General features: G+C 41.0%; 1 protein-coding gene across 1 annotated transcript; it reads right to left on the minus strand.

The window, feature by feature from the left end:
• Positions 1-2004: 2004 nt before the first annotated feature.
• Positions 2005-95738, minus strand: LOC132816932 (DNA-binding protein RFX8-like). The gene is made up of 15 exons (XM_060826956.1): positions 95689-95738; positions 93261-93384; positions 83367-83428; positions 68577-68663; positions 64208-64268; positions 58972-59058; positions 58785-58862; positions 50921-51031; positions 47522-47672; positions 35887-35945; positions 27683-27839; positions 18525-18619; positions 15529-15646; positions 10259-10539; positions 2005-2163 (listed from the first exon to the last, which is right to left on the minus strand). The coding sequence occupies exons 1-15, from the start codon at positions 95736-95738 to the stop codon at positions 2005-2007; spliced, it is 1680 nt and encodes a 559-aa protein (XP_060682939.1).
• Between the last annotated feature and the right edge of the window lie 14064 nt (positions 95739-109802).

A 109802-nucleotide genomic window follows, 5' to 3' on the forward strand; every position in this document is an offset into this window, starting at 1 on the left:
AAGAAACGGGAATGTTGTCTATATAGGCTTTAGTAAGGCATTTGATAAGGCACCTCAGGGCAGGCTGGTACAAAAGGTAGAACCTCATAGCATCTGGGGTGTGCTGGCTAGATAGAAATAGAACTGGCTTGGTAATAGAAGACAATGAATAGTGGTGGAAGGGTGCTTTTTGGAATGGAGATCAGTGACTAGTGCTGTTCCACAAGGATCAGTGCTGGGACCTTTGTTGTTTGTAATATATATAAATAATCTGGAGAAAAATGTAGGTGGTCTGACTAGCAAGTTTGCAGATGACACCAAAAGCAGCGGATTGCAGGTAGTGAGGAGGATTGTCAAAAGGACACAGTGGGACACAGCGAGATTACAGAGTTGGGCAGAGAAATGGCAGATGGAGTTTAATCCAGATAAATGTGAGGTAATGCATTTTAGAATATCAAATTCAGATGTGAATTATACAATAAATGGCAGAATCCTTAGGAGCATTCACATACCGAGGGATCTGGATGTACAATGCACAGATCCTTGAAAATGACAACATGGATGGATATGGCGGTCAAGAAGGCATATAGTACCCTTGCCTTCATTGGTCAGGGCATCAAATATACAAGTTGACAAGTTGTATTATAGCTGTATAAAATTTGTTTTAGACCACATTTGTAATATTGTGAACAGTTCTAGTCGCCACACTATCAGAATGATGTGGATGCTTTGGAGAGGGTGCAGAGAAGATTTACAAGGATGTTACCTGGTCTGGAGAATTTTAATTATGAAGAGAGGTTGGATAGACTCGGATTGTTTTCACTGGAAAGACAAAGGCTGAGGAGTGACCTGATAGAGGTCTAAAAAACTATGAGAGACGTAGATAAGGTGGATAGTCAGAGAGACTTTTTCCCACATAGAAAAGTCAACTACAAGAAGACACAGGTTCAAGATGAGAGAGGGAAAATTTAAGGGAGAATTGTGGGGAAAGTTTTTCACAAAGAAGGTGGTGGGTGCCTGGAAAGCAAAGATGGTGTCAGTAAAGACGGGTAGAAGCAGGCACATTAGCAACAAGTAAGGCCTATCTTGATAGACACATGAACGGAGGGCAATAAGTAGTAGGTCCAAATAAGAATTAGGAGTTGGCCCAGGCTTGGTGGAGCAAAGGGACCGTTCCTGAGCTATATTTTTCTTTCTTTATTGAATGATGGACTAGGCTTTTGGGGCCAAATGGTTTCTTCTATTTCATTTGTTCGTATGCTTATTGTGAGTGTGAGCAAACCTTGAAGAACACTGGTCAAGTTTAGTCATGTCTTCACCTGATTTGTAGAAACACACATTTTCCTGGAGCTCAAATGATAGCTGGTTTTCATCCTAGCTTGGGCTACTGGGCCAATTATTGTTCCCACTGCTACCCTGGATATGATCAGCTAATTCAGCACAGGCTAGTAATCATACTCTAATCTGTTTGTCTCAGCAGATCACAAACTGGTTCAATTCTATAACATTGATAATTAGTTATTTTTAAAGATAATTAAAAATAAGAAAGAACATTTAATGACTGTTATGATTGTTTAATGTTTTCTTGAATTAACATGCTATATATGTGAATTTGTTTGCATTTGATGGTTACATCAGCTATTAAGAAAAGAAACAAAAGCAAAAACTCCAGTTCCAATAGTATTTTTTGGGATAAGTGGATGAAAGGATTGCTGCATCTCTGTCATGGACAATGGATTTTCCATTTACAGTTGTAGAAATCGGATATAATGAATCATGTTGCAACATATTCCACTCCCCATCACAAATTTTATTCACCAATCCTTAGCTCCATTTCTGTTCAATTTACCAAATATTTATAAATTATGCTAAATAAAGTCAACATTTTAAAAAAATCTTAAATCTCTAAAGATGGATAAATTTACACATTGGTGATAACAGAATCATTCCACTCCCAGGCATACTCATCTACTAACAGTACTATTTTGGTGCTTTGAAAATCTTCTTTTACACATCATGAATCACTTATGTTTGCACATCACCAGCTACATGTTGCTGCATCTTGGAAGTGTGGATTTCAAATGTTTGGCCATTCTTTAACGTGACAACTGCTTTCTTCCCTAATGACAGATTCAGTTTAAGAGTACTCTTACTTGGCTCCTCTTCAACCAACACCTGAATTAACTGAAATAAACAATTACAAGGTTTAAAGCAAATTAGCTTCTCAAACATTATGGAGATAATTATTAACAATGACATAAGCACCAAATTCGTCAAGGATATTGTGGAACTAGAGAAACAGAGACAGTTAAGACAATAGAAGACTTCAAAAGCCAGGAGAAGAATTTTAAATGTGAAGCACTAGTGGTCAGGGGCCACTGTGGTTCAGGAAGCACTAGTAGATAGAACACAGCAGACAATCAAGCAAAAGGCATGCTGGATGGTAGTGGTGGGGTTGGGAGAGGAGGGGGCTGGTATGGGACTTGGCTCGATCATGTCAAGTACCTTGTTAACCATTGGTCACGTGTGGCCACCTGCTCCACATGTTTCAGGAAGCTACAAGTGTTAGCAGCAAAACGTGTGGGAGCTTGAGCTGCCTGAGGCACGACAGTTCAGAGAGTTCATCTGCTACCTCTACAATCTGTGTTGTGACTCTCCCCTCCTTATATCTAAATCATGGTGTCCACCATTTCTGCTCTGTGCAGGGGGCAAGCATTTTCAAAGAAGGTATTTGCTGCTGCTGGTGTTGTTTCAGTTGTCTCCTGAATCCCCAAAGCCAAGAATGTGTTGAAATACTCCCTGCTTACTTGAATGAGTGCAACTTGGACAGCACTCAAGAAGTGTACACCATCCAGGATAAAGCACCTTTCTTCATTTGCACCACATCCAAAAACAGTCTCTCCTTCCACCACTGTTGCTCAGCAGCTGTAGTATATACCATCTACAGGATGCTCTGCAGAAATTCACCAGAGTTCACTCAACAGCACCTTCCAAACACCTGATCACTACCATCTAGAATGACATGGGCAGCAGATACATTGGAAAACCAACACCTTCAATTTCCACTCCAAGCCACTCACCATCCTGATTCAGAAATATATCACCATTCCTTCAGTGTAGCTGGGTCAAAATCTTGGAATTCCCTCCTTAATGGCATTGTGGGTTTATCTGTTATAGGCAGGATATTATCAAAATGGAGAGGGTTCTGGAAAGATTTACTAGGATGTTGCCAGGAACGAAGGGTTTAAGTTATAAAAAAAAGGCTGGGGCTTTTTAGACTGGAAGCAGAGGAGGTTGAGGGGTGGCCTTATTGAGATTTATAAAATCATGAGGGGCATAGATAAGGTGAATAGCAAAAGTCGTTTCTGTAAGGTGGGGGAGTTCAAAACTAAGGGGCATCTTTTTAAGGTGAAAAGAGAAGATTTAAAATTGACATGTGGGGCAACGTTTTTTACACGGGGAGTGGTTAGTGTGTGAAATGAACTGCTAGAGGAAGTGGTGAATGCAGGTACAGTTACAATGTTTAAAAGACATTTGGATAAGTACACAAATAGGAAATGTTTGGAGGGAATTGGACCAAATGCAGGTTGATTAATTTAATTGACTAGTTGGACCAAAGGATCTGTTTCCATGTGATATGACTCAATGACTGCAGTGGTTTAAGAAGGTAGCTCATCACCATCTTCTTAACAGCAACTAGGGATGGGCTATAAATGCAGGCCCAGCCAGCGACGCCCACACCCTATAAATAGATTTGAAAAAATACTACTGTTCTTGCCACTAATCATTTGCACCAGCTGGACCTACATATGCTTCCCCTGTGTATAGTAAACATTTGCATTCAGGAATTGGAACTGAAGGTGTGTGATGTGCTAGAGAGTACTTTTGAACAAGTTGGAAATCACACATTAAGCAGTGATACCACTTTCTGAGAGATAAGTGTTAAAAACAGCAGCCTGAATGATTATGGCTCTTCATTGTAACTAATCAAAGCCTTCCCAGCTTGTCAATTTGGCTGTAGAAACCTGCTGCTAGGCCAAATACAAGGGTGCAAAACATGTGAACTGGGTTTCAAGTTCAGTTTAGTTCCAAAGGACTAAATTTGTGTGAAATAATGTGGTATTGTCAAAATAGTGAATTGTACACATTTGTTTAGTTATAGCTAAAGTACAGTTTTTGATTCCATTCTAATGTAGCCCCTATAACAATCCTGAATACACAGAATTTGGGTTGAAATAGAGTCGTGGAGATGTACGGCACAAAAACGGACCCTTCAGTCCAACTTGTTCATGCCAACCAGATATCCTAAAGTAATCTAGTCTCATCTGCCAGCACTTGGTCCATATCCCTCTAAACCCTTCCTATTCATATACCCATCCAGATGCCTCTTGTATTTATACTAGCCTCCACCAGTTCCTCTGGCAGCTCATTCCATATACACACCACCCTCTGGAAAAAGTTGCCCCTTCGGTCCCTTTTAAATCTTTCCCCTCTCACCCTAAAACTGTGTCCTCTAGTTCTGGAGTCCCCCACCCCAGGGAAAAGACTTTTCCTATTCACCCTATCCATGCCCCTCATGATTTTATAAACCTCTATAAGATCACCCCTCGGCCTCCGACGCTCCAGGGAAAACAGCCCCAGCTTATTCAGTCTATAGCTCAATCCCTCCAACTCTGGCAACATCCTTGTAAATCTTTTCTCAAACATTTCAAGTTTCACAACATCCTTCTGAGAGCAGGGAGGCCAGAATTGCACACGATGTTGCAAAAGTGGTTTATCCAGTGTCCTGCACAGCCCAACATGATGACCTCCCAACTCTTATAGTCAATGCTCTGATCAATAAAGGAAAGCACACCAAACACCACCTTCACTATCCCATCTGAGTGAGTAATTGATAACTGGGCTGATTGATTTAATTATTTAAAATGTGGATAGTAAACAATTGGTGGACCGTACTTGGTGAGTGATGAGGATGAATAGTGCTAGTCATTTGATTGACTTGACCATGGGTAAACTTTTCCATAGCAAGCTATTTTCAATTAAACATCTGAACAGCGGGTAACACCCTGTTTAAACTATCTGATAAAACAAGCAATCAAAGTCTGAACCAGGAAGTGTAAATTAGAATAATTAATTCAACTTTAAATTAGGTGCACAAAGTGAAATAAGGAGAGGGAAATGTTGGATTAAAGACATGAAAGAGATACAAATAAGAAGTTGAAAATAAATTTTTGACCTTTTTTCATTTTAAAGACAGGTAGGTAAGTAAAGTGTCAAGTGAATTAACTGAATAGGTAATAATTTGAGGGATGGAGTAGAGTGTGGGAAAGTGTGAACTCATTCACTTTGGTAAAAAGAAAACAAAAGCAGCATATTATTTAAATCGCAATAGATTGCAAAACTCAATATGATATAGATGGATCTGATTGTTCTGGTAAATGAAATCACAAAGTGTTAGTCTGCAGGTACAGCAAGTGATTAGGAAGGCAAATGGAATGTTGCCATTCATTGAATTGGGTATAAAAGTTGGGAGGTGGTACTACAGCTTCACATGGCCTAAGGGAAATCACGGTTGAAGAGCTTCTGGGCAGAGGAGATGACCTGGGGTGTGCAGTGAGAGAGGGACTCACTGAAATCCTTGTAGAGGGAGGAAGAGAGCTTCTTCAAGGAAGACATCCTTGCAAGAGGATTCACAGTAGGTTAGAATCTTCTAGGAGAAAGTGAGGACTGCAGATGCTGGAGATCAGTGCTGAAAATGTGTTGCTGGAAAAGTGCAGCAGGTCAGGCAGCATCCAAGGAGCAGGAGAATTGACGTTTCGGGCATGAGCCCTTCTTCAGGAATGTGAAGAAGGGCTCATTCCTGAAACATCGATTCTCCTGCTCCTTGGATGCTGCCTGACCTGCTGCACTTTTCCAGCAACACATTTTCAGCTCTGATCTCCAGCAGCTGCAGTCCTCACTTTCTCCTAAGGGAAATCACAGCTGGAATACTGCGCGTTTGTATCTCTTTAATTAAGAAAGGAGATATTTATATTAGAAGAAGTTTAGAGAAGGTTCTGTGGAATGATTTATGGGATGAAAGAGGTCATTTTTTTAGGCAAAGTTAATTGAGTTGGACCTCCATTTTGGCCTTTATAAGAATGAGAAATTATTGAAACATGCAGGATTGAATCTTACAGGAACCTGGATGATGTAGATGATGGTGAGAAATTTGGAAGAATCATGCAAGAAGTCCAGTGAGGCCTGTCTTGAAATGGGGAAAAGCACGTTAAATCTTTTGCAATTTCCAGGCCTCAAGGTGAGGTACCTTTGTTAATGATCTAATTAACATATCTAGTTTCTAAGCATACTACCCATTGTGTGCAAACTATGTCAAGAATTCTCAGTATGCAAGTCACAGTGAGTACCACTACTGCAAAAAGTAGATTTGAGCACCTATTGAAAGGAATGTAGAACTGCAGATCGGAGGGGAGTGGGGATAACAATTGTAAAGGGTGGTATTTATTTGTCGGGGGTGGGGGGTGGATATGGTAAAGGATGAATGGGAATAGGGTAATGCAGGAGGGGTGTTTTTCCACAGTCAAGAGCACCCGAACTTCAATGGGGAGGGCATACAATGTATGACCACACCAGTTAGTCACCTGATAAGTAGAGTCTGGTGGTGGAGGGGGCTTTGGGGGTTGTGGCTGTGGCTGGTGAAAGTTGGCAGATGTAGGCTCATGTAGATAGGTTGGTTGGGTCCTGTGAAGCCAATGGGGTTATGGGAAAGGCTGTCAGGAAGGGAATCTGGATGTCCAGGGCTTCAATGACACAAAGATGTGGAGGCTGGATCGATTGGCTGATGAGCATTCACTGGCACCTTCCATTGTGCTGGAAATCAGAACTGTACAACAGGACAGAAAATGGCTACGCCACTCAGCAAGAGTGAGGTAAGTATCTGAAACCTGTGTGGATGTGAGGTTAGACTTCATGCTGGGAGAGTTACATTCAGGGCTAGACAGAGAATCACATACAGCAGACGTACCGCGAAACTATTTAGGAAAACATGAGACTTCATGGTCAGTGCAATGTCACCTGACCTACCAATGTGCCCTCAAAAATATTTTCCTCCCATTGTCTCAGTATGGTCCCATATTCCACAGCTGAGATGGAGGAAGCTTGCTCAGTAGTGGAGTCTGTTGGCATTGGAGGTTAGCCCAGATGACATGGGAGTTCCTCGGCTAGAACTTCCAAGGATCCGAGGGGGACAGGTGGTGTGGATGTGAAGGGCTCGACCACTTCTGGAGTATCATGGAAGGAGAATTCTGAGGGGCCTGAGTGGGCTTCCTCCTCCGATTGGTGCTTCTTGGCATCTCCCTGTCTCTTTATAAGGAAGGGTATCTGGAATGTTATCAAAGTTCTCTGCCTTCCTGTCACCATGCCATTGGTCATGAGGACCTGTGCTGGGCTGATGCAAGGCTGTGCTTATCCTGAGGGTGTTGGTCTTGCCTCTCCATGGCAATGTATTCACGGAGGCAAATGGCTACTTGAGGCACTTGTGTCAGCATAGTATAGCTGCACCCCTGCAATCTTTGGGCTATGAGGGCCATTGTATTCCTGCTGTACCTATTCCTCCCAAAGCATGCAGACAAAGTCCCTGATTATTGCCACTACACAGTCATCTCCAGCCTGGAGATGAATAGGTGCTTGGTCTCTGGTAGGTATCTGAGTACCAGCAGCCTGTGGGATTTCTTCTTTGGCCAGCCGTAGAGATGTTGCAGTGAAGTGTTCACTAAGTTGTACTTACAAGCATTCTAAACCTGACTTTCCTGCTGAACAGTCAGTATCTGAGCTGTAAAGGCAATGGGGAGGGAAGGGGTTTGAGCAAAGGATGTCTCCTCTGAGCCCTATGGATTCTCTTCCTCAGAAATCAAGGAGGTGCATTAAGGCAGAGCAGCCCTTTTCTTCAAAGGGGCCAGGCACAAATGGCACTGACGGTGGGGTTAGGGTGAGACAAAAAAAAACTTGCAGATGCTGAAATTCAAAGTCAACACGTAGGAGGCTGGAAGAACACAGCAAGCATCAGGAGGTGGAGAAGTCAACATTTTGTGGGGGTATAACTCAGTGGTAGAGCATTTGACTGCAGATCAAGAGGTTCCCCAGTTCAAATCCAGGTGCCCCCTGCTTTTGAAATACTACGTTTTGTGGCTAATATTGTCTCTAACTTTGTCTCCTAAGTGGGGTTAGGGTGGCAGCTGTAGTAGAACTTACTCGATTCGCGGAACAGGAATATCTTGGTATCCCAAGAGCAGTCCCAATCTTCTTCTCTGATGGACAGGATTCTCTCCCTATAGTGGGTAACAGCTTCCCTCCATGTGTCCTGACTTCTGAGTACATATCTGTGCCATTACCAAGACTGCCTATTTTCACACCCATACAATCATCGGCTCTGCTTCTGCCTCAGCGCCTCTGTTGCTGAAACCCTCAGGCATGCCCCTTGCTCATTCTTTTTTTTCAAATCCTCCAGTCCCGTAACCACCTGAGGTATGCACACTTCTCTAATTCAAGCCTTTTGAGCAGTTTCTAACTTGCTCTATTTTAGATCCCTAAACTTTGAGCTGCCTGGGTTACAAGCTCTGGAATTGCTTCCCTAAACCATTTCTCCTCTCTATTCCTCCTTTTTCTTTAAGACAGCCTTTAAAGTCTATCTCATTTACGTTGGCCATTTGACTTAACATCAAATTATATGACTGAGTAGCAAATTTTGCTTTTATAAGCAATAAAAGCAGAAATTGCTGGAAAAGCTCAGCAGGTCTGGCAGCACCTATGGAGAGAAATCCGAATTAATGTTTCAGGTCCAGTAATCCTCCTCAGAACTGATGGTAGTTATGAAGAATCGATTTTTATGCAGGAGATGGGGTGGGTGGAGGGATGCAGACTAAATGATACGTGGGGATACACCCAGAGAGAGAGAAGTACAGTTGGACAGACAAATGAGTGGAGAATGAATAAGTGTTAATCAGGATTTTTTGTGGCTAACGATGGATTGTATGAATTAACAGACTATGTAATAACAAGGCCTGGTGTATGGGGATTGGACTAAGTTCATGGAAGAAGGTTCTGCCAGCCCTAAAATTGTTGAGTCCAGAAGGCTGTAGAGTTCCCAAGCTGAAAATGAGGTGATATTTTTCCAACTTGCACTGAGCTTCGCTGGAGCGTTGCAGCAAGCCTAAGAATGAGATATTGGTCAGGGTGGTGTTTTAAAATGACAGGCGACTGGAAGCTCAGGGTCATTTGTGCAGACAGAATGTAGGTGTTCTGTGAAAGCGGTCACCCAGTCTCTGCTTTATTTTCCCAGTGTAGAGGAGACCACATTGTGAGCAGCGAATGTAGTGACTGGATTGAGTGAGTGCAAGTAAAGCTCTGCTTCACCTGTAAGGTGTTGTTTGGAGCCTGGGATACTGAAGAGGGAGGAAGTAAATGAGCAGGTGCTACATATTCTGTGGTTGCAGGGGAAGGTGCTGTGAGGCTGTGGGAGGGGAGTGTTGGGAGTAAAGGAGAGGTAGACCATAGTGTCCCAGAGCGAATGGTCCTTGCAAAAGGCTGACAAGGGAGGGGAGGGGAATATATGTCTGGTTGTGAAATCCTGCTGAAGGTGGCAGAAATAGCAGCTAAATGTGGATGCTAGTGGGATGGTATGGGAGGACAAGGGGACCCCTATCATAGTTGCGGAAGAGAAGAGAGGGAATGAGGGCTGAAGTGCAGGAGATGAGTCAGACGCTGTTGGGGAATCTGTTGAGGAAAAAAGTGGACATTTCGGTGACTTCCTTGTCGAAATTGGCTTGGTCAGAACAGGTGGAATAGAGGAACTGGGAGAATGGAATCTTTACAAGAAGCAGGATGTGTGGATTTATGGTGAAGGTAACTATGGGAGTCAGTGGGTTTACTACTTTAAAGCTCCCATGAAGTGCTTTGGACTAAAAGTGCGAGATAAATACATACTGTAGTTCTGGTTGTTGAAAGGATACTTCAATTTGGAGTTCTGTGGCAAATTTAGTCTGTCTTAATGACATAATTACAGGAATATCATGCTGTTCAATGGAGAGCTGGTAGTGAAAGTGTTTTTACAAGCAGATAAATGAGAGGCAGCTACTGTCAGATTTCCATGTTCAATTGTACGTTGTGCTTGTTGGAAGCTACTAGCTGATTAGCCTGTGAAAATATTACTGAGAGCTAGTAGTCTCAATTACTTTTACAGCAAAATTCAAATCTTATTAATTAGACAGCAGGGTCAGCTTACCTTGTTGCCAGTCAATGTATCTACTTTAAAGCCCAAAGGTTTGATGGTGATATTTTGCAGATTAAGGTCTTTGTCACCTGTTTTTTCAGACTTTACATTAAGAGACTCTGATGGTACTGAATACTTTTTGAGAACTGATTCTAAGTCTGGTTCCTGAATTGAATCATGTGAGAGTTGGCCCACGTTTTCTAATACTGATTTTTCCATTTCCTCTTCCATGTAGGACTGAAGTACATGAGTTAAATACTCAGAAATTAGAAGGTTCACCAAGTGCCAAGATCCTATTGTATAACAAACGAAAGGCGAATCATTGATAACACAGAACTTGAGTATTGTTGAAGAAAGAGACGGTTTTTCGACTTACACTCATCAGGTCAATTCACAAAAATACCAATATGGAAAACTAACATTGTCCAGCAAATGTTGCAAGAGGTAAGGTACTAACTGTACTCAACTACCCTGCACTTGCAAATCTCGCAATTTAACTGTCCAACATAAGATGTAGTTCTGCAATCGGATAACAGATGCTGGATAATTCTGAGTTTGAAAAGAATTATGCTGACAACCAATTTGAGGTTGTCACTTCCATTCACAGTGTAGTGTTTCTGCATGAACTAGAAGCTACACATAAGAAGTCACGGGGCCTTTTTTATTGCAGACAGAAAAGCAGGTAAGCACACTAAGCCGGTTTCATCTCAATAAAATAGGTGATGGCCATTCATCAACTCATTTCCAAGGCAATGTTCTGGCCAATCAAAGTTAACCTGCCTAGTTGAAAAATCTAAATAAATCCTGGCAATTACTATTCACTGTTACATTCTCCAAGGCAACACCTCTACTAATCAGAGTCCATTTGCTGACCATCAGCACTCCCATCTCATAAAATGTAAATGTTAATTTTCCATTTTATTGATATGCTTGTGAATGGTCATTTAAAAGTATGAGATGAAAATCTTTGACTAAATAAAATATTTTCAACGATATTAAATTAAAGGACTAATAAAGTATTACAATCTTTACAAATTACTCACATTCCATCATAAATGAATTATAAATCAATCCCTTATGTTTAAATAGAGTAGATTAAGCTCTTTCGAACAACAAATATTCAAATTTCAAAGCAAGTCGTAGAGTCATACAGTCATCGAGAGGTACTGCATGGAAACAGACCCTTTGGTCCAACCTGTCCACGCCAACCAGATATCCCAACCCAATCTAGTCCCACCTGCCAGCACCCGGCCCATATCCCTCCAAACCCTTCCTATTCATATACCCATCCAAATGCCTTTTAAATGTTGCAATTGTACCAGCCTCCACAACTTCCTCTGGCAGCTCATTCCAAAAACGTACCACCCTCTTCGTGACAACATTGCCCCTTAGGTCCCTTTTATATCTTTCCCCTCTCACCCTAAACCTATGCCCTCTAGTTCTGAACTCCCCCACACCAGGGAAAAGACTTTGTCTATTTATCCTATCCATGCCCCTCATAATTTTGTAAACCTCTATAAGGACGCCCCTCAGCCTATGACGCTCCAGGGAAAACAGCCCCACCCTGTTCAGCCTCTCCCCATAGCTCATCCTCCAACCCTGGCAACATTCTTGTAAATCTTTTCTGAATCCTTTCAAGTTTCACAACATCCTTTCAATAGGAAGGAGACCAGAATCACATGCAATATTCCAACAGTGGCCTAACCAATGTCCTGTACAGCCACAACATGACCTCCCAACTCCTGTACTCAATACTCTGACCAATAAAAGAAAGCATACCAAACACCTTCTTCACTATCCTATCTACCTGCAACCCCACTTTCAAGGAGCTATGAACCTACACTCGAAGGTCTCTTTGTTCAGCAATACTCACTAGGACCTTACCATTAAGTGTATAAGTCCTGCTAAGATTTGCTTTTCCAAAATGCAGCATCTCTCATTTATCTGAATTAAACTCCAACTGCCACTTCTCAGCCTATTGGCCCATCTGGTCCAGATCCTGTTGTAATATGAGGTAACCTTCTTCACGGTCCACTACATCTCCAATTTTAGTGTCATCTGCAAACTTACTAACCTTGCCTCTTATGCTCACATCCAAATTATTTATATAAATGACAAAAAGTAGATGACCTAGCACTGATCCTTGTGGCACTCCACTGGTCACAGGACTCCAGTCTGAAAAACAACCCTCCACAATTACCCTCTGACTTCTACCTTTGAGCTACTTCTGTATCCAAATGGCTAGTTCTCCCTTTATTCCTTGAGATTCCTTGTTAATCAGTCTCCCATGGGGAACCATTTCGAACGCTTTACTGAAGTCCATAAAGATCACATCTACTGCTCTGCCCTCATCAATCCTCTTTGTTACTACTTCAAAAACTCAATCAAGTTTATGAGACATGATTTCCCACGCACAAAGCCATGCTGACTATCCCTAATCAGCCCTTGCCTTTCCAAATACATGTACATCCTGTCCCTCAGGATTCCCTCCAACAACTTGCCCACCATCGACGTCAGGCTCACTGGTCTATAGTTCCCTGGCTTGTCCTTACCACCCTTCTTAAACAATGGCACCACGTTTGCCAACCTCCAGTCTTCTGGCCCCTCACCTGTGACTATAGATGATACAAATATCTCAGCAAGAGGCCCAGCAATCACTTCCCTACCTTCCCACAGAGTTCTAGGGTACATCTGATCTGGTTCTGGGGATTTATCCACCTCTATGCGTTTCAAGACATCCAGCATTTCCTCCTCTCTAATATGGATATTTTGAAAGGTTTCACCATCTATTTCACTACTTTCTCTGTCTTCCATATCCTTTTCCACAGTAAATACTGATGCAAAATACTCGTTTAGTATCTCCCCCATTTTCTGCGGCTCCACACAAAGGCCGCCTTGCTGAAGTCCTTGATTTGTTGCTAGGAGATTTTATAACTTTACATTTAATTTTAAAATTGCATTTATGTATTATTTGTCTTTGTTAATGTGCAGTCAATAGATAAGTTATCTATGATCATTTACTTTTTCCTTTTAAGAATACCATACCACTTTATAAATCTATACATCTGAATTGGTAGTGTTCTTTATTTATCTGAACTGGCACCACAGTTTAAGACTTAACAGTTAATGGGACACAAATTTCATTTCAAGGACCCTTTCCAACAACATAGGTTCGTTATATGTTTATACATACAAGCTGAGATGATGATATGTCTCATTTTTACACTGCATTTGTTAAAGAAAGTTTAGTTTTGACAAAAAACTGTTCCTTCCACAAAGTTGTTCATAGAAGTCAAACGATGCAATTCAAAAAGCATGACACTGAAATTCAAAACAAAAACAGGAAATTCTGGAAATATTCAACAGGTAATGGATGCATGTGTGGACTGAGGCAGTTCATACTTTAGGCCTGTGAACTTTCATTGGAACTCAAGAGTTGGGTGTAATAGGCTTTCAGCAAAAAGTGGTTGGAACATGGGTAAAAGGAAGGATGGTAATTGAGTGAAAGGCAGGAGAGTGAATGACAGAAGAGTTGGTCTTGGAGAAAGTGAGGACTGCAGATGCTGGAGATCAGAGTCGAGAGTGGGATGCTGGAAGAGCACAGCAGGTCAGGCAGCATCCAAGGATCAGGAGAATCGATGTTTCAGGCATAAGCCCATCATCAGGTCTCGCAGACCCAAAGGAAATAGTGTTGGAGTAAGAACATAAACAATAGATGTGTCTAGAAAGAGTGTGCTGCTGGCTGAAAGTGCAAAAAACAATTAAAATAAGTAGAGACAAGGAAACAAATGCTGAACCTGTTGAGTGTTTCCAGCATTTTCTGCTTTAATTAAATAGCGTTAATCTGTTTTCTTAGCAGCCCAGATTGGATGTGTATGACACTAACTTGAGATACAGTTGCAAATATTATACATGCGCTATGTCTTTCTCACTCTCAAACTGGCAAAATAATATGTAGCAAAATTACATTGAACTTTAAAACTATTTTTAACCATCATTAAACATACTAATCAGGGTGGCACAATGGCTTAGTGGTTAGTACTGCTGCCTCAGAGTGCCTGGGACCTGGGTTTGAATCCAGCCTTGTTTGACTGTCTGTGTGGAGTTTGCACATTCTCCCCGTGTATGCTGGGTTTCCTCTAGGTGCTCTGGTTTCCTCCCACCGTCAAAAGATGCACAGGTTAGATGAATTGGCCATGCTAAATTACCCACAGTGTTCAGGGATGTGTAGGTTAGGTGCATTAGTCAGGGGAAATGTAGAGCAATTGGATAGGAGTAATGGGTTTGGGTGGGATACTCTTCAGAGGGTCAGTGTGGACTTGTTAGGCCAAATGGCTGTTTTCACACTGTAGCGATTCTAAAATAATCTACCAGGATAATCAACCAAAAGATAAAGCAGACTTTAGCAGCGTTATCCACACTGTCTGCAATCTAACGTGGTATTGAGTAATACACAGTGTGATCACTGAAGTACCATTTCCCGATAGGTGCTTACCCCCAATTTATGTCATTTTGAGATGGACAATAACCATGAAGAGGACTGATTTTTAACACTTACCTGGGAAGCTTGTCAGCAGGGCCATAGCCTACTGTACTTCATCAACCATGGAATCCAGGATGACATTGCCAGTGACACATAGTTAAGAAACGTGAGACTAGGGGGAGTTGGGACCAGCAGGCAGACCATTGCCAACAAGTGGAATGGGGATGCAGTGTTGTTTTAGTAGCATCAGTACAGGGTAGGGGGTGGCAATCATTGCAGCTGACTGCCTCTCCAGGAGCCTGAAAGTACGCATCATGGAGTGAACCCACCCACAAATCACTAGGAGACTGCCAGGGTAACCAAGCTAATTCCCCATGATATGTCAGACCCTCCCAACATGGACAAAATGCCTGCAGGGATACTACTTAAGTCAATGGCTGCTCACTGAACGCCCAATATTTTCCCTAATCATGTTGCCAGGCTTGACACCTTTCAGCAATGGGATTTTTAAAAATCAGTCCCAAATAATCAAAGTTAAAAATCACACAACACCAGGTTATAGTCCACCAGGTTTATTTGGAAGCACTAGCTTTCAGAGCACTGCTCCTTCATTAGGTGGTCGTGGGGTACTCTGGTGTTGTATAATTTTTTAACTTTGTACACCCCAGTCCGACACTGGCACCTTCAAATCATTCCAAATAATCAAGAAATCTATGCTCTTTTAAATCAATTCACCAGTGTCAGTACTTGTGAAAAAAATGAATATGTTGCAATTATTTATTTAAGATTCACGTCTTACCAAATGATTCTGCATTTGACAGTGTTAAAGCACGACTTATTGCAGACAGGAAGTAGTTCCATCTCAACTGGAAATTTGCAGCTAGTTGTGTGAACTCTTCTCCCCTGAAGTTGCTGGGCTGAAAAAAATCAAATGTTTGTGTCTTTGTTGCACAGATTCTTGATGAAGAGATACTTTTCATTTTAAAATTAGATGATGATATTGATGATTTGCATGGAGAAAGCAATTTTACATGTATGGCATCCTCTGCGCGTTAGAAATAATATGGAAGGTCCATCAGTGTGTTCTGCTTGGTAAGATTTCCTTTTGTTGTTTGGTGAATGTTTTCCAAACATCTTAACAATAGATTTCAAGTTTAAACTTTATGCAGTCTTTAAGAGCTAAAGTAATTTTGTAACAAAGATTTTTGGCGGGAATATTACCTGTTTCAAAAAGTACATAGTGACAGAGGTGGCTGGAACAGGGCCAGGAAATCACAGGAGATGGCATGTGGACAGATCCCCTTCGTCGTCATCATTACTTGGAGAAATGCATTTGTGTGCCATATACTTGGACTTGCAATAGTCATGACATTTCTGATGTTGTTGCTGTTTTAATCTTATGCAGTAGCCATTAAACTTATCACATGAAACATGGCATTAGAGCTGTGCAGCTGAATTTTGGAACTTTAAGATATCCAGTTACTGCAAGAAAGAATTCAAATAGCAGTCTGTAACTTTGAACTACTTGGTGAGTCAGAATATCTGTGAGTTCTCCAGTCCCTTGTACAGAACACAATGTGGGACAGAATTGCAATTTCTTCTAGTTTCCATGGCAAGATTATGAGCTAACTACAGAATTAAACAAACCCTGAATGAATAATTGTAGCAATGCTATTATCAGTGCTGGGGAAAGGGTCCCACAAGCTGTATAGCATCCTAGGTCATACCAAGGAGCAGCAAAGACAAAATGGAGAAATTTTGAAGGTCTTGAAGACACATTTTTGTTTCTCTACTAATGTTTCATATGAATGGTATGTGTTGAACATCAGAGCTCTGGGGCAAGGGAGAATATTGATCAGTATGAGATAGCACTGAAATATGTAGCTGAATTCCAGCCTTGGGCAGCTGTCTCTGTGGAGTTTTCACATTCTCCCTGTGTCTGCGTGGGTTTCCTCCGGGTGCTCTGGTTTCCTCCCACAGTCCAACAATGTGTAGGTCAGGTGAATTGGCCATGCTAAATTGCCCACAGTGTTACGTATGTTAGTCAGAGGGAAATGGGACTGGGTGGGTTACTCTTCAGAGGGTCAGTGGGGACTTGTTAGGCCGAAGGGCCTTTTCCACACTGTAGGGAATCTAATCTAATCTAAATTAATCCTGTGAAATAGGACAATGGAAAGTTGATCTGATCAGAAATAGTATTCCTTCAGGAGTAAAAGATCCAATTGTGAGAGCATACCTCCTAAGACAGTAGTACTGAAGTTCTGAGGTTGTCTATCATCAGTATTAACGGAAGAATGCACGAAGCTTTGCATTATGCTGAGCTCCAGTCCAGGACTAACCAGAACAACAAGTTGGAAAAAAGAAAAATATATTTGCATGAAGGTCAGCAGAATGATAAAGATCAGCGTAAGTAGTAAACCGAATATAAATACAGTATTGTGAAGGACACCACATCAAATAAAAGGAAGTATATCCAGCTGCAAGAAAATGAATTACTTTGTACACAGATGTTTGTCTGGAAAGAAACAAAGAAAGGCCATAAAATGGCTGTGTGAGTGATGTCAGATAATTTTTCTAACGAATCACTGTACACCATATCAGATCTAAAGGTATTAAATGGTTTGTGGCTATTAGATGACAACAGAAGGAGAATACCAAGAGAATCTGAAGTGACAGATAGACATCAGTATTCCATGCAACATTATGATCTTTGCAGATCTGTACAGAGTGGCTCAAGACAGTGACCAGAAAATTAAACGCTTGTAGGTAAAATTAATACTTTATGATGATCAATATCTGTTCCAAGAGAGCAAATAAAGCTGAGAACCTAATCCAAGAATTAAGAACAACAGTTCCGAACAATAAACCAAAATCCACTCATCTCAACTGAATTAATTATTGGGTTTAGACTGCTTATCCTAACAAAGAGATTTGCAGTGTGTATGGAGGTGTGGTGGAAGCGGCCATCTCGAATGATGATCAGAAACTAATGTGACTATTAGAGAGTACTCATCAGATGATCCTGAAGCTGAACTAGAGAAAGGATTTCCTGAATTCAAGTACATAGGTCGTTTACTAACAGCAAGGGGACTCCACCCAGATCCTGACATGGTGGAGAGCAAAGGTGTAGCAAACAACAAATATGAAAGCAACTCAACAATTTGATAGATCTATAAACTAGCTAAGAATATTCTTGTCTAATTTGTCAAATGAGTGTAAACCTCTAGACAAGCTCATTGCTATGGAATACCAGAGAACCAGAAGCATTTTTCACCAGAATCAAACAACTGGTGACAACAATGCCAATGCTGCAGTACAATGATGTCAGTTATAAAGTCACCTTGCAGTGTGGTGCCACCTAGGCAGGATTTGGAGCAATTCTTATACAACAAAGAAAACCAGTTTGTTAATATAATCTGCAGCTCAACTGTCAGACTCAAAATGTGGAGTTTAAAATCTACTCCATAGTTTGAATGTATTATTAGAGTTAGACCTTGTTTATATTGTTTTTAAATAGAGATTAAAAGTATAGATTTGAGAGGAAAGTGTCATTAAAAAAAAGTCAAAGCAAAATACAAGTGTTTAGATATGCAGCACTGAATATTTGGATGAAATTGTATGGGCATACAATTTAAAAATATTTATTAATAGCACTAGCCATAATTCACAATATATTAAGCTTGACATGTGGATGACTAAGTGCTCAGATTTAAGGGACACAATAAATTTGAACCTTCAACATGCAGTGTAACATAAGCATTGTAATTACAATATTATTTTCAGTAAATATCTTACCTGAAATACAAAGAGATGCACAAGAGTTGACACACACTGAAAGTAAGCTCTAATATCTGCTGCAGTATCTAGCAAAGCTAGCAAACTATCAAAACCTGCAATAAAAATAAATCATACTAGGGCATTAATATCTACATTCTGTTTTCAGTGGTTCTGCAATTATTATCTCCATATCGCAAGTTGGTAACCATAATAAAGGCAATGTTTTAAACATTCTTCAATTACTGGCAGACAGAATAAAAATATCCATTTTACAAAATATATCAAGATGTTACATTTATTCAACATTTTTTATACTTTGTAGAGATTATGTTAAATCACATCCAACTATTGCTCCCATGTTTCTTTGAACAATTTGGAGAAAACTCTTACACTTATAGAGTTTTGGAGGCATAGAGATTGTCAACATAGAAACAGACCCTTTGGTCCAACTCGTCCATGCTGACCAGATTTCCTGAATAAATCTAGTTCCATTTGCCAAAATGTGACTCATATCTCTCTCAACCCTCCCTTTTCATATACCCATCCAGATGCCTTTTACATGTTATAAATATACCAGCCTCCACCACTTCTCTGGCAGCTCATTCGATATCTGGACCACCCTTTATGTGGAAAAAGTTCCGCCTTAGGTCCCTTTTAAATCATTCTCCTCTCACCTTAAACCTATGCCCTCTAATTTTGGACTCCTCAACCCAGGGAAAAGACTGTCCATTTACCCTATCCATGCCCCTCATGATTTTATAAACCTCTATAAGGTCACTGCTCAGCCTCCGATGCTCCAGGAAAAATAGCTCCAGTCTATTAAGCCTCTCCCTACAGGTTAACCCCTCCAATTCTGGTAACATCTATATAAATCTTTTCTGAACCCGTTCAAGTTTCATGACATTCTTCCTATAGCAGGGAGACCAGAACTACACATGTCTACCAAAAGTGGCCTAACCAGTAACCTGTATAGCCACAACATGACCTCCCAACCCCTACACTCAATGCATGACCAATAAAGGCAAGTATTCTCACTATTCCTCACTATTCTATCTATCTGCAACTCCACTTTCAAGGAACTATGAACCTGCACTCTAAGGTCTTTTTGTTCAGCAACACTCCCCAGGACCTTACCATTAAGTGTCTTAGTCCTGCCCTGATTTGTCTTTCTAAAATGCAGCACTTCACATTTACCTAAATAACACTTCATCTGTGACTCCTCTGCCCTCTTGCCCATCTGATCACAAATCTCTCTAATATTCTTAGTTACACTCATAAAAGTATTAATTCCATTGAACTAACCTCATTTAATGTTTAAGGAGAAAGTGAGGACTGCAAATGCTGGAGATCAGAGCTGAAAACGTGTTGCTGGAAAAGCGCAGCAGATCAGGCAGCATCCAAGGAACAGGAGAATCGATGTTTCGGGCATTAGTCTTCCTGAAGAAGGGCTTTTGCCCGAAATGTCGATTCTCCTGTTCCTTGGATGCTGCCTGACCTGCTGTGCTTTTCCAGCAACACATTTTCAGCTCATGTAATGTTTACCCAATCAATTTTAGGTATTTTCTAATCATGTCTTTGGAGCAGGCAGGACTTGAATCCAGGCCTTTTGGCTTGGAGAGACATTACCACTGTGTAACAAGAACTCTCCTAATCAATTTTATGCCGACTATAATTAACGAGATCTACATTGTAGCTGAAGGAATGTCGGAGTTAGTTTATGAATGATGTTTGAGAACTTACAAGAAACTCCAAAATCTAAAAATAACTTTTATGAGTCATTTAAATCGTTTGGTGAAAATATAATGCACATAACCAATATTTATAAAGTAATATTACATCCTTCCATCCATAAAATTTGATACAGCTGCCCTGGTAGGTAGTTGCACATCCTGTACAATGCTAAATGATTCTGATCAGAAAGATTCTAGTTTCAGTTCTCATTTGGTACTGAGTTAACAAATGCAACAACGGATAAAAAATACTAGTTTTATATCAGAATTTTAAAAATGTTAAAAAAAGCAAAAATAAAGAAGTGCTTTGAACTGTAATGTGACAAATGTAAAAAACTTAAAGGTCACATTAATGGAGATGATGATATTCTTAGTTACAGCTAAATAAGAAAGATGGTTTGTAGACATATAGAAACCTTTCTGCTCATTTTGTTTAAACTGGCTCATGTCACCTTTGGTTCTTTCACTAATCACTTTAAATCAGAGCCCTCCAAGAACAGTTTGTCCTTATTAATTAGAGATAATGCCTTATGACTGAAGGGATAAAAGGGTAGGGGGAGAAAATGAGAACAGGATTCAGAGTTAGATGATATCCCGTGATCATATTGAATGGCAGAATAATTTCAAAGGACTGAATGGCCTATTCCTGCTCCTATTTTCTGTTCCTTTATCATCTACTCTCTACCCCTCATCATTTTGCACCCAGGACTCTGAATACTCATGTTCTGTAGCATTGCTACAATGCAGATGACATTCACCCTTATCAGGAATGGCAATTCCCATTATACCCCTGGTTCATCTGGTTGCATTGAATAATTGTTTCCAAAATAGCATCAGTAAAACTTATTGCTAGTCACTGTTGCAACAACTGCCAGCCCAGACTGAAGTGCAGGGGCTGGTAGGACAGCTATGCTATAGAGAGGGTAGAGGTGGCCCTCTCTCCCATCCTCTCACTAGCCAAATGCAAACAGTGGGTTGTTCCTGGCCCACTGCAGACTAAAGTCCACCAAAGACCTTGTGACAGATGGAACCATCCATGATGTAAACAAAAAAACTCTCACACCCCAACAAAAAACATCTCTCTGCCACAAATTGGAGCCTGGGAATGTATAAAATACAATTAGCCTTGTAGTGTTTGGGTCTGTACCAAGGGGTAGTGTGCTAAGGAGAATAGTCCTAGCTTCATCAATCTACCCTTGTAATTCAAGTTTACCGTCTCCAGAACCATCCTTATAGTTTTTTTCCCCTACATTCTCTCCAGTGCTGAATGCTTCAAGAATATTAAGGAATACCTTGTAAATGCATAAAGTGCATGGGTTTAGAAGTACTTAGGGTCTCAGGCCTCATGGCATTGGGAATTAAAATTAGTGGAAGAGAATTGACAGGAGCAATATAAAGCAAGGCCCAGAATAGTAAGGTTTCCTTCTAGAGAAGAAGCAACAAGTCTTTCATCCAGAGCCTGGGGCAGATTAAAATTGACAGCCACACACATGACATTTGATATGACAAGTACACTGGGCTAACGTTTGTGACTTCCACTCAGTAACTTGGACACTAGGTTCATACTGATGTTGTACAATAGGGGCCCACCTGCGTAACCAAGCGCGGATTCTGATATGAATACCTTTGAAAAATACCAGGCTGATTTGCAGCAATAAAGCTGGCTGAGTAATTTAATACCATTTCAGCTCCTGAGCAACTTGGCAGCATTGCTTTTATTTCTCAAACTCTAAGATACGACCCTAACTGAATTGATGCCAATTGAAAATATCTAAATTAAGTGATCCTGCCTTGACCCTGTATACTTTAGCATTGTCAGAGATGAGAAGAGAGTGGGATCTACCTGATCTGGCAGACATACAAGACTTCATGGCATTATTTATAAAAAGATCAGGGGAGTTATCCCTAATTTCCTGGTCAATACATATCCCTCAATTAACATCACATAAACTGATTATGTTGTCATTATCAATTGCTGTTTGCAAGTTTGCAGATTGTAAGTTGACTACGCTTACTGCATTACAACTGCAGCTGCACTTCAGAAGTGTTTAATTGGCTAGAAAGCAATTTGAGATGTCCGGTGTTAAGACAACTACTTTATAAGTGTAAGCCTTTCCACTTTTTCAGGCTCTCCTGCAGTTGACAAAATTCTCTAGGAATGGGGAGGTTTCGAATTGCTGAGCTGCTTTATTACATATCAAGTTGGGCATTCAGAGTCATGCTTCTGAATTGTGATAGGTTGGGAAAGGGAAGATGCAACGAGACGTTAGTGTCCTTGAATACCAGTCGCTGAAAGTAAGCATTCAGGTGCAGCAGGTAGTGAAGAAGGCAAATGGGGAGAGGATTCAGGTACAGGAGCAGGAAGGTCTTACTACAATTGTGCAGGACCTTAGTGAGAGTACAGCTGGAGTATTGTGTGCAGTTTTGGTCTCCTTATCTGAGGAAGGAAGTTCTGGCTATGGAGGTAGTGTGTGGAAGGTATACCAGATTGATTATGAGATGGCAGAATGAGCATAGAGAGAGACAACCCCACCCAAGGCCAATCACTTCAACTCCCCCTCCCACTCCCTAAGATCACGCAGGTCCTTGGCCTCCTCCATCGCCACTCCCTAATCACCTGATGCCTGGAGGAAGAATGCCTCATCTTCTGCCTCAGGACCCTCCAACCCCATGGCATCAACGTGGATTTCACCAGTTTCCTCAATTCCCCTCCCCCCATCTTATCCCAGATCTAACCTTCCAACACTGCATCACCCTCATGACCTGTCCTATCTGTCCATCTTCCTTCCCACCTATCCACTCCACCCTCCCCTCTGACCTATCACCATTACCCCCACCTCCATCTACATATCACACTCTCAGGTACCTTGCCCACAGCCCCATCCCCCTCTCATTTATCTCACCACCCCCTCAGCTCACAGCATCAATCCTGATGAAGAGCCTTTCCTCAAGAGGTAAACTCTCTTGCTCCTCGGATGCTGCCTGACCTGCTGTGCTTTTCCAGCACCACGCTCTCAACCCGAATCTCCAGCATCTTCCATCCTCACATTCGCCTAAGGATACAGGGTAGGCCATTTAGATAAGACCATAAGTCCATAACGTAATACAGAATAGGAGCAGGAGTAGGATGTTCGACCCCTCAAGCCTGTTCCACCATTCAATATTGGCTGATCTGGCATTCCTCAGGTCCATTTTCCTGCCTTTTCCCCATTACTGTTCATTCCCCTAATGATCAATAATCTACCTCAGTCTTAAGTATACACAAGGACTCTGAGCCCACAGCTCTCTGTGACAAGGAGTCACAATCCTCTGACAGAAGAAATTCCAATTTATCTCAATCTTAAATTGCTTCTCCTTTATTTTGAGACTATGTCTTCTGCTTTAAGACTCCCATGAGAAGGAACATCCTCTCAGGATTTACCCTGTCAAGACCCTTCAGAATCCTATAAATTTCATTGAAATCACCTAAACTCCAGTGAGTCGAATCCCAATCTGTTAAACCTTTGTTCATAAGACAATCCTTGCAACCAGGGATCATCCCAGTGAATAATCCCTGATCTGCCTACAATGAAATGATATCTTTCCTTAAATAAGGGGACCAAAATTGTTACAGTACCCCAGATATGATCTCACCAGGATTTTGTACAGTTAGTTAGACTGCACCTGTGTGCTAACTTTGTGTTTCATATACAAGTACCGCTAAGTGCCTTTGTGTTACAGCTTTCTGCAGTTTTTCTCCATTTAAAAACTACTCTGTTCTTATTCTCCCCCTTGCAAAATCAACAACTTTACATTTTCCCACATTATAGTCCACTTGCCAACTTGTTGCCCATTTAATTAACCTATCAATATCTCTCCATAAATTATTTGTATCCTCTTTGCAACTTGCCCTTCCACCTATTTTTGTATCCTCTGCATATGTGGCTACAGTACATTAGCTTTCTTCCTCCAAATCATTAATATGTATTGTAAACAATTACATCCCCAACACCGATCCCTGTGGAACTCCCCTGGTGGCAGATTGCCAATCTGAAAAAAATCCCTTTTGTCCCCACTTGCTGTTTCCGGCTCAGTACCCAGTTTTATATCCACACCAATATTCTACCTCCAACATCTTCGGGTCTTATCTTATGACTTAACCTTTTATGAGATACCTTGTTGAACACCTTCTAGAAGTCTAAATAAACACATTGACTGGTTCTGCTGTGGTTGAGACTTCCTCTAAAAAGTCTAGTAAATTTGTGGACATGATTTGCCTTTCATGGAACCATATTGATTCTGGTGGATTAGATTATAATGTTTTAAAATGTTCTGTTAATAGTTCCTCAATAATTGATTCCAACATTTTTCCAACAATAGACATTAAACTAATTAGCCTACTACTTTTGCCTCTCTTTTTGAATAAAGTGTCACATTGACAGTTTTCCAATCCTCCAGTACTTTTCCAGAATCCATGGACTTTTGGAAAATTACAACCTATGCATGCCCTATCTCTGTAGCTTCTCTTTTTGGAATATCCTACTCCTTGGATGTAAGCCACCAGGGTCAGGGGTCCTATCTGCCTGTAGCCCCATTAGTTTATTTAATACTACTTCTCTAATGATGGTGATGATTGAGATGAGGCAGGTTCAATCTTTGGTATTAGTGGAAAGTATCTGTTTAGTTTCTCTGCTATTTCTTTGTTCGTGATAACTATTTCCCCAGGCTAATTTTCTAAGGGGCCTATGTTTATTTTGACCCCTCATCCTTTTTACATATTTAAATAAGCTCTTGTTCTCAGTTTTTATATTGTTAAATTTGTTCACCCACAGAGTAGTGAGCTTGTGGTTTTCTATCACGAAAAGCAGTTGAAACCCAAACATTGAGTGTTTTCACAAATTAGTTAGGTATTGGACTAAAGGGATCAAAGGGTATGAGGGGAATACAGAAACAGGGTATTGATTTGGAAGACCAACCATGATCATATTGATGGTGGAATAGGCTTGAAAGGCTAAATGGCCTAATTCCAGCTCCTATTTTCTGTTTCTCTGATCAAATTCACTTATTTCATTTGGCAAAATGTATTTAATGGAACAGATCAAATACAGAGCATGACACAATACGATGCGCTAATGATTTTGTAAGAGGTATTCAAATTGTTCCAGCTGGATTTCTGACTTCTGAACCTGCCTCATCATCATCACCATTGGTGGTCCCTCGCAGACAGGATAACTCCAACTCTCAGGGTGAGTCCATAGGTATCTGTACAGACTGATGCAGCTTCCACAGGCTCCAGTACACTTGAGGCAGAAGGTGGTTGTGGGAAAACGTGGGTGGGACATTGGTGTGGCAGCAGGCTCCTTACGCTGTTTTCCCCTGGCTTCTGCTTTTTCCCAATGGCAACTCTTGAATTACTAGATGTCTTCCTGGATGCTCCTCCTCCACTTTGGCCAGTCTTGGGCGAGTGATTCCCAGGTATCTGTGAGAATGCCACACTCCGCCAGTGAGGCTTTGAGGGTATCACTGAAACCTGGGGCTCACCTGTTGTTTCAAAACTGGGAGTAGAGCACCTGCTTGGGGAGTCTTATGTTGGTCATGTCGATGACATACCCAGCCCATCGCAGCCGATCTAGGGTGGCCAGTGTTCGATCCTGAGGATGTTGGCCTGATAAAGGACACAGATGTTGGTAGATCTTTCTTCCCAACAGTTTCACAGGATCTTGCACAGGCACTGTTGTTGAAATTGCTTGAGTGCCTTGAAGTGTCTGCTGTCGACTGTCCATGCCTCAGAGCCATACTGGAGGGCGGGAATCACTACAACTCCGTAGATCATGAGTTTGGTGTCAGGTCTGATGTTGTGGCCAAAGACTGTACTAGCACACTTTCAAGATGGTAGTGAAAACCTGGCCTATAACCATCTGAGCACATAAATGCCTGCCGACCTCCCTCCCTTGCCTGCACCCTCTTAACTGACCTTTGCTCATATTCTGCTTGGCCTCTCCAACACACAGTTCCCAGGACCAAGGTCTGAGTATTGCTCCTCCCATCTGCTGGCTGCTGCCGAACAGGGTCTTTGGGCACTCAGAAGGGGCCCTAGTATTGGCTGCACAGATCGGCCATCGAAGCTCCTATTGCTTTTGCGGCTGCATGGACACTTCCCTATCCCAGTCCAGTGTTTATATCACCCCTAGTAATTTTATAACCACCCTTCCAGCCTTGTGTTTATATAATCCCCAGTAATTTTATAACAATCCCTCCAGCCTCGTGTTTATATAATCCCCAGTAATTTTATAACAGCCCCTCCAGCCCAGTGTTCATATAATCCCCAGTAATTTTATAATAACCCCTTAAAACTAGTGATTATATAATTCCCTGTAATTTTATAACAACCCCTCCAGCCTCATGTTTATATAATACCAGTAATTTTATAACAACTCCAGCCCAGTGTTTAAATACACGGGCTAATTTTATAACAACCTCTCCAGTCCAGTGATTGTATAATCTCCAGTAATCTTATAACAACAACTCCAGACCAGTGTTTATATACCCACAGTAATTTTACAACAACCCCTCCAGTACAGTGATTATGGAATCTTCCAGTTATTTTATAACAAACACCTCAGCTCAGTGTTTTTATAACTCCCAATAATTTTATAACACCATCCCATGCCATGTTTATATAAATCCCTAGTAATTTTATAATAAACCTCTCAACCCAGTGTTTTTATCTCCCCCCAAGCTCAGTAATTTTGAACCTGCCTCAGCAAAAGCACTCTCAACCTTTAACAAAAGCTAACTATGCACGTGGGTGTTGACCAGACCAACTGTTAACCAAACACCTACCTTGTACTTTATATTAGCTTTATATAGTTCAACAGGATTCCATCTATGGTAAGAAAGGTTTGTTTGAGAAGTTTGAGATGAGCTAATGCCTCCCTTATTATTTCTGGTCAATCTGGGTAATATTATCCATGTCTGGTTCTAACACCTTTTTGCAATTGCCTGCAATTTATGACCTTCTTTATTAAACTTGTGCAAATTCACTGTGCATTTTAGAACATGTCAACTAAATATATACTTTTATTTTCCCTGAAAAGCCAATAAAACAGTGAAATGTGATAAATGTGTTACAAAATTTGATGCAAGCCAATTTATTGGATGCAAGCCCATTTAAAATAACACCAGGGGGAATTTTAACTTATTAATTTTAAAATAAAGATGGAATTCATCAATTCTATTTATTTTCTTAAAAATCATCAACATAGACTTAATTCTTCTCTATTTATATAATTTATTATCATACAGTCATTTATATTCACAATAATGATCTTACGTATGTAACTACTATGATCTGTGTGAAATTTCACTTGTACATTTTATAACTGCCTTTCTATTATAAGCAAATTTATATAAATTATATATTGAAACCTCTTTGAGGAGTCAAGCAAAAACAATGTAAGTACTTACATTTCCATTCAAAACTGCAGCCTATTTCTTGCAGTGAACACTTGAATGATTTTGTGGATTTACTGGGGATATTCAACAGCCCCTGACTAATAATAGAACGGAGGTCAGTTCTTAAGGTGCTGACCATTCTATGATTATTCAAAACTATGTGCATGCTCTAAAATAGAAAACAAAACATGAATATGTTTCAAATGATGTGTGTAATTTCATTTGCTGTTGTAATTTTGATCAATAATATTGCTTTCTTCAAAGTTTTAGGTGAAGATTAAGTCAACAAGGTATGCATAATCAGCCAGCTTGGCATTTGGGAGGAAGTCTTCTTGAAGATCTTGTCCAAAATTGGGTGGGATGGAAATAGAGAATGTCTTGAAAGGTAAACATTAAGGCTGGCTGACTGAAATGTTCACTGGCTGACTGAAATTTCACTCTCCCTGTTAGGATTGCCAGTTCACATTCTGTCTACTGTTCCAACACGTGACCTGCTCATTGTCTATAATTTTTGGTAGATTTACATACTCCCACTTCCCAAAATCACAGTGCAGGTGGTAGTAGATCCTACAAAGCAGCAGGGAATACTCTGAGCAGAAGATTGTTGTAGTAATCTAGCCAAAATGTGTGGTGCTGGAAAAGCATAGCCAGTCAGGCAGCATCCGAGGAGCAGGAGAGTCGACGTTTTGAGCATAAGCTCTTCATGTGTTGTAGTAATCTCCCTGATGGTTCAGACTTATTTGATAAGGCCTTGGTGACAGGTCTTGTTTCGACTTCTAAGGTATTTCTTCTCTTTTGAGTCTCTCATTGGTGTATGTTGTAATACATTGGCATTGATCAAGGAATGGCTAGCTCCAAGGAAACAGTGAATTTGGATGAGTTGATCATTTTGGGTTGGCAAGCTGTAGCCAGTGAACTGCCACAAGCAACAATGCCGGGGCTTCAGTCCTATTTTTAATCTGTACAACATAATTTTTTTATTCATTTGTGGGATGTGGCCATCTTTGCCTGGCCAGCATTTATTGCCCATCCTATCTGCGCGTGAGAAAGTGGTGGTGAGCTGCCTTTTTGAACAGTTGCAATCTACGTGCTATAGGATGACGCACAATTCCATTAGGGAGGAAATTCCAGAATTTTAACCTGATAACAATGAAGGAGCAGTGCTATATTTCCAAGTCTGGATGGTGAATAGCTTGAAGGAGAACTTGCAGGTGGTGGTACCAAATATCATCTCTCTAATTGACTTGGATGAAAGTCATCTATGAACGAAGATGAATATATGGTTGCTAATTTTTTTAATATATCAATAATAGGTAGGAAAGTAAATTGTGAGGATGGCATATGTGTTTACAAAGGGTCTTAGGTTAAGTAAGTGGGCAATAAATTCGTACATGATGTATAATGTGGGAAAATATGAACTGGTCTATTTTGGGCAGGAAGAATAGAAAGCAGTAAATTATTCAAGTGAAAACATATTGCATAATTCTGTGGTATAGGAAATATGAGTATCCTGCTACATGAATCACAAAAAATGTAATAAGTAGGTATAGCAAGTAATTAGGAAGTCAAACAAATATTTTCATTTGTTGCAAAAGGAGTGGATTATAAAAGTAAGGAAATTTTCTACAATTGTATATGGTATTGGTGAGACCACATCTGCAATACCAATTACAGATATGGCTTCCTCACATGAGGAAAGATATAATAACATAACAAGCAGTTCAGAAAAGATTGTCTCAGTTGGGTCCTGAGATGGAGGAGTTATCTCATGAGGAAATAATGGACAAGTTGGGCCTGCACACCTTGGTTTTAAGTAAATTGAGTGGTGATCTTATTAAAAATGTGAGATCCTCAGGGGAATTGACAGAGTGGATATTGAATGAATGTTCCCTTCTGGGAAAGACTAGAATTAGGGTTTAAAAGTAAGAGGTCTCCTATTTACAATGAAGATGCGAAAATTTATTTTCTGTCTTGATCTGAGGAATTATCTTACTCATAGAGAGCAGTGAACCAAGACCATTGAAAGCTTTAAAGGCTGAGGTAGATAAATTGCTGATTGACAAGGGAGCCAAAGGATATAGGGAGTAGTTAGGAAAGTGGAGTCGAGGCCACAATCAGATCACCATGACTTTATTGAATAGTGGAGCAGCTTGAGGGACCAAATAGCTTACTCCTGTTCCTATTTTGTTTGTTTGTATGGATAGTACTGCCAAAATAGCTCCCAAAACAGAAAAATCCATGCCTCAGTGTCATCATGATTTCACATAAAATTAATCACAGAGGATTTTGATTAGTTGTGAACTTAAACTTCAGTAAGAATTTAGACTAAACTTACAGCAAAGTAAGATATATCATAGTTTGTGTTCTTCAAATCTGGAGCTTTACAATTGTCATATATTCAACCACCAGTAACTTCTGGAGACAAATACTGGTAGAAAGTAAAAGTAGATATTCCATACTGGGAGACTGGGGAGACTTGCAGGAGCAATAGGGTTGCCATTGAAGGGGATTTTAACTTTCCTCACATAGACTGGCACCGCCGGACATTCAGATAGAATCCCTACAATGTGGAAACAGGCTCTTTGGCCCAACAAGTTTACATCGACCCTCTGAAGAATCACCCACCCAGACCTATTCCCCTACATTTACCCCTGACTAATGCACCTAACCTACACAAACATGAACACCATGGGCAATTCATCTAACCTATACATGTATGGAGAATGAGAGGAAACCCACGCAGATACATGGAGAATGTGCAAACTCCACACAGACATTCACCCGAGGCTGGAATCAAACCTGGGTCCCTGGTGCTGTGAGGCAGCAGTGCTAATCACTGAGCCAACGTGCCGCCCAAAGGGCTTAGATGGGGTGGAATTTGTTAAATGCGTTCAGAAAAGTTTCTCAAGCAGTGTATAGAGGGTGCTACTCGGGAAGGGGCAAAACTCGACCTACTCTTGGGAAATAGGACAGGACGGGTGACGTAGGTGACAGTGGAGGGAGTACTTTGGGACCGGTGACCACAGATCTATTAATTTTGACATAGTTATGGAAAGGGACAAAACTGGTCCACAGGTTCAAGGTCTAAATTGGGTGAAGGTTAATTTTGACGGAATTAGACAGGTGTGTGCAGGGGTTGATTGGACGAGTTTGATGGCAAAGGGACCTCCGGCAAGTGGGAGGCCTTTAAAAGTGAGATAACTAGAATTCAAGGCCCATATGTTCCTGTGAGGGTGAAAGGCAAGGTTGACAGGAATAGGGAGCGCTGGATGACAAGAGATATTGAGGCTGTGACTAGAAAAAAGGAGGCATGGTATAGGCACAGGCAGCTGGGATCAAGGGAATTTCTGAAGGTACATAGGGTATACAGGACTTTACTGAAGAAGGAGATCAGGAGGGTGAAAAGGGGGGACAAGATATCCTTGGCTGAGGCGATTAGGGTGAATTCAAAGAGATTCTTTAAATATATTAAAGGAAAATAGAATAACTGTAGAGAGAATAGGACCCCTCAGGACTAAAGTGGACATGTATGTATAGAACTGCAGGAGATGGGTGAGGTCCTCAATGAAAATTTCTCCTGTGTTAGGGGTTGGCGCTGGGCCCATTACTGTTTTTTTTAATCTATTATCAATGATTTGTATGTGAATATACAAGGCATGATTAGTAAGTTTGCAGCTGACACTAAAATAGGAGATATTGTGGACAATGAGGAAGGTGACCAGAAATTGCAGCAGCAACTTGATCAGCTGGGGAATTGGGTCGAGAAATGGCAAATGGAATTTAACATAGATAAGTGTGAGGTCTTGCATTTTGGAAAGTCAAATCAAGGCAGGAGTTTCATGGTGAAAGTAGGGCCTTAAGTAGTATAGTCGAACAGAGGGATCTGGGAGTTCAGGTGCATGGTTCTCTGAAAATGGAATCACAGTTAGACAGGGCAGTGAAGAAGGCTTTTGGCACACTGGCCTTCATCATTCAGGGCATGAGTATAGAAATTGGGAAGTTGTGCTGCAGTTATACCAAATGTTGGTGAGGCTGCACTTGGAGTATTGTGTTCAGTTTTAGTCACCTTGCTATAGGAAGGATGTTATTAAACTGGAAAGAGTGCAGAAAGAATATTACAAGGATATTGCCAGGACTCAAGGGTCTGAGTTATTGAGAGAGGTTGGACAAACTAGGACTTTTTTCTTTAGAGCATAGGAGACTGAGGGGAGATCTTATAGAAGTGTATAAGATCATGAGAGGCATGGATAGCGTGAATGAAAATCAGTCTTTTTCCAAGGATTGGACAATCAATGACTAGAGGGCACCAGTTTAAGGTTAGAGGGCAAAGAATAAAAAGGAACCTGAGGGGCAACTTTTTTTTATACAGAGGGTGGTATGCATGTGGAATGAGTTGCCGGTGGAACTGGTTGAGTTGGGTACAATAACAACATTTAAAAGGCATTTGGACAAATACATAGATAGGAAAGATTTAGAAGGATATGGGCCAAGTGCAGGGAAATGGGTTTAGCATTGATGGACATTTTGGTCAGTTTGGACCAGTTTGGGCCAAAGGGGCTGCTCTGTGCTGTAGGGCTCTATGACTCTATTGATAAATACATTCAAATTAAACATAATGGAGCTTAGTTGATATTTTCTGACAATAGGCACAGGAATCATGATGCATGGTTGATTGTAATGCAGGCAATATGTCAATTCTGAATGACTTCTCTGTCCAGACAATGGTCTAACAATGCTGTTGGTTGGCTGGAAGTGTAAAGTGTGTGACAACCACCACTTCAGATTAACCTGCATTGCTTAAAGAGGAGTTGTATTGTGGCTGGAACAGAACAGATACTGGCACTTGTAGGCAACAAGAATCTAGTCTGAGAATGAGTAAGGACTAGCAAAACAGGTATAGTGGGCTTCAGTGTTTAAGAAACTTACACTGAAGTGAAGAAGACTCAAGATGGCTCCTATATGGAAAGGAAGTAACCCTCCACGCACACAGTCCAAAGGCAGTTGGTGCACTTAACCATGGAGTCAATGTCAGGAATCAAGCTGTGAAAACATTGAGATAGCACTGCAGGAGTTTTAAAACTTCTGATGGTCGTCACGTTGAGTCGTAGAATCATTGAGATGTGTGGCACGGATACAGATCCTTCATTCCAACTCGTCCATGCCAATCAGATATCCTAAATTAGTCTAGTCCCCTTTGCCAGCACTTGGCCCATATCCGTCTAAAACCTTTGCTATTCATATACCAATCCAGATGCCTTTTAAATGTTGTAATTGTACCAGCCTCCACCAATTCCTATGGCAGTTCATTCCCGACACACACTACACTTTGCACGAAAAGGTTGCCCCTTAGGTCCCTTTTAAATCTTTCCATTCTCACTCTAAACCTATGTCCTCTAGTTCTGGACTCCCCCACCTGGGGAAAAGACCTTGCCTATTTAACTTATCCATGCCCTTCAATGCCATTTCCTTCAAAATAGTTGCTCAAAACATTTGTCCTGACACTTCTGTGTTGGTTTTCCATTGGCAACAACTTACCTGTGCAACTTCACCTTCTCCCCATAGCCATGAATACAAACTAATTCCCTCTTGAAAGCCTTGATCAAACCTACCACAATCATTTTGTCAGTAGACAGGCAGGAGGCTGGAAGAACACAGCAAGTCAGGCAGCATCAGGATGTGCAGAAGTCAACATTTCGACTTCTCTAGGACTGGGTGTGGGGTATGGGGGGAGCTGCAGATAAAAGGGGAGGTGGGGCCAGGGTGGTGAAGAAGGGATAAATTAAGGCAGATAGAGGGTACAATCTGGTTGGTCAATGGGAGGAATAAATCCAGTTGATGGCAGAGAGCAGTGGCAGGGAGGGTGAGGGCCTGGGAAGGGAGTCGGGGTTGGGGAGAGAGATTATTTGAAATTGGAGAACTCAATATTGACCCCTCCGGGCTGTAGGCTGTCTAGGCGGAAGGTAAAGTGTTGTTCGTCCAATAGGCACTGTGGTTTGATTTGGCAATGGAGGAGGCCAAGGATGGTCATGTCAGAAAGGGAGTGGTTGGGGAATTGAAATGGGCAGTGAACCGTTCCCGAAGTTTTTGTTTGGTCTCCCCGATGTAGAGAAGACCATATCGGGAGCACCTGATACAGTAAACTAAGTTGGAAAAGAGGCAGATGACCTCTGTCTCACCTGGAAGGACCGTGTGGGGCCTGGATGGAGGTGAGTTTTGCATCTCTGTTTTTGCATCTTTTCTAGTTGCAGGGGAAGGTACCTAGGGGTTCGGTGGCGGGCTGGCATGAATCAAGGACTGTCAGAGGAAACGGTCCTTGCAGAAAGCAGATAAGGGTGGGGAGGGGAAGATGGTCTTGGTGGTGGGATCTATTTGGAGTTGGCAGATGTGTTGTGAGGATGATTTGTTAGGTGTGGAGACTGGTGGGGTGGTAGGTGATGACAAGGGGGGTCTCTGTTTTTATTGAATTGGCAGGAGGGGTTTTAGAGCGGTGGAACAGGGAATGGAGATGGTGCGGTGGAGGGCTGTCTGGATGACGGAGGGAAGAAAAGCATGTTGTTCAAAATAGATGGACATCTGGGATGCTTGGGAGTAGAATGTCTCCTTGTCGGACCAGATGCGATGGAGGTGGAGGAATTGGGAGAATGGGATGGAGTTCTTGCTAGATAGTGGGTGGGAGTAGGTGTAGTCCAGGTAGTAATGGGAGTCTGTATGTTTGTAGTAGATGTCCGTCTGGAGACTGTCGCTGAAGATGGAAATGGTGAAGTCAAGAAAGAAGAAGGAGGTGTCTGAGATGGACCAAGTGAATTTGAGGGTAGGGTGGAAATTGTGGGCAAAGTCGATGAACTGCTTCAGTTCAGCCTGGGTGCAGGATGCTGCACTCTATGCCTGTCCAGACTAAGTACTCTACAATCATTCTGTAAGCAGTGCATCTAGATCCTAATCACTGTCTGTGTGCAAAAAGAGATTTCTTTCATGTTGCCATTGAATCTTTTGCCAACCACCTTAAATTCATGTCGTTCTTGTTCTTGAGCCTTTCACAATTAGGAATAGATTCACAAAATTAATATTTTGCTCTGGAGGACACTTGTACCATCCCGAGGAGTAACAGGTACGCAGAGTATGTTAAAGAAAGGGAGGAACTCAGAACAACTATGATCACTGGAGAAAAAGTATTGAGCAAACTATTGAGATTGAAGGCAGACAAGACCTCTGGGCTTGATGGTCTACATTCTATGATTGGAAAGGAAGTGCCAGCAGAGATAATGGATCCATTGGTTATAATATTCTAAAATGCCTCGGATGTGGGAAAGGTTCCAGTGAATTGGAAAGATGCTAATATAGTGCCTTTATTTAAAAAGGGGGGATGTAAAAGGTAGGAAACTACAAAACAATGAGTTTAAAAAGTGTCATTGGGAAATTGTTGGAATCCATTCATAAGGAAGTCATAACAGGGTATTTGTAAAGTCAAAACACAATCCATCAGAATCATGATTTTATGGAGAGTAAATCATGTTTCACTAATTTCCAAAGTTCTTCAAAGATGTAACGAACAATATGGATAATGGGGATCCTGTCGATACAGGATGTCTAAACTTCCAGAAGACTTTTGATAATGTGTCTTACAAAAGATGGAATGTAAAGCATTAACAGTAAAGATGGAAACAACATCTTCAGTGATGTCAGATCATGCACCACTAGAAGCTTAGAAGAAGATTCTAGATGGTTCTTTGTGTAAGCTATTCCTTAGTTCACTTGTATTTACTTAGTATTTACTTGTATATAGTTAAGAAATGTTGCCAAATTCCAACAACCTGTTAAATACATCCCAGGAGTCCTTGTCAGCTTATTTCAACCTAGACAGGCCTCTCTTGTTTGGGCTGTACATGAAAAACCCTTCTCAATGCAATACTAGGAAACACAACCCAATTCCCTACTCACTAACAAGCAGTAAAAATCTATCGTGCATTTTGTTGGGATGCTTTAATAAGGCTACCACTGTTAGAAATTGGATGGTTATTTATCTATTTGCTAGGAGTTAGCAATACAATATGTAAATGAAAAGGAAGAAGAAAATGTGACAAAAAAGCAAGAGATTAAATAATATTAAATGATTACCATGACATGAAACTGATTTTATATCTAGTCTTAAATTACAGGAATTTTATATTTAATGCATCTATACTGACAAACTATTCCCTGGATTATGTCAAGCTTACCTTTGCTAGGTTGCAAATACAAGTTCTTCGTCTCAGTCGATTGACAAACATATTTGCTGCTGAGAAATTTAAGAGTCATGTCAGATAAATATTTGCATACAAAATAAAAAATAAATACATTATTCATCTAAAATTTGTAAATCCATGTACTTCATCAGATTTTAAAAACAAGATAATGCTTTGACGTGACATAATATAGCATTGTTTCACAATATCTACTAATTTCAAGTGTTGGACTTTGTAATCTCTTTCTAGGCCACTTTTTTGTAGCTATGAATATTTTAAGATTTTCTAATAGTTATAGTACGGTAGTAGATCAAATGAAGGTGACAACTTTAAAGAATTTGCCATGCACTTTTTCCATAATAGGCTGTCTAAGACTTTTTTTCCTAATGGCAAATGGCTGCTGAATCACACATTGGTAGTTCTCCAGTGTACTACATAAGTTGCAAAGGTGTGATTTAAGTTTAATGTTTTGTCAATAATAAAACGCAATTATAAAAATGAGTAACATTATAAGTTAGGTGCAGCATTTTATCAGTTTCTTTCATAATAATTTGACATTGCATATTAAAATAAAGTTTTATGATTAAAAGTGGAAAGGGATAATGGTATTTTGAAACAATAGTGATATTTCAAACAATAATTAAGAGCTAATATAAGCAACTGAGAACTAAAAAAAAAGTGGAACCTTTCTTTTGCTTAATAGAATGTGAACGACTGTATTTTGTGACAGATGGACACAGGACAACACAACAATGTGAAAGTTTTAAAGGTGAAGAAGGATATTAAGGTTGGAACATAGGTTGGAGAAAAAGATAGGTTAAAGACCATGTTTTGAGAAGGAAGGTGATAGAGAATTTGCAAGGAAGATGTCCAGTTTTTGAGGAAGCAATCAACTTTAGACAGCTGGCAATGTAGGAGAAATGATTGAATAGTCAGAAATTGAGAGATAAGGAAACCAGGGAAACAGAAGTGGGTATTATAAATTCCAGTCTTGCTATAGATATCCTGTAAGGAATAATGGAGTTAATAACTCCCGTAAATAGTAGGAGTGTCTAACATTTCTGGAAGTGACACTCATGTTCATAAACTTACCAGCGTATACAATGAATTAAGGATTTGATAAACCTGATCTAGTAACCAGATTCCTAAATTAAATGGAGTTATTCCCAGAAGCCTATCTCTTAGTATGATCTTTCATAGACTGTTACGGTTTGACTATCCAGGTGAATCTGTATTAGACTTTCCAGCTGGATAATGAATTTTCCCTAGATATCAAGCAAATCCTTCCTTAATTTCTTTTAAATTATAGTGTTCACTTTGGACATTAGCTAATAATTCACGAGAATGGTATGATTGACCTCATTTTTCCTCTATAAATTCTTCCACTGGTTACAACAAATTTTAAATTTAACCAGGTCAGTGAAATGGCCAAATATATCAATATTAGGCCATATCAGGTTCAGCATTTTGAACAAGGCAATCAGGTGTCTTTATTTAATGATACATAATTTATTGCCAAAACAAATGTATTCAAACAAATCTGTAGTGCAAAGATTATTGACAAAGAATAAAATAAAACCTAACTCTCTCTCACACAAGCACGTGTGCGCGCAAGGATAAATCATGAGTTGTCATAAATGATGATCTCAAAGTTATTCTGCACACACATGAGGTCATGAACAGCATAACTCACTGTCTTCTTGTATCAATGGTGGACATGTGCTTCAACGTGTACTTAACAGCCAGTAATAATCCCAGCATTTCCTTCTCCACAAGGAGGGTTCTCTTTGGTATTGATTTAACTTTTCGGAGAAATATCACACTGGTTCTGTATACCTTTCATGTGGTATCTTATCAAATTCCTTCTGAAAATCCAGGTACAGTACATCAATAGTGTCCTCTTTGTCCACAGCATATGTTACTCCTTCAAAAAACTCCAATAAATTCTTTAAGCATGAACTTCCTTTCACAAAGTCATGCTACTCTTCCTGATCACCGTGAATGTTTCTAAGTGCCCAGCCATAAACTCTTTAATGATCAATTCTAACACCTCCCAGCTAACTGGATAGCTGGTTCCTGTTTTCTGCCTCCCTTTCTTTTTGAATAAAGGAGTTATATTTGCTACTTTGCAGTCAGATGGAAACTTTCCAGAATTTAGGAAATTTGGGAACATTAACACCACTACCTCATTAGTTAACTCATTTAAAAGCCTCAAGTAAAGTCCATGTAGATCCAGAGACTTGTGAGCCTGCAATTCCATCAGCTTGCTCAGTACTTCTTCCATTATGATTGTAATTTCACCAAGTTCCTCTCTTTCATCCACCTTCTGATCTACAACTATAGCTGTAATGTTTTATAGTGAAGTTAGAATCAAAATATTTGTTCATTGAATCTACAATTTCTTATTATCCACTATTAACTTCCTATTCTCACTCTGTGGCAGATCAACACTCACTTTGCTTATATTTTTCCTTCTTAAGTATTTATAGAAACTTTTGGAATCTCTTTTTACATTTGCAGCTAGCTTCCTCTCATGCGCAAATTTATTTGTTCCAATTGACCTTTTAGTCATTCATACTTTATATTCTGATTTGTACTGCTGGGTATTAAGAAGGTGTATAAGACAAGGAAATTCCAGCATCTTCAACATTCTGTTTCATATTGGATGGCACAGGCCCTGTGATGGACAGCCTTGTGATGCTGGGCTCCATAAAATACAGGAATTGCAGGGTCTTTGTGCCCTGCCAGCTCTGATTTGCTCTTTTCTGTTGTGGGTCAATTTGTTCTCCATGATAGAGGGCAAAATGTCAGTAATCATGTTGCACTGAGTCTGGGTGATGTACCCATGGCATAGTTGAATGGCTGAAGATATGTAGTAGGAGTGAGAGGTCACTATGAGGCTGACAGCATTAGTGGTGTGTGAGGGTGATATGCAATTCCTGGTCTTTAGGTATAGGTTCTGACTGGAAGTATCATGCTACTGATTGAGTGAAAGAGGTATGGTACATCGAGTAACTTAAGAGGCTAGTGCTGTGGTAGGTAAGGAGATAGAACATAGAACAGTACAGCACAGTACAGGACCATCAGCCCACGATTTGGTGTTGAGTACTTATTTTAATCTAAGACAAATCTAACATATGCATCCCTCAATTTACTGCTATCATTGTACTTGTCCAGCAGTTGCTTAAATGTCCCTAATGTGGGAGGATCTAAGATGGCGGCGATCTGAGAAGATCACACTGCAGAGCTTCGCATCGCAGCAGGAGCAGTGGAAAGATTGTGGAGCCCCAAGAAACAATTAAAAATTGACTCACCTGTATTTTCAGCTGTCCAGAAATGCCTAAAAAGTGAGAAGGAGCATCTGAGGCCCGACCTGCAGCTCAGCCTGCAGCAGCCTCGGAGCCGATTACTCTCCAGGACCTGGTGAACCAGCTCTCGAAATCTCGCGAGATGTTGGGGAAACAGATTGAAGAGAAGCTGGCTCCAGTCTCTCTCATGCTGCAGAAGCATGAGCAGCAGCTGGGAGACCTGGAGAAGAGGACGGATGAGGTGGATCACAGGGTCACAGTGGTGGAAGCTGATGCCAATTCATTCAAGGAAGAGATCCAAGCCCTGAAGACGCAGGTTTGTAATTTGCGTGACTAAGTGGATAATCTTGAAAACAGGGGCAGGAGAAAAAACATTCAGATCATCGGTCTGCCTGAGCGTAAGGAAGGTGAGCGGCCTGCGGAATTTGTTGAAGATTGGCTTCCAAAATTCCTTGACTTGGAAACTGGCATGAGAGGATTGAAGATAGAGAGGGCTCACCAGGTCACAGCACGGAGGTCGGGTCTGGGTCCATGCCCTTGTCCTTTCCTGGTGCGGTTCCATCATTACCGGGATAAGGAGAGAGTCATGGAGGCTTCCAGACTGCAGGGGAAGGATCCAAAGGCCCTAATTTATGAGGGGTCTAAGATCATGTTTTTTCAGGACTTTTCAGCAGTGGTGATCCAGAAACGAAAATCGAATGATGGTGTCAAGAGAAGACTGACGGAACTTGGGATTCAGTACTCCCTGAGATATCCGGCAGTGCTTCAGGTCATGCATCTCTTTGACACATCGAAGAAGGCAAGAGACTTTGTGGACAAACTAACTTAATTTAAACAATTGTAGTATGTATAAATATTGTTGCTTGGGTATGCATTTATCATTCTGTAAAAGAAATGGAGGAAATCCGTTTGGAGCTTTGTTTTTCCCCTTTTTTTTCCTCTATGGATAATAATTTGGTTCAAACTATGTCTAGCGGTGGTTGAGATGTACATTTTAAATTTCTAAGTTAGGACATACCAAAGGATGGGTGGGGTATTTATGCCCCTTTTGTTTTAATAAAAGAATTTTTTTATTCATACTGATATTCTATGGGGTGTTTATTCTTTTTAGCTTGTGCTTGCGATACGGCTCTAGTTGAGAGAAGTGAAGGTGGTTGAGATGGTTAGATGCCTATTTATGGGCAGTTCGGAATGGGTAGTTCCCCCTCCGGGCAGGGGGTGAGTTTCCCTACTCAGTGCTATTGGCACTTTATATGTTGGTTTGTTTTCTGGTTTTTATTGTTTTTTATTTTTAATAATTTTGTATGTTTGTTAAATGTAGTGGTTTTAGTTTATGTAGTTTTTATATTTGGTGGACCATGCGACACTAAGGCTCAGCAATTTGTGGTTCGGGTTCCTCCTCTCTGGAATTTAAATGTAATTGCTGAAGATTATGGCTAATGATTTGATTAAACGGTGTACCTGGAATATCAAGGGAAGTCACTCACTAATTAGGAGGAAGAAGGTACTCTTGAGTCTTAGAAAGGAGAAGGTGGATATTGCTTTGTTACAGGAGACACATTTAGATGACAAGGAGCATCTGAAATTACAGCAGAATGGTTTTGACTGAGTTTATTTTTCATCATTTAATACCAGAAGTAGGGGAGTGGCTATGTTGGTTAGGAAAATCTCTCATTTAAATTGTTGGAATGTGTTAAAGACACATATGGAAGGTTTGCAATTCTTAGAGCCTTGATAAATGGGGAAGAATATGGCATTTTAAATGTTTATTGTCACCCAACTCATTCTCTTAAATTCTTGGTAGATGTTTTTTCTAAACTGATAAGTCTCAAGTTATAGGGGGAGATTTTAACTGCCTCATGAACCCCACAGTAGACAGGTTGCCTAAAGGTCCCTCGATACCCTCTGCACAAACTAAACGGTTATTGGGTTTGTATGGGGAATTAGGGTTGGTGGACGTTTGGAGGCGTCTCCACCCTACAGGTAAGGATTTCACATTTTTCTCCAATCAGCATAGATGCCACAGAAGGATTGATTTTTTTTTCCTGACCCCTGTGGTAACCCTGGATCTGGTGACATTCTGTATGATTGGTAATATTGCCATCTCTGATCATGCTCCAGTGTACCACATGGTTAAGATTAAGGATGTTACAGGGCATTCAAGGTACTGGCGAATGGACTCCTTTATTCTCATGTACAGTAAGTTTGTGGAGTATTTCTCTAGGGAATTTCAGGCATTCCTAGACATCAACATAGGCTGGGTTGATAGCTCATCTGTTCTCTGGGAAACTGCCAAAGCTTATGCCAGGGGGTTAGTTATTTCATATTCCACCAGTAGGAAGCGGCAGAAGGGTGAGCAGCAACGTCTCCTTGAAGCGCGGTTGAAGGCAGCCGAGAAGGCCTATTTTGACAGACCCTCACTGGTCAAACTACTGAGGATTACGGCACTGCGGTCTACACTAAATTCCGTGCTCACGCAGACGGCAAAGAAGGAGCTGGCTTTTGCAAAGCAAAGGTTATACGAGCATGGTGACAAGCCAGGCAAATACTTAGCATACCTTGCCAGAAAGAGAAGTGCCCCACAAACCATTACAGTGATTAGGGAAGGGTCTGGGAACCTACAATTTAATTCTAAAAAGATTAATGCGGCGTTCTAGAGATTCCACTCTAAGTTATATCAGTCTGAGAATTGTGAGGAAATGGCCAAAATGGAATCCTTTTTTAGAGGTCTGAAGCTCCTGGGTGTGACTCCCGAACAACAGTCCTTTCTCAATGCCCCATTATCAGAGCAAGAAGTGCAGGAAGCTGTGAGGCAGCTTCAGAGTGGAAAGGTGCCCGATCCTGATGGACTTCCCAGTGAATTCTATAAGGAATTTATAAGTATACTGTCAGCCCTGGTGCTGAATATGTTTAATGATTCATACAGTCATGATTGTCTCCCACCATCTCTGAGAGAGGCCAGTATTTCACTTATCCTTAAAAAAGGGAAGGATCTGGAAGACTGTGCTTCATACAGGCCCATCTCACTCTTAAATGTGGACTTTAAGATCCTCTCTAAGGCTCTTGCGTTAAGGCAGGAGACTGTGTTACCCCCTATTATTAAAGAGGATCAGATGGGCTTCATAAAGGGTCACAGATCCTCCAAGAATGTTAGGAGACTGCTTAACATAATTTAAGCATGCTAACAGCAGTCAATACAGGGATTGGTGATTTCTTTAGATGCAGAGAAGGCATTTGACCGAGTTGAATGGCTGTACCTTTTCTATATTCTAGACCAGTTTGGGCTGGGTGAAGTTTTCATAAGATGGGTAAAGGTTCTCTACAGTGTACCTCTTGCGGCGGTCATTACCAACAGGGTACGATCAAGCAATTTTAATATTTCTAGGGGCAGCTGGCAGGGCTGTCCCCTTTCACCATTACTTTTTATGTTGATGTTTGAATCATTGGCAGAGGCCATTCGTGGGGATTTCAATATATCAGCTCCAGAAGTGGGATCAAAATTACATAAGATCTAGCTGAAAGCAGACGATGTTCTAATTTTCTTGACAAATCCAGCAGTCTCAGTGCCTTGCCTGATACAATGCATTCACACATTTGGCGCTTTTTCAGGGTATAAGGTTAATTTTGCTAAATCAGAGGCTATGCCTATGGGTGGTCTTACAAAAGAGTTGGCTCTTGAGAGTGACTATAGATTCCCATTTAGGTGGTCACAGGGGGGTTTTGTGTATTTGGGCATATTCATTACTCCAGTTCTGGATTGGCTATTCAAAGCCAATTTGACTCAATTATTTGAAAAAATTAAACAAGACCTCCAAAGATTGGATGCACTTCCAGTCTCATGGTTGGGTCGGATAGCGCTTATTAAGATGAATAGTCTCCCTTGTTTGCTATACGCTATATAAATGCTCCCCCTGATTTTCAATAAACAAACACTCAGGAGACTGAACGGTTGGTTCAGCTCCTTTATCTGGCACTGTAAACAGCCCCTCATTAAATTAGCCAAACTGCAGTTGCCTCACAGATTGGGGGAAGTAGACCTACCGGACTGTGAATGTATGAGTGTTTTGTTTGGCTGGGCTGAGTTATTTCTCTACGTAGGTTTATACATTCGTACAGGTGGGTAGGTTGGGGAATTTTTTTTAGTATTTGCGTTTAGTTTTGTACTATTTTTGTACTGTTTTGAATTGCATTGTTTTGTATTTGTAATATTTAAAAATCTATTTTTTCTTAATAAAAATGTTATTTAAAAAATGTCCTTAATGTGTCTGACTCTACTACCACTGCACCCACCACTCTCTGCATAAAGAACCTACCTCTAACATCTCCCCTGTACCTTCCTCCAAACACCTTAAAATTATGACCCCTTGTGACAGCCATTTCTGCCCTAGGGAAAAGTCTCTGGTTATCTTCTCTCATTATCTTGTACGCTTCTATCAAGTGACCTCTCTTCCTTCTCTCCAGTGTGGAAAGCCAGAACTCACTCGACCTCACTTCATAAGACAAGTCCTGCAATCCAGGCAGCATCCTGGTAAATTCCTTTGCACCCTCTGTAAAGCATCCACATCTTTCCTGGACACAGCTCTCCAAGTGTAGTCTAATCAGGGTTTTATGGAGCTGCAGCAAAACCTCGCGGTTCTTAAACTCAATACCCCTGTTAATGAAAGCCAGAACGCCATACGCCTTCTTCACAATCCTATCAACTTGGGTGGCAACCTTGAGGGATCTATGTACATAGACCCTAAGACCCTGCTGTTCCTTCACACTGCCAAGAATCCTGTCTTTAACCCTGTATTCAGCATTCAAATTTGATCTTTCAAAATGAATCCCTTCACATTTGTCCAGGGTGAACTCCAACTGCCACTTCTCAGCCCAGCTTTGCATCCTGTCAATGTCATGCTGTAGCCTGCAACAGCCCTCAACACTAGCTACAGCACCACCAACCTTTGTGTCATTGGTATACTTATTAATCCACCCTCCCACTTCTTCATCCAAGTCATTTATAAAATCTACGAAGAGGCCCAAGAACAGATCCCTGTGGGACACCACCGGTCACCGACCTTCAGGCAGAATACTTTCCATCCACTACCACTCTCTGTCTTCTTTCGGCCAGGCAATTCTGTATCTAGACAGCAAAATTTCCCTGTATCCCATCCCTCCTAACTTTCTAAATGAGCCTCCCTTGGGGAACCTTATCAAATACCTTCCTGAAATCCATATACACCACATCCATAGCTCAACCTTCATGAACTTGTCTCGTCACGTCCCCAAAGAGCTCAATAAGGCTTGTGAGGCATGATCTGCTCCTCACAAAACCATGCTAACTATCTTTAATCAAACTATGTTTTTCCAAACAGTCATAAGTCCTATCTCTCAAAATCATTTCAAGTACCTTGCTCACCACAGATGTAAGACTGACTGGTCTGTAATTCTCAGGAATTTCCCTATTCCCTTGAACAGAAGAACAACATTCGTCTCCCTTCAATTATTACTCCTCCCGTGGAGAATGAGGATGCAAAGATCATCACCAGCAATGCAGCAATTCAATCCACGCTTCCCGTAGTAACCCTGAATATATCTGGTCCAGTCCTGGGGACTTCTCTACCTTGACGCTTTCCAGAACTGAGCACATCCACTTCCTTAATATCAATCTGTTCAAGCTATTAACCTGGTCCACGGTTTTCTCATGATCAGCAAGGTCTCTCTCTCTAGTGAAAACTGAAGCAACAAATCATTTAGGGCCTCACCTACCTCTTCAGACTCCAGGCACAAGTTCCCTCTACTATCCCTGATTGGCCCTACCCTCTCTATGATCTTTCTCTTATTCCTCACGTATGTATGGAACACATTACGGTTTTCCCTAATCCTTCCCACCAAAGCCTTTTCATGGCCCCTCCTAGCTCTCCTCAGTCCATTTAGAGTTCTTTCCTAGCTACCTTGTAAACCTCTAAAGCTGTGCCAGATGCTTGCTTCCTTAACCTTAAGTAAACTTCCTTCTACTTTTTGACAAGGAACTCCTCTGCTCTTGTTATCCAAAGCTCCTTCACCTTACCATTCCTTGCTTGTCTCAGTGGGATAAAGTTTTCCAACACTCGCAACAAGTGCTCCTTAAACAGCCTCCACATTTCTGTTTTGCCTTTCCTGTAGAACAATTATTCCCAATTTATACTCCACAGCTCCTGTCAAATAGCAAGATAATTTCCCCTTCCCCAATTAAATATCTCCCATACTGTCTGCCCCTATCCCTCTCCATGGCTATGGTAAAGGTGAGGAACTTGTGGTCACTATCAGCAAAATGCTCTCCTACATGAGGCATTAAATGAGAAGTTTAGCATCCAGGATTGTTGGCTATATTACAAGGTGTTCAAGGTGATATCCAATGAGACGGCCTGACAAGCTAGTGATGAAAGGATATTTCTCCTAATGGGCGAGCAAATGAAGGGGGACAGTTTAAACATAGAGTTGTTGAACTTGAGATGGTGAGGAGAATTCTGTCCTCTCAGCAGGTTGAGAGTCATATTTTTAGGATAGAGGTCGATAAAATTTTGACCAACAAGGGAGTCCAAGTTTGGGGATAGTCAGAATTGTGGAGTTTAGGCTCAATCAGATCAGCTATGATCTCAATGAATGAAGGAGTATGCTCAAGGGGCCAAAAGGATGCCCTCCTGTCCCTAATTTGTATCTTCACATATATATCATATGAACGTCCAATCACTCCCTATGAACATCATGTGACACCATGAAACCTCTCGAGTTACTGCTGTCATGTTGCCAGTCCCAGGTTTGAACAGCTGATCTTTCTGATCATTTTTCCCATTCTTTTCCCAGGATGGAATATCAGGATTTCCTGGCCCTGCCTCAGCACCTTGGAATATCACCTCCCATTCACCTGCAACAATTGTGCATTTGGACCCACATCCAACACTCTGGCCTAGTATTTATTTTTTAATCATTTCCATTGCAACAATGGGTTTACACAGATTTCCTTCAAGAATACAGGGTGGTTGTACCACATTCCTGATGAAGGATTTGTGCTTGAAACGTCAACTCTCCTGTTCCTCGGATGTTGCCTAACCGGCTGTGCTTTTCCAGCACCACATTCTTTGATTCTGGTTGTACCACATGAATGGTACAGAGCACTGCACAGGCCATAGACAGCTTAGATACCTGGGAAGCACTGCAGAGCCAGTCAGGCCCACATTACAATCATGCAGATGTAATGCTTACACAAACATTATACAGATATAGTCACCATACCTTGGCCTATACAGGGCAGGTCTAAATTACAATTGCTGTGCCCAAAAACCATGCTTTAGTTGAATTTCTTTTAAAAAGTCAACAGACAATCTAATTCCTTTCCCAGTCCTTTTGGTAGAAAAACAATTTTTAAAAATCCTTGAAACACGATTATGGGTCTTTTTGAAGAAATGAGTCTAGAGATGACAAACCATGGATTGGCACGATGGCTCATTGGTTAGCACTACCACCTCACAGCACTAGGGACCTAGATTCAATTGTACCCTCAGATGATTGTCTGTGTGGAGTTCGCACATTCTTCCTGTGTCTGCGTGGGTTTCCTCCGGGTGCCCCGATTTCTTCCCACAATCGAAAGATGTGGTGGTTAGGCGGATTGGCCAAACTAAATTACTCATAGTGTCCAGGGATGTGCCGTCTGGGTGGGTTAGCCATGGGAAAGGCAGGGTTAGAGTAGGGAGATGTATCTGGGTGAGATGCTCTTCAGAGGGTTGGCGTGGCCGAATACCTGCTTCCACACTGTAGAAATGCTACACTGGACCTGCCATGCACTTGCACATTCAGAGGTGTGAGGGAAATGATAAAATGTCAGGGGATCAGGACCTGCTGTGGATGGGATGCCATAGTGGGGCAAATGTAGAGATGTTATTGGCAGAAATAGCTACATTGGAGATGACGGGGAAAAGGAGATGGAGGAAACAGCTTGTTTAGAAAGAAGAGGATGATCCTGCAAGAGTTGAGTTGGTTCAGGAGTATAAGACCAGATAAAATCTAACATAATCACAGTAGAGATAATGCTGAACAATTGTTGTACAATTAGATTTATGGTTTCTGATGCATGGTAGAGTGACAGTCAATATTAAGCTAACATTAGCTTTAACAGCAATGGAGGAAACATAATGGAGGCAGAGGCAATGGAACATAGCTGTGATAATGGATGGTTTTCCCAAAAAATGACAAAATCATGAAAGTCTAAATACTAGATTCAGCTCCAATGCTACCTCTTAGATAAGTAGTCTTAGGGTCATAAAACTGTAATTTTTAAAACTTTATTAATTATAAAAAGATACCTCTCATTTTCATTGATTGTAGTAGCAATGGTATGCCCTCCAGTGCTTCAATTAGCCAACTTTTAAACTTTTTGGCAAAATATCTGGCACTCTGAAGATGTTGCACAGAAAAGTCACCAAGAAAATCGCGAAGAAGAATTTCTTCTATCATCTGTTATGACAGTACACATGCATAGTAAATAACGGCATGCCAAAGAACAATGATGAAATGTATAGTTTTTTTTCAGTTAAATTTGACATTAACCAATATGGTGCAAAAGTATTGAAAGAAATACATCAGAAGACCAGAATAAATATGCACTTTCTTGTTGCTCTTCATTGGGAGGATACTGTCATTAAAAATAAAGAGCAATCAAATAAAATGAACCCATATTTAAAGTGAGTTCACCTATTAATAAAAATAAACAGGAGGAACAGCATATGAGGCAATAACATACTTTGGAGGAATATAGGATGTGACTTTAAAATTCACAACCAATTTCTGATCCTGAGCTGGCATTAATGGAGATGCTGGAGAAACGCACGTTGTAAAGTTGGAAAAATACAGTGACTTTTGTGTATTTTCTTTATCTCTCAGTGATCGGGAGCAAAACAGAGGACAGCGGGTCTCCCAGAGACTTCACTGGGCTATGGTATGTGCAATGCGCAAGGTTGGTTGAAGGAAAAAGAATAATTTTAAAAGGAGGAAAAGAAAAGTAACACATTATTATTATGGGATCAACCAGGTGCTGTATTGCCAATAGGTTGTAGGGAAGTTTGGGACACACAGACACAGAGCAGATTGCACATAGCATATATCAAACAGAAAAGAATCCTCCAGTGAATGATACGAAGCAGAAGCTAAAGTTGAAAATTTAATAATTAGCCCATTAAATAATGGTGTTACAGTGAGAAATTTGAGTGTTACTTTTTAAAAAACTGGTAAAGACGTTTCCCTGAAGACCAGATGCACTGTTAAAAAAAGGAACCAGTCATTAAGAAACATGTATCAAAATGGGACATTGAAAATTGTCAGAATGGTTATATTAGAAATATAACGTGCATTTAAATCATCCAAATCCTGAGTGCAGCAATAAGTTTAGAGCAACAGTTATCTGGTGTGAAAATGCTGGAGAAAATACAGCTGATTTGGCAGCATCTGTATAGACAGAGAAACAGTTAACATTTCAGGTTTGTGACTTTTTTTACGCTCCATCAGAACAGTAAAATGTTAGAGATGTTAATAGGTTTTGAGCAAGAGGTGGGTTTAGACAAAGACAAAAAGTAGGTCTGTAATAGGTGAAAAGCAGGAGAGATTGAATGACAGAAGTGTTAGTCCAGCAGAGTTGAAGGGAATGGTGATGGGGCAAGAAAAGAAACAAAGAAACAAAAGATGTACTGAGCAGATGTGCTGCTGCCTGGAAGAGATTTTATAAAACTGAAACAAGCCAAGGAAAGGAATAGGGGAATAACATGGGTAACAGTTTGTACACTGAAATTGTTGGGCTCAGTGTAAAGTGCCTAATGGAAAGATGAGGCGCTGTTTGTGAAACTTACATTGCGTTTCCCTGGAACAATGCAGCCGGAAAAGCTCAGAGGAATTAGTGTGAAAAGCAAAATGGAACATAAATAAAAGCTCTGTGTCAGATTCATGTACAGGATAGAGGGATTTCACAAAATGGCCATCCAGCTTTTATTTAGCCACTCCAGTGTAGGGAAAACCATACTATGCACAGAGTACAGTATTCTAGATTGGAAGAACATCTACATCGCTGCTTCACCTGGAAGGACTGTTTGGAGTCTAGGTCAGTGAAGGGAGAGGAGGATAAAGGGCAACTATTACAACTCTTTTATTTGTATGGAATGGTGCTGTGGGAAGGAGACAGGTTTTGGTATTACCTAGGAGTGGACCAATGAGTCATAAAGGTATCAGATTTCCAGGAGCTGTAGGATTCTACTTTTTGTTTACTTAGCTGGTGAGGCCACATTATGAAACAAAACAAGATCACACAGAGGCTATCAAAAAAACTTGACCAAATTTTGGTGATTCATCATAGGCATTGGCAAAAATCCAAGTCCCCGTTTATCACATTGGTGACACCTACAAAGTTTGGTATGGATGGACTACGGAGTGAAAAAGAAAACAGTTCGATTGAAGATGACTGGATACATTAAGAAAAGATTCACATTGGTAAGAGCCTGCATGGCTGACAGAACTAAATTAAAGCCTGTGTAAAGCTAATATGTAATTTAAAAACATGAAACCATGCTGAAAATCAAATTCCCTGCAAAACGTTTTGTGTATATTCATGACAAAGGTTGGATAGATGAAGAAGGAGTGAAGCTGTATTTCTAAGGTGTGGATTAGGCATCCTGGTGACCGAAACAAAGAACACTGCTCATCAGTGTTTAGAATCCACATAACGGATGGGAACATGGAGTACTTATGAAGAAATAACACCAAAATTGTGGATTAAACTGAGAAAGGGGGGCATACAATCCCTGGAGTTCAACCTTTGGACAAAGGAGTTGCAATAGCTCTCCTTTATCCTCTGCTCTTCACTGACCTACGCTCCAAACAATCCTTCCAAGCGAAGCAGTGATGTATGTGTACTTCTTCCAATCTAGAACACTGTATTTGCTGCCCATGGTGTGGTTTTCCCTGCACTGAAGTGAGGAAACAAAGACTGGGTGGTCACTTTGCGAAACCCCTCTATTCTGCCCGCAAACATGACATTGAGTTTATATACCACTTTGTTTTGCACACTGACCCTTTTGAACTTTGCCTGCTGCATTGTTCCACAGAAACTCAGTGTAAGTTTCAAGAATAGGTGGATGTTGGTGGAGAAAAAGAGTGAAAATATGCAATACTGCCCTTGATCTTTTGTGTGGTTTCACCATAAAATTATGGGATGCTACTAAGGTGTAAACCTTTCATTAGATTGTTAAAAAAAACTGCAGAATGTCCAATTCAATGAATGGAGCAAAAGATAAAATTGTTGTTGGGGTAATGATGGGTTGATTTTGAAACTGAAAGCACCAAATCTAGACCAGATTTCAATCCTTATGTTGATGCCAAAATCAAACAAACTCAGAATTAATTCAATGAATTCTTTGCATTTATTTCCAAAAGCAATTAACATTATGGTTCTTAAACTCTTTTGATTATGGTTAAATATATCCTTATAGAATTCATTCATTCAATAAAACATTTCACATTGATTTGCTTCGAATTGTCAGTATTTTCTTTGATATTTCAAATGGGCTGCTAGTGGTTGACATTCTACACTCTGTATAAGTCAACTGCTGCTTTTATAAGGAATTTTTAAGGCTTCAAATATTGATGTATATGCTGCGATCTATGGTATGTTTCATACATTGCCATCAGGAACCTTTCTGCCAGTATGAAGTTTTAATTACCTTGTACATTTGTGCATCATAAGAGCAGAAAAGCTGGCATATATCTGGGAAAGATGTAGCAATAGCATCATATGTGAACGACTCCCAGAACATCAAAAGGAGACTTCTGACCTACAATAATATATAATTATATATTATATTGACAGCTTTCCATTTTGATAACATTTTTGATCAGATAAATTGCTAATATTTGCAAACTTCATGCAATTTGAATTGGCATCATTCTATGCTATATACTATTTGGACGTCTGCTAAAATAGCACTACAAAAAATTGACTTCTTACTCATTCCACAGTCAAGCAAAAACATTGCTACTTGTTCTCAAAAATAACAAAAATGTTCTTACCATAGATTGCCCTTCACTATAACCTACCTGACAACACTGCTGAATATGCTCGACTGAGACAAGTTACCATTCTTTTCTGTCAAATAAGCAATAGTTGGTGCATTGATTGTGCACTGAACTTGATTAGTGTACAGAGATAATAAGAATTTACATTTATATTGTACTGGTCTTACACAAGAAGACATCTGGAAACTGGACATGGAGTAGTAGAGAAAGGGAAGAACAGTGCTTAGATTAAGACAGGTATTTCAGACAAGGCAAAAGGTAAAGGCTTGAGGAGGGTTTTTTTGAAAGGAAGTAAGAAATTCATTGAGAATTGTCTTTGTTACACACACTGTTTTCTATATTAAAACAGAGTATTAGTTAAAAGAATACTTGTCTCCAACACCTTAATCCAGCAAAGATTATTCAGCGTGTGAATTTTTTTATTGTTCTCCAGATCCTGGTCCCATTGTCAGGGCCACATATATTTGTCCATTCCTAATTACTCTGGGAAGGTGATGGTGGCCTTCCTCCAATTATACACCTGAATGTGTTAGGATGATGTTTCTAGGGATGGTATTAGGTGGGAGATCCTAAGGTTATTAAGCCTATTAAAATGAAGGAATAAATGAACCATGGCAGAATTTCAATGATGTATGACTCAGAGGGGACTTGAAAATAATAATGTTGTTACAACAATTCTACTTTCCCTTTCTTACAGTTGGAGTCATGGGAGGGGGTGTCACAATCTCCTTGAGAGAGCAGGTGGGGCATTAGTTTAACATCTGATTCAAAAGATGAGACCTCCTCTAGTGTAGCATTCCCCAGATATTACATTTTACTTTTATTGAATTGGCAAGAGGGCTACCTCTTGAACCAAGACTGATTAACAAAAAAGGGTTATCAATATTTTATTACACGATTTTTAAAAAATAACCTTGTTATTTTCATAGTCAGTTATGCCTGAATTTTTACTCATGCCTGAGGTGCCATACATTCATTGGCCAGATGTCAAGTGATACCTTGGGAATCAGAAAGGCTGAAAAGAAAATGACAGGAAGGTATAGGTAGGTGGGTCTGATGTCTCTTTGCTGCCATACTATTTGCCAACGACAGGAAAGGAGGGTGGTAGACTATCCACTGGGAGTACAATTGAACCACTTCCCTGTCTCCACCCATTGCAATCCTGCTAACTCCCAAAGGGCTCAGGGCATGGGTGCCCTCCTTTATAGGTCCTCAGAGTGATCGTATTGACCACAATGGCCTATCTGGCCCCAACATCCCCCTAACTTCATCTACCCTTCCTCAAGGCTGTCTCAGCTTCTGAGATGCCACCTCCTGGCTGCTGTAATCCATAACAATAGCCATTATTAGTTGGCACTGCAGCTGCAGGCTTCTGATTGAATGCTGGCAATATGTCTCATCAGGTCTGACAGCTGGAAGCAACATGAATACATCCTGCTGCCACCCTAGCAGCTGGGCTTCAGCCAATGTGGAAAAATTTAGCCCCTTGATAGATTATAACACACATGGAGGCCATTTGGTTCAAGTCAAAGCTGACTGTTTGCAGGCCAATCCAGTAAGTCCCATCCCCTGCTCTATCCCTATGTCCCTGCAAATGTCTCTTCCTTCAGCACCCCTTCAATTTCCTTTTGAAATCACTAGTAGTCTCCACTTGTGCCACCTGTGAAAGCAGTGAGGTAAAGGTCATGATCTCGAATCATTGTGCCATCAGATAATGAAATCAGCTTCAATAAAATCTCTTCTCAAATCACCTTCACTGCAAGGACAGCAATGCCAGCTTCTCCAACTTATCCTTGTAGCTAAACGCCCCTATGCCTGAGACCATTTGGATATGTCCTCTGCATTTCACAAGAATGTGCACATTTTTCCTGAAGCATGGTGAGCAGAATTGGAGCCAATACCCTCAAAGTGGCCTAAGCAGCGCTTTGTACAGTTTCAGAATAACCTTTTTGTTTTTGTACTCAACATGTCTATGACAACCACCATCCCATATATTTTACTACCTGCAATATCAATATATCCTGCCACCTTCAAAGATCTAGGCATATGACCTCACATTGTTCTATCCTTGCCAACTATGTAGGACTATGCCATTGAGTCTGTACGACTTCTCCCTATCCTTTTGATTAAAGTGGATCATTTCACACTTCCCTGTTCTAAATTCCACCTGCCACTTGTCTGCCCAATCTATGTCCTATTGCAGTTATAGAGTCATAGAGATGTACAGCATGGAAACAGACTCTTCGGTCCAACCTGTCCATGCCAACCAGATATCCCAAACCAATCTAGTAGCACCTGCCAGCACCCAGCCCATATCCCTCCAAACCCTTCCTATTCATATACCCATCCAAATGCCTCTCAAATGTTGCAATTGTACCAGCCTCCACCACTTCCTCGGCAGCTCATTCCATAAATGAATCACCCTCTGCGTGAAAAAGTTGTCCCTTAGGTCTCTTTTATATCTTTCCCCTCTCACCCTAAACCTATGCCCTCTAGTTCTGGACTCTCCCACCCCAGGGAAAAGATTTTGTCTATTTATCCTCATGATTTTGTAAACTTCTGTAAGGTCACCCATCAGCCTCCAATCTCCAGGGAAAATAGCCCCAGCCTGTTCAGCCTCTCCCTATAGCTCAAATCCTCCAACCCTGGCAACACCCTTGTAAATCTTTTCTGAACCGTTTCAACTTTTACAACATCATTCCGATAGGAGGGAGACCAGAATTGCATGCAATATTCCAACAGTGGCCTAACCAATATCCTGTACAGCTGCAACATGACCTGCCAACTCCTGGACTCAATTCTCTGACCAATAAAGGAAAGCATACCAAACGCCTTCTTCACTATCCTATCTACCTGCGACTCCACTTTCAAGGAGCTATAAACTGCACCCCAAGGTCTCTTTGTTCAGCAACACTCCCAAGGACCTTACCATTAAGTGTATAAGTCCTGCTAAGATTTGCTTTCCCAAAATGCAACACCTCGCACTTACCTCAATTAAACTCCATCTGCAACTTCTCAGCCCATTGGCCCATCTGATCAAGATCCCATTGTAATCTGAGGTAACCGTCTTCATTTTCCACTACACCTCCAGTTTTTATGTCATCTGCAAACTTACTAATTATACCTCTTATGCTCACATCCAAATCATTTATATAAATGATGAAAAGAAGTGGACCCAGCACAATCCTTGTTGCACTCCACTGGTCACAGGCCTCCAGTCTGAAAAACAACCCTCCACCACCACCCTCTGTCTTCTACCTTTGAGTCAGTTCTGTATCCAAATGGCTAGTTCTCCCTGTATTCCGTGAGATCTAACCTTGCTAACCAGTCTTCCATGGGGAACTTTGTTGAACGCCTTACTGAAGTCCATATAGATCACATCTACTGATCTGCCCTCATCAATCCTCTTTGTTAATTCTTCAAAAACCTCAATCAAGTTTGTGAGACACGATTTCCCACGCACAAAGCCATGTTGACCATCCCTAATCAGTCCTTGCCTTTCCAAATAAATGTACATCCTGTCCATCAGGATTCCCTCCAACAACTTGTCCACCACCAACGTCAGGCTCACTGGTCTAAAGTTCCCTGACTTGTTCTTACCACCTTTGTTAAACAATACACCACGTTAGCCAACCTCTGGTCTTCCGCCATCTCACCTGTGACTATCGATGATACAAGTATTTCAGTGAGAGGCCCAGCAATCACTTCCCTAGCCTCCCACAGAGTTCTAGGGTACACCTCATCAGGCCCTGGGGATTTATCCATTTTTATGCGTTTCCAGCACTTCCTTCTCTGTAATATGGACATTTTTCAAGATGTCACTCTCTATTTCCATTCATTCTATATCTTCCATGTCCTTTTCCACTGTAAATACTGATGCAAAATACAGATTTAATATCTCCCCCATTTTCTGAGGCTTCACACAAAGGCTGCCTTGCTGATCTTTGAGGGGCCCTATTCTCTCCCTGGTTACCATTTTGCCCTTAATGTATATGCAAAAGCCTTTTGGATTTTCCTTAATCCTATTTGCCAAAGCTATCTCCTGTCCCGTTTGTGCCCTCCTGATTTCCCTCTCAAATATACTCCTACTGCCTTTATACTCTTCTAAGAATTCACTCGATCTATTCTGTCTATACCTGACATCTGCTTCCTTCTTTTTCTTAACCAAACCCTCAATTTCTTAGTCATCCAGCATTCCCTAAGCCTACCAGCCTTCCCTTTCACCCTGACAGGAATATACATTCTCTGGATTCTCGTTATCTCATTTCTGAAGGCTTCACATTCTCCAGCCCTCCCTTTACCTGCGAACATTTGCCCCCAATCAGCTTTTGAAAGTTCTTGCCTAATACCATCAAAATTGGCCTTTCTCCAACTTAGAACTTCAACTTTTAGATCTGGTCTATCCTTTTCCATTACAATTTTAAAACTAATAGAACAATGGTTGCTGGCCCCAACGTGCTCCCCAACTCTGAGGGGATACCTCAGTAACGTGCCCTGCCTTATTTCCCAAGAGTAGGTCAAGTTTTGCACCTTCTCTAATAGGTATTAATTGATATTATCCTCACTGTTTGCAGGCTTGCAACCTAGCACTGACCTTTTGGCAACAACCCCCACTCTGAAAAGTAACAATTTATAGGGTGTCCCCATTTACAGCATCTGACTTAATGAACATTTTTACTTATGAACGTGATCCCATACAATACTGTATCAATATTAATTTTAAAACTCCGACATAGGAACATCGCTTTGTACTTATGACCGGCAATTTTATATTGTTCTGTATTATGTATTGACTGACGAACAGAACCCGTTCACAACTTGGCATCTGTCTGTACCACTGCTTTTGTCCTTAAACCAACTTTTTTTATCCAAACTTGTTTGACCCGCTTGTTCCATGGGCTTCAGTTTTGCTAGTCAATCTGTTATGTGGAACTTTGTCAAACATTTTCTTAAAACCTAAATAGGGCAGGCAGCATCCAAGGAACAGGAGATTCGACGTTTCGGGCATAAGCCCTTCTTCAGGCCGAAACGTCGAATCTCCTGTTCCTTGGATGCTGCCTGACCTGCTGCGCTTTTCCAGCAACACATTTTCAGCTCTGATCTCCAGCATCTGCAGACCTCACTTTCTCCTTAAAACCTAAATAGCTAACATTTTCACCTTATTCCCATCATTAGCTTTCTCTGTTACTTCATCAGAAAAGAACACAATCTGCCTTTTAACAAATCTTGCTGGCTGTGATTAATTACTCAAACTAACGCCAAATAGCTGTTTTTTTTCCCTTAGTTATTATTATTAAACCCTTACCCACCACTAATATTAAACAAAATAAAATCAAAATAATGCAGATGCTGGAAATCTAAAATAAAAACAGAAAATGCTGAAGAAATTCAACAGGTCTGGCAGCATCTGTGGAGAGAGTAATAGAGCTAACATTTCAAATCAATTAGACTTTTCTTCTGAATCAATATTAAACTGATGAATGATGGTTACTTGAAATATTCTCACACCCTTTCTTGAACAAGTACAGGTCATTCTGCTATAATGCATGTTTTCTCAAAACGAATTTGATGCATTGCGATAGACAAATTGGGGACACAGTTTCTAAAGTGCAAACGTTTAAAGCATGTGCTGGATGTAACACGATAGGTACTGTTTCCAAAGCGCAGTTTTTATATACCGTGGGGTTGCACAAGGAAGCAACCATCGCGTTATAGAACAACTGACTATATATAACTTTCCAACTTTCTGGCATCTTTCCTTGCATCTAGGAAAGATTAAAAGTTTAAGGCAAGCTCCTCTATTATCTGTGCCCCTATTTAAGAGTCATAGAGATGTTTAGCACTATAACTGACCCTTCAGTCCAACTCGTCCATGCCAACCAGATCCCCTAAATTAATCTTGTCACAGTTATCTGCATTTGGCCTGTTTCCCTTTAAACCGTTCCTATTCATGTGTCCATCCTGATGCCTTTCAAATGTTGCAATTGTACCAGCCTCCACCACTTCCTTAGATAGCTCACTCCATGCATGCATCATCCTCTGAGTGAAAAAGTTGCCTCTTAGATCCCTTTTGAATCTTTCCACTCTCACCTTAAACCTGTGCCCTCTAGTTTTTGGACTCCTCTACCTTGAGGAAAAGATGTTGACTATTCATCCGATCCATGCCCCTCATGATTTTATAAACTCCTATAGGATCATCCCTCAGCCTCCAACACTCCAGGAAAACAGCCCCAGCCTAGTTAGCCTCTCCCTACAGCTCAAAGTCTTCAACTAGCAACATACTTGTAAATCCTTTCTGAACACTTTCAAGTTTCACAACATCCTTCCTAAACAAGGGAGACCAGAACTGAATGCAGTATTCCAAAATAGCCAAACTAATATACTGTACAGCCACAAAATGACCTCCCAACTCCTATACTCAATGCAGTGACCAATAAAAGCAAACGCACCGCTGGCCTCCTTCACTAATCTGTCTACCTGAGACTCCATTTTCAAGGAACTGTGAACCAGTAATCCAAGGTCTTTGTTCAGCAACACTCCCCAGGACATTACCATTAAGTGTATAAATCCTGCCCTGACTTTTCCTACCAAAACGTATCACTTCACATTTATCTAGATTAAACTCCATCTGCCACTCCTTGGCCCATATGATAAGGTTCCCATCGTACTCTAACCTTCTTCGCTGTCCACGACATTACCAATTTTGATGCCATCTGCACTATACCTTTTATGCTCACATCCAAATCATTTATATAAATGATGAAAAACAGTGGACACAGCACCAATCCTTGCAGCACACAGCTGGTCACAGGCCTCCAATCCAAAAAGCAACCCTCCACCACCAATTCCTGCATCCCACCTATTTTATACCCAAATTGCTAGCTCTCCCTGTATTCCATGTGATCCAACCTTGCTAATCAGTCTACCATACAGAACATTGTCAAACGCCTTACAGAAGTCCATATAGACAAAGTCCACCACTCTGCCTTCATCAATCCACTTCTTCACTTCTTCAACAAAGTCAATCAAGTTTGTGGGACATGATTTCCCATGCACAAAGCAAGGTTGACTATCCCTAATCAGTCCTTGCCTTTCCATACACATGTAAATGCTGTACTTCCTCTGATGATCTGGGTTCAAGACACCCAACTTGATGGCTTCTCTACTTTAAATATGGCCAATCTTCCAGTCGCAACTGTTCCTCCATTTTCACTCCATCTGCTATTTCTATTATCTCAATTTCTACCAATATTTTGTCAACAAAACAGTTGGATTGATGTAACCATTTCCCTCTTCTGACCTTTACCTCTTTTCTGTGTTTCACTGTGCCACTCTAAGACTTGTGAAGAGGATACGCATAAATACTTATGGGAGAAAAAATAAATCACATTGTAAAAGTAGATTTTTCCTGAGCCTTTGGTTGCTTTATGAACTGGGCTCCCTATTTATGTCTGTTGACAAAAGTAAATTCCCATGCTATGTCTGGTTGAGATTTTTACAAGAATTACATACCTTGTCAAGTTGATTGCTTCTAATGTGCTGCAGGATTTCTTGGCAGTGGTTATAATATGAATCTGCAACTGCAGTAAACTAAGAAGACAACCAAAAATAAGTCACGATCCTTTTGTTGGCACAGACATAAGGAACATAATTTAAGGGGAATACTGGGTGGATAAGGATAAAAGAGATAAATACTTGCCATTTGAGTAGAATATTTTTTTTCGAATTCTTGTTCCCAGGAGGTAAATCGAGTTAATTCACATGTAGAGCCAGAGTTTTTTTCTGTCTTTATTATTAATAATAATGACATTAGTAACATTTAGTAGTTTACATGTGTTAACAAATATTTCTTAGCATCAAGTAAAACGAATGAGGAATACATTTTCTAATTTCCTGAGTATTTACTTGGTTATACAACTTAATGCATAGTATAGATAATTAATTAAGCAAAACAGTAACCTAATAAATGTCAGTCACAATTTGTAAAATAGAATGGCATTACTGTCATTCAACAGTTTACTTGATCATGCACTGAAAGTACTGTTAAGTGTTATTGTTATAATTTTGATTTTGAAATGGAAGCAAAGATTGGGCAGCACGGTGGCACAGTGGTTAGCACTGCTGCCTCACAGCGCCAGAGACCCGGGTTCAATTCTCGCCTCAGGCGACTGACTGTGTGGAGTTTGCACGTTCGCCCCGTGTCTGCGTGGGTTTCCTCCGGGTGCTCCGGTTTCTTCCCACAGTCCAAAGATGTGCAGGTTCAGGTGAATTGGCCATGCTAAATTGCCCGTAGTGTTAGGTAAGGGGTAAATATAGGGGTATGGGTGGGTTACGCTTCGGCGGGTCGTTGTGGACTTGTTGGGCCGAAGGGCCTGTTTCCACACTGTAATCTAATCTAAATGCATATCATTTTACTGCTGAATTATCACTGTTCAGCAAACTCAAGGGGGAAGACGGAAAGCTGTGGGATCTCAGGATTGCTATCTTCTCTGACTGCTGATCAGCAAAACAATTGAGTAAATAAAAAAGGGTGTGTTGGAGGCTGGAAGGAGAGCACACCAATGTGAAAAACTGAAGAAAATTCTCTGGCGTAAGCTTTCTAGGAGAGGATAAGGTTCACACGAACAGTTTGAGGGATGTGATTGATCTGGAATGTTGAATTAATTATTGAGAGATCGTTACATATATTGGGAGGATTGTATGATTGATTCCAAGTGGATGGTCAATGAGCACAAGAAATGAGAATACAACAATGACAATACAAATGTCAATGCAATTTAACCGTGAACATCGGAATAAAGATGGAGGAGACTGTAAATATTAAATACACTGTTTTGTGTGGTGCATACGGTGGTCTTGGCACTGTCTGTCACAAGGACAATTTGAATCTAGTTGCACCCCTCTCTCAGAGAAAGTGAACCACCAGGCTGGTCTGCCAGTCAAACTAAAAACGTGAATAAATTATTAAATAATGATCTCCATCTCAATATCGGCAAAGTGATGTCTCCTGGAGCCTACTGATTGTGGAAAGCTTTGTTTGAATCAGCAGACAGTGCATGGTTATGTCTCCTAGTCATGCAAACAATAGATTAATACAATAATAGAACATGCCTACAGCCCACCATGTCTATGCCGACCATGATAACATTCTAAACTATGCCATCTACCTGCACTTGATCCATATTCTCACTTTTCCCTGCCTGTTCATGTGTTCAAATAAAGAAAGACTTAATAGATTAGCTATGAATTCAGAGGAACATTGTGTCCCTACTTCTAGGCCAGAAGGCCTGGGTTTAGGTACCTGTTCCAGAGGGTGTCATAACAAACAAAAATCTACAGTAAGTAATCGCAGCAAACTGATCATATAGGATAGAAATCGCAGAAGGACAGGAAAATGGCTAAGCTAATGGGAAATAACTTGGGAATAGATGAAACAGCCAATCAGTCATTCAACTAATGAATGGCTTCCAGAAGAGGATGGAAACTAGGAGGAGGAATTCATCATGTGGCCATTCAAACCTGTTCCATCATTCAACATGATCATAGTTGATCTTCTATCTCAATACCATATTCCTGCTTTCTCTTCATACCACTTGATGCCTTTAATATCTAAACATTTATCAATCCCTTTCTTGAATAGACTCAGTGATCTAGCCTTCACAGTCTTCTGTGGAAGCGAATTCCACAAGTTGACCACCAAGTGAGTGAAGAATTTATTTCCTCATCTCAGTCCTGAATGGCCTACTCTATATTCTAAGACTGTGAGCACTGCTTCTAGACTCCCCAACCAGGGAAAACATTCTCCCTCATCTAGTCCATCGAGCCATGTTAGAACACTAAATGTTTCCATCAGATCAGGTCTGATCTTTCTAAGCTCTAGAGATTAGACAGTAGAGGATCAAACCAATCTCACTCTCGTTTGCTATTCTCAGTATTAGTCTAGTAAACATCCACTGCAGTCTGTTTATGGCAAGTATATCCTCTCTCTTAGGGAGGGAGACCAAAAGTGCACACAATATTCCAGGTGTGATCTTACCAAGGCCCTTTATAACTGCAGTGAGGCATCCCTACTTTGCAATGAAGGCCATACAAACTATTTGTCTCAGACCCATTTTATTATTGATTAAAATTATGCATGAACTTTTACAAAGGCTGGATTTGCTATGTAAATGCCTGAAATCCCGGATGTAAGAAAACTCAAAAAGGAAAAGCAAAATAAAACATGGAAAGCTAACAGAATACATTCATTGATGGGAAGAGGCACAACAAATTAAGCAGAAAGATCTCAGTCAAAGGTAATTTCTAAATGACCAAAAGTCAACTCAGATTGACCACCTGAGGAAAACTTGTTTGATGAAATTAAAACTATTTTGTTTAAATTTGTCAAAAAGGTACTGGATTTTGCGTGAGATTGTGTCAGTCCTAATTCTCAGTCTCCGCATTTAAGAAAGAAGAAGATTCTCCTATAAAATCTTTGATGTAAATACTCTCCATTTTAAGATGGAGATTTGGTAGGATGGGAACTACCTGTCTTCCCTAATCTTCAAAATCCAATTCATTTCAAAAATTATGACTCACTTATTAAGGATAACAGAATTGTCGCTGCCTACAAGGAATTTGCTGTGTGAAAGTGGAAAATCCCAATGGTGCTGCAGGGAGAGACTTTTAAAGAGGAACAGATCTTAAAGAGGGGAAAACTGCTCAGACATCAGAACAGTTGTTCACTGAAGGCCTCAGCATGTATTCAAGGTATGTGTACTATAGCACTCTCTCCCTATATTGGGGAATTTCAATGCCTTTACCACCACTTCCTGAAATTTACAGCTATCTTTCACATTAGGTGTGATCAGCACGTGGAAAGTTCTCTGAAGACCAGGTTCCTGTTCATATTTAAATACAGCAGTGACAAGCCTTGCCTCCAAAGGATTAATCTTTGTGACAATTCCACCCAATTTCAGGATAGATTGTGCAAAAACAATCCTCCCAAATATTAGCATTAGTCACATGCAGCTATGAATAATTACAGTAATATCTGACACATGCAACATCCAGCACCTGAATGACTTGCACGATTGTACGAGTCAGTTGAAAAAATATCAGAAGATTAGAAAAATGAGATTCTTGACATGAGAAAAAAAATAATTTTGTACTCAAGGTTTGAAAGGCATGATGGGAATGTCGCTGGTGAGTTGTGCAAGATCAATTTATATCTCACTACTCCATCTTTTAAATTCACTTCTATGCACTTGCTATTTTCCTGTGTATTGGAGAGAGCTACAATTCCTTATGGGAAAATCTGAATAGGTACTTAATAGCTCCAGCTCAGTCTATGCTCTTCTACACTCCATTCTTGTCAGCAGTCCCTAACATCTCAAGAATGCTCCTAGGTAGCAACCACCTGCGCTCCCAACCCACACTATCCCCATTCACAGAGGAAGGCATTGGATATGAATCAGCCCCACCACATTATCATGGCACACCGCTGACTCACTTCAATGCTGAACTTTGGAATACACTGATTCCTTTCATTGTAATGCCAGGCCATTTTGTATGCTGAGAGAGATACCCATCTCATGATCACTGCTGGCACACCTCCAGGCTCCTGACTTGTTCTCTTGTGCTTACCATTTTGTGCCTAGCCTTGCATTTTTGTGCTTTGCCCTCTCACTCAAACCTCACAGGCTCAGACAATGGCTGCCTTGCCTTCCCTTTCATGCAGACACAAAGCTAGTAGCTTGTCATGGTTATCAGCAAAGATCAGTCAAGGGGGTGGTCATGTTGTTCTATGGCACTCTGCTACATTGATGTCACACCTACAGCATGTGCCAGTAGTATATTTGGAATACACATTGCATATCTCTGGAACAACTAGCTTCCTCTGAAGCTTGGGCTACATTTTAACTCATATACTTGGCAGAAAGCAATTAAAATGTAGGGGGGCTACTTGTCCACTGTCCAGTGCCAATGTAACCATGTTTAAATTCAGTTCAAGAACACCCACTTCCTAGCTGCCTGAGTACTCTTTAAATACACAGATTGGGTTTTGATGGCATCATTGGCTATTTGAACTGAAAACTTGAACAGGGAGCAGCAGGCTCCACATGGAGTCAAACCATTTGTGGCTGGAACAGCTGGCAGGAAAGGTTTCAAACTAATCTTTATGTTTCTTTGGACCAACATTTAGTTGTTCATCAGATCCATTGCAGCTAAGTTAACAGAAAACATTAAATATGAGAATTTTGTTTGGGGATAGTATTAAGGGATATGGAACCAAGGTAGTTGAATTACATTAAAATACAGATCAATCATGAGCTAATTGAGTGGTAGAACAGACAATCCATGATGCTGTACAGCTGGGTGAGGCAGTCATGTTGTGTTGCACAGATTAAAATTATGGCCTACATAGACATCCCAATACTGTATACACTGCTTGGCAGTCCAAGTATGAACACCTGAACTGCTGATGCTGGGGCTGAACAACTCAAGTTCAGTTGAGGGCAAGTCCTGAATCAGCAACTGGAAGAGACCTTCAGCCAAAAGGTTACAAATCTTTCAATTCCAATTACACTGTTTTCCTTCTTCTGTGCTTCACGAAGAGCTGCCTCTTTCAGCTCACCATTGGCTTCTGTCCCTCTGAGTGCAAGTATCTAAAATACTTCAATTTGTCTTGATTTTGACATTGTTCATCTCTGCAATATACATCCATTAGCTTTTCTCAATTATATTTGCAAAGAAATTGTCTATTTATAAAAAGTTGATGTAGGACTTCTCTAAATCAATAAATTTGTAAATATAACAACTGAAAGGTGAGCAAATGTGCAAGTGTTTCAGGAACATATTTTCTAACACAGAAGTAGTGTTTTTAGTGGAAATGCTACCTTATATAACTGTAGCTAGATATATGAACACTTCAAAAAATGATTTTGTTTACAAACCTTTCTGCACTTGTTGTCGACAGTGAAGAAACTTTCTCTTTCCAAGCTAGAAAAATCTAAACTAAGTTTTGGGAAAGAAAAGAGAAACACCTTTACACTATTGGATTGAAAAATGGTTTGCAGAATGCTCCAAGATGCCACACATCTTGTAATTTTAAATTACTTTTGGACATACTTTTGAATTATAATTATCAATATTGTTTATTCAAATTGACAGCCAGATTTCACACTGAGGAACAAAGCCTTTTAATACACTTAATTAGGAGATCCACCAGGTTCTCATATTTAAAATTCAATATCCAACTCTTTTTATAATATCTAAATGTCAAAACTGTTAACTGTTTGACAATGTGTTGTTTCAGTTATCTTGTCAGAAGCAATGGATGACTATTTCCTATTGAGCACAATGACTCATAGTTTGTAGATTTGCAACATTGTTATGTGCATTTATGTTGCACAGCCTGATTTGTGAAACAGCAGTTTCAGAAAATAATTCCATTGTGCATCCACAATTTGAGCCTCTCCATTATTGTCCAACACTTTTCTTCTCCTCCATCATTTCCCTTCGCAATGCAGTTAAATAGATAATTATTGTACCTCCATCCTCCAGTAAAGTCATTGACAAGATTGAATTTAATAAACAAGAAAAAGATGAATGTATTTAAAGCAATAACAGAAATCTTACATTTGTTTAAAATGTAAAGTCTTTTTTTAAATGTATTTTTGTTTTAATCTCAACTTTTTTCAGTGATTATGTAATCAGCTTATGCAAATACAATTAGACTTTGCCAATTCTCAAATAATTATAGTGTCATACAAAACATTCTTTGGCTATTGTTATTTCAAAGAACAAGGTGCACAATTATTCTTCCAGTGGTGACAGGAATTTGTTGAGTTCCAATGTCAGCAAATACAGATTCACCTTAAATCCATACAAATATTTGGCAGCATGACAGATTAAAAATGGAGGATTCTATCACATTTGCAGTTTACCTTCCTTCATTTTTTGTGGATTGATTTTTTTCATAGCTGACAACATTTTTAAAAGTAAATTCTAATGAAACCTGCTGGAGCATACAAGAACTAAATTCATCTGACATATAATCTACAAACTACAAAGGGATCACATGGAACCTATTTTGTGTGTGTGTGTGTCTTCAAAATTACAGTGCTGTCAATCACCTCACAGATCATGTGCTTTTAAGAATACAAGAAATATGCCATTCACCTCCTCATGTCTACCTCTGCATAAGATCATGACTGATCTGCTCCAGGTCTGAAGTCACCTCTCATGCCAGCTCCTCGTAGCTCTCAACTTCTCACCATCTATCTATCTATCATCTCTTCAAATACTTTCTGTGACCTTGGCTCCACAACTCTCTGGGGTAGATAATACCAGACATTCATGACACTTTGAGAGAAGAAATTCTTTCACATAGAGTTTAAAATGAATGTCACCATAGTCTGCAACTATGTCTCCTAGTTCAAGACACTTCCACTGGTGGAAACATCTCATCATCTACCCTGTCAAGCCCCCACAGAATATTGTATATTTAAATAAAATTACCATTCATTCCTCTAAACTCTCATGAGTAAAGGCTTCATCTGTTAGACAATCACTGATAAATCAACTTCTATCCCAAGAATCAGCACAAACAAGACATTCCTACTTTTAAACTCCAATCCCCTAGCAATCAAAGCCAAAATTGCATTTGCCTTCTTAATTATTTTCTGTACTTACATGCTAACCTTTTGTGTTTCATGCACAAGAAAAACTAAATTCCACTGCGCTGCATTTTTCTGGAATAATCTGTTTTTTCATTCTTCCTACCAAAGTGCATGACCTCACGTTTTCTGACATTAAACTCCAATCAACCTATTTATATCCTCTTGTAGATTATGTAGGTCTCATCACAACATGTCCTCACAACTGGTTTTGTTTCATCAGCAAATTTGAATGCATTATACTCTGCTCCCTTCTCCAAATCATTAACAAATACAGTAAGGAATTGAGGCCCTAAGACTGATCATTGTGGCACTCCACTGGAATATTCCAACCTCTCCATCTCTGTATGTTGATCAATCCTCAGTTCATATCAATACATTATTCCTAATATTAAGAACATCTATCTTGTGCAGTAATCTTTTATGTGGCATCTTTTTGAATGCCTTCTGAAAATCCAAACACATTATACCTCCCAGCCTCCCTTTACTAACTCTGCCTGTTATAGACTCAAAGAACTCTAGCAAATCTATCAAAAATATCCTGTTGACCCTGTTTGATCGTGTTAGACTTCACAATGTCCTGCTATTTCTTCCTTAAAAATGGACTCTACAAATTGACTCCCAACAACTGCTGATAGACTTATTGCCCTATGAAATCCTGTTTTCTGTCTCCCTCTCTTCTCGAACAGTTGTATCACATTAATGGTTTACCAATCCACTGGAACCCTCTTAAAATCCATTGAGTTCTGAATGTAACATCCAATGCCCCCTCAATCTCTGCAACCTTTTCCCTTTAAAAACATTGAATGCAGGCCATCACGTCCTGGTGAGCTGTCTGCTTTTAGTCCTATTTGTTTGTCAAATATTTTGTCCACTGTGATTGAGACTACCACAAGACCTTTCCTCTGATTCATACCTTACATATCTGATGTCTTTGGGATGTTTATAGTGTCCTTTATTATGACGATTTTTGCAAAGTATTGATTTAAATTATCTGCCGGTTCTCTTCTACTAAATTAACTTTTTCTATTTGTGTTGTCAATTCACCTATTTTATCACAAATGCTGCATGCATTCAGAAAAAGGATTTGAACTCTAACCTTTTAATCATTATTATTCACTTTGGTTCTGAATTCTGCTGCACTCTTTTGATTATATTTACCACCTCTTGCTTACTCACTTGAATTATTGTCTTCATTACTCTGCACTATTGCTCTCATTTGTTTTTGATTTTTTTTAAGGTTCCCCTCAATTGAACATCCCCAACCACCCCCTTCTCCTCCCCTCCACTAACACCCCCCCCCCCTAGTAAATTAGCTTAAGGCTCAATAGACAACCCTAGTTGAATATCTTGCTAGGACACTGATCCCACCCTATTCCAAATGAAGTCTGTCCCACTGGAACAGCTCTCTATTTCACTGGCACTGTGCCAGTGCCTAATGAATCAGAAGCAATTTCTCCCACACTAATCACTGAGCCACACATTTACCTTATTCAGTCTACACCAATTTGCACAAAATTCAGATAGCAATCCTGTGATTATTACCTGGTGATTTTGCTTTTCAATTTAGTCTTTAACTGCTCATACCCCCTCTATAGACCTTCTTTCTTATCCAGGCAGGAGTAGGTACTGTAGATGCTGGAGATTAGAATCAAGATTAGAGTGGTGCTGGAAATGCACAGCACGTCAGGCAGCATCCAAGGAACAGGAAAATTGATGTTTTGTGCAAAAGCCCTTCATGATAGTTGAACCAGATTTTCAGGCACAAATTTACCACTGAAGGCTCAAACTAGACGACAGTGTATCTTACCCTTGATGTTTGCTAATTTTGCCTTTTCAGGCCATAAATGCAAGAAACCAACTAAAATTTGGTAAGGTGATCAGAGCTTTTTTTTTGCCATTGGAGTTTTTTGTGGCTGAATTTCCAATTTATTTTTATCATACTGACCCCATCTCCAAATTGAATACTGAAAGAAGACATAAGGCAAGAGATTATGGGATTCACATTTAGCCTGCTCTGGAAAAAGAGGCTAGTATAGAATCCTGGCTTCCAGGAGCATTGTGTTACAGGAATATCTGTAAAACAAATCTTTAGGTTCTATTGACAGATTAATCAAAAGTCCAATCATAAAACAAATTTTGGATGATATCAGGGAAATATTCATTATTTATTTTGCAGTATGGTTCTCCTTGTGACACAGAGCCATGGCACTCAGTTAACCTTATCTGTGGAGACTTAGTTTATGAGATTGGAGAGGCACATTCCAGAGTTTATTTGTGATGTTTATATTCTTATTTGCTCACTTTTCTTAGGAAATTATATGACAATATGAAAATATTTTGTGTCACTTTTGTAGAATGGGGCCCTGGATTCCAGAAGATTATAAGCTTCACATTTTAACTTTGCTAACAGGAAGAAAAGTTGAGGTGTACAGAATTGTAAGTCTTTATTAAAACAAGGGAAGAGAAACTGGCAGCTTTGCTGAAAACAAACACACTGGAGGCTGAGCTGCACTCCGAAACCCATGGAGATAATTAAAAGGAAATAGAGGCTATTTGAAGTCCTCACCAAATATCCAAATCATTTTCTTCATGTTTAAATTCATTAACTAATTACCAACATTAAAAACAAATGTTATTTTACCTTTCAAATTGTTTATTGGTCATCAGAGATGAATATCGACCATATAGATGAGAATGTGGTCTCACACGTATTCCTTCATAATGATATCTATAAAAACAATATGTTCTGTAAAAACAACACTATTTTTCTTAGATAGTGGTATAATGTACTGCACAGCCTTTGCAATTAAATTGTTTTTATATAGGTTACATGAGGATAAATGTCAAACATTGATTGTGTTAATTGGTAATAAAGCTTCTCAATAAGGTTGGACCTTATATCAAGTGTATAAGAATGAGGGAAAGGTGGAACAAGGGTATCCCTACTGATTTGTCACTTTACAACTGAAAGGCTAAATTTAATTGTAGACCTCTGTCTACCTGACGTATTCTCTCTACAATGGCTCGAGGTAGAATATTGATGATATCAACTCATTTGCAGTCAGGTGAGGGGAGCAAGCTGCAGGCTGAGAACCTGACTGAGTCTTTTTTCTGTTGCTGTTGAACTCATTCACAGCATAGCCTTCCATTTCCAAGTTTACTAATCAATCACAGAGCAATAGCATGATGACAACCCAGACTTGAGGATTTCTAATGAACAGGATTATTGGCAGAATCAGAATTGCTTAATTGCAGGTTGAAAGTTGGGGCTTCCCAATAATGGAAGCAAGGTATGGGAGTCTATTTCCTGTTTCTCTGACTCAGCCCTTGGACGTCAGAATGCAGGCAATGAGAGGCAGGAAGTGAAGAAGAGATACCAGCCACTCAAACCAAGCACGTATGACTGGAAATATCCAATAAGCAGCAAGAATATGATCCTTTGCAGCTGATTGCAGTGTGCAAGAGATTCAATGATCTCCTGAGAGCAGGAGAGGTATGTGGCATTTCACTTTCATGTGCCACACTTTCAGCTCCCCAGCTTCTCCCTGGCAGCATCTCTCAAACCAACACACCTAGGAATTCCTCTCATTCCTCTCTTACGTGTCACCTCCTTACATTCACATCTGAGCAGCCAACACTGAGACTCTCATCTTTCCATTGTCCCCCCAGCCCTCCATGAAAAAGTTCTAATTCCAACTTCTTCACACAATCCATTTCTCATACTTTGTACTTCTTCACTTTCTCTCCTCGCAGAAAATAACACAGACTCCAGGGAGAGACAGAGAACAGGAATGGCCCACCAATTAGTGCCACCATGACTACTGTGGAGGAAGAAAATTGGGAGATCAGTGGTGGAAAATGTAGCCATTGGTGTTGGAGTGATAGAGGAAGCGGGGGATCTCCCAGATACCCAGTCTCAGAACTGTATTGCCTCTTGGCTCAATGGCGGCTCAGTGGTTAGCACTGCTGCCTCACAGCACTAGGGATGCGAGTTCGATTCCAATCCCAGGCAACTGTCTGTGGGGAGTTTGCACATTCTCCCCGTGTCTGCGTGAGTTTCCTTCGGGTGCTCCAGTTTCCTCCCACTGTCCAAAGATGTGCAGGTTAATTAATTGGCCATGCTAAATTGCCCATAGTGTTCATGTTTGTGTAGGTTAGGCACATTAGTCAGTGGTGAATGTAGAGTAAAGGAGAATGGGTTTGGGTGGGATATGCTTTGGAAGGTTAGCGTAGACCTGTTGGACCTAAGGCCCTGTTTCCACACTGTAGGGATTCTGCTCTATTCTATGAAAAAGCTTTTTTAAAATGCAATCAAGCTAGTTGGTAGTCAAATATTGAGCAATCATCATTGTTTACTTATCTGCTGTATCTCCTGCATTAAATTTAATTTATCACTGTTCTGTCCAGCCATAGTGTCCAGAATAGGTGCATTAGTCAGGGGAAATGTAGGGGAATGGGGCTGGATGGGTTACTCTTTGGAGGGTCAGTGTGGACTTGTTGGGCCAAATAGCCTGTTTCCACACTGCTGGAATTCTATGATTCATATCACTAATATACACTGCTAACAAACTGAAATGGAAATATCTACAGTTAGATTATTTTGAACATCTTGCCCATGCCTATTCAAACTCATGTATTTTAGCTGTCACAAGTCCCTCAGTGGTGACAGAGGAGTTCAAGTGAGAGGAAGCTGAGGAATCCTCAGTCATTCTCACATGACTCTACACTGGTTCAGATTCGTATAGGCTGAATATTACTGAAAATTGGTTGGGTCAATTTTGGCAAGTTTAATGGAATACTTCTCTCCACAAGCTGTAGCAAATTTTCTCCAAAACACTATAATCTCATTGTCTATGCACCACATTTTATGGCACTCCACTCATGGTATCTTCCCTCTCGGCAGATACCGAGCATACCTTGCTAGAAAGAAAAAGGCTCCTCAAGCCATTACATCCATTAGAGAAAGTGTTGGTACCCTGATTTGTGATCATAAAAAGATAAATACAGCCTTTAGAAACCTGTATAAATCGGAGGACTGTAAGGATAGAACTGAGAAGTGGAATCCTTCTTTAAAAATTTGGCCCTTCCGGGCTTAAACTTGGAGCAGGTGTCGATCTTGAATGCCCTCCTGACAACCCAGGAAGTACTTGATGCGGTTAGGCAGCGTCAGAGTGGCAAAGCGCCTGGATCAGATGGGTTCCAGGTTGAGTTCTATAAAGATTTTATAGGGGAACTAGCCGGGCCACTCATAAATATGTATAATTATAGACATAGTCAGGGCTGTGTTGGGGAGAATCTGCTATCGGGGTACCTACATTGGGGCTAGGGAGGGGAGCACCATTATTAAAGCAGACACTGTCAGATACCAGCTAAAACACAGCCATGTAAAGTAAACCCAGCCACTGCAGGACTGCCTGCCTGGGGCCACATTCCTGGGGGATTAGAACATGTCCGTCAGTTTCAGATCATCCTGTTACACTCTCATTGTTAATAAAGGAAACCGGTAACTATCGGATAGTGTAAATCGCACCGATACTACACTTGATTGATAAAGTAATTGCTAATGCCTCCGCTGACGTCAAACTCATTCGGGTCCTATATTAAATGATAATATCTGTATATTCAACTATGGAGAACTATTGTGAACGCCCAGACAGCCAGACGCATGGCAATGAGGAAACCCTTCCAACAATAAACTTTTAATTTACAAGATCGGAAACTGCCGAACCCAGGATGTCTACCCATTGTTCGGCACAGCAGGAGTGGGACAGGTATCTCGGGGCAGCCAATAGAGACACTAATCCCTTCACAGACAGGTGAACCGACCAATGAAAGAGCCGAACAAGGGGAACCTGACCGGGAACTTGAGGAAGCGCGAAGTATAACTGCACCAGATCCGAAGGGAAAGACAGAATGCCTTCTCCAACGAATTTGCATGCTTTTGAATTCGTTGTATAGTGTACCAGTTTTGATTCTGTAATAAACGGTGTTTTTGCTCCAAACTCTAGCCGGTTTGATCTCTCCTTCCAACGAACACGTAGAGACGAGACCATTCGGTTTCCGTCTCAACAGATGGTGAGCCTGACGTGATGAAGGGTAAGAGACGACCGCAAGTTGGCCACGTTGGCGGACCGGAGGGCAGACAAACTTTCGGCCGAAATTTTAAAAGGTGAGGAAGCGCCTGTTAAAGCAAAGACTTCCAGTAGGTAAATTTTTTCAGTTAGTCAGTCTTTGTCTGCTCCCTGATCCTCACCAACACAAACAGTACTTTTAAATCATTTTGGCAGCAACGTTGCAGAGTCCATACTGGTAAGCTATTTTCTCACTTCTTCACTAATACCTGCCTGTTATCGCGGTACTGAAGTGACTAATTGATCCATGGCTAGCCTTAAGTTAATGCGCGCTTTTTGAGTTTTACGCGTGGATTTCGGATCCTGGACGCAGCTTTTTGAGTTAAGTTAATGCGTGGATTTCGGATCCTGGACGCAGCTTTTTGAGTTTGAGTTTTACGCGTGGATTTCGGATCCTGGACGCGGTTTTTGAGTTAAGTTAATGCGTGGATTTCGGATCCTGGACGCAGCTTTTTGAGTTTGAGTTTTACGCGTGGATTTCGGATCCTGGACGCGGTTTTTGAGTTAAGTTAATGCGTGGATTTCGGATCCTGGACGCAGTTTTTGAGTTGAGTTAAAGTGTGTTCTTCCCGGAGGTCACAAGTGGTTCCGGCAGCCCAATTTTCAGAGGTGACAAAGTGCTCTGACGGGCAATTTTCAGAGGTGACAAAGTGCTCTGACGGCCAATTTTCGAAGGTAACAAGGTGCCCTGATGGACTGTCTTCAGAGGTAACGAAGGCTCTGACACGCGAGACGTCCAGTACTGCCCAATTTTCAGAGGTGACGAGGTGCTCTGACGGACAATTTTCGAAGGTAACAAGGTGCCCTGATGGACTGTCTTCAGAGGTAACGAAGGCTCTGACACGCGAGACGTCCAGTGCTGCAGTAATTTTCTTCTGAATGGGGGATTTTGTCGGGCCCGACGCACTAGTGGGAAAAAACTCTGGGTCTGAGTTAAGGTACAGCGTGGCTTACGGAGCCTGGACGCTTTTTGAAATTAATTAATACAGCGCTGACCGCACTTCACTGATTGGATCCTTTCTCTTTTTAATAAGCACTTTAACTCTGACAACTATCGATAGACACACTTGCTGCTAGCATCCTAAGGGGACAGAGGACGGATCTCATCTCCTGGTTAGGGTTTACCTGCACAGGCGTTTGCCTTAGACCGGTTGTTAAGAGCAGAGATCTGCCACGCGAAGGTCAGGCTTTTGAAAAACGCTCTGTTTTTAAAGCGGTACCCACCAGGGGAGATCCGTCATGGGGGACTTGAACTTTGGACCACCGAAAATGACCCAATTTCGACCATTACGCCCCGGAGTGCCCTGGTGGCACCTCACGGTTGGCACAGACGTAACTTGGCATGCCCATTTATTACTGGACAGTGTAACAGTGCACAAGACAGCACTGGATCAAGTGTTTAACCAAGCGCCCGCCCAAAAAAGACCTGATATTGACCAAACTAAAAGAGACCCTCACAAATACGGCGCTAATGAACAAAATTTTAAACGGTCTCCTACTCTCGCCGCAATATTCAGTGCGGCAAACAATAGCCCTAGGAAAACCCCCTACTGATTGGGCACCACTGACCGCCGATGAATCCCCGGGGTGGAAAACGAAACTGTTAATCACATTCAACCCACAGTGGCAAGGGGGCCACTGTACCTCCACCACAGCCCCAGTCATTTCGGACGCCCCTGCCAAACATGTCACTAAAACTGGGGACAAGGGACTGCGACAGGCTGAGACGAGAGTACGGACACACCGACAGTATGCATGGATTGGCATGTATGTGGATGAAAACCAGTGTGGGGCCGGCCCAGTGAGAGAGGGCGTGAGTGAGTGAGTGCAGTGATTTTTAACAGCCGTGGCGAACGGAGGTGTCGCAACAACTGTTTCAACCCACGACTCGGTGTACAGTGGACCGGCACCGACAGCCTGAGTGACGGACAGGGACCGTGGGAAGCCGCCCAGCAGCCGAAAGCAGTTTTACTGGTGTCGGAGTACGTGAGTGTTGTTCTCTACACTTAGCGGTTTGGGATTGATAACTTAACGGTCTGGGATTTTTCTCCATAGTCTCGTCTTCATTTTTAGGATTAAATGCCGCTTGTCCCCCCACTATCACTTTTAATTACTCTTATACTTGGAAAGGAATACCTGAATGTAGGGAGGGGGTGCAGGAAGGGATGGTTGAGCTTTTTATTTTAATAACACGACGGTTGTGGAATCCTAAGACGGTAAATCCCGGGGTGTCCCGTGCTCACCCTAGTTTTAGCGGGTCACCCTTCTCTGGGCGGGTCACCTTAGTTCTTGACGGGCTTTCTTGCTTTTGGCGCGAAGGCCCAGGTTGGGCGGGGCCAGCTGACTTTTGGCGCGAACGCTCAGTTGGGGCGGTGCCCGTTCGCTTTTGGCGCGAATGCTCACTCTTGGCAGGTTCGCACAGTCTAGAAGGGGCTGCTCGCCTGCGGACGTTCCGCCACCCCATTACCTCAACTACCGCGCCGCCACTACACCGATGGGTCTCTCAAGCGTCATTGCCCTACTCCAGGGGATTGCTCGATGCACAGGTCCTCTTCAGTTACTGGGATGTCGATATGAATCATGCCTCTAACCACATCTTCTCTGACAGGTTGTACCTTTCTAACTCTACCGTCCCGACCAACAACACGCGCACTGCCGTATCGCCATATTGTGCGTTTTCATTTACAACGTTTTGTATGTCCAGTGGTTGGCCGTCCCACTGCCCGAATATCCCCCAGCCCACTTATTTTGTCTCTCTTTTTTCCCCCGCTGGTCACAGGCCTCAGGCCTCCAACTAGGACGTGCTACTCAGCACACAGCAGGGTGCTTGGCCCATCTCTCTTCCTCGCGGCCGCTCACTCATCTTTTTGTCCACCGGCATGGGTGTTTAGGCCATCCCTTTTCCCCTCGTGTTCACAAAGTGCCAAGAACGAGGGGGGGCCCACCTACTCCTTCTTCCGTCTATGCCCTCCACATTTTTCTGCCCCCTCTCACGAACCCATTTTTATCTTTTCTCCCAAGTCCACAGATTTTTTCATTCGCTAAAGCATTATGGACGCTCATTTTAAAGCAATTTTCTCCTACTACTTGTCCCCCTCCTCAACTTTGCGGCTAGGGAGGGTTGAGCTACTACTGCCACAGACACGGCCATTTCCAGTCCCTAAAGCGGGTATTGGCAACCATGCGGGGTGAAAATGCCAGCCAGTCTACCTGTCTGAGGCTACACTCTCCAATGCTTTGAACATGCAACCTGTAACTGCCAGTCAGTACCAAACCTTCCCATTGAAATCTCGTACAGACTCCTCTTGCCAATTGTACTGCCCTATCCTACAACCCCGCTCCCCATTCCCCACGCCATAGTCATGCACCTTCATTGTTTTCTCCCAAACCCACACACTTTATGTTCACCGCCGGATCTGAGGTCGTCTTAGTTCTGTCTTTCATTCAGCTTGCATGAATTCAACTGGGTCTTGCTGAATAGAAGATCCGCGGATCCTTACGCTCCATCTCTTTTAAGGTTTTCAGCTCCCTGAGGTTTTCTACCAGGACACAGTCACTCATCTTCTGGCCTCATCTCTCCATTAGGGCATTTCACTCACTATGCTTCCACTGCCGTGCTCTGCGCCCCATCTTCTTTCCAAAGTCTCATGCTCCCTGAGGTTTGCTACCAGGACTTCCCAACCCTCATGCCCTGCCCAAATCCTTCAGTCTCTTCAACTGCGAGTAGTCCTCTCCAACTCATCCGTTCGTATCTTATGCAAGGCGCTGGTTCGCGCTGAGAACAGCAGGGTCACCAGGTTCCTTTATGATTCTTTTCCCGGAGTATCTTTTAAAGGCTGTTACTTCCCTCAAACTGATCAAATCCTCAAGTGTCAAAAGGAGGAAAGTGCTACACAGACAATTTCTGTCCTGACCTGTCTGACCATCCTTTTATGATACTCTCCCTCTCCCTCTCCTTTACACAGGGATGAAGTCCGATATGCCCGCAGCACCTGCGCATTCTCTTTTGTCTATGCCACACGGCCCTACACACACACAGATTCTTGCATACACAAGGATTATACTTGCACCTCTCGTTTTGTATCTCGTTTGGGGGGACAAGTCCCCTCAGGCAAACAGTCCAATTTCGTCCCACCGCAAATCTCCTAATTGCCCAGAGTTTTACATTGTCCCCCTCACCATAATCATCATCATCATATCTTATACTGAGCTGGCTGGAAACACATAGGCCACCGCACGCACCACTTCTCTCATTGTCCAGGTCAGCGCAACCTAATATATCCCTAAAGTCACTCGATGAGACGGGACCTGACGGGGAGGTGCAGAAAGAGAGGGGATCATGCAACCCCACCTTGGCACGGTTTCTACGTAAAGTTTGGGTTGCTGCCCTTCTACACCGACATGGCTCTGTTTCACTGATATCTTTGCTCTTCTGGTACTTTATTCTGCTGTCTAAACTCTTCATTGGGCCTTCTCTTGGGATGTCCACCTGGTTTATCATAGACTCCGCTTCGAGCGGGCAAATAGCCGCCAGGATAAGTTTGTGCCCTTTAGCTGGTGGCTCAACCCCTTTTTATCTACATTGGTCTTTCTCCATTGTATAGGCGCCTTTCCCGATGTTACCAATACTGTCTGCCTCACAGTCGCGGTTCGCTCCAATATCATACCCAAGTGTCTGGGGGCGAAAATCCCCGCCCTGCCTGCTAGACGGGGTCCCGGCCGCCTTGAGGCTTACGCTGCACGCCCTGAGAGGTTAGGGGGATCTCCTGCGCTGTGTCTTCCCTAACCACACGGTGGAAATTTACCTGCTCTATTGTCCTGTTGCCACAGGGTTGATGGGGATCCTCATCATTTCCACATTAATGACCCTTATCCTAAACGGTCTCCATGGGTGACTCATCAAACGATTGTCCTACGACAACCCCATTGGTTGTGCGCCCTGAGCACGGGCAGTTCCCCGGGGTGCAAATCGAGATTGCTTGCGCCCCTTACCGCGCAGTATCAAGGCGTACCGTAGGCCTTCCCCTATGCAGTCTATTGTAGTTCCCTTCTCACTATTACCAAACCCACTTCCCTCTCGAGGGACTTACTCTATTTTTTCGACACAATTCCTGGACAAATGTTTTTACACTTCAAACATTGCGTTTTAAAACATACAGGCGCCTGCGCTCCTGCAGCTGCTAGTATACATTCCTACCGAGTCAGAACTGCCACTCGTACTATCTTGCATTTATATCAGTCTCCCGACTTTCATCTACCCCGTGTAGTGCTGCCGCTCAAATGGACACGGAATATCCTACTAATTGTCTTCCACACTATGCGCACACTTGATTTTAACTTTGTCAGAATATTGCGACTTGACACCGTTTGCGTGACTGCTCCCCGCAATTACCTCACCGACACTGGACCAGTGTCATGATTACGTTTTTTACATTTTTCCTCTGCCTCTTCGTAATTCGACGAACATTAAAACACCTACAGTATAATCTGGCTACCCCTGCCTCGACTGCCTTTTTGTGGCAGCCCGTGCTGGGGAGCCTTTTTTCTCTGATTTGAGATCACGAATCCCTCTGACTACCTTTGTGTAAAGTTGTACCCTTTCCCTTACATGAAACCACTCCTTCTACCTCACACAGAGTTCTCTCTATTTTGATGTGACTCCTTTTTGTGGAATACTGCCACATACAGGTCCGCGACTCATAAGAATAGTTAAGGCTTTCACACTACCGTCATTATTTTCACCATGGTCTTTATATCTGCCCCCTTTCCTCTTACACAAATGGTTGAGTACACTCTTCCTGGTTGCATTTGACAGTCTACATGAGCACAGACCTTATGTTCAGGAGTACTGACTGGAGACTTTGGGGACTGCCTCCCGTCCATTCCGGTCTCCCAGACATGCCACCCCAAAGGCCCCTTACAACACAACACTTTATTTCCCACAGTAGTCACATGGTTCCTGACTGACCCCGCCATATATCACCCTGGTGATGCGGGGACTCCTTTTTACTGCATTCCCACAGCCCCATCTCACTGATTTAAAGGTGGTGAGGTATCATTACTTTTCAACCGGACCCCCATCCGTTGAGCTCCACCGGGAGACGCCGCTGCCACCAACTCCAACAACACGACAGCCTGTGTGTGACCTCCTACAAACGGACAGGGACACATCCAATACATGCTGTAATGCGACGTCCGCTCGTGAGCCATGATACCGGGGTTCTTGCTTACGGCTGGTTGCGATAAGGGCTGGCGAGTGGGGACCTCCCAATTCTTTTCTTCATTGCTATAAGTACCGCCTTTGCATAAGCTCGCAGTTCGGGCGTAGTAAATCCTATCTCACCGGTGCGTGTCAGCTCCCTCAATGACTTTCTTTCGAATTCGTCTGATCCTGTTGTACTCATGACTAACTTTTCACCTTCATGTACGATAAATGCAGCCTGATTGTCCAAAGAGCCCCCACTTATTTATTTTGCCCGTTTAAATTGGGGATATGTGAATTGATCCTTCCATAACAGCGGGTGGGTGAAATGTACTGTGTGCCTTGGCAATTGAGACACTGCTGTTCTCACAGGCGGCCTTTGCGGACTGTCCAGTATTCCTGACTGCCCTCAGCCACCCTCGGAGGCCACTGACCATGCTACTGAGCTGCCCATGCCTGTCCTTGGGGTGGTGAAATGGATGTCGCCATCTATTACTCAATGCAGCACGACTGGTTAGCCAATGACGGGTAAGATCCCTCGGGCGAGGGACAACCTAAGACAGGCACAGTCGCGCATTGACATCGGAACGCGTGGCCTCCGTTTGTCTCCATTTGATGAGATTTCTGCCTGCTTGCATCCGTGTCGGACGGTTGAACAGCACTGCTGCTCTCTGGAGCATACTAATCTACGGGGCCACCCAGGCACAGTACAGTTTCACACTCGGTTTCACATCTCTAGCGGGTACCTAACTGCTGGTACCAGGCTGTTCCTACTCCCTTTCCAAACTTACAACGCCTATTTACATTTGCCGGCTCTTTGGACTACAGACTTGCGTTTACTAAATGACTTACTCATTCTAACGCACTCGCATACATTTCGCCAGCTCTGAATGACTTGTTGCAATGCTTATCTAATCCTGTGCTTTTCGTTATTTCTGCAGACACTGCCTCAATTACTTCAACTATTAGTTTAGCTTAGCATGCAGCTGTGACTATCTATTGCTTAACTGTGTAGCGGCGCGTTTTTCAGGGCACCCTTCATCCCCATATGACTGTCTCCTTAGAACCGGTGAGTCTGGTCGATACAACACCGGACACCGGTCGCCTCGTGGGGTTGCGTTCCTTACGGGATAAGGGGGTGTGGCCTCTTTCGAGGCCAAGGGAGGGAATGTTGGGGAGAATCTGCTATCGGGGTACCTACATTGGGGCTAGGGAGGGGAGCACCATTATTAAAGCAGACACTGTCAGATACCAGCTAAAACACAGCCATGTAAAGTAAACCCAGCCACTGCAGGACTGCCTGCCTGGGGCCACATTCCTGGGGGATTAGAACATGTCCGTCAGTTTCAGATCATCCTGTTACACTCTCATTGTTAATAAAGGAAACCGGTAACTATCGGATAGTGTAAATCGCACCGATACTACACTTGATTGATAAAGTAATTGCTAATGCCTCCGCTGACGTCAAACTCATTCGGGTCCTATATTAAATGATAATATCTGTATATTCAACTATGGAGAACTATTGTGAACGCCCAGACAGCCAGACGCATGGCAATGAGGAAACCCTTCCAACAATAAACTTTTAATTTACAAGATCGGAAACTGCCGAACCCAGGATGTCTACCCATTGTTCGGCACAGCAGGAGTGGGACAGGTATCTCGGGGCAGCCAATAGAGACACTAATCCCTTCACAGACAGGTGAACCGACCAATGAAAGAGCCGAACAAGGGGAACCTGACCGGGAACTTGAGGAAGCGCGAAGTATAACTGCACCAGATCCGAAGGGAAAGACAGAATGCCTTCTCCAACGAATTTGCATGCTTTTGAATTCGTTGTATAGTGTACCAGTTTTGATTCTGTAATAAACGGTGTTTTTGCTCCAAACTCTAGCCGGTTTGATCTCTCCTTCCAACGAACACGTAGAGACGAGACCATTCGGTTTCCGTCTCAACAGCTGCCTCCCGCCTTCGTTGTGAGAAGCAAATATCTCTCATATTCTTAAAAAGGGAAAGGCCCCAGAAGATTGCTCATCATATAGACCATATCCTTACTAAATGTGGATTTCGAAATTCTTTCTAAAATGTTAGCATTAAGATTGGAGAGGGTCATAAAAGAGGACCAGACGGGGTTTATAAAGGGCCGTAGGTCAACTAATATTAGAAGGGTCTTAAATATGATACAAGCCTGCCTACAGGGAACAATACCAGGTTTAGCTGTCTCCTTGGATGCAGAGAAGGCATTTGATTGGGTAGAATGGCCATATCTTTTTTATACACTGGAAAGGTTCGGTGTCAGAGAGGTATTTGTTAAATGGGTTTCAGTATTTTATAACAATCCCAAAGCAGCAATGATCACCAATGGTTTAGGTTCAGAAAGCTTTAGTGTTGGCAGGGGCTGTCATCAGAGATGTCCTCTTTCACCATTATTATTCACGCTAGTGATTGAACCACTGGCTGAAGCTATACGAGCTGATCCTAACATAATGGCTCCGAGGGTTGGATCAGGCAAACATAAAATCATTCTATATGCAGATGATGTCCTCCTCTTCTTAAGTGATCTTTTGATATCCATTTCCCGACTAATCCAAGTGATCAATTTATTTCGTATGTTCTCAGACTATAAAATCAATTTTATGAAATCTGAGGCCATGCCGTTGGGAGGTCTTGCCAGTGTATCCAATTTACCGGACGGATTTTGCTTTCCCTTTCGGTGGTCACTAGAAGGTTTTCTGTACTTAGGTATTTTTATCACCCCAGTATTTGGTCAGCTGTATAAAGCTAATTTTGTGCACTTATTAGAGAAAATAAGACAGGACCTTCAACGCTGGGGAGATCTCCCAATATCCTGGCTAGGCAGAGTAGCCCTAGTTAAGATAAATATTCTACCTTGTCTTCTACATCCTATGAGATGCTCCCCTTGATGTTGCAGAGACAGGTGTTGCGTAAGCTCTATGGTTGGCTCGGCCCCATTATTAGGAATCATAGACGGCCCCTTATCAAATTAGAAAAGTTGCAGCTTCCACAAACAAAGGGAGGACTGGACTTTCCAGATTTTAGGAAGTATCAATTGAGATCTTTATTATCCTATGTAGCCGATTGGGTCTCTTGTGACCCACAAAAACATACCAATGGTTAGATGTTAAGACCCTCCCAAGCAAATGTCCCCTCATCAATCTTTTATTTATGGACAAGATGAGAGTTATGATGGACTACTGTAAAAACCCTATTGTATTAAATACAATTAAAACCTGGAGGATAGTGCAACAAGATGAGGGTAACCGCAAAAAACATCCCCTTATACTCCTATAGTGGAAGCATTGGGATTTCAGCTGGGGTGACAGATGCTATATTTAAAATTTGGAAGTCCAGAGGTATCTCCAGCTTGGGAGACCTGTTCGACAGGAAGCTTATGATGTCCTTTGAACAGTTGCACTAGAAGTTTGGACTGCCTAACAGGGACCTTTTTCGGTATTTCCAAATACGGGATTATATACAAAAGAAGACCACAATGATAATTAATCCCTACAAATCGGATAGCGAAAGGAGAGTGCTATGGCCAATGGGGCCTCCCTCGGTTAGTACTCTTTATCACTCATTATATAATAAAGTATCCAAGGACATGGAACGATCATTTAAAACCTGGAATCAAGAATTCGGGTTGGAAGTCTCATTAGAAATGCGGGAGGACATCCGGGAAAATGCCAGAAAGATCTCTATTTGTAACAGAACTCAGGCTATTCAATTAAAGATACTCCGTAGGGCTCGTATGGCATCTGAACGACTCACAAAATTCAAGGCAGGAGCATCCCCAGTGTGTCCTAAATACAAAATAGAAGTTGGCACTCTCACGCATTGTCTATGGACATGCCATAAGATCAGCAGGTTTTGGGATAGAGTAGTGAATGCCTTGACAGAGATCTTGGGTACAGAGATTAGATTGGATCTGAACAGCTTTTGGGCTGTTCAGATTTTCCCTCCCTGGATGTGTACGGGAGGAAATTATTTACCATTCCTTCCTTTTGTGCAAGGAAAAATATTTTAGTGAACTGGGTAGCTGAAGGCCCTCCAGGACCTTCGAACTGGCACAGGTTAGTCATGGAATATATCCCCCTTGACTTCCTCACAAGTATGGTGCACCAGAAACGGAATTATTCTATAAAACATGGTAGCCCTTTTTGAACTATATCGACACAGCTATCTCGGCCATACTGTCCAGGGCTTTTGCTTAGCTGTGGTAATGGTTCTGGCTGGTTCGGGGACCCCCAGGAGGAGGAATCCTATATAAATACTGGTTTTATTATGACTTGATGTAAATCTCTTTTGAGCATGTATCTAGTTATTTAGTTATTTTGTTATTTATTGCTAGTAATGTATGATATTCTATTTTATGTTTTGGTTGTTTGTAGGATAGATTAATTGTTAGTTGGGTTTGTCTTTCTCCTTTTTTGTTTTGTTTTTCTTATTTATTTAATTTTATTTTGATGTTTATACTTGTTTGTATTACTTTTGTAATTTTGTAAAAAAAATCTTTAAAAATTTTCTGTTTTCAATAAAAATACCTATCTAAAAAAGAAATGCAGTGAGATGTTCCTGACATTGACACAGACTTCATTGGACTCCTCACGTGATTCTGCCAATCAAATTGCCAAAGCAGATGTCACTCATATCCTTACAAGATTCTGCTCCAGGATTCTAGGTTTTAGGGGCAATTGAATTTATTCTCTCAGATCTTGAATTTTAACATTAATTCTCAGATGACAGGTTTAAGAAACAAAACGTACCAAAATGATTTTTCTTTGTACTATCTTTGTCTATTATGCAACATGCTAAAGAAAACAGTTATTGCATTTCTCAAATTAAGTTTACCCTACCATATATTGTGCACTTAAGAAGCTGACTGATGAAATGCAAAATAAAACTTTGAACAGATATGCTCCCAGCATTTAAAAGTGGGTTAATTTTTCACTTTCCATATCTGCGCTAAAATAAGTTGGAGAATGTATTGTGGACCCCATTAAACTGTAACCAAGACAAGGTGAAGGTGAAAATTTACCATGTTATTTTTTGATAGTAATCAGAAAAGTGAAGCCATTACCTTGCACACCCTCTTGTACCTAGACGCCTTGTTCTCAGATCACTAAACACTGAACGAACAAGCTTTAAAGTAAAGTAGAAAAGTTAACAACGATAGCAAGACTGCTCTTCCTAAAGTCTTAATGTTTAATATAGTTATTAGAAAATTAATAGCTTATATCATATTTACTTTAAACTATTTTTTTCTGATGGATTTTGCATTAAAATTATTAATGGACACTAATGTTCAACATGATTGCCAACATGCACATCAAAACCATTTGATCAAAAAAGAGAAATCAACTCATTATATTAATTTCCTCTGAGATGTAATCATAAGCCTTAAGATGCACAAAAGGGTACAAATCATTATATTCAGTTATTTTGTTCAGCTACTAATATATATAGAGATATACTAATAGAAAAAAGTATGCTTCACAGCTCAAGTGCAATAATATCATTTGGTGTTAGTTTTGTGTCTACAAACAGGAGTGATGTCATCTCTATTTGCAGTGTTAATTACAACCATTCAAGAATATTAATTCACTGTTCCTCGAGGCTCTGGTTTCATTAACCCTTTATGCTGTCACATAAATAATACATTTCAAACAGATATAGCATCCATACGCTGCTGTGGGCCATCAGAAGAATAATGTTCAATTGCAGTCCATAAACTCAAGGCCTGCAATATCTCCTACTCTACCAGAATCAAACTGGGGGACTAATGCTAGTTCAATCAGTTGTGAATGGAAGTAGATAATAAACAAATTAACTGGATGATGAGGGGGCCCCTAAACAGTGGGGGAGCACAGCTTATCAGTGAAAAAGGCAGGAATGAAGCATTTTCAATCACCTTAAGCCAGAAATGCTGAACTTATGATCCACTGCAGACTGCTCCTAAGGTTCTCAGTATTACAGAAGCTGGTCTGGCTTCTGTTCTGAAGGGTCACTGAGCCTGAAACGTTAATTCTACTTTCTTCCACAGATGCTACCAGACTTGCTGAGCTTTTACAGCAGTTTCTGTTTTCATTTCTGATTTCCATCATCCACAATTTTTTTGTTTGGTCCTCAGCCAATTCAACTTAATCCACATGACATCAAGAAATAGTTGAAGGTACTGAACACTGCAAAGGCTGTGGGCCCTGATGGTATTCTGGCAATAGTACTGAAGACTTGTGATCTAGAATTAGTTGTGGCCCTAACTGAACTGTTCCATTATAGCAACAACATTGGATCAACCAAACAATGTGTGGAATTGCTCAGTATGCCCTGTATACACAAAAAAAGACAAATTCAACTTGCCAGTTACTACTCCCTCAGTGTACTCTCAATAATCAGCAAAGTGATGGAAAGAATCATCAACAGTTCTATCAAACTTAACAATAATCTGGTCACTGATGTCCACTTTGGGTTTTGCTAATGTCCCCTCCAGCTCATGACGTCTTTACAGCCTTGGTTCAAACATGGGCAAAACAGCCAGAGAAAATGAGACAATGACTGCACTTAACATCAGAATTGTGTTTGACAAAGTTAACTTCATAACAATGTGCTGGCAATTGTATAATATTTGAGGCATCAAAGAGTTCTAGCAAAATTGATATCAGTGGGATTCAGGAGGAAAACTCTGCTGGTTGAAGTCATACCTGGCACAAAGAAGGATGGCTGTGATTGTTAGAAATCAGTCACTCAACTCCAGAACACCTATGCAGGTGTTCCTCAGGCTAGAGACAATCTTTAGCTATTTCATCAATGCCCTCCCCTCCATGATAATGTCAGATGTGGGCTTGTTTGAGTATGATGGTTCCAAAAGTGGTTTGAAACAAGGAATCATGCGGTGTCCATCATCTACATGGCAACAATCAGGAGTGTGATGAAATACTCTCCAAACCCATAACCTCTACCATTGAGAAGGGAAAGGGCAGCAGATGCGTGGGATGAACAAAACTTGAAAATTCCCCTTCAAGCCACATAATACCTTGACTTGGAACTATATCACTGGTGAAAATCCTGGAACTTTCTTCCTAGTAGCAGTCTGAGTGTGCCTTCACCACATTTTAGAATATCAGAAAACTAACTGTTCAAAATTGATTTAATTTAGTTATAATCACATAAGATATATTCACTGCTTCATCTAATATATTATTCTGAAATAAGTAAAAGAACTTCAGAGGCTGAAGATTTGAAACAACAAAAAGGGATAATTGCTGGAGAAACTCATCAGGCCTGGCAACATCTAAGGAGAGAATAAAGAGAAGACAGTTTCTAAAGAAAGATCATTGGACTTAAAACATTACCTCTGTCTTCTCTCCACAGATACTACTAGACCTGCTGAGTTTCTCCAGCAACTTCTATTTTTAATTATACTATTTTGCTTATGTATAACCGTTGCAGATCTTGGTAATGTAAACATCATGTGATCCTGTTTAGGCAAAGAACTAAACCATGGGATTGTGATCAGAGTGAAGGCAATAATCTAATGTTTCAGAGTATTAGTAATATTGAAGGCCCCCTCTTTAGTTTAAGAGTTCCAAGGTTGAACAAGACACAGGTAGTATACTCCCAGCTCATTAGCTCTTAACAAGCTCATAACCATGGCTGTGTCCTAAGTACTGGTGTGTTTTAATTTATTGAATTAAGTGTAATTTTTATATTAGAGTTAACTTTGTAACAATTTATTTGCAATTGTATAATCTTTTAGACTTTAACATACCCTCGTAATAATTTATTGAGAATTGTATTTTCTGTAATAGTATTTTCCAAACTTCTGTATTAGTGTTGCCTTTAAAGTATAAAGGGTAATATAAACTATTTCCAAGCGTTCAAACACAACCAAAGCAAAAAAAAAATCATTAGATAACAGATGACTTGAAGGAAAAGCTAATGGTCAGCGATAAGTGATAAGTAAGTTTTTGATTTAATTGGAATATCATCAATTAAGCAAAATTAAGACCTGAGCTCAAGTATTTCAATTTTTTGAGTCAAACAGCCATACAGCACAGACACATACCCTTCGGTCCAACCCATCCATGCCGACCAGGCTTCCCAAACATTTTGGCCATATCCCTTAAAACCTTTCCTATTCATGCACCTGCCCAAATCAATTTTAAATATTGTAACTGTATCTGCATCTACCACTTCCTCTGGCAGTTTATTCTATATACAAACACCTTCAAGGCTCTTTTAAATCTTTCTCCTCTCACCTTAAAAATATGCCTTTAGTTTTGAACTCCCCTGCCCTGGGGAAATTATCTTTGCTATTCACTTTATCACCCCTCATGATTTTATAAATCTCGATAAGATAACCCCTGAACTTCTTATGCTCTCATGAAAAATGTCCCAATGGTGGCACAGTGGTTAGCACTGCTGCCTCACAGCGCCAGAGACCCGGGTTCAATTCCTGCCTCAGGCGACTGACTGTGTGGAGTTTGCACATTCTCCCCGTGTCTGCGTGGTTTTTCTCCCACAGTCCAAAGATGTGCAGGTCAGGTGAATTGGCCATGCTAAATTGCCCGTAGTGTCAGATGAAGTGGTATATATCGGGGAATGGGTCTGGGTGGGTTACTCTTCGGAGGGTCGGTGTGGACTTGTTGGGCAGAAGGGCCTGTTTCCACACTGTAAGTAATCTAATCTATCCAGTCTTGGTAACATCTTTGTAAATCCTTTCTGCACCCTCTTCAATTTAATAATATCCTTTCTATAGCAAAGCAATCAGAACTGTACATGGTACTTCAAAAGTGGCCTCATTAACATCCCGTACAACTGCAAAATCACATCCCAAATCCTCAATGGTGCAGCATTGAAGACAAATATAACAAACTCCTCCTTTACCATCTGGTCTACCTGTGACACAACCTTCAAAGAACCTATATACCTGAACCAGGTCTGTTTGACAACACTATCCAGAACCCCATCATTAACTGCACTCTTCATCTTACCAAAATACAACATGTCACATTTATCCATATAAAACTCCATCTACTACTCCTTGGCCCACAGGCCCAGTTGATCAAGATCTCTTTGTAATCTTAGATAATCTTCTTCACTAATACCACTAATTTTGGTGTCAATGCAAATTTACTAATCATGCTTCCTAAATTCCCATCCAAATAGTTTGTATAAATGACAAACAACAGCACCAATCCCTGTGGAACACCATTGGTCACAGGTCTCCACTCTGAAAAACAACTCTCTACTACCTCCCTCTGTCTCCTTAAATCAAGCAAATCCAATTATGGTAGCAAGCTCTCCCTGAATCCTCTGTAATCTAAGTTTACTAACCAGCTTATCATGTGGAACCTCGTCAAAGGCTTTATTAAAATCCATGTAGACAATGTCTACCATCCTGCCCTCATCTATCTTCTTGGCCACATCCTCAAAAAAACTCAATCAAGTTTGTGAGACATGATTTCTCATGCATAAGTATTATGAAGGTGTAGATGTGTACTGTACCTTTAAGAGAGAGAGAGGAAATGAGCAAGGACTGTCTGAAAGCACAAGAGTGTGCTGAACAATTTTTAAAATGTTACATTTTGTTGAATCAAATAGTTGGAGTTGCATTGTCTTAGAACAAAAACAAATTCAAATTCGGGCAATCAGTTTAAATTATGCCCCAGAAACCAAAAGCCAATCGAATTTGAATTTTACTGTTTGGGATGACATCAAACCAATTAAATGATTTGATGTTTTAGAGTATGACACTGGACATTTTGAACAGTTGGGGGAAGAATTGCAAAGAGCACCAACAAGTACAGACTGCTAGCCAAACAGCTCTCTGAAAGGTACCTGTCCATAAGAAAAGTTGTACAGCAGAAGACCGAAGAAAAGATGAAAATAAAGAGGAAAATCTACCAAAGGTGAATCAACAAAGCTGACTGGTTTGGAAATGTGATTATTTTTCTGTAAATCTTAATCAGGCCTTTTTTTTATTAGACCAGTATTGTAGAGTGTGAGGTAAAAGATAGGTTTAAGAGAAAGGAATTGTAAAATAGTTGTTGTTTTAATGTTCTCTGTTGGACTTAAAGAACAAATTGCAAGTTGTTACTTTAAATAGTGACCTCTGGGATAGTTCTTTGCCTCTTGAAATTTAACAGATTATGGCATGAAGTGAGCCTCTCTGTGTGTCAGGTATAAATTAGCAGAGGGGTTTACCCTGTGTCATAACATAAGTGTGTGTGTGCTCGAGTGTGAGAGTCTTAACTGTGCAGACCTCTATTTTTCTTTAACAAAGAGGCAAAGAACATTGCAAACTATTTTTTAAAATAAAATGTCATAAAGTAACAATAACAGAACTTATTGAAGAGGATGAACCCATGGATAATTGATCACTTAAGGAACCAATTAGCAGATGGTGGGAAGTGATAGTAGTCAATGTCCCATCTTATTTGAGTCAATTAAAACCAATTAGTAATTAACCTCACCTAGCTTAGGCCAATCAGAATGTAATGATGTAATGGACCATGCTGTGGGTTGTGGCTGTGAAAGAGTTAATAAGGAACAGCTTTTATTGGCCAGGGCCTGCCAGAAGTTTTGAAGTTATCCTGCTATCCATTGGATGTGGAAAATCCTCAAGGTATTAGAGAAAGGTGACAGACAGAGTATTGACCTGTGCCTTAAACTGAACTAGAAAGTATGAGTCATTGTTTATTTGTAAATTTACTGGCCTGCTTTAATACTTATTATTTATAAGTGAAGTAAAATGTTCTGATTTACTGCACCAGACTATGTTCTTTTTTTTTAGATTAGACTTACAGTGAGGAAACAGGCCCTTCGGCCCAACAAGTCCACACCGACCCGCCGAAGCGCAACCCACCCATACCCCTACATTTACCCCTTACCTAACACTACGGGCAATTTAGCATGGCCAATTCACCTGACCTGCACATCTTTGGACTGTGGGAGGAAACCCACGCAGACACGGGGAGAACGTGCAAACTCCACACAGTCAGTCGCCTGAGTCGGGAATTGAACCCGGGTCTACAGGCGCTGTGAGGCAGCAGTGCTAACCACTGTGCCACCGTGCCGCCCACATTCTGTTGCCTTTTTAAGTTAAAGTCTCAAATGAAACTATTTAAACAGCAATCCCAGTATTAATTTGAAGAGACACAGAACTTTTAAGGGCCAACTTTTTAAGGGCCATTAAAACATAAGAACTAGGAGCAGAAGTACGCAACTCTCAAACTAGCTTTGTCACTTGAAACTATCGTGGTTGATCTCACCATGGCTTCAACTCCACTTTCCTGTCTGCTCTCCATAACACTTCAACCTATTATTAATTAAAAATCTGTCTATCTCCTTTAAATTTACTGGATGTCCCAGTATCAACCACATTCTGAGATTGTAAATTCTGGATTCATAACTTTTTGAGAAAAGTAATTTCTCATCATCTATTTTAAATCTGCTACCTGCTTATAAGAGCTGTGCAGAAATTTGGTTAGGCCACAGCTAGAGTATTGTGGGCAGTTCTAGGCACCGCACTATAAGAAGGCTGTGATTACAGTAGAGAGGGTGCAGATGAGATTCACCTGGATGAAGAGAGGTTGGATAAGCTCAGGTTGTTTTCTTTGGAGCAGAGAAGGTTCAGGAGGGGAAGTGATAGAGTGAGGGGTAAGAATACATGAGACAGAAAAGAGCTGATGTCTTTAGTTAAAGGTTCAATAACAAAGGGGCATAATGTTAAAGTGAAAAGCAGGAGAATTAAGGGAAAAACTTACACCCAGAGGGTATTTGCGGTGGGGTATCTCACAATCTTTAAAATGTACTTGATGATCACTTGACATGCCCTAACATTTAAGGCTGTGTGGGAAAGTGGGACTAGTAATAGATAGTGGTAGGAGCAAATTACTGCAGATGCTGGAATCTGTACAGAAAACAGAAGTCCTCAATAGGAAGTGGTATATTTTTGGTGGGACAGACTCGATAGACAAAAAACACACCTGTACTATATGATTCTATATCCCTTTTATCCTAAAACCAAGATTTCTTATTCTAGATTGCCCCATGTGATGAAATATCCTTTTCTGTCTATTTTTGTCAGTCTACTTTAACATCTTTTATACCTCAATTAAATCTCATTTTATTCTTGTAAACTCCTGAGAATATAGGTCTAAACTGCTCAATCTCTCCTCTTGAGCCAAACTCTGAAATAACTCTGGTTGTCCCATCACCAAGTCACCCTTTATTAACACATGGAGAGTCTTTGACACTGATCCAGCTTTCTCAGAGTGAACAGATCCTCTGCCACTCCTGTTTATCTTCTTTTTTTCTTTTTTTTTCTCTTTTTTTTGTGAAACACAGTGAAAGACACAAAGTGTACAAAGCCACTCCTGTTTATATCTGGCAGCCAGGGCTCCTTGATTGGACCAGATTAATAGCTTCAAACAAGGAACTCATATTCTGAGTATTACAATCACTACAAACCACTCATCTCTGGAATCAGTTTAGTGATTAAGGGCAGGCAATAAATGCCAATAATGACCAAGCCAGTAATGCCCAAATCCTATGACAGAATAGGTTTTCCCTGGAGCATCAGAGGCTGAGGGGTGACCGTATAGAGGTCTATAAAATCATGAGGGGCATGGAGAGGAATGGGGTGGGGGAGTCCAGAACTAGAGAGCATAGGTTTAGGGTGAGAGGGGAAAGATATAAAAGAGACCTAAGGGGTAACTTTTTTCATGCAGAGGGTGGTACATGTATGGAATCAGCTGCCAGAGGAAATGGTGGAGGCTGGTATAATTGTAACATTTAAAAGGCATCTGGATGGGTATATGAATAGGAAGGGTTTGGAGGGAAATGGGTTGGGTTCTGGCAGGTGGGACTCGGTTGAGTTGGGCTATCTGGTCGGCATGGACAAGTTGGAATGAAGGGTCTGTTTCTGTGCTGCACATCTTTATGACTTTATAATATTTTTAAAAAGTTAACTAAATAATGGATGCAAGAACATCAAGAAGAAAATGGAAATAAAAATACACATTCAAGTTTAATTAGGTGCTTGTCAACTAACTTTTTTATAATTTTTTTTGTAACCTTCTTCAATTCAATTTTAAATGCTGTTTATCTGTAATTTCTTCCAGTGTGACAGAAGTTCCAAAGCCCAAACCATTAATTCTTCCTCTCACTGTTGTTGCCTGTTCTGTATGTTCAGGTTTTTCTGTCTGAGTAATATATACCTCAGAAATAATTAATGTATGCTGAGCAGTCGAGACATTAAAGTAGTATAATAAATGTAATGTAATTAATAAATGTCAAACAGTCTAGGAATAAGAAAGGTTAGAGTACAGCCAGTTCAACTATCTTCATTTGTGCATATATAACATTGTCAGTCAGAAGCAAAGATCCATATGAAGCAGACAACCCTTTTCTTAAGGAGTACATCCACTCAGCAGAATAGAAGCAAATGCCTGGCTCCCAAGAAAGAAATACGTTGACCTATCAGCTCACATTTTAGAATGTGGTTATATAAGCAGAGGACTATTAATCACTTGCTCAAACTTCAGTTATTTGGTGGATTAGCTGTGCAAAGCTATTCAATTTGTCAAATATCTTCCAAATTATCTTAAATCACACTTATAACCCCAAGCTCTGCTCCCTTTTGTAGTTAATGCCTAGCATTCATTGGTTATAAATTACTGGACACTAAATTGCCTGAATAACTTATGACACGAATTTTGCCAAATAACTGAGTCCTTCGGAATTTGCTCCGCAACTATTAGGTAACTGATTACATTCTGCACATAAATTATGTACACTATATACATTTAATACAAATTATTATAATGTTGGGTTTTAAGTTGGTAACATGGGGTTTCCATTTCTCTGAAGCTAATAATTAACTTTCAAGTTTTTCTGTCACCATGGTGATTTCTTTTAAAACAGAGTTTGAGATCTAGCTTTGAATTAATGGGCTTTTGTGCACATTATTAGGGTTTTACTACCAAGCAAGATCAATGACCTCTAGTTTAGAAGGGAAACACACATAGCCTGAAGAGAGATTTTTGCTTCTAATTTCACTTTGAGTTTTGAGCAGTCCTGTGAGTTCCTTCAAAGAAAATGCTTGTAAAAGCTAGTGTTCCTGATATATAGTTAGTATTAATCCCAGACCAGAGAATCGGGATAAAAATGTGTAGAAGTTACTTAAAACCAAGTATATTTACATTCAAGCATACAATATTTCTGTGAAGAAGCTGTCAGTAGACCCAGTCTATAAGTTAAAGTCACAGATGACTTAAACCTATTGAGATATCACAAACAGGGGCATTGATGTGAGTACTGTACTAGAGTTGTGTTTTGGATACTATACAAAAGCTATTGCTTTCTTTTCAATTTATAAAAATGAGTTTTGGAATTGATGGGATTATACTTTAACAGCGTGATTTAAAACTTTTTGTTTCATCTATTTTGTTCCCAAACTCTTGTTAATGTTAAAGCAAGATCTGTGGCATTATGTGCTTAAGTTTCAGTAAAAGACCACTTCATCAACGTCAAAACACAACAAACTATGATCTATCAAGTTAAGTTTCATCCTGAAATCTGACTTGTCTGCTGAGATCATAACCCTATTAAATATCAACTTAAAGTTACAGTTCATATTAAATAAATAAAGTGTTTATTATATGGTCTGGCCATTCCTTGAGGGTAATGTAATCCAAGATTAGAAAATTTGATTAATTTAAAATAAATAACTGTAGCTGGTGAGCCAAATCATAAACCATTCATCCCTAGATGTACATTGATAGTAACACACCTGGAAGTTAACTCCTTGTAAGGATGATGTCTGGTGTTTAAGATGGGAATTAAGAAATTATCTAATTTTTCTATATGTACTTATCAGGATATTTGAAGCCAGAATTTCTTTTGTAAGAGACTGGTTATTACACATATTTATTAAATGTCATTCCTTAGTTACTAGTGTTGATCATACCTTCCCAAAAGTAGCTGCATTTATTGGAGTTAATCTATTGTGATTGCAATATTCCAAGTAAAACTGATAAATGAGACCACGAGGAATGCTCCAGCCTTCGCAAACGTAAAAATGTTCAAGTAGCCTGAAGAAAAGTGAACATAACATAAATATGTGATGTTTGGTATTCTGATTTTAAAAATGAAATATTTAAAGCTGGTGCTTGTATTTTTATATAAAACATGCTATGGTACCCCAATCATGCACAACTTTTCATACAATGATAATATCTTGACTAAAATTCTGTAGTCAGAAACTACTATCTCAAACCCACTGTCACTTACAGTCGTGATAATGCCAACTGTACAAAGTATCAAATACAACACATGCAGGTGCCCTGCCTCAATACATTAATTTGAGCTTTATCCATTATTACAATAGTTGGAAAGACTTTCCTGTCCTATCTTTGTCCAATCAAGTTTTTGAAAAAAAGGAATGAGGAAAGCAGTGGAAAGATAATTGTCAAAATGTCAAACCCCAAGAAATGGATTTAATATAATTTGCACATTGTTTTCAGTTATTTTCGATTTAAAATATCCTAGGTTATGTACAAAAATCATTTTAGTTCAACGCTAAAAGGAACGTTGCTGTAAGGCATCTTCAAGTGATATTGAAGTATTTATTAGAGAAGCAGGCACCCTGTGAGAGGCAGTCAGCATCACCTGAAGAGATCAGACAACAAAAGGACCTGTTGCAGGTAGTCAGAGACAGAGCTGATTGGAATTCTTTTTTGTTCTACTACAGAGAAAGAAGCAACCTATTTGATAAGAATCTGGTAAGCGGTTAAGAATGCCTCGACTTTTAAATGTGAATATAACATGAAAACAGATTGTAAAGTTTATAAATTAGGATAAATAAGTAAACAATGAACTAATTAAAAAGAATGGCAGTTTGGGTGATGGGTCAATGCCGCAGCATGTAGGAAATCCTGGATAGTGTTGTGATCAGGGCTGGCTGATATGTTCACAGTAAGTGCTTGAAATTTGGCTTAGTTTGAGCTGGAGGTTCAACCTTAGACAATGACTCAGAGGGCAGTAGGAAGACTATTCTGGTATTTTATACCAGGAAGTAGTCACACTACTTAAGATAGGGTCTTCTGAGTGCTCAGTGGTAAAGGTCAGTAGGGTGTGTTGGAAGTGAGAAAAGGTAAGGGGACCCAGAGCACAGGAGAATAAAACTGTCAGCTTCTGTAACTCCAACAGGTTTGACGTCATTTTCGCTTGTTGAGATCAGAGCAGGGTCTATAAGGTAAATGTACAAATTAATGGCACTGTGGTACAGGAAGCCACTCAAATGGAGGAAGCAACAAGACATTGTAATAATAGTGGTAGTAGGTATGTGCTTTTATATATTTTCTACATATTGTAAGCTAATCTTAAGCAAGAAGCACTGTTTCAAAATTAGAGATCTCATCTTTGCTGAGGAAATTTTTTTGAGGTGGCTGACCCTGGAACTTTTGGCCTCTAAAGACTGTGGATGTTTTAAGACCGAGATGAATTATTTCTGAAGTCAAATCAGATTCTAAGGTTAACTCTGTTTCTCTCTACACAGATGCTGACAGATCTAAATGTCTTTAGCATTGGTTGTTTTTATTTCAGATATCCAGCATCTGCAGTATTTTGCTTTAATGTAGATGGTATGGATTTCGAAATAGTATTGAATGGCAACACCGGTTGAACGGGTCAAACGGTCTACTGATCCTTGTACGTTCTCGTATAGGATGTTGTTCTGAACTTAAAAGAAAGATCAACTCTCCACGAAATATTGTCAACTAAATATGACGGTATTTTGGTTTCCCAAAAGACTTGTTAGTCCGATATTTTGTTACAGTAATATCTGAAGTTTGAGTAGAGGTTTTCTCTCTATGCCTCCTTCAAAGCAGAACTTTGAGCACCCAAAACTAAGACAATGCGTTAAACTAGATATTTAACAATAGTTTCTGCTCACGTTACATCAGCAAGAGACCAATTTCCTCAATGGAAAAGCATAGTTTTTACTGGGTATTGTTGTACGTTTCTTTCTCTCGGGTTTTCTGCAATGTTCCTATTTATTTGCAGGGCGTCCCTTTAAATATTGTCAGTGGAATTTATATCAATCAAGCCAAGGAGATGCGGACATACCATAAACACCAGCTTCATCGGCAGATCAAAGCTGGTCTTTTTCTAAAAAAAAGGAACTACTTAAGCCACTTTAAAAGGCTATCATTTTTTAATTTAAAAATGACCATTAAATGGCTTTCTATAATTCATAATAAATCTCGTAGCTTAATGATTTCAGTTCGAGTACATTTAGAACCTGACTCTCAAAATTATATGATTATTTCGGTAATATGGAGTAAAGAACTCAGCTATTTTCAACCATTTGGTGTACTAGTGATTTCACGTCTCACCACTTCACAAGGTCAGGGTGACAGCCTTTGGCCGCTCCAGGTTGCTCCATGCTGCTTCTCCTCGGCGGCTGTACAAGCACCTCTGCTCCTCGGAGCTAAAATTTGCGATTGGAATATTTGAGTGGAACGCGCTGCACTTCAAAAACAATTAGTAACAAAGCAGCGGAATAGAACTGGAAACCATTTCAGGAATAAACTACTGTAACTGTTCCATTTGAGGCCGCTTCAAATTCTGCTTTAATGTAAAAAAAAATTTTTTCGGTTCCACGTGAACTCAAATATGACATTTTGCTGTTGTTATTATTCGCTAGTGTGCCATGAAAAGTGAAAAATCCTTCACTTGTTTAGTGTGTACCAGAAAAAAAACATGCGTCTTGTGGTCTCTCAATCAATGGAAAACTCTAGATTAACATTAGAATAAGCCCACACCTAATTTGAGCAAGAAGTTTCCTACTTCTGTTTCATTTCTTTCTTGAAGTGCTTTCACATTTGCATTTTAAGATGCGCAGAGCCTCTCCAGAATCTAGGGAATTTTGGAAGATTGCAATCAATGAATCCATAACTCTGAAACCACATCTTTTAATAATCTAGGTGGGCCATCATATTCAGGGATCTTGTCAGCCTTTATTTCCATCAGTTTTCCTCATAGTTCTTCAATGTTAGTGATTGTTTTAAGTTCCTTCCTACATTTACTCTCTGGATTTTCTACTCTTCTAATTGCAATGGCCACAAAATGTTGACATAGAACACTTTCATTTCAAATGTGGAGATTGGAATTTATGTTGCAGAGCATTGAAATAAAGAATAATAGGAAATGAGTGTCCATAAGATTATGCCACTCCAGATGCTCAACAATGTCATCGACTCTGTTATAAGTGAATTCTGTCTAGGTATTCTAAATCTCCGGAGAATAGTCCCTGACACTCGGCTAACTATTCTACAGTAGGGCTATAGTTCAGATCAACCAGGTTCTGCCTCCACACTCTGCCGACCGCGGACTGTCCTTTAACCCTTGACTTCAAGGGAGACTGTCCACAAGGTCCTGTCCTAGGAGGCGAACTCCAAGCTGTCAGCACCAGCCCTCATCCCCTCCGGCTACCGCTTTTCCCGTGGCAAATCGAAATGCTGCGAGACACACAAATGAGCAATTGATGTTTATTTCAAACTTGCAAGTTTGGGCGGCTTCCAAAGGGAGCCTCGGAAGAATCGCAACGGAAGATTTTACAGCACTAATTTATACATTATTTTTACATGTAAAAACATTAGTGATAATTCCATTGGTTAAAACATTTCACGCTTTTCGCTGCCAATTCTTTAATTAAATGTTACATTATTTTAACAATTTTGCTGAATTAAATGTTATATTGTTTTTAACAATTCTGCTGGTTAAAGCATTTATCTGCTAAAGCATTCCTTGGTATCTTTCCCAAGGTTACCATGTTCCTGACATAACAGAGGTGACTTCTGGTTCATGTTCTCATATGCCCTAGTTGCTCATAATTAGCCTTTACTTATTAAACCTCAGTTTTAATACAGAAATTACCTTACCCATACCAAAAGAATGTGTGTGGTGTGAGTGTGTTGTGTGTGTATATGAGAATGTGTGACTCCTGTGTGTGAGAGAGAGAGAGAGAGTGTGAAACTGCAGAAATTACATTACCCATATCAATTCCCCCTGTCTTTTTACACAGTCTGTAATTTCTGCAGCATAATCATGGCCTCTCTATCCCAATCAGTCTCAGGATCATCAGCATCAGTCTGGAGGTGAATGCCCACTACTGTACGCGGGTCGCCCTTCATCAGGGCTGTTTCAATTAAGCGGGTAATCAGGCCCCGTAGACAGGGAATTATACAACAGCCCAAAGCAACTAAAACCCCTGTTACCACTAGAAGTGTAACCATTACTGAGACCATCACCCCCTTCCATTTGCCGAACCACCGCTCTATCCAGCCAGTCCAATCAGTATTAACTCCTGAATTCTCAGCTATTTCCTCTGTCAGTGACTTAAGTCCCTCCAAAGCATGGGTGACCGAGCCGTCAGGGGCCGTATTGTTAGGAATAAAAGTGCAACATTGAGAGCCGATCATGGCACAAACACCCCCCTTTTCAGCTAGGAGCATATCTAAGGCCAGTCTATTTTCCCAAGTCATACGACTGGTAGCATCCAGTTGTTCCGCCAGCCCCTTGACTGCATCTCTAGTATGGTTAATAAATCGTGCTTGGTTATAATAAATGTAGTTTGTCCAATCGACATTCTTGTTTATAGTGACCCACCAGAACAGGGACGACTCAAAGCCTGCTGCAATTTGGCTACGAGCTTTGAACTCATCAGGCACCCCCCTAGGGACCCCTATTGAGTCAAGATAAATCTTATCATCAAAAGAAGTGGGCAACAGCGATCTCCTATCCCTTCCCTTTCTTCCGACTATCTGTTCTCCCTCAAATGCCAAGGTGAATGGAATTGCCAATTGTACAATCGCACATATCCCCTTCCAATCTGGGGGTAGGGTGGGTCTCAGTAGTTTGCCTCCACAGTACCACCACAGATCCGCTCGGGGAACATTTAAAGCTGAGTAGTTTCTTCCTTCCTCCGCTTCAGTAACGTTTTTAATTGCTGAACACAATCTCAGCTCCCCCAAATCGCTAGATCGACCTTGTCTATGCACACACGACGTGTGGTTTCCAACAGCAGCCGAAAATACAGGGGGAGCTTGTGTCTTTCGTTTCTCCAAAGGAGGGAACATCAAACATCAAAGACAGGGAGGTACAATTCGAATTATTCCATGCAGTCTCATCCTGATATAGGGCTATCATACATTCCATGCCCTGTTTGTTTCGCTCCCACCCGAGCGGAAAGGGAACCACCTGAGACACTGCCCTACCGGAGGTACATGCATAGCAATTGCTTTTGTTCAGGCTTTTAACAGTATATTTAACCCATTCAACCCAGGCATTTGCATCTCCGTATCCCGTTTCTATTTCAAGAGTCTGTCTCAAGTCTTTTACCTCTATAATTTTTAGTGATTTCGGATCAGTGGAAGGGTTTAAAGGTTGCAGTTTAGAATCAAGGAATCCCAAAGGCTGTCTCCGTCTGACGCCAATTCGAAAACAGCAGCCCACAAAACGCTTCCCATACCCTGTCATCACTATCTTTAAATCTTCACTAAGGAGCTGGGACCCATTTTTACGGGGAAATGAGTCTTCAGAGGAAGCATTTTTAATGGTGATATATATATATCGGATGACACTTCCTGTCAAAACAATTTAAGGCTGGGCTAAAGGGGGCTCTATGAATAGTAATGCCAGGCGGTGGTTCTTCCGACCCATACCTTACATCTGGAACAGTGTGAAGAGATATTTTTGAGGAAAGATATTCTCTTTGAAATTTTACATCTGGGCATTCTACTATGCTGCAAACATCGACCTTTATAACTTGTGGAAATTCCGAAACAGAAATCATTAACACATCAAAGGAAAAAGATATATGAGCAAATCTTAGAAGTAACAGGAATAACAGCATAATTCTGACTAGTGCTAGGAACTTAGACATTATATTAAAACGCAAAACAAAGTTAACATACAGTTCTGAAGAAACAGTCCCCGCACTCGCGTCTCCATAGTATAATCAGTTAATCAAAGTTTCTTCAGTCTAAGTTTCAGCGGGTCCCGCGCTGGTTCGACAGTCCAGACCTTTTTCTCAGCTGGAGAGGGAACCGGACCTTTGACACGCTTGTAGTGAGTCCACCCCTTCTCTGCCGTGCGGATAGCGGTTTCGGTGGTAAGTAACACCAGGAACGGGCCGTCCCACACAGGTTCGAGAGTGCGCTGCTGCCAGTGCTTGATTAAAACCCAATGGCCAGGCTTAATGGTGTGTACAGCGAAGTCCAAAGGTGGTGTTTGCAGCAGCAGACCCTGGTGGCGTAAACGAGAAAAAGCGGAGCCCAGAGTCTCAACATATTTACGAACAAATATATCCCGTGATTCAAAAACAGGCAGATCCCCTTTTGGCCCAGGAAAGGGTAGTCCAAACATCATTTCATAAGGGGATATACCCAAATCTGTCCGGGGCTGTGTTCGAATTTGGAGTAAAGCCATGTGGAGACATTTTTTTTGTCCAGGGCAAACCTAATTCTGAGATTAATTTAGTAACCTGCTTTTTAAGTGTTTGATTCATACGTTCTACTCTGCCGGATGAGGACAGATGCCATGGTGTGTGAAAATCCCACTGTATACCTAATGCTTGTACTAAGTGTTGAAGAACTGTTGCGGTGAAGTGGCTACCTTGATCAGAATCAATGGCTCATGGGAGGCCAAAACGGGGTATTAATTGCTCTAGTAAGGTCTTGCTAACCTGAGAGGCTGTGGCAGTGGCTGTCGGAAAAGCCTCGACCCATCCTGTCAAGTGATCCACCATAACCAAAAGATATTTAAGACGCCCTACTGGGGCAAACTCGGTATAATCCACCTGAATAAATTCAAATGGCCGATATGCTGGACTTCGACCCCCTTTGGTTGCGTTCTGTCTCACTCCCTTTTTTATTGACTCGTCTACATAATAAACAGTCCCTGGTGACCTGATTGGCCACTGTGTGTATTCCAGGGTGAGCATAGACCCTAAGAAAGGTATCGCACAAGGCTTGGGTTCCCCAATGACCACACTGGTGAAGGTGAGTAATGACCCCTCTTGATATGGGCCGATTGAGTAACTGCCTGCCATCAGGAAGGAACCATTTGCCCATTTCATTCTTAGTTCCCCCTATTGACTTTAATTCTTCCTCCTCCTTTTCTGAAAATACCGGGGTTTCTATGACCTCTGGTAACTGGGGAACCCATAACACACAAATTAATTCTTCCTTATCCATACCCGCCACGCGGGCCTGCTTGTCTGCCAACTGGTTGCCTTTTACTTCCACCTCCATTCCCTTTTGATGCCCCCGTATATGAACTACTGCTATCTCCTGAGGTTTCAGAAGATCTTCCAGTATTTTGACTACTAACTCTTCATGTACTAATTCCTTCCCCCTACTATTAATCATTCCCCTTTCGTGCCAAATTTTCCCAAAAGTATGCACCACACCGTATGCATATTTGGAATCTGTGTATATCGTCCCCACTTGACCTTCTAAACCGTCTAATGCCCGGTGCAGAGCATACAACTCACACGTCTGTGCTGACCAGGCATTGGGCAATCGTCCACTTTCTACCAACCTCCATCCTTCCACATCAATAATGGCATACCCATTGAATCTTTTACCGTCCACTACCCGGGAGGACCCATCTATATACCATCGTTTCCCCAGATGGAGGGGTTGATCCCTCAAATCCTCCCGAACTTTACTTTGTAACTCGACAATGTCTGTACACTGGTGCTGTAGCGGCTGTTCCGATTCCCCTTTCCACAAGAATTCAGCAGGATTTGAACAGGCGCCCACCTCTATTCTAAGATCCTCTCTATCTAAGAGGACTGCCTCATATTTGAGGATTCGGGAGTCTGTGAGCCATCGTCCTGCCTTTTGATTCAGGATAGTGCAAACTTGGTGAGGGGTAACCACAGTCAGTGGTGCACCAAACGTCAGTTTCCGACTTTCTTCCACTAGCTTAGCAGTGGCTGCTACTGCCTGGACACATTCAGGCCAACCCCGTGAAACGGGGTCTAGAATTCAGGAGAGAAAAGCTACGGGTTTTCTATGTCCACCCCATTCCTGAGTTAAGACCCCAAAAGCTGTCCCCTGTTTGGCGTTAACAAAGAGTCAGAAATCCTTATTAAAATCAGGCAGGTTCAAAACCGGTGCTGTAACTAATTTTTCTTTTAAAGTTTCAATCAGCATCTTTCCTTCAGGATCCCATTTAACCCTGTCCGGAACCTCTTCTGTTAGCTGCAGGTATAACTTTTTCGTAAGAGTAGCATAATTATCTATCCAGAGTCTACAATAACCCAGCAAACCCAGGAACTTCCGGAGTTCCCTCTTGGTTCGGGGTAGTCCTAATTCTACAATTCCCTTTATTCTTTCGGGGCTTATTCTCTTTTGCCCTTGACTGATCAAATGTCCTAAATATCTAACTTCCCGTTCCACATACTGTAATTTGTTCTGACTGACTCACAACCCCTTTACTGCAAGGTAGTTTAACAAATCATTAGTTCCCTGCTGTGTGTCAGTTTGGGTGCGACCGGACAACAGGAGGTCATCCACATACTGCTATTAAAAATATTCTGCTGTTTTCTCCCAGTATCAGGGTCTTCCCATTCAAAAGCGAAAAGATCCCTACTAGAGGGGTGGAGAGGGCATGCCCAGAAGGCATCTTTTAAATCCACCACACTAAACCAAACATGATCTGAGGGATTTTCTGACAGGAAGTATGGGGGAGTTAAAACTGGACATGCAGGTCTCTACCAGCCCGTCGGCAATCAGGTCTGTCCACACCCGGGGGTCCTCATTCAAAAGAGCCATTACTATCAATTGCTCATCTTCCCCCACTCCTATTTGTAATCCGAATGGTATAATAAGATCTCTTCCCATCAGTCCATAGGGTAAGTGAGGGAGACATAAGAGTTCTGTTAGAACAATTTCATCTCCCCTTTTAACTTGTACTTCCTTGAAAATTTTTGCCTCTGATGTTCCCTCTCTAACCCCCGTTATTCCCAAGGTCCGAGTCAGAAAAACTGCCCCTTTCGGATGGATTGGAACAGAAGATCTCCCCGCACCGGTATCTATTAAAAATATTACTGGTTTCTCATCTGGGCCCACCTTCAAAGTTACCAGGGGTTCTACTTACTGTCTCAACGTCCTGAAACTCACTCTCAAGTTACCCATATTAATTCGCATCTGCCCTCAGAGTTTCTGTTCCCCCCTGCCTTATCGGCAGCCTATATACCTCATTTTCCTGAAGGTGAATACCACCCCTTATGTGAATTTGGAATTGCTCTAACTTATTACTACCTCATCCTTAATCTCATGAATGGTCCTCCTTTCCCTCCTTAAGTTCTAATATAATCATATCATGAAAGAAAATAACGTTAAGCATTCATAAAATTACAATCAAAAATAGCACACTGAATCAAGTGACAAACAACAAGTTTCAAACATAAAACCATTAACAAACAGATGAATTCAAGCCAGAGCACAAAGTGTTAAACTGCTTGTTAGCTGAGAAGCCTTCTGCCAGATTCTTTCTCACAGACACCATGATAACACAAACACAAATTCTCACATCCACAGAGACTACTTTATTTTTCACAATCAAATTTACACTCGGAGATCCTATCGGGGCCGGCCCATCTCTTTCACACATACAAATAGTCACGAAGTGAACCCGAACATTTCCTAACCGACTCCCTTAATCTGTGTAAGAACACACAGGGAGACTCGTCCTTTCCCTGCCTCAGGTCGAAAACCTTGGCTAAATTTTGCTGTTTGGGGATGCAAGTTTGTATCCCTTGGATTATCAAATTTCGCAAGTCTGACGTATTATCCCTTCTATATTGTGGTGGTCCCAGTTAGGGTTCTGAAGGGGATATTTGTCCTCACCCCTAACCATCCCCCTCTCATGCCAAATTGTCCGGCAAGCTCAATACCGGCGCTGCTACTAGTTTTTTTTAAAATCTCAATTAACACTTTTCCTATCCAGTATCCCCATATAAGTCTCCTTTCTCCCCCAGTAAATAGTATATTCAAAAATAGACATTAACTCAGCCCACATATACAGACCGGGCCTCAAAAATAAATTAATTTGTTCTGACAATCCTATCGGATTCTCAACCAGGACCGTCATTTCCTTTTAAATGTTCCGACCTCCCCACTGGTGAGGGGGTCATACACAAACCCAATCTCCTTGTCCCCTATCGGCACTTTAGTCGTTACGTTCTTCCTTTTTTTTTAAGAAATATTGCAATGTTCCTAGCTTCTCATATCCTCAAACACCAATTTATTAATTCATGCTTGACTAACTTTAAAGCCTGTTCCTAACTTGTAAACATATTTATCTATTTACGTCCATTTATTCAGTATTTAATATTTAAAATGTAAAATGCATACAGTTCCCAATTTTGAAATCCACTGTAATCACCCAGATTTAGTACCCTAATTTAGATCCAAAATTAGTTTTCTTAGGTACTCCTGACCAATCATTTCTCAATTACAATACTTTAGGTCGTAAAATAATCAGAGCTGTCTTACAATAATTTGTCAATTCAAGTTTTTAAAAAAAAAAAATTCTAATGGCCGAATCCAAGGTCTCAGATAATAACCATGGAAGTTATCGTCTTTTTTTCGACAGCCTACTGTTGAACTAAAACTTCAACTGTACTTCACATATTGAAAAAAAATCATGTTAAGTTTACATAAAAATCACATTTAAAACAATCCTGGAACTCAAGCTCCAGTGAATAAAACTTCCTCATTCAATCACCAACAAACAAATGTGCATTCAAATCAAATCACAAAGGGTTAAATGTTTTGCTTGCTGTTCTCGCACTCTCTCTCTCTCTGCCGGTCTTACTGCAAGCTGCTGGTAAAAATAAACTTCAGTTGTCCCCCTTATACTGCTTCTATGTAAAGATAATAGGGACCATCCAGAAGCGGGGTTCAACACTATCAGTTTGTAACTGATCTCTTCCACCCTCCACAATCTCTATACAATCTATCGGGGGGAATTTTCGGGGTTTCGTCTTCCCGTTCCTTTTTCGACCCGGAACATTGGCCACCTATGGTTAGTCTTCAGGCTAACCTGTTTTCTATACTCTGGTTACTTAGTCAACCCTTTTATCCCGGTTACCAAGTTAACCCTTAATTTCCCGGTTACCTGTCACAACCACGGAGTCGACAAGGCAGTGTACACTTCTCTCAATAATCCTGCGAAAACCCCAAATACCAGAGAAGGTTCTTACCTTGATCCGTACACGGAGTTGTCCGACTCGAGATAACACTTCAACCTGTTACCTTATCAAAACTTCAACCTTTTACTTTATTAAGAGCGCTTCCTATTCACATCGTTTGCTCAAATATCTGTGTGTGTCACAGTGTCCCGGAATCATTCAGAGCCTCCCGTGGGAGTTCTTTTTAAGATCCCGGGCACGAGCCCCCAAATTTGTTATAAGTGAATTCTGTCTAGGTATTCTAAATCTCCGGAGAATAGTCCCTGACACTCGGCTAACTATTCTACACTAGGGTTATAGTTCAGATCAACCGGGTTCTGCCTCCACACTCTGCCGACCGCGGACTGTCCTTTAACCCTTGACTTCAAGGGAGACTGTCCACAAGGTCCCGTCCTAGGAGGCGAACTCCAAGCTGTCAGCACCAGCCCTCATCCCCTCCGGCTACCGCTTTTCCCGTGGCAAATCGAAATGCTGAGAGACACACAAATGAGCAATTGATGTTTATTTCAAACTTGCAAGTTTGGGCGGCTTCCAAAGGGAGCTTCGGAAGAATCGCAACGGAAGATTTTACAGCACTAATATTTATACATTATTTTTACATGTAAAAACATTAGTGATAATTCCATTGGTTAAAACATTTCACGCTTTTCGCTGCCAATTCTTTAATTAAATGTTATATTATTTTAACAATTTTGCTGAATTAAATGTTACATTGTTTTTAACAATTCTGCTGGTTAAAGCATTTATCTGCTAAAGCATTCCTTGGTATCTTGCCCAAGGTTACCATGTTCCTGACATAACAGAGGTGACTTCTGGTTCATGTTCTCATATGGCCTAGTTGCTCATAATTAGCCTTTACTTATTAAACCTCAGTTTTAATACAGAAATTACCTTACCCATACCAAAAGAATGTGTGTGGTGTGAGTGTGTGTGCGTGTGTGTGTGTGTGAGTGTGTGTGAGAATGTGTGACTCCTGTGTGAGAGAGAGAGAGAGAGTGTGTGAAACGCAGAAATTACATTACCCATATCAACTCTTAGATGCTCCCTGAAAAAAAAATAGATGCTCCCTGAAACAGGCAAGCAAACTTCTCAGTTATACTAAACTGCTATAAAGTGTGATACATGGAATGAAATCAGATATACAACCCAGCATTGACCAAGGTACCAGAAACGTCCCTGAACTATGCATCAGTGAGGCACTGCAGAGCTCCAATAGCAGCAGGAACATACCCCAACATAATCTGTGATATCACGGCCCAGTGAGTGCTCCACCTATCAAACCGAGGGACCAACCTTGCTTCAACGAACAGTATAGGTAGGCATGCCAGACATACCGAAAAACAAAATGTTGATCAGATGAAGCTACCAACAGGTCTACTTGTATGTCAATTAGTGTAAACAACACATGATAGCCAATTGTCGAAATGCTGATTCCTATCAGGTCTGCCTTAATCCTGCCACATAATTACATAATTCACTGGAGGAGGAGCCTCCACAATATTGGTATCATCAACAATAGGGGAGTCCAGCACACAGTACAAAGATAACACTTAGCATTTCTGTCTGAAGATTGTTTCAAATACTTAAGTGGATGATCCATTTTTGCTTCCTCCAGAGATCCCATCATCAGATGCCAGTCAATTCGATTCACAACATATGATTCCAAGCAACAGCTGGAGTGACTGGATACTACAAAGGTTTTGAGTCCTGACAACATTCTAACAACGGTACTGAAGATGCATGTTCCAGAATTTGATGTGTCTCATGCCAGTCAGTTCTCATGCAGCTACTACATTGGAATCTCCCCGACAATGCAGAAAATTGCCCAATTATGTCCTGTACATAAAAAGCTGGACACATATAACACTATCAATTACCACTCCATCAGTCTACTCTCAATCATCAGTAAAGTTATAAAATGGGTCATCAACATTGCTGTCAAGCAGAGAGAATGTTGAGAAACTCAGCAGGTCTGGCAGCATCTTGGGAAGAGAAACAGTTAACATTTCAGGTACAGTGTGTCTCTTCTTTAGAATAGGATTCTAACCCTTTTCCATTCAAGGCAGCTCACTTCCATCTCATCAAGAGCAATTAAACGTAAAGAATGACAAATTTATTTCACAAGATGTATTAGATTAGATTATTTAATGGATAGAGAGAGAGAAACCCATAATTTATAGTTTAGTAATCACATCACATAATATTTCACCTACCTTCAGCTGCTGTACATCTAGCATTATTTTTGCTTCAGATTACTGTGTTTGCATTTTCTTTTGTAATTGGTAAGTGTATTTGCTTGCTGCTTTGAAGTTTGTAATGTGACTTTAATGTTTCAAAAACAGTTTAGAACACAATAGCAAAATAAAAGTTTACTTAAATCAGTTGACACAAATTAAATTACTAGTCTATCCCAGACACAGCATGAATTAATGATTCACCTTTGTAGAATTTTTGTTAACTTTGCTTTGTTTCTCCCAGGTCAGGTCAGATGAGAAGGTCAGGGTCCATTCTTGCAGATTGATTGGAAATATTCTGCAAAGTGGACACCGAGTCTGTATTTAGTCTCCAATATAGAGGAGACAATACTGTGAACCATGGATGCAGCAGACTAGTTTGAAGAAGTGCAGGTAAATCACTGCTTCGCCTTAGACGCGTGTTTAGGGCCATGGACAGTGAGAAGAGAGGAAGCAAAGGGGCAACTTGCAGTGTTTTTAAATAGCACAGGATGAAGCTCTTCAGCCTGTCATACTTGGTGTACTCATCAAACATCAATATATTCTACTCACATTTTCAAGTTTTTAGCCTGTTGTGCCATATGGTATGACACTTCAAAACGGCTCATTTAAATAGTTCTTAAATGTCTTGAGGAGTTTCCGCTTCCACCACCTTTTCAGTCAGAGGTACAGATAGTTACTCACTGGATGAGATTAAAAAATCCACAATTGTCCTCTAAAACTCCTGGTCTTTATCTCTGCAAGTTAAAACGGTACCTTTTTGTTTATTAACCTCTCTACTGTAGGAAAAGGTTTCTCTCCATTTAGCTTGTCTATGCCAGTCAGAATGTGCTCCAAGGAAAACTCCAGTCTGCCTAGTCTTTCTTCATAACTGAATTATTCCAGCCTAGGCAACATTCAGGTGAATCTCTTCTGCACACCCTCAAGTGCAATCACATTCCTCCCATTGTGTAGTGACCCCAGAAAACCACATTGCTGTAGCCTAACTAACGCTATCTACAATTCCATAACTTCCTTGCTCTTGTATTCACTGCCTTGATTATTAAAGGAAAGTATCTCACAAGACCACAAGACAGAAGTGTAGAAATTAGGCCATTCAGCCCATTGGGTCTGCTCTGCCATTCAATCATGGCTCATAAGTTTCTCAACCCCATTCTCCCACTTTCTCCATGTAACCCTGGATAATCAAGAACCTACCTATCTCTATCTTAAATGTACTCAATGACCTGACTTCCAAAGCCTTCTGTGGCAGTGAATTCCACTCTCTGGCTGAAGAAGTTTCTTCTTATCTCCATTCTAAAAGGTCTTCCTTCTACCCAACCTCTAAGCCTGTGCTCTTGGGTCCTGGTCTCTACTATCAATGAAAACATCTTCCCAATATCCACTTTGTCCAGGCCATTCAACATTCTGTACATTTCAATTAGATCCGCCCTTATCCTATGATTTTCCATCTTTTGCCTTACTCCCTTTTTAAACAAAGGTGTCACATCAGCAATTTTCCAGTCCTCTGGGATCCTCTCTGACTCGTGATTCCTGAAAGATCACCACTATCACCTCCACTACCTCTTCAGCTATTTCCTTTAGAACTCTGGAATGTAGTCCATCTGGTCCAGGTTATTCATCCACGTTCAGGCCATTCAGTTTTTCTAACCTCTTCTCCTTGGTGATGGCCACCATACTCAGCTCTGTCCACGAATCTCTCAAATTTTTGGAATATTACTCATATCTTCCACCATGAGGACTGACGCGAAGTAATTCAGTGTCTCAGCCATTTTCTTGTTCCCCACTACTATCTCTCTAGCATCATTTTCCAGCAGTCCGATGTCTACTTTTGCCTCTTTATTGCCTTTTATAGATCTAAAGAAACTCTTAGTCTTTTTATGTTACTGGCTAGCTTACCCTCTTATTTAATCTTCTCCCTCCTTATGCTTTTTTAACTGCCCGATCTACTTGTTCTGCTGCCTTCAAAGACATAAACACCACAGTTCCTCTGATCCTCCATATTTCCAAAGCTCTTACCATTCAAAGCATAATCCCTTGCCTCATTAGTCCTCTCAAAATGCATCACCTCACAGTTTTTAGGATCAAGTCCATTTGCCACTTGCAGCTGATATATTTCGTCCTGTAGTTTAAAACTTTCTTGCTCGCTACTTACAATGCTACCAATTTTCACTTCATCCGCAAGCCTACTGATTATACCATTTTATATTATAGAGTCATAGAGATGTACAGCATGGAAACAGACCCTTTGGTCCAACCTGTCCATGCCGACCAGATATCCCAACCCAATCTAGTCCCACCTGCCAGCACCCGCCCCATATCCCTCCAAACCCTTCCTATTCATATACCCATCCAAATGTCTCTTAAATGTTGCAATTGGACCAGCCTCTACCACATCCTCTGGCAGCTCATTCCATACATGTACCACTCTCTGCGTGAAAACGTTGCCCCTGAGTTTTATTTTATATCTTTTCCCTCTCACCCTAAATCTATGCCCTCTAGTTCTGGACTCCCCCACCAGGGAAAAGACTTTGTCCATTTATCCTATTCATGCCCCTCATAATTTTGTAAACCTCTATAAGGTCACCCCACAGCCTCCGACGCTCCAGGCAAAACAGCCCCAGCCTGTTCAGCCTCTCCCTGTAGCTCAAATCCTCCAACCCTGGCAACATCCTTGTAAATCTTTTCTGAAACCTTTCAACTTTCATAAAATCTTTCCGATAGGAAGGAGACCAGAATTGCACACCAATATTCCAACAGTGGCCTAACCAATGTCCTGTACAACCGCAACATGACCTCCCAACTCCTGTACTCAATACTCTGACCAATAAAAGAAAACATACCAAACGCCTTCTTCACTATCCTATCTACCTGCAACCCCACTTTCAAGGAGCTATGAACCTGCACTCCAAGGTCTCTTTGTTCAGCAACACTCCCTAGGACCTTACCATTAAGTGTATAAGTCCTGCTATGATTTGCTTTCCCAAAATGCAGCACCTCGCATTTA

Source organism: Hemiscyllium ocellatum, chromosome 6, assembly GCF_020745735.1.
Source record: "Hemiscyllium ocellatum isolate sHemOce1 chromosome 6, sHemOce1.pat.X.cur, whole genome shotgun sequence".
In the NCBI taxonomy this organism is placed as follows: Eukaryota; Metazoa; Chordata; class Chondrichthyes; order Orectolobiformes; family Hemiscylliidae; genus Hemiscyllium; species Hemiscyllium ocellatum.

Excerpts from the sequence above, each read along its gene's own strand:
- LOC132816932 (XM_060826956.1), bottom strand. The coding sequence starts at position 95,738 with ATGGAGCAACCTGGAGCGGCCAAAGGCTGTCACCCTGACCTTGTGAAG. Across the intron at positions 93,385-95,688 it reads CACCCTGACCTTGTGAAGTG|GCTACTTGAACATTTTTACG; the intron begins GTGAGACGTGAA and ends ACTTTTCTTCAG. Across the intron at positions 64,269-68,576 it reads ACCAATAAACAATTTGAAAG|TTTAGATTTTTCTAGCTTGG; the intron begins GTAAAATAACAT and ends CCCAAAACTTAG.